The sequence below is a fragment of the Leuresthes tenuis genome, unplaced genomic scaffold (genome assembly GCF_036924035.1).
Source record: "Leuresthes tenuis unplaced genomic scaffold, fLeuTen1.0.hap1 SCAF_24, whole genome shotgun sequence".
Lineage (NCBI taxonomy): Eukaryota > Metazoa > Chordata > Actinopteri > Atheriniformes > Atherinopsidae > Leuresthes > Leuresthes tenuis.
This window is the reverse complement of record NW_027325378.1, coordinates 2,163,341-2,274,561: the sequence shown is the minus strand read 5'-3', so window position 1 is coordinate 2,274,561 and position 111,221 is coordinate 2,163,341. Positions and strand designations below refer to the sequence as shown.

At 44.4% G+C, this 111,221-nt stretch overlaps 4 protein-coding genes across 7 annotated transcripts; 2 read left to right on the top strand and 2 right to left on the bottom strand.

Moving 5' to 3' along the window:
* Positions 1–1,840: 1,840 nt before the first annotated feature.
* riok3 (RIO kinase 3 (yeast)) lies at positions 1,841–14,810 on the top strand. The gene is made up of 13 exons (XM_072378237.1): positions 1,841–2,155; positions 3,196–3,311; positions 3,736–3,881; positions 5,799–5,906; positions 6,009–6,118; positions 6,498–6,641; positions 6,739–6,866; positions 6,994–7,176; positions 8,584–8,743; positions 9,741–9,821; positions 10,794–10,883; positions 13,310–13,423; positions 13,890–14,810. The coding sequence occupies exons 1-13, from the start codon at positions 2,120–2,122 to the stop codon at positions 14,001–14,003; spliced, it is 1,530 nt and encodes a 509-aa protein (XP_072234338.1). The 5' UTR covers positions 1,841–2,119; the 3' UTR covers positions 14,004–14,810.
* Positions 14,811–16,286: 1,476 nt separating this feature from the next.
* Positions 16,287–34,242, top strand: rmc1 (regulator of MON1-CCZ1). The gene is made up of 21 exons (XM_072378253.1): positions 16,287–16,488; positions 17,013–17,089; positions 17,543–17,627; positions 18,308–18,364; positions 18,448–18,534; positions 18,771–18,911; positions 19,007–19,110; positions 19,182–19,271; positions 27,173–27,278; positions 27,365–27,473; positions 27,546–27,590; positions 27,670–27,723; positions 28,905–29,033; positions 29,311–29,417; positions 29,501–29,620; positions 29,698–29,775; positions 29,863–29,967; positions 32,035–32,103; positions 32,183–32,270; positions 32,360–32,497; positions 33,723–34,242. The coding sequence occupies exons 1-21, from the start codon at positions 16,390–16,392 to the stop codon at positions 33,800–33,802; spliced, it is 1,968 nt and encodes a 655-aa protein (XP_072234354.1). The 5' UTR covers positions 16,287–16,389; the 3' UTR covers positions 33,803–34,242.
* On the bottom strand, positions 22,819–25,288 carry LOC140284849 (tripartite motif-containing protein 16-like). The gene has a single exon (XM_072378854.1). The coding sequence runs from the start codon at positions 25,230–25,232 to the stop codon at positions 23,484–23,486; it is 1,749 nt and encodes a 582-aa protein (XP_072234955.1). The 5' UTR covers positions 25,233–25,288; the 3' UTR covers positions 22,819–23,483.
* Positions 34,243–36,186: 1,944 nt separating the features above from the next.
* On the bottom strand, positions 36,187–96,485 carry rreb1a (ras responsive element binding protein 1a). 4 transcript variants are annotated; one of them, XM_072378627.1, is made up of 20 exons: positions 95,848–96,483; positions 70,108–70,214; positions 59,714–59,824; positions 59,441–59,642; positions 58,656–58,725; positions 56,930–57,019; positions 56,688–56,851; positions 52,342–52,486; positions 52,116–52,264; positions 49,548–49,737; positions 49,182–49,472; positions 48,633–49,092; positions 46,879–48,553; positions 46,630–46,808; positions 46,346–46,555; positions 45,853–46,014; positions 43,779–43,928; positions 42,549–42,649; positions 41,430–42,108; positions 36,187–41,342 (listed from the first exon to the last, which is right to left on the bottom strand). In XM_072378627.1, exons 3-20 carry the CDS (start codon positions 59,817–59,819, stop codon positions 40,726–40,728), a joined length of 5,640 nt encoding a protein of 1,879 aa, XP_072234728.1. In that variant the 5' UTR covers positions 59,820–59,824; positions 70,108–70,214; positions 95,848–96,483; the 3' UTR covers positions 36,187–40,725. The 4 variants fall into 4 exon arrangements, with proteins under 4 accessions (XP_072234728.1, XP_072234729.1, XP_072234727.1 ...); XM_072378628.1 differs by lacking the exon at positions 95,848–96,483 and adding an exon at positions 95,356–95,607; XM_072378626.1 differs by lacking the exon at positions 70,108–70,214 and having other exon boundaries at positions 46,630–46,805; positions 95,848–96,485.
* Positions 96,486–111,221: the final 14,736 nt, after the last annotated feature.

Genomic DNA, 111,221 nt, shown 5'->3' with positions numbered 1-111,221 from the left:
AAAGGCAGGTAGAAAAACAAAAAGGACTCGCTGGAGATGTTTCACACTCTTCATCCTCAATTAAGCGTAAATGAGACAGAAATTACAGAAAGCTTGTCTCAGAGGGTTCAGGCTGTGTTGGAGAATAAAGGAGCTCAGACCAGAGATTCACTTTAAAGCTGCTGAGAACTGATAAAAAACTCTGTTTCTGCCTCAGATTCTGGGTTTATGTCCATGTTTGAACATGTTTCATGTATAAATACATAAAACTATATAAAGAAATGAGGGCTGGATCAGGATTTGGTAACAGCACTGGTATAATTTATAATTCATAATCGGTGCTTTTCTTTTGAAGCTCCACTCGGCCCATTTCCGGTCACACCGACGTAAACACGCGGACTTCACACACGTTCCTGTGACATCTGCTGGTGGTGCGCGTTCATGAACCAACCTGGGCAGGCTAGTGTACGCGCACATGCATTACGTAGTGTGCGCATACGGGCACGCGCGTATGCGCGGTGGGTTACATTTTGCTCAAATTATTTGACTTTTTTTAGTCAGTAGGAATTTATATAAATGCTGAATGTTTTTTACACATCTTCTGTGTTTGAATTAAATCTTTAATTCTTTTGCATTTTTATCATCTGTAAATAAAAATGACCTTGCACCCACCTTTAGACGTTTTTTAATATTCAGTTCAATTAATTTTTATACATATACCAATTCACAACAAAAGGTCCAGTCAAATCAAATGAATTAAAGCCCAAATGAGTCCAATTTATTCAGAGACCACTGAAAGGAAGTATCCTAGTTAAAGAAACCAACAGATTGCGCTGAAACTTCTCTCTGATCCAATCCCCGTCCTGAGCTGCACGAGGCGACTGTGGAGAGAAAAAACTCCCTTTTAACAGGAAGAAACCTCCATCAGAACCAGAACCAGGAAGGGTCCATCTGCCTGGACCAGCTGGGGCTGAGAGGACAGGAAAGAGGGGACAACAAGCAGCGTAACACCAGGCCAGAGACACCTGCTGAGAGAGAGAAACACAAGTTAATGACAGCAATGATGTCATCTGTACATGGAGGGAGGAGAGGTGCATCATGGGAGCTCCCCCAGCAGGCTGGGCCTATAGCAGCAGAACTATGGGATGTTTCAGGCTCACCTGAGCCATCCCTAACTATAAGCTTTATCAGAAAGGAAAGTTTCAGCCTGATCTTAAAGGTAGAGAGGGTGTCTGCTTCCTGAAGCCAAACTGGCAGCTGGTTCCACAGAGAGGGGCCTGATAACTGAAGGCTCTGCCTCCCATTCTGCTTTTAGGGGCCTGATAACTGAAGGCTCTGCCTCCCATTCTGCTTTTAGGGGCCTGATAACTGAAGGCTCTGCCTCCCATTCTGCTTTTAGGGGCCTGATAACTGAAGGCTCTGCCTCCCATTCTGCTTTTAGGGGCCTGATAACTGAAGGCTCTGCCTCCCATTCTGCTTTTAGGGGCCTGATAACTGAAGGCTCTGCCTCCCATTCTGCTTTTAGGGGCCTGATAACTGAAGGCTCTGCCTCCCATTCTGCTTTTAGAAACTCTGAGAACCACAAGGAAACCTGCAGCCTGAGAGCAAAGTGCTCTGTTGGGGAAATATCCAACGGAAAAAAAGCTAAAATTCACACTAAAGATGAAGAAAATAAAGATTGGATGGCACTTTTCATAGAAAAGTTTCTCCTTTCATCATAATTATTTACTTTCTGTCGATTAAATGAATTATCCTCCATTTCACGCTAACAGTAAATATTTATTTAACTGAAACTCTTCAGGTAACTTTTAGGCTTTTATTTTGCTAGCGGAAGTTGTCTATCTAAATCTATGACGTATTTCCTGTTCACTGTGCTGGGAAAGTCCTCCGTTCTGTGGAAGCTCTCTTATAGCGTCTCAACCGTTAGTCTACTTAAAAAACATTTGTCTCCGACTTGTAAAATATATTTTACATTGCCTGAAGTTTACCTGACACTTTTCTGTACGTGTCACGTCGTGTGACGCTTTGGTATTCGTGTCGTTTTTCTCACCAAATCTCCCCTGAAACTTGCTAACGTTAGCTCAGCGGCTAGCCACCATTCAATCCCGAAAGAAACAAGCGACCGATCGATATCGCAGTTATGGATCAAACAGGAGTCACAGCGGAGACACCAAAGGTAAGAAGCCCCCAGTTGGGCTCTTATCTCCTCCTTTTGTCTGTTTTCCAGCAGCTGAAGGGGTCGTTAGAGTTAGCTGCTAATGTTATCCGTTATCCAAGATGGCCTCGCCGGCTATCATGTCGACACAGCTGAGCGATAAGGCTACATTTGACACGACTAGACATTGAAATGATGGAGACTGGTGACCCGAAGAAGGCCGTGCTGTTCGGCACGAGCGGAATAAACACTTTGAGTCTGTGAAAGTAGATGCGAAGCAGTTCTTAGTTCCTCTTTGCCAATAAATGTCTTGTCAGTGAGATTTTTTTTTAGTAGAAGTTGGAAAAAGGCAACTCAAATTAAAGTTGTGAGTTTGTTTCACTCTGCCGTATGTTTGAGGAAGAAACTTGTTTTTTAAGCTGAACTGAGGCTTCGTGTTTCTGTTCTTCTTCCTCTGAGGTGAGAGTTCACCTGTGACGTAAGAGTTCACCTGTGACGTAACCTGCTGACGCTGTGTGTGCCACCGCCGGCTCAGCTGCTGCCCAGCTTTATAAATAGCATCCCAACCCATTTATGATGTCTCAGGGTTTCAACCACACGCCTCCCTGCTGATTCATAGCTAAATAACTTCCTTATGAGGATTAATAAAGTCTTATTTAATCAAATTAATTCCAGAATGAGTTATAAAGTGATGCGTTCTTCACTTAGAGGTACTAAAGCATTATATATTTTTAAAGTTAAACCAGCAGCAGCTGGTTACTGCTCATCAGTACCACAACAATATAAATACTCATCATGTTCACTGTTCACCAAACTGAACCAGTCGTGTAGATGAATTCCTGCTTCTACAGACGGTGGGATTTATCATCTGAGGTTGTTTTACTTCATTCTAAGAGCTGCTTAAGACCAGATGTTTTTTATTACGTCCAGATGAGGACAAATGTGGCAACACGAAGGTCACCCTGATGTGTCTGCCTCACAGGAAGTGACTTAAAATGCCTTTAAGCAGGAACCAAACTCTGATGTGATGGTTCATCAGAGTTTAATGGCTTGTTCTGCAGAGCCCGTGGGGTTCGGTGGCGCCGGCGCCTCCGGCCTGCTCTCTGACCGAAGTGATGAGCGAGGAGCTGGCCCGACAGCTGGATGAAGAGAACAACGTCCTCCCGTCACTCTCAGAGTGAGTCCTGGCTGCAGCTTTTCTTCATCCCTCAAAGGTTTTAGACATTTGTAAAGTTAAAACACACTTCATTAAAGCTTCTATCCACAGCAAAGCCGGAAAGTTTGTGACATAAAGAAGAAAATCCAGAACACGACTTCTTCTACTGTGCAAAGGATGCTTAAAAGTTTCCTGTTAATTATCTAAAAAGCAGAAAACCGTGTCCCTACAGTCACAGTGTCCAAGTTCATCCTGTTAGAGGGAAGAACGAGGTGTAAAATACTTAATTTGGGCTCTTTTTCATCTTTAATTGTGGTTAACCTGATTTTAAAAGTTGACATCTCTTCAATAGGCGCCATCTAGTGGACGAGAGTTGTTACTAAAGGCGGCTTTATAGCTTTATACATCTGAGTTTATGCTTCAGTGTCATTCCTTCTCCTCTCAGTCCCGGAGCCGATCTGCTTCTGTCGGACGAAGGTCCGGACACGACCAGCGATCTGATGCTCGCCCAGATGCTGCAGATGCAGTTCGACCGCGAGTTTGACAGTCAGCTTCGCCGGGAGGAGAAGAAGTTCAACGGCGACAGCAAAGGTAGAACCACAGCAGCACCAGACAAACACACATCCCTCCTGCCTGTAAACTCTCAGCTGTTTTCTGTCCGCCTCCTGCTGGGTTCACACAGCTTCCAGTGCAAACTTAGGTCACCAAAAAGAAAATCAACCGTCCACGTTGGCATCGTGATGCATCTGAAAATAGATTTGAGCCCTGTTCTGTCCTCGCTGAGGTGTGATAACTCCAACTAGACCGTGAGCTAAACTCTCTCTATATTCATGAACATGAAGAAACTGTAGTTTGTTTGCAGATTTATTTTCACTCTTCACATTGTACTGAATTCATACAAAAGGATGAGCTAAGAGAGTGAAACTAGGAAAAAACAGACAATATTGCAATTAGTTACCGAGCTTCATAAACATGAACTTAAATCAGAGATTTTCTAAATTATTCCTGTGCAAATTATTCAACAGCTTAACCAACTGGTAATGCTAACATGTCCGTGAGATAATAATAACTAGTTTTTTATAATATGAATTTAACATACTTATGAACAGGGACGGCTGGTATAACTGGGCTACCAGGGCTCAGCCCTCCCTACATTATTCAATAAAAATTAGAATATAATATCTAAATATTTCAATAAAAACTTTAAACAAATTGTTTTTTAATTTTTGATCAGAGGCGGAGCAAAATCTGAACTGAAACCCATGAAATCGGTGAAAACGGGCTAATTATCTACAGCCCAAGCGAAGCAACTCAGTTACACTTGACTTTTCTTCAACATTTGAGTGACAGGTTGCAAGTCCCGCCCCCTCCATTCATTTGGGCCAATCACAGACGACTCTACTTGATTGGGTGTGTAGGGCTAAACTTTGACAATGGCAGGCATCGGCGTTAACAAAGTGGATTATTTACTTTCGAATCCGTTTTCTTCAATGTCCTCAGGTGAAAAAAGTAGGGGAACATCATCCAAAGGATATCCAAATTACACAGAAAGAAAAGCGCCAAAATCGTAGCTTTCGTGTAACTTGGTTTGAGAGAAAGGCTAACGGCTAACGTTAGAAAGGCTAACGGCTAACGTTAGAAAGGCTAACGGCTAACGTTAGAAAGGCTAACGGCTAACGTTAGAAAGGCTAACGGCTAACGTTAGAAAGGCTAACGGCTAACGTTAGAAAGGCTAACGGCTAACGGCCTCTTGAAGCTTCTCTTCAAACACAGATGGAACATTTTGTGGAGTATTTCTTTTCTTAACGTCTTTCTGGAGTGTTTTTCTGGAGTTACTATTTTAGTTTTGTGCTGATGTTTGGATTATTGTGTTCCAAAGCTAATTGCAATCGGCTATAAGTCTGGGTTGACCATTTTTAAAACCTTTTATGGTGTGAAAGTATTTGTATTTCCAGAGAGATGGTAGATGGTATATTTTCCATCATTCTTCTAAATAGTGTTTTGGTGGTTTGTTGAAAAGGCCCGTGCTGTTGTGATAGTTTAACTTATATTCTAACAGGACACCTTTTATGTTGAAATACAACTACTTGGCTTTTATAATACATTAGCCCCCCCATTCAATGTCACCACAAGCCGTCACTGCTTATGAATTAACTTATCTAGAACAGAAATATAATACATACAAGTGATGCCTCTGCTGATGAATCAACAGGTGATACATTTCCTCTGGTGTAATGGACTGCATCGATCACCAGCCTGCTGTCTTTTTTAACATCGTTAGCATGTTTAAGCGATCTTTTTCCAACTTCCGGTTTTAGCTCAGAACACAACTTCAAAATAAGAGTCTGCATGAAACGTCGAAATAAGAGTGCATAAAACAAAGTATACACTATTAATTGAATGAAATTCAGCCTAAATGCCTGAGAGGCAGAACAAGGAAGTCCTTTGTTGAAGTAATCGTGGGCTTTTTTAAAAGATGTGAGGGTTTGTGTTTTCTCTCCTGTCCAGTGTCCATCTCCTTTGAGAACTACCGGATGGTCCATCCTTACGAGGACAGCGACAGCTCCGAGGACGAGGTGGACTGGCAGGACACGAGGCACGACCCCTACAGAGCCGGTAAGAGTTTTAGTTCAGTGTTGGACGAACGCTGCTGAGTCCCGAGTGTTTCTGTTGCTCAAAACCTCCACATGAACTCTAACGCTGTGTGTGATGATGCAGAGAAACCTCAGACCACGCCCAGGAAGGGCTTCACCGGGAAGGGCAAAAACATCACCACGAAACACGACGAGGTGACCTGCGGCCGCAAGAACACGGCGCGCATGGACAACGTAAGACGCTCCTTTAGTTCCAGCACGTCCATAAAAACTTATGTATAAACATCTGAAAACAACGAGAATATTCAACCAAACAGGAAGTCGGTGTTCAGCTTTAACTTTTAGGAGTCTGCCACATGTCTTATTGATGTTTCAGCAGCTTAATCGCACACAAAAAGTCATTTTTCCATCACTTTACATAGTTTTTTAGTGTAAAACACGATCATCCAATATTTCCCTGTCGCAGTGTCCAATAGAAATTACTCTTCATCAGCTGACAGCTGAGGTTATTCTGCGCGTTTATCAGGTTATATGAAGCGTCTTAAAAGGTGATTAGAAGCAGATATGCATCTTACAGACTGCTAAAGGTAAAACTCCGCCTTTTGTCTCACAGTTTGCTCCGGAGGTGCACGTCGGTGACGGTTTGGGGATGGACCTGAAGTTGTCCAATCAGGTGTTTAACTCTCTGAAGCAGCACTGCTACAGCGAGCAGCGCCGAAGCGCCAGGCTGCACGAGAAGAAGGAGCACTCCACCGCCGTACGTTCGCACGCACAGCTCCTTTTTCTGTTGCTGCGGTGGAAGAAGAAGCCTCTTAATTTACCTTCACCGTCTGAACGCCTTCGTCTATCCTCAGGAACAAGCGGTGGACCCTCGCACCCGCCTGCTGATGTACAAGATGGTGAACGCCGGCGTGCTGGAGAACATTAACGGCTGCATCAGCACTGGGAAAGAGTCTGTCGTCTTCCACGCTGACGGAGGAAGGTGAGGCGAGCCTAAAAAGCATCAAAGAAACTTCCAGATGGTTCAGGAAATTGCTTTTAAATGCCATCCAATGATAAATTCAAGTGTCAGAAAGAGAGTTTCCCTTTGGTTTTGGGTGTGTTGACAGCATCGAGGAGCAGCCCGTCCCCGACGAAGTGGTGCTGAAGGTGTTCAAAACAACGCTGAACGAGTTCAAAAACAGAGACCGCTACATCAAAGACGACTATCGCTTCAAAGATCGCTTCAGCAAGCTGAACCCGAGGAAGATCATCAGGCTGTGGGCCGAGAAGGAGATGCACAACCTGAGCAGGTAACCAGACTCTGCTGAGCACCCGAGAGGAGAGCGTAGGCGAGGCGCGAGGGGAGCGTAGGCGAGGCGCGAGTAGAGCGTAGGCGAGGCGCGAGGAGAGCGTAGGCGAGGCGCGAGTGGAGCGTAGGCGAGGCGCGAGTGGAGCGTAGGCGAGGCGCGAGTGGAGCGCAGGCGGGGCGCGAGGAGAGCGGAGGCGGGGCGCGAGTAGAGCGGAGGCGGGGCGCGAGTAGAGCGTAGGCGAGGCGCGAGTGGAGCGTAGGCGAGGCGCGAGTGGAGCGTAGGCGGGGCGCGAGTAGAGCGGAGGCGAGGCGCGAGTGGAACGTAGGCGAGGCGCGAGTGGAGCGTAGGCGAGGCGCGAGGAGAGCGTAGGCGAGGCGCGAGTGGAACGTAGGCGAGGCGCGAGTGGAGCGTAGGCGAGGCGCGAGGAGAGCGTAGGCGAGGGGCGCGCAGGCGGGGCGCGAGTAGAGCGGAGGCGAGGCGCGAGTGGAGCGCAGGCGGGGCGCGAGTAGAGCGGAGGCGAGGCGCGAGTGGAGCGTAGGCGAGGCGCGAGTGGAGCGTAGGCGAGGGGCGCGCAGGCGGGGCGCGAGTAGAGCGGAGGCGGGGCGCGAGTAGAGCGGAGGCGGGGCGCGAGTGGAGCGGAGGCGGGGCGCGAGTGGAGCGTAGGCGAGGCGCGAGTGGAGCGTAGGCGAGGCGCGAGTGGAGCGTAGGCGAGGCGCGAGTGGAGCGTAGGCGAGGCGCGAGTGGAGCGGAGGCGGGGCGCGAGGAGAGCGGAGGCGGGGCGCGAGTAGAGCGTAGGCGAGGCGCGAGTGGAGCGTAGGCGAGGCGCGAGTGGAGCGTAGGCGAGTAGAGCGGAGGCGGGGCGCGAGTAGAGCAGAGGCGGGGCGCGAGTAGAGCAGAGGCGGGGCGCGAGTGGAGCGTAGGCGGGGCGCGAGTGGAGCGTAGGCGGGGCGCGAGTGGAGCGTAGGCGGGGCGCGAGGGGAGCGTAGGCGGGGCGCGAGGGGAGCGTAGGCGGGGCGCGAGTGGAGCGTAGGCGGGGCGCGAGTGGAGCGTAGGCGGGGCGCGAGTGGAGCGTAGGCGGGGCGCGAGTAGAGCGTAGGCGGGGCGCGAGTAGAGCGTAGGCGGGGCGCGAGTAGAGCGTAGGCGGGGCGCGAGTAGAGCGTAGGCGGGGCGCGAGTAGAGCGTAGGCGAGGGGAGCGCGAGTAGAGCGGTGGCGAGGGGAGCGCGAGTAGAGCGGTGGCGAGGGGAGCGCGAGTAGAGCGGTGGCGAGGGGAGCGCGAGTAGAGCGGTGGCGAGGGGAGCGCGAGTAGAGCGGTGGCGCGAGGAGAGCGCAGGCGAGGGGCGCGAGGGGAGCGCAGGCGAGGGGCGAGTAGAGCGGAGATGAAACGTGACAGAATGGTGTGTGTTCAGGATGAAGAAGGCGGAGATTCCCTGTCCAGAGGTGGTGATGCTGAAGAAACACATCCTGGTGATGTCGTTTATCGGTAAAGATCACGTCCCCGCTCCCAAACTCAAAGACGTCATCTTGGGCTCGGAGGACATGAAGAACGCCTACTGTCAGGTCCTGCACGTACGTACACGAGCAGGAAGCGCACACACACACACACACACACACACACACACACACACTGCTGATTCACCTGTTCTATCACATTAAAGTCACATATTAACACGTAGAGACTCGTAGGGAAGTCGGTGGTTTGATCCCCGACTCCCTCGGTTCGTTTGCAAATGTTGAACAAAAGAAAAAGAAGTGTCAGGCCTAAAAAACAAGTACAAAGCCACATTATTTAATTATTATTATAAAAAGGCTCCTAACTCAAGGGATGAACCAGTGTTGTGTCGACACAGAACAGACAACTTAGCAAAGAAGCCATTTTAAACTGGATCTTTAGGCACTTTGTCACAAAGACACATCATTTGTTCCCATTTCTTTAGCTGCATCTATGAAAAACAGCAAAGAAAACACAGTTTGACAGACAGAAAATAGGATTTCTGCAGCAACAAGGTGATTCCCAAAGAGCTATTAGCTGAAAACTTGGCATATCTCAGCATGGTGTGCAGTGTGTCCTTAAAACATTTGAGGAAACTGGACAAGTGGAGGACAAAAGAAGAAGTGTCAGGCCTAAAAAACTATCTCCAGCAGATGAACAGGATCTGAAAGTGATGTCCTTAAGAAAGAGGAAAAAATCCAGCTGTGACCTGACAGGACCTGAGAGATGCATCTGGACCTTCAGCTGATCCATCTACTGTTGGCCCAAGCCTCATCAGAAATGGTCTCCATGGAAGGGTGGCTGTCAAGAAGCCGTTCTTAAGGAAGGGAAACAGGGAGAAAAGGCTGAGCTGTGCCAAACAACACAAGAAGTGGACTGAAAAGTTTTATTTGTTTTTATGACCTCAGAATGAAGCAATTAAATCTACAAACTGACTTATTTTATTTTAAATCAAAACCTTCCTGTTAAATCGGAATCTTTTTTGCTCCGTAAAAGACGCCCTGATGATGATCTCCAGATGTTTGGAGTTTATTAGTCCCAGACAGACTTGAGCAGCTTCTTCTTCTTCTGCAGATGATGCAGCAGCTGTATCAGGAGTGTAACCTGGTTCACGCCGACCTCAGTGAATACAACATGCTGTGGCACGAAGGGAAGGTACGACTCTGTTTCCTGTCTTTCACCATCAACTTTTCACCTTTTTTCCACTGATTATTTTCTTCTTCTTCCCTTCAAACCTCTTTTCGTCCATTTCTCCTCTTTGTGTATTTATGGAGCACTGAACCTGCCAAATAAATACGTTTAAATAATGATAAAATGAAGTTGGAGATGAATTAAAACAGCAGTAACTCTATAGAATGTGAAATTAATACATTTTCTTCCTTACTTTAAGATTGTTAATGTTATTTATTTATTTACGGTTGTTTTAACTTAACAAATGTCTTTTATTAGTTATTCCTGTATTTATTCCCATATTATTTTGTTTTATTATTCCCTCTAAATCATTTATTTCTGCACAAAAAACTTTGGTTTAGGTGAATAAATGAAGGGAAAAGTTGATGCAGCTATAAATAAGATAAAATGCACCTTTAATTTAAAAATGTACCATAAAACTAAACTAAAATACATTATTTAGAGGGAATAGATGGATCAATAAGATATGAAGGAAGTAATACAGAAATAAAAACTAATAAACGAAGAAAAAAATTTAATTATTCCAATATATTGGAATATATATTTTATAATATACATACAGTATATATTTTGATATATAATAAAATAATATATGTGTTTTTCTATTTATTTTTTATTATAGCAGTTTCAGTGTTCCATATCGCAACGATACCCTAAATCCATGAGTTCAAAGTAACATTTAACATATTTTATTTTATCGTAATTACACGATAAATAATGCTGAATAAATTAATTAACCGGAAACGTGGAAGTTTATGAGAAAAGAGGAAAATAAACTCCTTAATATGATAATAATATTTCTTTGTTTGTTACCATAAATATGTTACAATTGTTAAATATTTTAATTATGTTAATATATTAGATATGGTAAATATATTAATGATATAAAATATGTTTTCTTATTTCCATAAACTTCTGTTTTTTTCCTTCTCGTAGGTTTGGCTCATCGACGTCAGTCAGTCCATCGAGCCGACCCACCCCCACGGCCTCGAGTTCCTCTTCAGAGACTGCAGAAACGTCTCCACGGTAACCACCTAAGATCATTTATACTTTATTTATTTGTTTATTTATTTCAGAATGGTTTATATTATTATTTATATATAATATATATGATATCTGAATATTTTACATATCATATATGTAGAAAATGTTTTTATTTGAGTTATTTTATTCATATATTGTTTTTTATTTTAATTATTAAATAATTATTAATTTATTATTAGTAGTTTTTGTATGTGGTTGATTTAATTTTCATAAAATGTTTTAATTTCTTTATTTTTCAAATGTTTTTGTTTAGTTTCTAAATAACTTTTATATTGGTCATATTTTTATCATTTATCTCAATTCTTTTTTTAAAATTATTTTCTAATTTCTGTTTTATTAGTAATGTTTTTATTTTTTTATCTTATTTTTGTATTTATAGTATAGTTTTTTTTATTCTTTATTTTAGGTGTTACAGTTTTCATACCTGGTTAATTGTTCTGTCAGATGAAGAAAAACTTCATCAGAGAAACTGAAACTAATCAATCTAAAAATGAACTGAAATAATTAAATTGATCATAAAATGTATTGATCGGGCACCTGTGGAGTAAATCCTGGGTCCTGACAGGAAATGTGGGATAACTAAAGGTTACTGGTGTCCTGATGAATGTAGTAAAATAACCTTTAAACGGTTAAAGTAACTGGTGTTAAAGTAACTGGTGTTAAAGTAACTGGTGTTAAAGTAACTGGTGTTAAAGTAACTGGTAATAAAGGTAATAAAGTAACTGGTAATAAAGTAACTGGTAATAAAGTAACTGGTGTTAAAGTAACTGGTGTTAAAGTAACTGGTGTTAAAGTAACTGGTAATAAAGTAACTGGTTATAAAGGTAATAAAGTAACTGGTAATAAAGTAACTGGTAATAAAGTAACTGGTAATAAAGTAACTGGTAATAAAGTAACTGGTAATAAAGTAACTGGTAATAAAGTAACCGGTAATAAAGTAACCGGTAATAAAGTAACTGGTGTTAAAGTAACTGGTAATAAAGTAACCGGTGTTAAAGTAACCGGTAATAAAGTAACCGGTGTTAAAGTAACTGGTAATAAAGTAACTGGTAATAAAGTAACTGGTAATAAAGTAACTGGTAATAAAGTAACTGGTAATAAAGTAACTGGTAATAAAGTGACCGGTGTTAAAGTAACTGGTAATAAAGTAACTGTTAATAAAGTGACCGGTAATAAAGTAACTGGTAATAAAGTAACTGGTAATAAAGTAACTGGTAATAAAGTAACTGGTGTTAAAGTAACTGGTAATAAAGTAACTGGTAATAAAGGTAATAAAGTAACTGGTAATAAAGTAACTGGTAATAAAGTAACTGGTAATAAAGTAACCGGTAATAAAGTAACCGGTAATAAAGTAACTGGTAATAAAGTAACTGGTGTTAAAGTAACTGGTCATAAAGTAACCGGTGTTAAAGTAACTGGTAATAAAGTAACTGGTAATAAAGTAACTGTTAATAAAGTAACTGGTAATAAAGTAACTGGTAATAAAGGTAATAAAGTAACTGGTAATAAAGTAACTGGTAATAAAGTAACTGGTAATAAAGTAACTGGTGTTAAAGTAACTGGTAATAAAGTAACTGGTAATAAAGTAACTGGTAATAAAGTAACTGGTAATAAAGTAACTGGTAATAAAGTAACTGGTGTTAAAGTAACTGGTAATAAAGTAACTGGTAATAAAGGTAATAAAGTAACTGGTAATAAAGTAACTGGTAATAAAGTAACCGGTAATAAAGTAACCGGTAATAAAGTAACTGGTGTTAAAGTAACTGGTCATAAAGTAACCGGTGTTAAAGTAACTGGTAATAAAGTAACTGGTAATAAAGTAACTGGTAATAAAGTAACTGGTAATAAAGTAACTGGTAATAAAGTAACTGGTAATAAAGGTAATAAAGTAACTGGTAATAAAGTAACTGGTAATAAAGTAACTGGTGTTAAAGTAACTGGTAATAAAGTAACTGGTAATAAAGGTAATAAAGTAACTGGTAATAAAGTAACTGGTAATAAAGTAACTGGTAATAAAGTAACCGGTAATAAAGTAACTGGTAATAAAGTAACTGGTAATAAAGTAACTGGTGTTAAAGTAACTGGTCATAAAGTAACCGGTGTTAAAGTAACCGGTAATAAAGTAACTGGTAATAAAGTAACTGGTAATAAAGTAACTGGTAATAAAGTAACTGGTAATAAAGTAACTGGTAATAAAGTAACTGGTAATAAAGTAACCGGTGTTAAAGTAACTGGTAATAAAGTAACTGGTAATAAAGTAACTGGTGTTAAAGTAACTGGTAATAAAGTAACTGGTGTTAAAGTAACTGGTAATAAAGTAACTGTTAATAAAGTAACTGGTGTTAAAGTGACCCAACACAGAAATTGGTTAAATGGCGGCTCAGAGTGAACCCGTTTGTGTGTTTCAGTTCTTCCAGAAGCGAGGAGTCGGCGAGGCGATGAGCATGTACGACCTTTTCAACGCCGTGAGCGGGCTGAACATCCCGGCCGGCGCCGAGGACGAAGCCGAGTTCATGACGGAGGTAACGGAATACGGCGAGTCGCTCAAATCAACCCAAACCTTCGGTGTCCCGTAGTTTCCTCGTTAGCTTCGACCCGCCGCTGTACGATCCCACGAGTTTTTATGTCAAACCTCTTGGGTTGAAAGGTTTTGGTTCGATATTCAAGACGTTTAGTTTGAGTTTAACGGAAAATGAACTTCTGTCTGTCAAACTGTTACCTTTGGCTTTTTTTGAGCTGATCAGAGCAGTTTCCATCGTTCAGATGTGGTAGAAATCCAGTAGAAGTTGTTACTGAAAGCTCAACGTTGCTGTAGAGCTGCGGTGGGAAACAGATTCACTTCAGAGGGTTTCTTGCCTTGATTTGGCACAAATCTGATCCCGTGTGTCTCTTCGCTCTGCTGCAGAACTCGGCAGCTTCCTGTAATAACCACGATGGTGATCACTTCGTCGTCGTCCGGTTTTAACCCGTCTGCCTTCTCTGTGACAGATCATGGCGTTGGAGAAGAGGAACGAGGATCACGTGCAGAAGCGACGGAAGAAAACCTTTCCTGTGGGCTCGGAGGGCGGCGGTCCTCCGATAAAACCCGACTCTGACGACTAACCTGATTCGCTCTCTCCGTGTCAAAAAAACGCCGAATGGAGGACAAGAACAGAGGAGGCCTCTGGTACCTTCAACCCTCTCCAGCCTGCCTACAAATGCCACCCACCGCCTCCCGTAAACGGGGCGGACGCAGCGCCTCCTCCTGGCTGCAGGAGGAAGGAAGCGTCCGGCAGGCTGAGAGGCAACGACGCGGTTTTCTGACGCCGAAACCACACCTCATATCCTCCTGCTTTTATTCATGTGTCTGTTTGTTTTGAGTAAAGTGAGAAAGCTTTTCACGCGGGAACTCGAGTTCCAGCTGAGCTTCGTTCAAACGTTTCCAGAAGCTTTCACAGATTGTTTTAGAGCATTTTGGGGGGGGGAAGCTGCTCTGTAGCTTCAACAAGGTGGAATTTTAATCTGGCGTCTGCAGGACAACATGTTTATTAAAGGATAAAATCCTGAGAAGGGGTTCTAACTATTCTGAAATAGTCTCATTTAAAACACAAACCTCCAGATGTTTGAAGCCCTGCAGCTGGATGAAAAGTGTCCCCATCTGTGGCTAAAAGCTGGAACGGTGTGTTTGCTCTTTCTGTCTTTGCTTTTTGTTTTCGTGAGTTAGCTTAGAAAGGCGGGAAGTGAAACATCTGCTCATGAACCGACAGACGAACTCGGCAGAGTTTAAAGTTTAAATGTGGAAATGAATCATCAGTTTGCAGTGAGAACATTTTACATCGCGGTGGTCAGATTATTTGCGTGTTTTTTACTTAAAATGCCAAAAGTGATGTTTTTATGGTGATGAAATGAAATTAAATGGTGAACCTGGAAGCTCCTCATGTCTGTTTTTGTTCTCAGACTTTAATCTGGTTATAGTTGCCGCCTTTAAAGGCGTTAATGACTCTTTCTGATTGATTTATCTTAACCTTTTGATACTGTTGATCATTCTGCTCTTCTCAGTAGGCATCATTGGTTCTAACAACTGTAAAGGATGAATTTAGAGCGTTTTCTAATCTTTTCTGCTTCTTTCCATCAGTAATGGTGTACCTCAGTGCTCAGTTCTTGGCCCACATTATTTTCTATATACATTAACGACACTGTTCATTCGGTTGGTGATTCTTTCGGTCACTTCTACGCCGATGACACCAGATGCTGCACTTGCATCACTGCTGGTTGTTTTCTGAGGGTTCAACAAGTCTTATCCTCTTCAAACCTTCTGTTAAACACCGCTAACACTCAGCAGAGTTGTGGCGTGATCTCATCGTTTGGTGTAAAGTGGCCATAAAACTCAATCCAGGCTGTTTTAAGGTGGTCTGTCTCATGTCGAAATCAACCAAGTTTAATATTATCATAAGTCTTTAGTCGTGTTTTATGCAAACTGGGACGTTCAGAGACGCATTCTGACTTTTTTAATGATCTTCAATGTGCCGCGTAAACATAGAAAAACTATATTTTCCTCATTATCAGGCCAGCGTGATTGATGTGATGAAAAATCTAACCAAGTACCTTTAAAGCTGTAACTAAAGCAAACAAAAAGAAAAGAAAAGCTTTTTTTAATCTGAATCTGAAGCTCTTGTTTTTAAACTCTAACTTCTCCAGTTTCCTGCATTTATGATCAGTGCAGGAAGATGCTGCAAATAATGCGTGAAAAGCAAAAGCCAAGAGACACTTTGGGAGTATTTCATGATTAACAGGCTGAAAAAACAAAGGCCAAGATGTTTATTGGGGTGGAAAAGCTCAAATATCTGTTCTCTTGATGACTTAATATAGATATCTGCATTACTGGCTTGATGCCCCCCCTTATCTGTGTCATTTAATGATTATTTTAGCTAATACTGACAATACTCGCGTTTCAAAATATATTCAGTTGGAAGGTCCTAAAACATTCCTGTGTTCAGCAGGTAATTTCTTTCAAGCTGCTGCAGCAAAGGACAGAAATGTTCTACAAAAAGCGATAATATAGATATATTTTCCTTTACAGAAGATCTAGAAATAGAAAAAAACTAAACCAGTAAAACTAGTAAGGGAAACTCGGTCACATGACTCCCAGCCTTGCTTCCAAGCCTGCACATCCGGTCTGGCTCCTTCAGAATAGAGGACTGTAATCTGAAAATTTTAGTTATGATATTATCAAATGGCATATTTGCATTGCGGAGGTTTGTACCAAAGAATTTAAGTTAAAAATGTCTAATAGTCACTTTATATGTACGTAAATGTAATAACGGGGGTTATTTTTTTTATGTTATTAAACTAGTTTTAAATTAGAAGTAAATCACTGCTCTTATTCTGAAGTTCTAAAGTGGAAGTCCGGCTGTCTCGTTAAAGTTTTGGTTCCGTATCGACGCTCTATCGCCGGATCGCCTGAACTGAGTGGGAAACTACAGGTAAAGTGACCGGCAGGTGCGCGAGGATGGCCGAGGAGCACTACCTGGAGCTGAGTGAGAACCCCGTGCAGTTTGAACATGCCTCCAACGTCAACAACGTCTTCTTCGACGAGGCCAACAAGCAGGTGAGTTAGCCGGTTAGCATAGATTAGGCTAACAGGCTAAGTTCGTTTTAAAACAGGTTCAGAATCAGAACCACAGGTTTGGACCCGTCTGCTCTTATCTGCGGGTCAACAGAAAGATAAATGTGTGTTTAACCTGTTTCCTGTGACGTGTGTCGGCTCAGATTTGAATTATAATCAGTAAACAATTATAAAAATGTTCCAAACAACTTAGTTTTTTATAAAAAGCTCAATGTGATTAGCTGAAAAATACACTTTTTACCTGAAGGTTTTAACCAGAAGGATGTAAACCTCTTTATTAACCAGTAAAGGTGGATCAATCGGACACTTTAAGGCCTAATACGGTCGGTTTTTACAGATGTTTTTACACATCTTTTCTACATAATCATTTGTGTCATGTTTGGTTAGAAACTGTGGTTCACTTTGCTCATTTTTGTTTGTTCTGGTTCTGATCCGGCTGCTGATTAAAGCTGTGACAGAATCAGAGCTCTGACCTTGGGTTTTTGTGCCCTGTGCTCTGCCTGCAGGTGTTTGCGGTGCGTTCAGGTGGAGCCACAGGTGTGGTGGTCAAAGGCCCGGATGACAAGAGCAGCGTTGCCTTCAGGTACGTCCGCTCAGGCAGGAATCTCAGACTCTTTGAGAAGTTTTCTACAGGAAAAAACAGCTGTTGTGTTGGAAGATTTTTCATGTGACTGATGATTAATTTAAGTCTGAGGGTCTCAGTCCCCTTTAAGTTTCAGCTAGATTTAAATCAGCTGACTGGCTCGGCCATGTTTCAGCTCTGAGAAACTCAGCAGGACGTTTGGGATCATTATAACATAACTACAGACTCCAAACTGTAGAAACAGGCCGAGGTATCTTATCCCTGCACTGACGACGCAGTGAAACACACCTGAGTAACCACACACACCTGGAAGCCACCTGTCCTAAACATTATGGACCCTGAAATGAGGGGAATTGTGTATAAAAAGTGTAAAAAAAGAACTGTCTGTAAAGAAAAATGTGACTCTGTCCCAAACATCATGAAGCTTACATCTGTCTGTGTTTTCCTGCACAGGATGGATGATAAAGGGGAGGTGAAGTGCATCAAGTTCTCTATTGGGAATAAGATCCTGGCTGTACAGAGAACCCCAAAGTCTGTGGTGAGTTTCTCTCGGTGTATTTATCGGATGGTTCGAGGATTCTCACACAGTTTGGCTGTTTCTGCAGCTTCATAAAACCGCCGATCGGACCGAGAGAAGCTGCTCAAACAGCGATAAAGTCGGAGTGTTTGCTCTCAAACGTCTTTCCACGGTGTAGTCAAGTCGGTTTATTTTTAGAGCACTTTTAAAACAAGATGAAAAAATAAAGATACGATCAACAAGATGCAAGAAAAAGCCATGAACATGAGTTAAAACGGTAAAAGCCGAGATCTGCCGCTCAACCAGGTCTGAAAGCCAGAGATGCTGGGGTTCATCACCTCCTTTTATGACAGGTGGCAGCAGGTATGGAGCCACTTCAGGGCCATAATGTTTGTTACCCCACGTTTCCTGAAGGCAAAATGATGTCACACCCCTGTCATCTGAAGCCCCCCCACCCCCCAGAACAGGACCGAGACTTTGAAACTGAACAAAAGGAATCTTATCGAATGACTCGATTGACTGTTTCTGATTTTGTTTTAATGAAAATCTTTTTTTTTTGTCACAGATGTTTGTTGTATTTTCTTTGATGGAAAAATGTGTTTAGTTTGTTGTTTTTTTTTACCCTCAAACGGTGAAAATAACCGACTCGTGTTCTTCTGGTTGAAAACAAACACAAAGTCGTATCTTTCGTCTGTTTGCAGGACTTCATCAACTTCATCCCCGACTATCCGCACACAGAGTTCACTCAGGAGTGTAAGGTCAGTCTGCTGCTGCTTAGAAGCTCTGAATCAGGCTGCAGGTGGAGGCTGTTTGTCAGGAAACTGTTTGTGTTGCTCTGCAGACGAAGAACGCCAGTGTTCTGGGGTTCTGTTGGACCAACTGGAACGAGATCGTCTTCGTAACCGACCAGGGGATCGAGTTCTACCAGGTGAAGCGGTTAAAAATGCGTCTATTTCTGCGTTATTCCCCGAGTCGTTTCTCTTTATTACACATAACTTATGAGAAAAATGTCGACCTGTTCATACTTACTTTCTCCACCGTATTTATTTATTCATTTCATGGTAAATTTATCCATTTCAGTACTTAATTATTGGTTTAATCTGGAATAAAAGAGCTCTGAAACTGAACTTTTGGGATGAATAAAGTTTTTCAAACTGAACTCAGGTGTTTCCAGACAAGCGCAGTCTGAAGCTGCTGAAGAGTCAGAGTATCAATGTGAACTGGTACCAGTACTGTCCGGAGACGGCCGTCATCCTGCTGTCCACCACCGTGCAGGGCAACATCCTGCAGCCGTTCGCCTTCAGAGTGAGTGTTTGTTTGTTTGTTTGTTTGTTTGTTGTTTGTTTGTGTTTCTAACGCATGCTTTTCTACTGATGATATTTGTTTTACTTGCCTCTCAGAACGGGACCATGTCCAAGATGTCCAAGTTTGAGATCGAGCTGCCGGTCGTCCCCAAACCCGCCAAACTCACCCTGTCTGAGAGAGACATCGCCATGGCAACCATGTAAGTCTCAGCCCGTGCGGATTGTGCCTCATCGTGGATCGGAGAGTGTCTCACCTGGTCTGTGTTTGTAGTTACGGTCAGCTGTACGTGATGTACCTGAAGCACCACTCGAGGACGGCCAACAGTCCCAGTGCTGAGGTGGTTCTGTACCACTTACCGAGGTGAGCACACAGGTTCAGAGTATGATTGAGTTTATAAGGAACTGTTTTTATGGTTCATTAAACAGCTTGAGTTCAGCTTTCGCTCAGTTTTTAGCTTGAGTCCCGAACAGATCAGCTTTGGTTCATTTTCTTTATCTTTCAAACACAGAATTTCTTTACTGATTCGGACCAAAGAAAATTTAACTGAACATTTCAAACCTAAGTCAAGAAAAACCTTTTTACTTAGATGGATAAAAAGCAGCTTTTGTAATTGTTATTTTATTTTTTTGGTATTTTAAAGTTATCAGTTTTGTTGCTCTTTTGTCTCAGTTTTATTTCCATAAAAACAGGAAGCAGCTGCAGAGATTCACTGAAACATGTTCAAACATGAACATAAACCCAGAATCTGAGGCAGAAACAGAGTTTTTCTCAGTTCTCAGCAGCTTTAAAGTGAATCTCTGGTCTGAGCTCCTTTATTCTCCAACACAGCCTGAACCCTCTGAGACCAGCTTTCTGTCATTTCTTTAAGGAGTCTTCAGGAATAGTTCTCCAGGCTTCTTGAAGGACATCCCAAAGCTCTTCTTTGGATGTGGGCTGCCTTTTGTTCCGTTCTCTGTCAGATGATCCCACACTGCTTCAATAATGTTGAGGTCCGGGCTCTGGGGAGGATTCATCCCTCCATAAGACCTGTTGCCACTGATTTTCAGTCCACTTCTTGTGTCATTTGGCACAGCTCAGCCTTTTCTCCCTGTTTCCCTTCCTTAAGAACGGCTTCTTGACAGCCACCCTTCCATGGAGCCCATTTCTGATGAGGCTTGGGCCAACAGTAGATGGATCAGCTGAAGGTCCAGATGCATCTCTCAGGTCCTGTCAGGTCACAGCTGGATTTTTTCCTCTTTCTTAAGGACATCACTTTCCCAGGTGATGAATTCAGAATAATGGGAATATGTGCACGCTATCACGAGTAGCTGACATAAACCTGTTTTAAAAGATCAATCATCTTGGATTGGGAGCAGACGTAACACAGGATGGCATGAAGCTGTTATAACAGGGCGGCCATCTTGGCTCTGCCCTCATGAGCTGTGCGATTGGTTGCTATGGAGACAGCTGCGTGTGTAAGACAGACAGAAGCAACCCTCACTATGGCCAACTGACAGATGACCTTGGTTTTCAGCACTGATTGGTACGCCTCGAACAAAAGGTCGCTGTTCGAAAACTATAAGTCATATTTGAAAAATTCTTGAACCGTGAGCGCCAGAAGAGACGGCAGAAGCCACCAGTGTAATTTTTATTCTGCTCCTATGTACGGTATTTTTTATATAGCAGTTTTAAAAACAGCCTTCACATTGATTTGATAAGGAGATGAGGCGACCTGGTTATAATGGCCGGGCATGGGAGCCCGAGTGGTCGCTCTCTGCACTCACAGGTGATTTGAGAGAAAACCGTGAGGCCAAGCACAATGACGGTGGTTTTGGGTGAAAGAGGACAAAAATACCTACGTTTTGCAGTAAAATTTGTCTATGTGCAGCAGACATTTTGGACGAGAGAGGCGTTTGTTTGAGTAATTTTGGTATTAATTTCAAGCTGGTCAAAATAGTGTGAGACCCCAGGTAAGGAGAGTGAGAGGGGTCCTGATTTTTACTAAAACCTAAACTGCCGTTGTGTCAAAGTGAAACAATATATCAACAAACCCTTTAGTTCTGTTAAAGTTGAGTCTTTCCTGCCCCGTGTAAACTTTGAATGATGTCTCTGTGATGCCGTATGGCTGAGTTATGAGGCCTCCAAATTTGGCTGTTTTTTTTTTGCATTTTAAAGTATTTACTTAGGGTCAAAATTCCTCGTTTTTCCCAATTTCCCGGGATTCTGTTAGAGTAATGACAGAGAAAAACACAAGCACACTTTTACCGATCACTAGACACCCGGGAATATGCTTTTTATCCCGGTCGGACCAACGGTGCGGGACTAGTAGCGCGCCGAAGTTTCAGGGTGGAAACGGGAGAATCATAGGTATGCACAATGGTAATATGTGTAGGGCTGGGTACCGAACTTCGATTCTTTAAAGGCACCGACTGAAATGCTTCGGTAGCACCGAGTATCAAAACATGCCTCATCATTTGGTGCCAAGTTTCGGTACCTAGAGGTTAATCACGTGATCAAGAACTGATCATGTGACCCTTGATTGGCTGTATTAACGTTACACTTTGATGCAGGAACATGTGGTTACGCCCACAGACGGGGTATGAAGTTGTGTGCGTGGCATCGAACCGGTTAAACGATGCCACCGAGGTCTAAAGCATGGCTCCATTTCACCAAAATTGATGCCAATAGAGCGCGATGCAACATCTGCCAAAAAATCATCGCTGCTAAGGCCAGCAACACGACTAATTTAATGAATTATTTGACCTGCACAAAATCAATTTAAGAGCAGAAGTTGCTCCGTGTTTGACTGCAAGAAGGTCGGACCGCAGCCATCCTCCTCTCAGCAGTCAGTCTGGACGCCACAGAGCCCGAGCGGCATAATTAAAAGTTTCCACCACTGGACTCGGCTTCATCTAAGAGCACCGAGGAAGGCGCAGTGTGTGGGATTATAACAGGTAATGTTCAGCGAAATCTGGCAGAAATCTCAATGTTACTGCAGCTTAATACTGCAGAAAGCAGACATGCTGATGCTTCTGAAGGAAAACTGCTGAGTGAAAAGTATCCTCAGTGTGTGGGATAGGATTAGACACCAACCTGGCTGGCACCTGTTTGCACCCCACCCAGCAAAAATTAGCTGAAAAGACATTGAAAAGACGTATGGTATGCGTCCAAACAACGTCTACAGTTGGTTGAAAAGTGAAAGGTAAAAAGCCGTCATTTTCAGGCCGTTGAAAAAAAGACTTTTCAACGACTATTTCTGGACTAAATCGAGACGATGACGGACCGACCAGATTTAGCCTAATAATCAACGTCCAAATGGCGTCTGGTGTTCGGTGGGAACTGCTTTGCTCTGGAAATGATTTGTTTCTGTAAGAGAACTGCTTGGATTGGAAGAATACTGAGCTGAAAAATAAAACTGAAGATTTGTACTGTTATGATTAATGTAATTTCGTTTTTGTTAGAATTTATATTATAAAATTGGCATCGAAAAAAGTATCGTTCAGGAACCGGTATTGAAGTGAAGGTATGGTACTGGTACAGCCCTAAATGTGTGCTTGGCACCCATACATTATCTCTAATCTTATCTTTCTATACATATTATATTCTATATTATCTCTAATCTGATAAATATGACTTGATGTAACGCTGATAAAATCCCATCAGATGAAGCATCTGCAGCTGTTTCTGTCGAATCTTTACTGAACATCCGGAGTTTCAGAGCTGCAGTCGTCTTTTCCTGAGTCCTGAAGGAGTTTTCCTCCATCTGACTTTAACCCCGTTATGTTTTTGACAAGGTGAAGGAAAATATAATCGGAGAAGTTTGTTCTTGTTTTATTTCCTCTTCTACCGGACCTTTGGTCTCATTCTCACCTGTTATCGCTCCACTCCTCTTCATCCTCTTAGTTGAGGATGGATCGAATCTTTCAAAGAAAACTGGACTCATTTCTCTGCCATGAAGCTGTTTTATTGAAGAAAGTCAAATATTTTCTGCTCTGAACTCTGAACTTTGTGCTGTTACAGGAAAACGGCCTCAGTTATACCCTCACATCAGTTTGACATTTTCTCCGTCAGATTTCACACAAACACTGAAATGAAGACAACAGAAAACACTTTGTTCACTCCTTCAAAGTGGTATTTGCTGTGAAAATCTTCACTGGTTCTCACATTAAAGCTGATGAAGGATCTCCTGACTCCTGCTGATCCTGGAAATGACCGTTTCTGAGCACCTCAGAACAGACTTCCTCATCTGTTGATTTAGAAAACAGCAGCAACATTTGATCTCTGAAACTAATGAAAGTCAGTGTAGCTCCAGAATAATTTTACATTTACAAAGTGATGAGATGTGAACAGAATCTGTGATAAAGGAAGGTCTGCTGATCTCTCTGTTGGGCTCCATGAAGTGGAAGAGAAACAACAACATACAGACACATCAACACAAGCATCCAACTAACATTTAGAGCTCAGAGAAGTTTAGATTTTCATGTGGAGAAACATTTCTGTGAATAAAACTCATCATTAGCAGTGATATCCTCCATGGCTGCACAAACACAGGAAAAAGCAGCAAATAAACAGCAAAGAGCTGACAGGATACCTTTATTCCACTTTACACACCTCTGCTGTGGCTCCATAAGAATAATGAAGCCCAATCCCAGCATAGAGCGGCTGAGTGAATGTGGTCTGGACTCTGTGGAGCAGAGTCATGGCTCCAGAGATGCTGTAGAAGGACAGAATACCTGCTCTGTGATCCAGGTACACTCCGACTCTGGAGGATACAGGACCTGAGATGGAGGTTTTCTTGTTGTTGTACATAAATAAATAACTGTTTGGGTAACAATATAATGACCAAGATTTGTCATTAAATCCAAATACACATTCAGTCCCACCTCCTGCTCTGCTGATGTTCTTGTATGCGACTGCTACATTAACTCCTCCTCCTCTCCTCTCCACCTCCCAGTAACAGCGTCCAGTCAGACTCTCTCTGCTCAGGATCTGCTGATGTTCAGTGAATCTGTCTGGATGATCAGAATAAGACTGAGTTTGATTCATATATGAAACTTTTCTGTTCCCCTCTGACAGTAACAGCTTTCTGTTTGCTGTGTTTGGATCCAGTTTGATTTCACATGAATATTTTAAGAAGTCAGCTCTGCTCTCTGGTTCAGGTTCAGGTTCAGGTTCAGGTTCAGGTTCTGGTTCTGGTTCTGGTTCAGGTTCAGGTTCAGGTTCTGGTTCTGGTTCCTGCAGTAAAACATCCACCTCAGAGACTCTCAGTGAGATGTTGGTCCATTCCTCTCTCAGGATGTCCTGTAGTTTCTCTCTGAGCTCTGACACAGCTGCTGTCACAGCCTCAAAGTGCCTCAGAGGACGGATCTTGATGCTGGATGAGGGTGTAGACTCCCTGAGTGCTGACACTGAGGGGCAGTTCTGTAGAAACTGGGTGTGATCCTCTGTGTGTGAGAGCTGCTGCAGCTCAGCATCTTTCCTCTTCAGCTCAATGATCTCCTGCTCCAGCTTCTCCTGAAGCTCTTTGACTCGACTCACTTCAGTTTCCTGCTGGGATCTGATCTGCTGCTTCACCTCAGAGCTTCTTTTCTGGAGGAGACGGATCAGCTCAGTGAAGATCTTCTCACTGTGCTCCACTGTTTTATCAGCAGACTGATTGATGGCCTCCACCTCCTGCTGAAGCAGCTTCACATCTTTCTCTCGGTCCTGGACTCTCTGCTGGATTTGTTGCCGACTCCCCTCCAGCTCTCTCTGCCTCTCAGTCCTTTCTGCTGCAGCTGACACTGTGTCGTGGCCTTTATGTTCCTCCACAGAGCAGAGATAACAGATAGACTTCTGATCAGAGCGGCAGAACATCTTCATCACCTCATCGTGAAGAGAGCAGATGTTCTCCTGGAGGTTCTTGGAGGGCTCCACCAGCTTGTGCTTCTTTAATGGAGCCACATCATAATGAGGCTGAAGGTGTTTCTCACAGTAAGAGGCTGGGCAGGTTAAACAGGACTTAAAGGCTTTCAGTTTTCTTCCAGAGCAGACATCACAGGCCACATCTTCAGCTCCAGCATAGCAGAGATCAGCAGGAGCAGCTTGGGGTCCAGTCTTCTTCAGCTGCTCCACTAAAGCAGCTAACATGGTGTTTTTCTCCAGGACAGGCCTCGGTATGAAAGTTTTCCTGCACTGAGGGCAGCTGTGGATTCCCTTCTGATCCTCTCCATCCCAGAAGCCTTTAATACAGTTCCTGCAGTAGCTGTGTCCACAGGGAAGAGTCACCGGATCCTTCAGCAGATCCAGACAGATCGAACAAGAGAAGGTTTCTCGGTCCAGCTGAACTCCTTTCTGCGCCATTTCTCCTCTCAGATCAGCGACTCACTGAGTTTCACTTCCTCATAAATGAAACTAGTCTGAGCTCTGAGCCAATCAGTGCACCAGCTGCTGGTCACACCCATCATCAGCCTGCAGGTCTGCAGGGGAGGGAACAAGGAAACATGAGAGCAGGAAGTGTGTTGAAGCTGTTTCACACCAGTCTTCATGGTTAAAACACGGCTCGATTCTTCTTTTAATCCCAAATCAAAAGTCAGACATGCTGCTGGAGAGTCAGAAAGAAATGAGGCTGATCAGGAGTCGTCTGTGTTCCTCACAGCTGCTGCACCTTAAAGACTTTTAACTTTAACTTGTGTCATCAGGCTCTAATCTTACCAGGAGGTTGGGTCACTTGAAAGAATATCCAGTAAGTAATATAAACTGAGTGGTTTTATTCATCATAAAAACATAAAAATAATACAAAGTCCAACTCATTGTGTTTTTTGGATCTGATTTCAAATAATGAACCAATGAACTTTTTATGAGATGATTAACAGACATGTACAGATTGCAGTTGAATGCTTCATAGGTCAGAGTTAAGTGGCTGAACAAAGAAAAAACACATTCCTCTGAAAATGCTCAGGAACAAGGACTGAAGATGAGGGGAAAAAGCAGAAAATGTCCAAAGAAAAACTCTGAAAGAGCTTCAGAAAGCTGTAGAACTATTGATCAGGACACTTTAAAGGTTACAGAAAGCTGCAGAACTGTTGATCAGGACACTTTAAAGGTTTCAGAAAGCTGCAGAACTGTTGATCAGGACACTTTAAAGGTTACAGAAAGCTGCAGAACTGTTGATCAGGACACTTTAAAGGTTTCAGAAAGCTGCAGAACTATTGATCAGGACACTTTAAGGGTTTCAGAAAGCTGCAGAACTATTGATCAGGACACTTTAAAGGTTTCAGAAAGCTGCAGAACTATTGATCAGGACACTTTAAAGGTTTCAGAAAGCTGCAGAACTATTGATCAGGACACTTTAAAGGTTTCAGAAAGCTGCAGAACTGTTGATCAGGACACTTTAAAGGTTTCAGAAAGCTGCAGAACTGTTTAAAGGTTACAGAAAGCTGCAGAACTGTTGATCAGGACACTTTAAAGGTTTCAGAAAGCTGCAGAACTGTTTAAAGGTTTCAGAAAGCTGCAGAACTATTGATCAGGACACTTTAAAGGTTTCAGAAAGCTGCAGAACTATTGATCAGGACACTTTAAAGGTTTCAGAAAGCTGCAGAACTATTGATCAGGACACTTTAAAGGTTTCAGAAAGCTGCAGAACTATTGATCAGGACACTTTAAAGGTTTCAGAAAGCTGCAGAACTGTTGATCAGGACACTTTAAAGGTTTCAGAAAGCTGCAGAACTGTTGATCAGGACACTTTAAAGGTTTCAGAAAGCTGCAGAACTGTTTAAAGGTTTCAGAAAGCTGCAGAACTGTTGATCAGGACACTTTAAAGGTTTCAGAAAGCTGCAGAACTATTGATCAGGACACTTTAAAGGTTTCAGAAAGCTGCAGAACTATTGATCAGGACACTTTAAAGGTTTCAGAAAGCTGCAGAACTGTTGATCAGGACACTTTAAAGGTTTCAGAAAGCTGCAGAACTATTGATCAGGACACTTTAAAGGTTTCAGAAAGCTGCAGAACTGTTGATCAGGACACTTTAAAGGTTTCAGAAAGCTGCAGAACTATTGATCAGGACACTTTAAAGGTTTCAGAAAGCTGCAGAACTGTTGATCAGGACACTTTAAAGGTTTCAGAAAGCTGCAGAACTATTGATCAGGACACTTTAAAGGTTACGGAGATGAGGCTGATCAGGAGTTTGCATCATTTTTATTTTTGTTTTAAATTGATTTACTTATTTATTGTCGCAGAAAAGTTAAAGATGAGGTTGGAGGTTTGTGTGATTCGTGTGCGACTCTTTTCCTTTGCGTGTTCAGGGAGGGAGCGTGTAAGAAGAGTCACGTGTTGAAGCTGAACACGACGGGGAAGTTCGCTCTCAACATCGTGGACAACCTGGTGGTGGTTCATCACCAGAGCTCTCAGGTCGGTGGGCACGTGCACGCTTTCCGCCTCTGCTGGCGGAGTGTTACACAGGTCAGTGATTGTCTTGTTTCCACTTTGTGCATCAGACGTCGCTGATCTTCGACATCAAGCTGAAGGAGCCGGACTGTGCCGTGAACACACACCAGCCGGTGCTGCCAGCCAGGTCCATACACCCCTACAGGATACCGCTGTCAGGTACACACACACCTGCACGCTGAGTGTGGGATTTGTTTCCATCTCTGAGTGTTGGTTGTTGTGTGTCTGCAGGCCCGGCCGTCGTTCCCTCTCAGCCCCCAGTGCCCTGCCAGCTGTGTATCCTTCTGAGCCATGTTGTGCTTTACTAACTTATTCTGTGAGTCAGAGGCTTTTGTTTTCTTGACCGTCGCTCCAGACTCTTCCTCCTGGAGCGTCTTCCAGCCCGACATCATCATCAGTGCCAGCGAAGGTTGGTGAAACAAAGGCGGTGGTCAATGTTGTAGCAGCTCGGCCAAAAATAAGACCAACAGATTCTTCTGTTCAGTGTCGCTCTTTCCTGTAGGCGGCTCGGACGTCATTTACAGGGGGTGTCGCTTTACCAAGCCAAGTTTATCTCTGCAGGTGGTAACACAGTTCTGATACCTCTTAGGTGAATGACAGTAGTTCAAAATACAGTAGGAAAACAATGAAGACAAGGAGATGGGTTTAATGAAAAGCAGCTAATATTCTGTTCTATACCCACAATCAGTGGAGTTGCTTTCTTATTAATTTATTAGATTACAAGATTTTATTCCCCAAGATAGTTTATTGTACTTTTTAATTAACTAAATAACTGATTACCGAGCAGCAAAGATCGTTTTCCAATACAGTGCCTGACACCGGAAGTAGCAAAACGGTACTTCCGGTGCCGAAGCTACGATACAGATGGCTTGCTAATTAAAAAACCGAGACAGTTTGTCTACTCTTAGTCACTTATTGGGTTGTTTAAAATACATCTGTTGTTTTTAAAGTTTGTATAAAATGTAAGCTAAGCGACGAACTGCATTTAGGTCGTTGTTCTGACGGCAAGTTAAGCTAGCCGCTAACGCTGTTAGCCTTCACCACTTCCGGTCTCTGTGGCTGTTGTGAAACAGGCCACCATGAAACAATCTGAAATGAATAAATACACAAGAATAAATGTAGGTGAAATCAAATTAAGAAAAATATTTTGAAGCATTAACGTATTTACAAAATTGACAAAGTAAGAAATTGATATTCCAATTAAAGTCATAAAACTGAGTGGCAAAGTGAATATAGAACGACATAAACTTAGTTACAATTAAAGCAGAAAAATGTATTTATTTAACAATCTATTAAGTTATTTGTGCATGAAATATTCTTTTATTTAATTTTAGAAGCATTTGTCATATAAACCTATTTATTTATGTATTTATTTTCTAAATATGGCAGTTATAGTCCTCCACAGAACACCAACAGTCATGAATGTTTAACTTTAACTCAACAACACCAGTCCAGTGTCATCAACTTTCCTTCCAAACCTAAAATCATATGCATCACTGCAGTTAACGGCGATCTGATGACCAAAAGATTCAGTTAAATTTGTTTTCCGTCGCGGCTCTTCTGACGTGTCCGCTCACCTGTCTGTGTTAGGTTACCTGTGGTACCTGCAGGTGAAGTTGCCTCCAACAGTCAACCTGCTGCAGGACAAAGGCAAGCTGATGGACTTCCTGCTACGACGGAGAGACTGCAAGATGGTCATCCTGTCTGTGTGCTCGCAGAGTACGTCTTCAATCGTTTTTAATGACCTCGTAGTTGAACTCTCCTCCTCAGACAATGACACACCTGTCAGGTGATGTCAGGTGCTCTTGGAGTTTCAGGATGTGTTACAGTTAAAAAGTATTGGACAGTGAGACCTCGGTTAATAAGGAGCAGCGATTCTGTTTGTGTTTATTATTTGAAAACTGTTTGAAATTATTTTCACGAACAAATGAGCGTAGAGTAAACGCTGCTGTTCCCGTCATTAAGCTGACCGACTCTCGCCTTGTCTCTGTTGTAGTTCTGGAGGGCGGGGAGAAGGGAAGTCTTCCTGTCGTGGCGACCGTCTTTGACAAACTCAACCAGGTGTACAAAGAATACCTGGAGGCGGAGCAGAGCTACACGGCGGTGAGTGGAAGAGCGGCCATCTTGGCTCAATCACAAGTCTGTGAGGGCATCCCAGACATGGGGCATTTTTTTACCGTTTGTAGGCCATGGAGTCCGGTCCAAGTCGAGGCAGCGCCGCCCAGAAGCGCCCAGTCAGGACTCAGGCGGTCATCGACCAATCAGACATGTACACACACGTCCTGTCATCGTTCACGGAGAGGAAGGTAGGCACAGAAACGACCGCACTACAGGCAGATTAGCGTAATAAATACCAAAGTGATGCGTCTGCTGTGTCCTGCAGGGCGTCTCCCATAAATTCATCATCGCTGTGTTGATGGAGTACATCCGCTCTCTGAACCAGAACCAGATCACTGTCCAGGTAAAACTGAGCAGTAACACCTCAGAGGCCTCTTTAACGTACAGAAACTCCATTATGATGATAATCATGACTGATGGTGTTTCTCAGCATTACCTGTACGAGCTGGTGATCAAAACGCTGGTGCAGCACAACCTGTTCTACATGCTGCATCAGTTCCTGCAGTACCACGTCCTGAGCGACTCCAAACCGCTGGTGAGTCTTAAACCGGTCCTGGTTCTGGATCTGAAGTCTTTCATTAAGACCGTGTCCCTGTACCGTGTCCCTGTACCTTGTCCCCGTAAATTGTCCCCTTTATAGTGTTTCCCTGTACCGTGTCCCTGTACCTTGTCCCCGTAAATTGTCCCCTTTATAGTGTTTCCCTGTACCGTGTCCCTGTACCTTGTCCCCGTGCCTTGTCCCCGTGCCTTGTCCCCGTACCGTGTCCCCTGTACCGTGTCCCTGTACCTTGTCCCCATAAATTGTCCCCGTAAATTGTCCCCTTTATAGCATTTCCCCGTACCGTGTCCCTGTACCGTGTCCCCGTGCCTTGTCCCCGTGCCTTGTCCCCGTAAATTGTCCCCTTTATAGTGTTTCCCTGTACCTTGTCCCCGTACCTTGTCCCCGTGCCTTGTCCCCGTACCTTGTCCCTGTACCTTGTCCCCGTAAATTGTCCCCTTTATAGTGTTTCCCTGTACAGTGTCCCTGTACCGTGTCCCTGTACCTTGTCCCCGTGCCTTGTCCCCGTACCTTGTCCCCGTACCTTGTCCCTGTACCTTGTCCCCGTAAATTGTCCCCTTTATAGTGTTTCCCTGTACCTTGTCCCCGTACCTTGTCCCCGTACCTTGTCCCCGTACCGTGTCCCCTGTACCGTGTCCCTGTACCGTGTCCCTGTACCTTGTCCCCGTACCTTGTCTCCGTGCCTTGTCCCCGTAAATTGTCCCCTTTATAGTGTGTCCCTGTACCTTGTCCCCGTACCTTGTCCCTGTACCTTGTCCCCGTAAATTGTCCCCTTTATAGTGTTTCCCCGTACCGTGTCCCCTGTACCGTGTCCCCTGTACCTTGTCCCCGTACCTTGTCCCTGTACCTTGTCCCCGTAAATTGTCCCCTTTATAGTGTTTCCCCGTACCGTGTCCCCTGTACCTTGTCCCCGTACCTTGTCCCCGTAAATTGTCCCCTTTATAGTCTTTCCCTGTACCTTGTCCCCGTACCTTGTCCCCGTACCTTGTCCCCGTGCCTTGTCCCCGTACCTTGTCCCCGTGCCTTGTCCCCGTACCTTGTCCCCGTAAATTGTCCCCTTTATAGTCTTTCCCTGTACCTTGTCCCCGTGCCTTGTCCCCGTACCTTGTCCCCGTAAATTGTCCCCTTTATAGTGTTTCCCCGTACCGTGTCCCCGTACCTTGTCCCCGTAAATTGTCCCCTTTATAGTCTTTCCCTGTACCGTGTCCCCGTACCGTGTCCCCTGTACCTTGTCCCCGTACCTTGTCCCCGTAAATTGTCCCCTTTATAGTCTTTCCCTGTACCTTGTCCCCGTACCTTGTCCCCGTACCGTGTCCCCTGTACCGTGTCCCTGTACCGTGTCCCCTGTACCTTGTCCCTGTACCGTGTCCCCGTAAATTGTCCCCTTTATAGTGTTTCCCTGTACCTTGTCCCCGTACCTTGTCCCCGTACCGTGTCCCCGTAAATTGTCCCCTTTATAGTGTTTCCCCGTACCTTGTCCCCGTGCCTTGTCCCCGTACCTTGTCCCCGTAAATTGTCCCCTTTATAGTGTTTCCCTGTACCTTGTCCCCGTACTGTGTGCATGTTTTACTGAAGGTATTAGTTTGAATGGGGCAAACAGCACCAGAATTATCAGCAGAATTGTCCAAAAGGCTGTTTTTCCTGGACCGATGTTACAGTAATAAATTAAGTAATAAATAAGATGTTTTAAGTTACTAAAATCTGCAAATGAAAATGGAAATTTCTGGGTTACTAGAGCTGATTATTTTATAATAGAGAAACTCAGGAAACAAGCAGGAAAGGGAAAGAAATGAGTGGAGCTGGTTTCCCTTTCGGAAACTGAAGCAGGAACCACAACACAGGAGAACAACTCTTCCCCCTCTCCGACACTCTGGAGCCGCTTCCAAGGCAGCGCCTCGTTCCACACATCCAGAGCTGAACCGACCTGAAACCAGATTTCTTCTTCCTGAACCACAGAGCAGAACTGTTCTGCCCAAGCTGTTGAACTTGGTTTGTGTTTGTTGTCGGTGTCTCAGTTGAGCTGTTTCTGTTTGCTGATCCCAGGCCTGCTTGCTTCTGTCTCTGGAGAGCACGTATCCTCCCGCACACCAGCTGTCTCTGGACATGCTGAAGGTAACACGTCAAAGTCTTACTTCCACTTGGTTTTATCACCGTTTTCATCGTGTTAAAGTTCCCGTTTGTGCGTTCGCAGCGTCTGTCCACGGCCAACGACGAGATCGTGGAGGTTCTGCTGTCGAAGCAGCAGGTTCTGGGCGCGCTCAGATTCATCCGCAGTGTTGGTGCGTTCAAGCTGGATCGTTATCTGTGAATTCTTAATGAAATTAAGAATTTTAGCAGCATCACATGATCCTCTGACCCGGTTTCTCAGGCGGCCACGACAACGTGTCAGCCCGGAAGTTTCTGGATGCGGCGCAGCAGACCGGAGACCAGATGTTGTTCTACACCGTGTTCAGGTCGTTCCAGCAGAGGAACCAGCGGCTCAGAGGAAACCCCGCCTTCAACCCAGGTGAGCACACAGGAAGTCGCTCTTTAACTCCGCCCACATGTAAACGAAGTAAGCGAACCTTTTCTGGATACCCGAGTTTTTGAACCTCATCCCCAAACACTCGGTGCTCTGAACTCGCCTCGTTCGGGGCGGCGGCTTCACCCACAGATGTTGAAGCTCCTCGCAGCGTGAGAAAAAAGGAGCGGCATCTTATTTCTATTCTTAAAACAAAAGCCCATTTAAATGGACGTGTTTTAAGAAGCTAACTGTGCTGTTGACATGCTGATCAAAGGCTCACATCATAAAAACACCAAGATTACAAAGACGGAAAACAGAATATCAAGCAGCCTGATCTAAGCAGAGAAGCTTAACAAACTAACCTGGCAGCTGTGGAGTCGGAGAAGATGTCGCAAAAACTCCCATCAGGACGTAAGACCGCGAGTGAAGACGAGATATTCAACTTAGCTTAATTTGATTAGCGCTTCCTCTGAATATGACCTTATTCTGGCTCCCAGATGAAGCTGGTTACATGACGTGTCGACACCAGTCTGCCACAAAACCTCTGCAGATGGTCCAGAACGCGGCGGTGCGTCTGGTCTTGGATCAGCCTAAAAGAACACGCCCCCCCTCTGTTCATTGAGCTCCTCTGGCTGCCCTTAGCATCAGATCCAAGTCCCTGATGTTAGCTACAAAGAGCTTAATGGAACGGCTCCATCTACTTGAATGCTCTTGCAAAGGCTTCTGTCCCAACTGGGTCCCTCCGTTGGTCCCAGGATTGTCGTCTAGCAGCTCCTACACCACGCCTAAGACAATCCAAACTCTGTTCATGTGTCGTCCCACGATGGTGGAATGACCTACCGAGCGCTACCAGAACAGGGGCGTCCCTGTCTATCTTCAAGAAGCTCCTGAAAACCCAGCTCTTCAGAGAGCATCTCCTATCCCAGCATTTACCTTGTACTTCCCTCCCCCCTCTATCTCTGCACTTTATCTTTCTGCACTTCCTTCTATGCCTGCACCCTATCTCTACTCTGTCCCCTCTGACAGAGTCGGACTCCTGGGTTCCTTCTATGGAGCTTATTGTTAGCTTTTTATAAAGCTGTTATATCTTCATTTGTAAGTCACTTTGGATAAAAGCTTCTGATAAATACAGAAACAGAAACAAAACACCCGATCAGTTCTGACCTCAGCAAATATCTTCTCAACATGCGATGACCAACCGGAGTCTGTGCTGTGTTTGTGTCGCCAGGAGAACACTGCGAGGAGCACGTGAATCACTTTAAGCAGCTGTTTGGGGAGCAGGCGCTGATGAAACCCTCCACCGTGTGAACCTCCAGGACCAAAAACACTCCAGCAGCTCCTCTGAAGCTGCAGACGGGACTCAAATCATCACGTTTATGTGCACATCAGCAGCTGAAGTGTGGCGTACCGCAGCCTGCCGCTTCAGAGTAAATCAACAGGTTCATTTCATGTGAAATTCAGCTGATTCCAGGATAAAAAGCTAAATTCTTAGATTTCATCAAGGTGAATGTGGTGCTGAGATGAAGACTATTTTTTATCTAGAAACTATGTAAAAGCCCTGATATGGTTGTTTTATTTCAAAGTATGGAAGACTTTTTTTGTGAATCTGTAAAAATATGATGCTTAAAATTGTGTTTCTACGGCGACAGACGTGTTATTATTGTTATCAGTGAGCAGACTGATGTGGAAGGGCTCGTTTGTTCTGGATAATATGAATATGTTGGAAATAAAGGTTAATTATCTGATGAGTTGCAGAGGATTTTTATACCAGATATATTAAGGTGGGATGTTTTCAGCATGTTTATTATTGAAAGGATCATCGTCAATTTAAAGGAAGACTACAAAACACGTGCACGTACAGAATTACAGCAACCTTAAAAGTCTGAGGTACATATCCTGTCAAAGACAGATGGATCACATCCAATATGGAAGTATTGATTAAGGGGAAAACCTCCTTGAACAGTCTGGTTGGGATTGGGTCTAAAATACAAGTTGATGGTTTAGAAAAGACTATTGCTGTTGTTAGCTCAGAAAGATCAACTGGGCAGAAGCTGTCTGAATACAAATCAGGTTCTAAAGATACTTCTAAAGCTGCTCTACTTGATGATACATCAGTGATAATAATGGGAAGGATTCCATTAATCTTCTCTCTGATAGAAACAGTTTTATTGATAAAGAATCTCAGCCTGGCTACAGCGCTGAAGAGAAACCTGGGATTGTTCTTATTCTCTTCTATCAATAATGAATAATAAGCAGTTCTAGCTTTACGAAGTGCTTTCTTATACGTTATTAAACTATCTTCCCAGACTAATTGAGACTCTAGACTTTCTCAGCTTTAAAGCAGCTGTGAATTATACCAAGGAGCCAACCTCTTCTGACTGATTACCTTCCTTTTCAGAGGGGCAACATTGTCCAGTGTTGTACGCATTGAAGCTATAGTGCTGTCAACAAGAGAGTCAAGTTCTACTGGAGTAAGATTTAGGCAGCCGTCCTCTGTCATATCAGCACATGGCAAGTGAAGAAAAGGATGATGAAATCAACTCTTTAAATCTGGTTACAGCATTCTCTGACAGACACCTTCTATATGTAGAATTCTTCTCAGAAACCGTGTAGTCAAGTAATGTAAATTCAAAAGTTATTAAAAAATCCAATAGAGTCTAATATAGAATTAAACTTAATATAATTTTCAAAATATTAAACTACAATAACTTTATGAATTATTTACAGCTGCATTCATTCATACATATATTTACACTCACCGGCCACTTTATTAGGTCCAGCTGTTAATCAGCCATAGCAGGGCAGCAGCTCAAAGCATTTAAACATGTAGAGTTTATTATTATTGAAACCGAGCATCAGAATGGGGCAGAAAGGGGAATTTATCCGACTTTCAACGTGGCTGTTGGTGCCAGGCGGTAACTCAACTAAGCACTCGTTCCAAACCCAGGATATATATATATATATATGTATATATATATCCTGGGTATATAATATATATATAATATCTTCATTATTAGTAGCTTTTATCATTAACTCTTCAAACGGTGCAAAAACAAATAATTTGTGACATTATTTCAGAACACTTATGAAACATGACTGAAATCAGCGGGAAAGAACACGTTTGCTTTCTATCACACTTTGAAATGCTAACAAATAGCAGCAAGCTAACTTGCTAGCTCAAAGAGCATCAGTGACTGCTTGTAGCAGCCAGTTAGCTGTTAGCTTGCGAGCTAGTAAATAACCAGCTACCCACGCGGAAACTTGTTTAGCCTTTTAGAAATTTTTCTTGACATTAAATACCAAAAATATTCTGTAATTCGTTACAATCCTCCATAAAACCAACAAAAGACTTGAAATGCTGAAGGAAATCGTATTTATTCCCGATTTACTGCTTAAAGAATTTTAAACCTCTTTCATACTTCTATGGACTGCTGTTCAGAAGTTAAACATCTTAATTTGACCTCAAACGTTACGACAAACTGAGCGAATGTGTCAATGTTTTACGTTCTCTTATAAATTCATTCAGTTAAAATCTGTTGTAAAAACTAGAATTTATGAATGAACAAACCTTTAATAATGTTCAATAACCGGTTAGTCAGTCACTGTAAGACCTGATACATTTTAACTGTAAAACACACAATTTGCAATGAAAGCCCCAAAAAGAGATGTAAAAAAAGACAAAAATCCAACCCTTGTTTGATTCACACACCTTTCCTTAATATAATCTTTATTGCTTTTTCTTTTTGTGTTGAATACAGAGGAGGTTTACATCTCTTGACTTAGTGAAACACTGTCATGTTCTCTAACAGCAGGGGAACAACCACAGAAACTCATCCAATGATTGTTTGTTAATGCTTTCTGATTGAGGTCCAGTACGTGTGTTGAAACGTCCACTTGGACCGGAACACACTATAACACCGGAGGATTTAATGAAGATGAGAGGGGGCAGAGACGATGTTCTGACTTTCAAACATCAAAATCCAATCACATCTTCTCTGTTAGGTGACAAGTTCACAGTCAAGTGCTAAACGTAGTGATTGACAGTTCTGAATTATATGTATATATATATATATATATATAAAAATATGTATATATATATATATATATATATATAAAAAAAATAAAAAAAGAGACAATAATCAGGACAAGTTGCAACTCAGGAAATAAGAACATGAAGCATTTCGAATAATGGATTTGTGAAAGACCCTGAGAGCGAGATTATGTATTTTTATATCCATATATATGTTGTAGCATGAGAAGTGGAGAAAAGAAATCATCCAGAATTGAACAAATTAGATTAACATGCAAAAACTAACCTAAAACTCACCCTTTAAATGAACAAAATGGATTTTCACAGTTTTATACGCATTAAATGACAAAGAGGAAGAAAATAAACACCAAAACGCATTTCTGAGCCAAACTAAAAATAAACAGAACCAACAGAATCAGACAGTCTGTTCTCAACTCATATACAGGAGATCTACATAAAGCTTTTGTATTCAGAGGGTTTCTTATTGCTAGTCCGAGTCGCACACCGGCGAGCCGGTTAGTCCACAACACAAACCATCAGTTCCTCACAACAGTTCTGCAGCATAAATGTGATATTTTCAATACATGGCTTCTTCTCAAGTCATTATAGAAACTAAACTCGCATCCACACACACATACACACCTGGGCTCCAAATAAATACATTTAAAAACAGTCCATGTGCATTCGAATGGAAGTCCAGTATTCATATGGCGATACACAGACAGACACACACAGATGTACATCAATGCTTATTCCCGAGGGAGAGGGCACATGAAGAGCTAACGAGACAGAAACCACTTCACAGAGAGAGAAAGGGAGAGTTTCTTAGCACATTTGGAAAATCAGAATTAATACCATGTCATTTAAGTTAAATAATTATACTTTCTAGTGTGTGAAAGCTGACAGCCACCGATTTAACTGCAGTGCGAGCTCACAACAGTTAGCATTGATTAATTCACGGTATAAGTTCATTTAGAAAGACTTGCCCAAATAAATCAAGAAATCTTTGTTCTACTCTAACAAACGGATGACAAAATGCAAAAATTTGGCAGCTGACCAACAGCAAAGTATCAACTTAACCAAAATAACCGGAGAGTTAGCACGTTAGCTGCGTAGCATCTTCATTATTAGTAGCTTTTATTATTAACTCTTCAAACGGTGCAAAAACAAATAATTTGTGACATTATTTCAGAACACTTATGAAACATGACTGAAATCAGCGGGAAAGAACACGTTTGCTTTCTATCACACTTTGAAATGCTAACAAATAGCAGCAAGCTAACTTGCTAGCTCAAAGGGCATCAGTGACTGCTTGTAGCAGCCAGTTAGCTGTTAGCTTGCGAGCTAGTAAATAACCAGCTACCCACGTGAAAACTTTTAGAAATTTTTCTCGACATTAAATTGTTAAATACCAAAAATATTCTGTAATTCGTTACAATCCTCCATAAAACCAACAAAAGACTTTAAATGCTGAAGGAAATCGTATTTATTCCCGATTTACTGTTTAAAGAATTTTAAACCTCTTTCATACTTCTATGGACTGCTGTTCAGAACTCAAACATCTTAATTTGACCTCAAACGTTACGACAAACTGAGCGAAACTAGCCCTTTCTCCCTTGACTGTGTCACATGGTAGTAGTACAAACAGAAGACGTAGTAGTAGGTTTGGAAGTTGTTAGTGGCAGTTCAAGGCAGCGCCTCGTTTCTTAGAGCAGTTGTTCAGTATTTCTTGCTTTTTAAACCCACTAAATGACTGACCACTGCTGCCTTACAGTTCCGTTATGAGCCGCTGAGGTTCGATTTGCTTATGAGGTTGTTTGATATTATGAAAAAAAAAGTACAATAAGAAAAATTTGCTAAACTAATATTAAAACAAGAGAACAAAACACACACACGACCCCTCCCTCTAGTCATGATATCAGAACCAATAATCCCCCGACAACCCTTCCGTTTACTGACATCCGGTCAGGTTGCCACGGCTGAACTTAGCCCTCGAACTTGTGCTGATTTTTAACGTGTGCAGCAGGGAAATACAGTTCAGGAACACGAAATAGTGTCTCGCTTGCACCAACTATTCATTCATCCTTCCATCCTTCCATTCCTCACTCTGTCATCTATCTCCCTGGAAATAATTCTGAGATACAGCTGAGGGTCAATTCTTTTTGTCAATTTTCTGTTGGAAAATTTACAACTGATTGTCTCTAATGCTAAACGTGTAACCAGAGGACTTCGGGTTGAGTTTGACGTTTCCTAAGGAAGACTGAAGTACATTTGAAATATTAATCAAAAGCTTTTAGCTCTTCTGTATGCACGGAGACGGACTGGAACAAGAAAGACGACTTTCACAAAGGAGGACGCAGAACGGTACTAAAGCAGTCTCGGGCCAACTCATCACAAACTGATAATACTGCAAGCAAACTAGCAAGGCATACCATTAGCTAGATGTGTTTTTAAACTAAGCTAATGTTAATCTTTTTATCTGGTCAGTTATTCCTAACAAACATGATCTTAGGGCCCACATCTGGCTAGAATCAACTGACCATACCATAGAAATTAAAACATATGCAGAATAGTTAGCCTGTCTGGTTATGCCAGTAATCCCATGCTTGATGCTATTTGTTCACTTAACATGAGCTAATACCTAATACCTAAAGACTTAGCTCTTAATATTTAGATTTTGATACTAGTACAGCTGACTTCGCCTCATTTAGCTGCCATTGTCCAAGTAAAACCACTTTGACATATTGGGTATGGCTAGCTCTGTTGCTACTACGCTGTGTTTGAAATCATACTAATGAGTTAGCCCTGGCTAGCTTTGATTTGGCCCACAGTAGAAACCAGGCTTAAAGAGCTTTAACCCCACTAGCCATGTTAAGGAAGACATATGATTCAAAGGGCTGCATACAGAGCTGCTCGTTGGATGTTTTAATGGTTGCAGTTAAAAAGCAGAAGTTGAGGTAAACTGAACCCGGGGCAAGTTTGTGCAGCAAGTTAGCACGCTGGAGGCCCTGTAATCAACCCTGAAAGAACACTAGGGGGCGACGATGAGAGAAAGGCAAGAGTCACACACATTCACACAAACACAACAAAAACTTTTGATTTGTTCAGTTGTTACCAAAAAAAAAAAAAAAATCCACAAAATACAAGATTTCCCTCCCCACACCTAAATATCACTGATAATCGCACACATGCAGAAACACAAAATACTCGAGCATCACGCGCCACATTTCAACTTTCTGTACACACATGGAATCAACTGAGAATGATAATGAGAAGTTAACACACAGGGTGGCTTCTGGGGGAAGAAGGGATCAATAGTGTGATGGGTTTAGAAAAAAAGAGACACGGAGAACACAAACACTATTTTCTGCCCTTTCAAGAGTTCGTTTCCACACAGAAGTGCGACTTTGACAAGTTCGTGAATGTTTTTGTGTGTTTTCGGAGCCAGAGAGAAGATGGGCATCGTGCCAAAAGGACGCCGAGGAGCCGACCTTTCTGCGTTTTCCAGTTACAAAAACCTTCCTCGGTCACACAGTGAGAGACGGCCACCGGCGGCAGCCCTTTACTTGCTGGTGAAACCGGGCTAAACCAGCCGCTTTGGCAGCCCAACAACCGTCACCTCCGTGTTCAACTCATCCAAAAATATCAAAAACGGATGTTCGAACCGGAGGAGCAGCGAGTGAATGTTCAATATTGTAAAGGCGGCTGCTGGACCGGAGAAAAAGTTTTCCACATCCACTGCTTTTTAATTCTGAAGCTTCAGATCTTAAAATCGGATGGTCGGGCGTTCGGTGCCCAGCTGCGATTTAAATACCGAAGAATAAATGTGGACGCCGAAAGTCCGCTTCAGTTGTTCTGTCTGTCGTTCGGCATCAAAGTTGATCATCAATTCTCAAACAAAATCTAGAACAATAATAAATCGTAATCGTTTATTCTTTTTATTGCTGAAATATAGATTCCCCGCACAAAAAAGTAAATCATTGTCATCATAAAAAGCTATAAAAATTATATCCATCCTCCGTAATAATGCAGATAAAGATATAGCAAAAACATCTTTTAAAGTAGGACTAGTAGTAAGGCACTTCAAGAAAACGAGGTTTTCATCTTTCTGTCAAAAAGTTTCCGGGCTGGTTTTTGCATCGTCATCAATGGTGTCTTTCCATCTTATGGCACTGCGGTGATACTGGGTGGGAGTTTCCCTTCAGTCTACCCCCACCAGAGGAGGCTCTCCGTTGGGTAGAATGTGCTCCAGAGGGGGCTTGGTGTGGATCTCCAGCAGCCCGTGGATGAGGCCTTCTGCAGGGGTCGCCGTACCTCCTGGCGGGGGGCTGGAGGAAGAGGGGTCTTTGGAGGAGTCAGGTGCTGCCTGTGAGTCGGTGCTTGTAGTTGTCTTTGATTCAGTAGCTTGAGGAGTCAAGTCAGAGGAGGGCTGCTGCGCTGAAGAGTCTGCGGAAAGTTCAGATTTATCCTTGATGTCCGCATCTTCAGAAGCTGGATCCGAGTCGGCCAGTTTAGCAGAACCTTCCTCCAGCACCGTGCCCGAGTCCTCCTGCTGACCGTCGCCCTCCTCCTTCACGTCCTCCTCCTCCAGCTCCTTTGCTCTGGCGACGGCGCTCCCGCATTCGCTCTCGTTCTCTGACGGCGGGCAGGTGGAGGTCGGGGTCGGCGTGCAGGAGTCGCCGTCTTCGCTGGCGTCATCGTTGGCGGCGGAGGAGCCGTCGGCGCCACGGGGCTTCAGATGGATCCTCTGGTGCCGGACCAGGCTGTGCTTCAGGGTGAAGGTCCTCTCACAGGTCTTACACTGGTAGGGACGCTCACCTGGGGAGTGAAAACATTCATTTTAGCCTTGGGGCATGAATCTAAAACACTGGGAACATCACACACGGCGCCACCTTTGGCTCCTACCTGTGTGCGACCTCATGTGTCTCGTCAGGTCCTGCAGAGACCAGAACCTTTTATCGCACACGTTGCAGATCTTCTTCCTCTTATCCACTCTTCCTCCTCCGGTCTCTCCTCCCTCCACATTCTTTGGTTCCGACGCCTCTTCATCGCTCCGCTCCTCCTTTTCCTTCTCCTCCTCCTCCGACTCAACGCTCTCGCCGCCCTCACTCTCACCTCCCTTCGCTCCTCCTTCCTCCGCCTCCATCTCCATCTCGTCCTTCTCCTCCTCAGCAGCTTTGCTCTCTGTCGCGTCCTCCTCCTTCGCTGGCGAAGCCTCCTCCATCGGAGTGGGAGTCTCCTCGGAAAGGTGCGCCCTCTCGTGGCGAGCGAGCGTCGTTGCGTAGCGGAAGCTCTTCCTGCACACTCGACAGACATGTTTGTATTCTGGCTGCTGCTTCACGGGGCTGCCAGTCGAACAGGAGGCGGCTGCTTTCTCCTTCTCCTCGGAGCTTTCGGTGGCTTCTTGGGGAGCGGAGGAGGAGGATGCAGATGATGAGGAAGAACAGGAGGAGGAGCAGGGTTGTTCTTCCTGAGGGGCGGAGCTTGAGGAGGACGCAGAGAGCTTAAAGTCAATAAGCTTCTTGCCAAAGTTCAGGTCCAGACTCTTGTTGCTGTGACAGTCGTCATCATCTGTGCTCTCCACCTGAAGGACGACACGATTCATCAGATTTTAATTCACATTTTTAACACCGAAATAAATCGTCCTTCATTGTCGCAACTGGGGAGGATCTGTGGTACGAAGTCAAGGTAATTCTGTTTACTGCACTTTAGTAAATATCTGCTCTTGAGCACAAACAGTTATGGAAGTAGAGAAGAAGCAACCAACCAAGACATAGGCTGTCCTTCAGGCCACTGTATGCCTTGATGGGATATCGAACTTCATTTGGCTGAGCTAACAAATTACTTGTTATGTCAAGATAACAGTAAATTACACCATTATCACATAAAAGTAGGTTAATCTTGAGATCATGAGATAATCACAGGGAAATGACGGCGTAATCATCGTAATCACCGCCTGGATTCCTGTTCTGTATGTCCAGGTGAGTAAAAACTGACCATTAAAAACACTGACAACGGTGTTACCTTGCTGCTCTGTGGAGGTTGTTTAGTGGAAGCCGCTCTGGTCTCTGGCGCCTCCTGCTGATCAGGCTGCTCACTGGTTTCAGCCTCCTGCTGCTCTGCAGCTGCAGGACACACATCTTCAGTCAGTATCATCGCCCTATAACCCTAAATGCTTCAATAGAAGGAAACTGAACTTCTTTCCTGGTTTTAGACTCATGAAGCACAGGGAAAATGAAGAACTGGAGAGTTAGCATGTTAGCTGTGCAGCATCTTTAAATGTTTTTATAATTTACCCACAACGTAAATATAGCAGTTATGAAACTAGAGGCCCACAATGTGCTTAGGATCACAGTTTGACACAGCAGCAAGCTAGTAGCAAGCTACCGTGCTAGCCCAAAGGGCATTAGTAACAGAGCGCTAATAGCAAGCTAACATCCTATCCCAAATAGCATTAGTAACGGAGCGTTAGTAGCGAGCTCAGAGAGCATTAGTAACAGAGCACTAGTAGCAAGCTAACATGCTAGCTCAAAGAGCATTAGTAACAGAGCGCTAGTAGCAAGCTATCATGCTAGCTCAAAGAGCATTAGTAACAAAGCGCTAGTAGCAAGCTAACATGCAAGCTCAAAGAGCAATAGTAGCAAGCTAACATCCTAACTCAGAGAGCATTAGTAACAGAGCGCTAGTAGCAAGCTAACATGCTAGCTCAAAGAGCATTAGTAACAGAGCGCTAGTAGCAAGCTAACGTGCAAGCTCAAAGAGCAATAGTAACAGAGCGCTAGTAGCAAGCTAACATCCTAGCTCAGAGAGCATTAGTAACAGAACGCTAGTAGCAAGCTAACATGTAAGCTCAAAGAGCCTTAGTTACAGAGTGCTAGTAGCAAGCTAGTAACTACAACTATCCCTGTTACCAGTCACAACTAACCTTGAAATGTTAAATATGGTAAAGATATTTAATAATTATTGAATTAATAATTTACCTAACAGCGCAGTGACAAAATCATCAAGACATTTGGTCTTTCGCTGCACTTAGCCGCCACCTGCTTTTACATGAGCAGGTGTGGTTGGTTTAGGACCAGTAATATTAGGCAGAAAATAATTATTTTCATTGTTAAATTATAAAAAAAAAAACACTTTCTTTAAGAGACAATAATATTTATAATCTGACAAAACAAAGAAACGCAGCAAATCATGTAAATAACTGTTGGTTAACAGGTTATTATTGACTCGTTTCAGCTCTTTCCATTGGCTGACCTTGGCTTGCTTTGTGGGCGGGGCTTCCCGGTGAGTTTTCGCAGGGCGCGGAGTTGTCACTTGTAGGGGCGTGACCCGAGTCTGTGGTCGTGGAGGCACCGCTGAGGTCATGTGTTTCTGATGCTAGCTGCTCAGTCTCTGACTGGCTCTCTGCAAGACAACAAAGACACGATCAACACGAAGAAACATCGATCAGATATTCCCAAAATGACGTTAACAGGATGTCGCAATGCAAAGATAAAGATTTCCTGACCGAGCGGGACGATATCCGCTTTATTTTTTTAGTTAATTGTATTTTTTTTATGAAGTTAGAGATGAAAAATGTTACAGGGTAGTTTGTTTCTGCAAGAGATTCATTAACACAATAAGTTAACACTAAAATTTATAATTTATTGACTGAAACTAGTGATTATTCCCTTTATTAATGTCCAAAATAATTTGTATGAGGAATCAATCATGTTTGGTAAAATATTCAATTTATTATTATTATAATATTCAATTCAGATTTAATTTAATTTTTAAATCTTTTGACTCTTAAAAAAGGAGAAAAAAGTATTCACGACAGTAAAGTGACACTGAAATCTGTAATATTTGAGGTTCTGTCAGTATTTTAACATGAAAACAGCTGCAGGTTAGTTTTTGAGTCGCTGATAAATTTACTTTATCAATAAATAATTAATAAATTGATTAAATGTTTCAGTTTTACTGGATTTCATCGTTCAGTCGACACAAAAGTAAAATGTGACCAAACTGAACGGAGAATTTGTTTATTAATATTTATCAATTGTTACCGTTTAATTTCTAATAGAAAACTATTCGTACGAAAAAATCCGTGACACCGGCCGTCTTTGGGCTGATATTATTACGGATTCTGTCTCTAATGTGACCAAACTGAATGGAGAATTTCTTTTTATTAATATTTATCACTTGTTATCGTTTATTTTCTAATAGAAAACTATTCGTACGAAAAAATCCGTGACACCAGCCGTCTTTGGGCTGATATTATTACGGATTCTCTCTAATGTGACCAAACTGAACGGAGAATTTCTGTTTATTAATATTTATCACTTGTTATCGTTTATTTTCTAATAGAAAACTATTCGTACGAAAAAATCCGTGACACCGGCCGTCTTTGGGCTGATATTATTACGGATTCTGTCTCTAATGTGACCAAACTGAACGGAGAATTTCTGTTTATTAATATTTATCAATTGTTACCGTTTAATTTCTAATAGAAAACTATTCGTACAAAAAAATCCGTGACACCGGCCGTCTTTGGGCTGATATTATTACGGATTCTGTCTCTCATGTGACCAAACTGAACGGAGAATTTCTGTTTATTAATATTTATGACTTGTTACCGTTTAATTTCTAATATAAAACTATTCGTACAAAAAAATCCGTGACACCGGCCGTCTTTGGGCTGATGTTATTACGGATTCTGTCTCTAATGTGACCAAACTGAACGGAGAATTTCTGTTTATTAATATTTATGACTTGTTACCGTTTAATTTCTAATATAAAACTATTCGTACAAAAAAATCCGTGACACCGGCCGTCTTTGGGCTGATATTATTACGGATTCTGTCTCTCATGTGACCAAACTGAATGGAGAATTTCTGTTTATTAATATTTATGACTTGTTACCGTTTATTTTCTAATAGAAAACTATTCGTACGAAAAAATCCGTGACACCAGCCGTCTTTGGGCTGATATTATTACGGATTCTGTCTCTAATGTGACCAAACTGAATGGAGAATTTCTGTTTATTAATATTTATCACTTGTTATCGTTTATTTTCTAATAGAAAACTATTCGTACGAAAAAATCCGTCACACCGACCGTCTTTGGGCTGATATTATTACGGATTCTGTCTCTAATGTGACCAAACTGAATGGAGAATTTCTGTTTATTAATATTTATGACTTGTTACCGTTTATTTTCTAATAGAAAACTATTCGTACGAAAAAATCCGTCACACCGACCGTCTTTGGGCTGATATTATTACGGATTCTCTTTTCGTACTTAAATAACAGAAAGATGTGAGATCTGAGAACAGTTGATGTTTTCTGACCGGCGCTCTCGTGCATGCCTTCGTCGTCTTCCTTCTTTACGATGGCGCCGTTGCGCCGCAGCGTCCTGTGGGTGACGCCGTGTTTGCGCAGCAGGTGGCGCTCACAGTTGGACTTTGTGGAGAAGAAGGCGTCGCATCGAGGACACGGAAACGGCTTCTGACCTGAAGAAGAGCAGAACAGACCAAAAGAAAAGTTGTCATTATTTTTGGCATCTGATGCTTTCAGATGACGCTTATTGATCGGTTGATTCGGATTAATTGTGTCAGATAAATAAAGCGCTTTGTTTAGCTGCAGAAACCTGATATCCAACAGCAGGTTCGTTAAAAACATTCAAACTATTAACTTCATGGGTTCACGAGACAGAAGAAGAAGAAACATCTAAACTGTCCTTAACGAGCAGCTAAAGAGCAGAAACAAAGCAGCGCCGCACGCTTTCATGTCTAAACGCTGCTCCGCAGTGGGACCTGTTGAGTGTGCGTTTCTGAGCGTTACCGGTGTGCGTCAGCATGTGGCGCTGCAGCGAGCTCGCCCAGGGGAACACCCGGGGGCAGAAGGGGCAGGTCATCTTCTGGACAGAGTTGGAGTAGGCGTTTTTCTTCCCTTTCGACTGAGGTACTGACATCGCCGGCTTTCCCTCCTCCCTCTCTCCTCCCTCCTTCTCCTCCCCTCCACTTCCTGCTGTAGCGGCTGCTCTGTCCACGTCTGTTCAGAGGGCGGAGTTTAAATCAATCCCCAGGTCATGGGCTGTTTCTAACCGTGGCGTTTCTGTATCTTACCTCTCTTTCCTGGCAGCTCAGCTGCTCCCGTCTGCAGGTAGGTGCTGAACTTGTTGGCGTCGGTGGTCGCCAACATCTTCTCCACGCTCGCAAACTCGCCGCTGGACTCCAGGTCGATGCCGCTGCTCACGACCTTCTCCTTCGCAGCCAGCGCCGCCGGCTTCTTCCTGGACCTCCTTCTGTGGAAGAGGAAAGCATCAGATCTGGCACAGATTCGTGCCGCAGCAGCGCTGGAAGAAGCTCACGTACCTGGAGGATCCTTCAGACAAGTCATCGCTCTGTGAGTCGATGGCGGCGGAGGGGCCGGGGTTGTCGGCGGCTGAATCTGTCTGAGCGGAAGTGGCGCCCGGCTGGGGTTTGACCTCCAGCGAGGCGGCGTCCCTCTTCAGCAGGTCTGGAGCTGCAGAGACGGAGCTGATGATCTGAGCGATGGAGGCCAGAGGAGGCAGCTCCTTCAGGGCGGTGGAAGGCGGGGTGGCGGCGGCGGGTTTGGGCAGCAGCGGTTTGAGGCGCTGAGCCCGTGCAGCGTTGGGGAGGGAGGCGGGGGGAGGAGTGGACCCAGGAGGGAGCTGGTAGCAGCCCAGCTGGGGGTGAGGGTGCAGAGGAGGCAGGGCGCCCGCCGTTTTCTCGTCCTTGGACAGAGCGAGGGCGTGCTGCTGCTCGATGACGCTCCCGCTCTGCTCCGTCTTTATCTCCCTCTTTTCGCCGCTGCTCGCCACCTCCCTCCGCTGCCGCTTGCTGGGGATGGACAGGTCGATGGGCTGGTCCAGGGCGCTGCAGTCGAAAGTGGGGGAGGCGCTCTCCAGTTTGACGCCAGGAGACCCCGCCTGGCTGCCGCCGCCCCGCCCCTTCGCTGAGAAGTCCAGCGGCTGGTCCAGTTCTGCCGGGTAAACCACGCTCGCCAGATCCTCCATCTTCACCGCCTGCAGCACCTGGATGGGAGGCTGACTGATCCCGTTCAGCGCCATCGGATTCAGCGGAGCGGTGCGGGTGTTGATGGCGGCGGTGGCAGGAAGCAGCGTGGCGATGTGCTCCTCGATCTCCCGCTCCTGCACCTCGGGGTGCTGCTTCAGCAGGTGGTGGATACAGTTGCGTTTGGCCAGGAAGGCGGCGCCGCAGCGTCTGCACTCGAATGGCTTCCTCTGGCAGCCGTTGTGGGTGCGCAGGTGGATCTGGAGCGCCCGGTAGGTCTTCAGGTCGTCGCCACAGAACCGGCAGGTGGTGTCTGCCTCCGTGTCCTGGGTGGTGGCGGCGGTGATCGGCGCCGCCATGCTTGCTGTGGTGGTGGAGGTGACGTACTTGATGTTTTTCTCGATGTCCTTCCTTGAGGTCTTGGCGTGCTTCTTCCTGAGGTGGCGCTCACAGTTGGCCTTGACGGTGAAGGGATAATGGCAGACGCGGCAGACGTACGGACGCTCGCCGCTGTGCGTGCGCAGGTGGCGGATGAGGGTCGCTTTGTCCGGAGCCACGTAGTCGCAGATGTTGCACTGGTGAGGAAGGATGCCGAGGTGGAAGCGCATGTGAGCCTGCAGGACGCCGGAAAAGGCGAACACCTGGTCGCAGAAGCGGCACGGGAAGGAGCCTTTAGCCGAGCCGGCGTTGCTGCCCGCTTTGGTTCCCAGCTTCCTGCCGCTAAGCCCCGCCTCCTCATGTACAGCCGTGGAGGCAGCAGGCGGCGAATCGGATAGCGGCGTGTCACCCATGCACTCCGTGTCCATCTGACCTCCGCTGCCAGCTGAGGACGAGGAGGAGGAGGAGGGGGTTTTGAAGAGGGTGGGAGGCGGCAGGCTGGGGCTGATGCAGCCCAGTGAGGCCTGCTGGGAGCTCTGCAGCGGCGGCGGCGTGGTGGCTGTGAGGCTGAGGCGAGGGCTGATGGGAGGTTTGGGCTTCAGTGGAGGCATCGCCTTCTGACCCTGGACTTGACCTGGAGGACGGACAAACTGTCACTCAGCGGCTCAACGCCGACATCTGGAAACAGCGAGCGTTTAAAAACAAACACCCACCTGGACTTCCCGTGAATCCAGGAGCTTTGGCCAGAGGCGGGAGTCCCATCTGATTGGGCGCCGCCGCCGCCACTTTGAGGATCTGCTGGATGTCCGCCAGCTCCATGATCCCAGCTCCACCCGCCTCCCCCGGTTTGATGCCAGAGGAAGCGGCGCTGGCGGTGGCAGCGCCGCCGTCAGGCTGCAGCAGGAAGCTCGTCTGGAACGGCTGCAGGGAGAGCAGGCTGAGGGCGTCCCGCTGGGAGAGGCCCTGCAGGGCGGAGCCTGAGGCCTCCAGCAGCGGGATGCTCAGGGCGGCCAGGCCCCCCACGTTCAGCCCCAGAGTCAGCCCCAGGCCCCCCGACAGGTGGGCTGAGGCCGGCTCCTGGGGGAGGCTGGAGGACGGGGGCTCCACGTGGATCACCTTGATGCTGTCCAGGTGGGCCTGATGGATCTCGTCATCGGTGGGACCAGGCGCCACCTGCGATGTAAGAAGAGCCCGGTTTCAGGGTTACGTCTCGTCGTTTCACCACAAAAGAAGAACCAACAGAGAGTTTAATGTGGCGCTACCTTAGAGGTGTGCTGAAGGCCGAACGCTTCCAGGAAGCAGGCCTGCTCCGGGGACACCACTTCTGTCTCGGCGTCCTGACGCTCTTCCTCGCCGTGCTCAGACTCTCCGCCCCCGTCCTCCTCCGGCTCGTCCTCCGGCTCCTCGGGGTCAGCGGCGGCGGGTTTGTCGGGGTGGGAGGTGGTTTTGTGGAGCTCCAGGGCGGAGCGCAGCGGGAAGGCCTTGTCACAGCAGTCACAGACGAACCGGTGGAACTTGCTGATGCAGCGACGGAGGTTGGTCTCACACCAGACCTGAGGGTCAAAGAGCGGTTAGAGCGGCGAAAGGCTGGAATCCGCTAATGGAGCGGCAGCAACCGCTGGGGATACCTGCGCGATGTGAGCGAACTTCTTGCAGGAGAAGTCGATGAAGGCCAGGTCGTTGAAGCCGGTGGGAATGGAGGGGTTGTTCTGGATGAAGGGCCGGCCGTTGGGGTCCTGGGGGAGGAGCTTGTGAACCCCGGCGTTGTGACGCAGCAAACCGCGGTGGGTCCGGAACGAAAGGCAGCAGAGATCACACCTGCAGAGACACAACGAGACACTTTAATCCACCGCAGAGCTGCGAGGAGAGGAGGTGAGGAGAGGAGGCGAGGAGACAAGAGGAGGCGAGGAGACAAGAGGAGGCGAGGAGACAAGAGGAGGCGAGGAGAGGAGGTGAGGAGAGGAGGCGAGGAGGCAAGGAGACAAGAGGAGGAGGCAAGGAGGCAAGAGGAGGAGGCAAGGAGACCAGGAGAGGAGGCAAGGAGACAAGAGGAGGCGAGGAGAGGAGCCAAGGAGAGGAGGCAAGGAGGCAAGAGGAGGCGAGGAGAGGAGGCAAGGAGGCAAGAGGAGGAGGCAAGGAGACCAGGAGAGGAGACGAGGAGACAAGAGGAGGTGAGGAGAGGAGACAAGAGGGGGCGAGGAGAGGAGGCAAGGAGACCAGGAGAGGAGGCAAGGAGACAAGAGGAGGCGAGGAGAGGAGCCAAGGAGAGGAGGCAAGGAGACAAGAGGAGGAGGCGAGGAGACAAGAGGAGGCGAGGAGAGGAGGCAAGGAGACAAGAGGAGGAGGCAAGGAGACCAGGAGAGGAGACAAGAGGAGGTGAGGAGAGGAGGCAAGGAGACAAGAGGGGGCCAGTTTGACACGAACAGGTTCAGGTTGGAACCTGCCCGGTCCAGGCAGATGGACCCTTCCTGGTTCTGGTTCTGATGGAGTTTTTTCTCTCCACAGTGCAGCTCAGGATCAGAGAGAAGCTCATGAACTTCTGTTTTAAATTGGTTTAATGTAAACTGGACTCGATCGTTAAAGTATTACAGTGAATCGGCTTCAATTGGGCTGGTTCTGTAAAGAAAACTGAAACATGTTTCAGTTGTTTGAGCCGGGTTTCCTTCATATTAATTTATTAATAATACAGTTAAAGTCAGCTTTAAAGGAGGAAAATTTAAATTTTTATCAATTTTAATTTATTTAAATAAATTTATAATTTTAATTTATTTATAAATTTTAATTTATTTAAATAAATTTATAATTTTAATTTATTTATAAATTTTAATTTATTTAAATAAATGTATAAAATGTAATTTATTTATTTTATTTATAAATTTAAATTTATAAATATCAGTTGAATTCACATGAAAACAAACCAAAGTCATGAATTCTGGTTCAAGATAAAACTTGTTTTGCTCTTTAAGGTTTTTGCTTCACGTTTCTGTCAGAAACTCATATTTTAGTAAGAATTTTGCCAGTTTTGACGATAAAACAGATGCTGAACTTCCCCTGTGACGCCACCAGGGGGCGACATTTCTCCATGTTTCACAGTGAACAGAAACTTTTTTCCTTCCTGACTCAGTTTAAACTCACCTGAGAGGGTTTGAACTCCACCTCCGTTTCATCCTCACATCAACACACGACCCAGAGAGAAATCTCGCATTTATTAAATTAAGAAACTAAAAAAAAACGTGAAATTGCTGCAGATTCGATCGATAATCGGCCAACAAAACCGACTCAGATCGATTCAGAGGAATGAAAGTAAACTTTTAACGTGAAGCTCTGAACCTTCAGCTGAGATCTGCAGCCTCTTTAATTATTTACGGCCATCCAAAGCCAACTTTATTGTCACTTTATTTCATGAACAGGACAAACTGAGGATTAAAACGTTTTTTTTTCTGGGGAAAAAAGTACGAAATCAATAAAAATGTGCAAAAAACTACCAAACAAAAGCGTTTTTATAGTTAAAGAGGGACAAATGAACACAAACGAGTTGGTTTTAATGTGAGAATTTACGGATTTTACTGACATTTTAACTTGTTTAACGCGTTAAAGCCGATTTTTCTTAAGTATCTGAATTTATTTCAGCATTTAAACAGTTTATAACAACGATTTAAAGCGTTTATTTAACACAGAACTGTTTGAGCCTAATAATTCAGATCTTTATGTGTGTGCTTATGAACTAGGAAAGGAAACTAGGAAAGGAAACTAGGAGAAGTTAGAAAGACTTTAAAGTGGTTCTGGACCATTGGACCCGACACGCAGCAGAACTTCACCTCCATCTCTCTGCCGGCCAGTTAAATCAGCCCTCCATCCCTCATCCCTCCATCCCTCGATCCTCTTACCGGCTGATTAAAGAGGATTTACTGCTAAATATTCTCCCTCCTCCATAACGAGCTCAGCGCCGCCTGCTGACCTCTTCTTCTCCTCCTTCATTCAAACTTCATCCTTTCTTTATTTCCTTCTCTTTTAAATTACTTCCTTCTTTCAAGCTTCTCTCTTTATTTCTCCTCCTTTCTTCCCAGCCAGCGTCACTTCCTTCTTTTCCTTTTACAGGTTTAGTGTTCTTAACCCTCAGGCTGCTGGTGCCGCTTTAAGCGCTTCGGGCTGCAGGGGTTTATGGGTAAGAAAGCGGGGTGGAGAGCGTTCCGTACCTCAGCGCCGTGTCGGGGTGGGCGTCCATGTGAGCGTCCAGATCCAGTCTGGAGCTGCAGGTCTTAAAGCAGATGGGACACGGCAGCAGCTCCTCCTCCGACCCCAGAACCGCCGCCGCCGCGTCCTCCGCCGCCGCGTCCTCCGTCACCTGAACACACAACGGAGCCGTGACGCCGCCACATCCAACACAAACCTGCTGTCGCTGAGGAGGCGGAGCCTCTGTACCTTTTTATTGGGCGGCTCCTCGCCGTTCTCCTCCTCAGGGCCCTGCCTCCTCTTGACGGACGGACGGCGGCGTTTGTTGGGAGACGGCGGGCTGCTGACGGGGAGCAGGCCGCTGGCCGGATCCTTCTCGTGAATCTTCATGTGTCTGAGGAGACAAAACGGAGTTAAAACAACAACAAGACGGATTTATCTTCAGTTTTCTCTGAGGAGACCATCAGGAGGAATTCTGGGAAACGCCGCCGCGTCACTGGGGACGGGCGCCGTGGTCACGGGAGGGGCGGGGCTAAAACAACTGTGTTCGTGTGTTTGTAGAGCTGGAAAATGTGAAGCTAGTTAATACTGGAGAGGAAACAAGGAGGCAAGGAGACCAGAGGAGGCGAGGAGAGGAGGCAAGGAGACAAGAGAAGGTGAGGAGAGGAGGCAAGGAGACAAGAGGAGGTGAGGAGAGGAGGCAAGGAGACAAGAGGAGGCCAGGAGAGGAGGCAAGGAGACAAGAGGAGGTGAGGAGAGGAGGCAAGGAGACAAGAGGAGGTGAGGAGAGGAGGCAAGGAGACAAGAGGAGGCAAGGAGACAAGAGGAGGTGAGGAGAGGAGGCAAGGAGACAAGAGGAGGCGAGGAGAGGAGGCAAGGAGACAAGAGGAGGCCAGGAGAGGAGAGGAGGAAAGGAGACAAGAGGAGGCCAGGAGAGGAGAGGAGGAAAGGAGACAAGAGGAGGTGAGGAGAGGAGGCAAGGAGACAAGAGAAGGTGAGGAGACAAGAGGAGGCGAGGAGAGGAGGCAAGGAGACAAGAGGAGGCCAGGAGAGGAGAAAAAAGAGAAGAAAAGAAAAGGAAAACAACAGGAAATTTGAAGAAAGAGATAAGAAAAGGAAATGACACCGGGGGGTTAAACAGATGAGGGGAGGAAACCAGAATAGGACACATGAAGAGGACATTAGGAGGAAGGAGAGGAAACGAGGAGAGGATAGAAAGAAGAGTTCTGCAGGATGAGGAAAGGATGAGAACATGAAGGAGAAAGGAGGAGAGAAAGGAGGTGATGTGAGGATGAGGAGAGGAGAGGAGGAGGCACCGCTGTTAAAAGTTATCAGCTATTAATAGAGCCGACAGGCAGCGGGCTGGACGCCCAAAAGAAGTCCCGACACAGTCAGCAGATCTGAGAGCAGCTGACAGGAAGCTGCTCATTAACCAATCAGAACGCAGAGGAGGTGGCGGCTAACCAGAGAGCAAAGTCTGCTCCTCTCAAACTGCACAGTGACCCCGGAACTGACCAATCAGAGAGCAGGAAACATGCCGAGTCAGCAGACACACAAGACTGATAACGTGTGTGGAGTCGAGCAGCTGTTTGCGACTCACACACTGAACAAGGAGAGGAGAGGAGAGGAAAGGAGGAGACAAGGAGACAAGGAGAGGAAATTAACCAAGGAGGCAAAGAGAGGAGACAAGGAGAAATGGGTAAGAAGACAAGGCAAGGAAGCATAAGAGGGTGCGAGGAGAAGAAATAAGAGGAAACAGGATAGGGACGAGGAAACAAAAGAAGAAGAAGGAAGAAAAGATAACAAGGAGAGTAGGGAAAGGCGACAAGGAAAGAAATATAGGAAAGGAAATAAGGAGAAAAGTGAACACAAAAGGTAAACAATCTTCATGACCTAAATCACTAATTTCAGGTTTTTGAAACAAAATGGCCGCCTTCTGCTCCTGGAGTCCTTCACATGTCAGAGGAAGCTCCTCCTCCAACACACACCTGCACACACACCTGCACACACACCTGAACACACACCTGCACACACACCTGCACACACACCTGCACACACACCTGAACACACACCTGCACACACACCTGCACACACACCTGAACACACACCTGCACGCTTCCTGCACGCTTCCTGCACGCTTCCTGCTCGGCTGCTTCCTCACCTTTCTGCATCTTTTCGTTTCCTTTGTTTTCGTCTGTATTTTTAAGCCTTTTTCTGTCTCCTCGTCACTTTTGTCTCTTTGGTTTCGTCACCTTTCTTTGCCGCCATTTTGTTTAGTTTTGTTTATTTGTTGTTATGCATCTTTGACTCTTTTTTGTAGCGCTGTGTCTCCTTGTGGTTTTTCTTTCTCTGTCACCTTCAGCTCTTTGCGGACGTTTCGTGAGTTTTCGTGGCCGCTTCGTGAGTTTCGTGGCCGCTTCGTGAGTTTCTGCGGTCGTTTCGTGAGTTTCTGCGGTCGTTTCTTGAGTTTCTGCGGTTGTTTTGTGAGTTACTGCGGTCGTTTCGTGAGTTTTCGTGGCCGCTTCGTGAGTTTCGTGGCTGTTTCGTGTGTTTCTGCGGTTGTTTCGTGAGTTTCTGCGGTTGTTTCGTGAGTTTCTGCGGTCGTTTCGTGAGTTTCTGCGGTTGTTTTGTGAGTTTCTGCGGCCGTTTCGTGAGTTTTCGTGGCCGCTTCGTGAGTTTCTGCGGCCGTTTCGTGAGTTTATGCGGTCGTTTCGTGAGTTTCTGCGGTCGTTTCGTGAGTTTTCGTGGCCGCTTCGTGAGTTTCGTGGCTGTTTCGTGAGTTTCTGCGGTTGTTTCGTGAGTTTCTGCGGTCGTTTCGTGAGTTTCTGCGGCCGTTTCGTGAGTTTCTGCGGTCGTTTCGTGAGTTTTCGTGGCCGCTTCGTGAGTTTCGTGGCTGTTTCGTGAATTTCTGCGGTGGTTTCGCTAGTTTCTGCGGCCGCTTCGTGAGTCTGCGGTCGTTTCGTGAGTTTGAGTCTTTGCAGTCGTCGCTTTGGTCAGTTCGAGTCTCAGGAGTTATTTAGCATCTGTCTGTTCTGCAGCTTTTCAGGCTGTTTGAGTTTATTATTAATTTCTTTGATGCATTTCTTTTGATCTGTTGCTGCTCGGCTCGTTGCGTTTCGCTGCTTCTCTTTGATGTTATTTTATGAGTCTTTGTAGCTGTTTTCTGTCACTTTCACATCATTTTTATGCTCGCTGTCTGTCGGCTTCATTGTTCTACATCTTTTTGCTGATACGCATCTTTGTGTTCATTTCCATCTGTGGTTTGTTTGTTTCTGTAGTTTAGTTGAATCTCACGTCTCTTTATTCCCGTTCTGTCTCTTTATGCTTATTTTTTGTGCCTTTATAGTCTGTTAGTTTCTGTTATTTCACTACAAACACGTTAATCTTCCTTTGAAGCTGCACAACTGAACTCTTCTAGTTTATTTTTAATCAATCAAACAGCCGAAATCTGTGCAAACATGTTTGAAAAGTTTAGATTTAGACGACAGAGACGTGTTTTTCACCTCCTGAAGGCAGCGAGACACTGACATCCGTCAGCCTACAGTCATTCCTCGCCGCCCACAGCGCCTCATACCGAACATTCGTCTTTTTGTCTCCGTGGCTGCAGAGGCCGAGATTCAGTCCTCCATAACTCAGATAATTAACTGTGTTGTTGAAACAGAGCATTCATCTCAAAGCAGGAGCGAGCTTCTCTGCGTTCTGCAGCTCGTGTTCGGAGGACGCCGTCTCCGGGTTAATCAGCAGCTCCTTTCACACGTAAACGAGGTCAGACATTAATTCGTGTTGAAGCTCAAACACACAGCGGACTCCGGGGACCGTTGGGTCTGATGGTGGAGGCTGGACGCTGCTGATAAAAGACTGGGCGTTGTTCTGTGGGGGGGGGCAGCAGTTTAAAGCTGCCTTCCCACTTCCTGTGGACCCCCTCCACGCACACACCCCGTCTCCAGCATGGCTGACTGGGGACCGGGTTAAACACCAACTTCCTCTGCCTCAGGTGGTGCCAGCTCCTGATTGGCCAGCAGGTAACCGTGTGTGTGACGCACTGATTGGCCAGCAGGTAACCGTGTGTGTGAAGCACTGATTGGCCAGCAGGTAACCGTGTGTGTGAAGCACCTGTCCAGCTCCTGATTGGCCAGCAGGTAACCGTGTGTGTGACGCACTCTCCTGATTGGCCAGCAGGTAACCGTGTGTGTGAAGCACCTGTCCAGCTCCTGATTGGCCAGCAGGTAACCGTGTGTGTGACGCACTCTCCTGATTGGCCAGCAGGTAACCGTGTGTGTGACGCACTCTCCTGATTGGCCAGCAGGTAACCGTGTGTGTGACGCACTCTCCTGATTGGCCAGCAGGTAACCGTGTGTGTGAAGCACCTGTCCAGCTCCTGATTGGCCAGCAGGTAACCGTGTGTGTGACGCACTCTCCTGATTGGCCAGCAGGTAACCGTGTGTGTGACGCACTCTCCTGATTGGCCAGCAGGTAACCGTGTGTGACGCACTGATTGGCCAGCAGGTAACCGTGTGTGTGACGCACTGATTGGCCAGCAGGTAACCGTGTGTGTGACGCACTGATTGGCCAGCAGGTAACCGTGTGTGACGCACCTGTGCATGTTGCCGTTGGTGGTGAAGGTTTGTCCGCAGACGTTGCACTTGTACGGTCTCTCCCCGCTGTGGACCAGCATGTGTCTGTCGAGCGACGAGGCCGAGCTCAGGCACTTCCCGCAGATGCTGCAGGAATGATCCGTGGCACCGGTGTCGGCGTTGTGCTGCGGGGGCGAGAGCGCAGGTGTCGGCGCGGCAACCACAGCTCAGATGTGCTCGTGATGACCGAGGCGAGGACTTACCTGCCGGATGTGCATGGTCAGCTGGTGCTGAGTCTGACAGTTCTTGTTGCAGAGCGGACAGATAAAAGCTGAGCTGTCGTCTTTGGTGTCCTGAAGAAACACAAAAGCTCGTAAAAACAAGGCAAACAGCAACAAATTATATCAAGGGGAAAGCGTCTGCAGCGCCACCTTGTGGCTGAAAGCAGATTAGGTCATAAACTCCGCCTCCATTACAGAAGATGAGCTGAACGAATTAATTATGATCCATATTCTTTAAAACTCCTGATCAGCATCAGTTCTTTAACCTTTAAATGTCCTGATCAACAGTTTTTCACAGTTTTTCTTTGGACATTTTCTGCTTTTTCCCTCCTCTTCAGTCCTTGTTCCTGAGCATTTTCAGTGTTTTCTTTGTTCAGCTGCTTAACTCTGACCTTTGACCCATTCAGGCAGAAAAAAGGCTCCTAACTCAAGGGATGAACCAGTGTTGTGTCGACACAGAACAGACAACTTAGCAAAGAAGCCATTTTAAACTGGATCTTTAGGCACTTTGTCACAAAGACACATCATTTGTTCCCATTTCTTTAGCTGCATCTATGAAAAACAGCAAAGAAAACACAGTTTGACAGACAGAAAATAGGATTTCTGCAGCAACAAGGTGATTCCCAAAGAGCTATTAGCTGAAAACTTGGCATATCTCAGCATGGTGTGCAGTGTGTCCTTAAAACATTTGAGGAAACTGGACAAGTGGAGGACAAAAGAAGAAGTGTCAGGCCTAAAAAACTATCTCCAGCAGATGAACAGGATCTGAAAGTGATGTCCTTAAGAAAGAGGAAAAATTCCAGCTGTGACCTGACAGGACCTGAGAGATGCATCTGGACCTTCAGCTGATCCATCTACTGTTGGCCCAAGCCTCATCAGAAATGGTCTCCATGGAAGGGTGGCTGTCAAGAAGCCGTTCTTAAGGAAGGGAAACAGGGAGAAAAGGCTGAGCTGTGCCAAACGACACAAGAAGTGGACTGAAAATCAGTGGCAACAGGTCTTATGGAGGGATGAATCCTCCCCAGAGCCGGACCTCAACATTATTGAAGCAGTGTGGGATCATCTGACAGAGAACGGAACAAAAGGCAGCCCACATCCAAAGAAGAGCTTTGGGATGTCCTTCAAGAAGCCTGGAGAACTATTCCTGAAGACTCCTTAAAGCAACCTGCTAACAACAGGTGAGGTTAAGGCCCAGTAAGCCTCATGAATAATGTCTGATAGTTTTTTAGGGCCTCAGCAGTTAGACCTGATGTCTGATGCCTCTGAACAGCTGCACACATCTGTTTGTGTTTTTGTCATTGTGGGGACCCTGAAAACTCACAAGGAGCCTAACCTGAAGCCCAAAACTAAGTTCCAGGCCTCAAATGACCTTTAAAAGGACAACATCCCAAACCGAGGACCCAATCTGAGACACATCCCCACTGAGCCGGTTTCAAACATTAAGTCTGTTCTGCTGATTCTCGTTTGAGGAAATCTTGAGAAAACAATCTCTTCAAATTACTTCACACACACACATCCTCCGTTCAAACAGAACTTCCCTTTTCCTGTCGCAGCCACAGGAAGTGATGACGCAACGTGGAATGCCAGAGTGCATGATGGGAAAGGAGAAAAGTACCACAGTGACGAGGCAAAAACAAGAGCATGGGAGAGGAGAGGAAGCTGTGGATGGCAGAGAGATGGAGGCTGAGTGGAGTCGCCGTGTTTTTACCTGGTTGCGCCGTGCGTTGCGGCTGGGCGGCGCCCTCATGGCGGCCGTGAGGGACTTGTTGGGTGAAGGGCTTCAAGCAGAAAAGAAACAAAGAATATATTTAATCTCAGAGATGCAACTGCTTTCACAGATAGTTAGCGTTAGCTTTAGCGTTAGCTTCACACAACACTTCTGGTGGGTTTGTTTTGGGAAACAAAACAAGTAAATGTGGGATTAAAGTGTTTGGTTTGTCCTGATAAACGTGCACGTCTGCTGCAGACATGCAGTTTAAATCCCATCAGGAGAGATGACCACAGGGAACATTTTATCCCCACCTCCCCCGCTGATGCTAATCCTGCACAAAGGTGGACTCAGATGGAGTTCTGCGTCTCCATTTTAGATAAAGTTTCCATATTTCTAAGTAAAAATATGACACAAAAGGTTCATGCATTAATGGAGAGCTCCAATATTCAGACTTTCAAACAGCTGCAGATGTGCAAATACTTCTGTGGAGAGGAAAAAAGACCAAAAACTGGAACATTTCTGAAGAAAAGTGAAGAATTTGATACAGTTTTAATTAAAAAGCCTTTAAGAAAACCCGTTTTTGATGCTTCATCTTAACATAAATAGCAACATGGATTAGCTTCGGGATGGTTTCTGGGTTGAAAGAGGTGCAGAACTTTATTTTTAGCAGAATACTTTGACTCTGGAGCTTTTAATTAACTCAACTTTTTATCTAAAACCTTTTGTTTTAGCATGTTTCTCCCCAGATGATTGGGTTAAAAACACCAAAATGTTCCCTTCACCTGGGCGAGGGGCCGGCGGAGGAGTTGGCTGAAGTGACTCCACTCTCTCCTTCTTCTCCTCCGCCTCCATTTATGGTCCCTGCTGCTGACATCACCGCTGACATCATGGCGTTGATGGAGGAGAGGTCTCCTCCCCCTCGGTCTCCGTTCTGCAGCTTCTCTCCTCCACTTGTTGCTCCCTCCGACACGCCGTTGATCGCTCCTGAAGGAGAGTTTTTACTCTTACCTTCTCTTAGCTCAAATTTGCTCAAACTGCGAAGGTGTGCCGCGTACCTTTGAGGTTATTGTGCGTTTTCTCCTCTTTTAGCTCCGCCTCCTTCTTGTTTATCTCGGTGTTGGCTCCTCCCCCCTCGGGCATCTCCTCTGTGGAGCTCTCCATGACAGCTGGAACGAGAACAGACACACAAACAAGTTTATTGACGAGCACCGAGAGCATCAGCAGTGACTTTAACCCACGAAGAAGAAGCTGGGCCTCATTCTGACATGTGAGGAGACGTTAAACGGGACGTTTTTTCAGTGGAGTCTGGTGTGTGAAGGTTGAAGGTTGACTGAGATGAGAATAGCTCAGGAGCTCGGCAGCTTGCCCAGAACGCTGCCGACCACAGTGTCTGGTTTCAGAGGAAAATCCTCCATTTTTTAAAAGACTTTCAGGGATTCGGAGGCGGAAGCATCCGAGTTTCTGAGTGATTTCTACAGGAGGAACACGGATGAAGCCAGAGGACGACCTTCCGTGTGTCAGGGAGCAGCTCTGGCTCAGCGCCGACTGGATCAGAGGCGACAAAACGGCGGGTTTACGGCCCTCACACCTGTTTCTAACGGGACCGGGAGGAGGGAGGATGGTGGAGGAGAGAAGGGGCTTTTCTCAGAGAGGACCACAGCTAATTACAGTTTCCTGCTGGGCCGCCCCCACAGGAAGACGCTCTCCAGAGCCGACCACTTCCTCCTCCAGAGCCCAGACTGTGTCGCATTCCTCGTTAAAAGGAGCAAACGCTCGCAGAAGGACTTTAAGGGGAGAAAAATACGCTTTAAATACTTTTTCTGCACGGCGGCATTTAATTACAAGTTTTACTTTGGATGAGGACATAAAAACAACCTGCAGCAGAGAGTGAGAAACTAAGTGAACCCCTGATCCAGCAGCTTCAGCAGCAGTGAGTTTAAAACTAAGTGAACCCCTGATCCAGCAGCTTCAGCAGCAGTGAGTGAAAAACTAAGTGAACCCCTGATCCAGCAGCTTCAGCAGCAGTGAGTGAAAAACTAAGTGAACCCCTGATCCAGCAGCTTCAGCAGCAGTGAGTTTAAAACTAAGTGAACCCCTGATCCAGCAGCTTCAGCAGCAGTGAGCTGCAGTGATGGTTTCCTGTGGGACGTTATCAGTCTCTCTCATGGTTCTGGAGGAATCTCGGCCCTCTTCTCTCCAGCGCTGCTTCAGCTCATTGAGGTTTGCAGCTTTGGTTTCTGCACAGCTCTCTTAAGGTCCCACCACAGCATCTCAGTCAGGCTGAGGTCTGGACTCTGACTGGACCATTGCAGCACCTTGATTCTTTCCTTTTTCCCACATTCTGCTGTAGATCTGCTGCTGTGTTTGGGATCTTTGTCCTGTTGATGAGCCAGTTTCAGCCCAGCTTTAGCTGTGGGACAGATGGCCTCACATCTGACTCTAGAATACTTTGGTATCCAGAGGAGTTCATGGTGGACTCAATGACTGCAAGGTGCCCAGGTCCTGTGGCTGCAGAACCAGCCCAGATCATCAGCCCTCCACCACCGTGCTTGACAGCTGGTATGAGGTGTTTGTGCTGATATGCTGTGTTTGGTTTCCTCCAAACGTGCTGCTGTGCATTAGGACCAAACATCTCCACTTTGCTCTGGTCTGTCCAAAGGACATTGTTCCAGAAGTCTTGAGCTTTGTTCAGATGCAGCTTTGCAAACCTAAGCTGTGCTGCCATGTTCTTTTTAGAGAGAAGAGGCTTTCTCCTGCAGCCCTTCCAAACAAGCCATCCTTGTTCAGGCTTTTTCTAACTGTGCTGTCATGACCTTTGACCTTTAACATGCTAACTGAGGCCTGGAGAGTCTGAGATGTAGCTCTGGGCTTCTTCACCTTGGGGTGACCTTTAACCTTTAACATGCTAACTGAGGCCTGTAGAGTCTGAGATGTAGCTCTGGGCTTCTTCACCTTGGGGTGACCTTTAACCTTTAACATGCTAACTGAGGCCTGTAGAGTCTGAGATGTAGCTCTGGGCTTTTTCACCTTGGGGTGACCTTTAACCTTTAACATGCTAACTGAGGCCTGTAGAGTCTGAGATGTAGCTCTGGGCTTTTTCACCTTGGGGTGACCTTTAACCTTTAGCATGCTAACTGAGGCCTGTAGAGTCTGAGATGTAGCTCTGGGCTTTTTCACCTTGGGGTGACCTTTAACCTTTAACATGCTAACTGAGGCCTGTAGAGTCTGAGATGTAGCTCTGGGCTTCTTCACCTTGGGGTGACCTTTAACCTTTAACATGCTAACTGAGGCCTGTAGAGTCTGAGATGTAGCTCTGGGCTTCTTCACCTTGGGGTGAACTTTAACCTTTAACATGCTAACTGAGGCCTGGAGAGTCTGAGATGTAGCTCTGGGCTTCTTCACCTTGGGGTGACCTTTAACCTTTAGCATGCTAACTGAGGCCTGTAGAGTCTGAGATGTAGCTCTGGGCTTTTTCACCTTGGGGTGACCTTTAACCTTTAACATGCTAACTGAGGCCTGTAGAGTCTGAGATGTAGCTCTGGGCTTCTTCACCTCGGGGTGACCTTTAACCTTTAGCATGCTAACTGAGGCCTGTAGAGTCTGAGATGTAGCTCTGGGCTTTTCCACCTTGGGGTGACCTTTAACCTTTAACATGCTAACTGAGGCCTGTAGAGTCTGAGATGTAGCTCTGGGCTTCTTCACCTTGGGGTGACCTTTAACCTTTAGCATGCTAACTGAGGCCTGTAGAGTCTGAGATGTAGCTCTGGGCTTCTTCACCTTGGGGTGAACTTGCTGGGACGTCCACTCCTGGGAAGACTGACAGCTGTCCTGAATGTTTTCCACTTGTGAATAATCTTTCTCTCTGTAGAATGATGGACTCCAGATAGTCTGGAAATGGCCTTATAACCCTTCCCAGACTGATGGGCAGCAGCAGCTGCTTCTCTGAGATCATTGCTGGTGTCTTTCCTCCTTGGCATCGTGTTAAACTGACAGAACTCCTGCTTTTATAGAGCTGCTCACACTGACTGATGATCAGTTAATCAGAGCATTGATCAGCAGCTCCTGGCTGCTTCTTACCCTCTGAGTTCAGCGAGGGTTCACTTAGTTTTTCAGTCACTGCTTCAGTGTTTTGTCTCAGTTTTTGTTCCATAAATAATGAGTCAGTGTAACATGTCGTGTGTTGGATTTCCTGAGTTTTAAGACTTTACTTGTTTCTTTAAGCTCTGGAGCAAATGTTTTTGAAAGTTAAACAACAGTCAGAGTCACTCTAAGTGTAACTGGGACTGATAAAGAGTCGTATGAGCGGGTCGAGTCCTTCCAAACAACCTCACAAAACCCAGAAAAAACAGCAGAAGAAGACAGAAAAGAGAAAGGACGAGTGCAGAGCGACTGCTGACAACTGGCAGAGAGCTGTGTTGTGTTTCCACTGACCTCTGAGTGTATCTGACATGACACACTGTTACATGGCCAAGGCAGGTGCACGCACACTCGCAGCCTCTGATTGGCCGAAGCAGCGCTTTTTACAGCCCGTAGAAACGAGCGGCAACAGATGGCTGCGAGAGCAGAGGAGGAGGGATGGATGGAGAAACCGAGGAGGACGACAGGCGCCTTCAACACGTCCAACAAGATCAGCTCCCAGCTGAAATTATAACGTTTGAATGATCCGTTTCTGCAGAGTTTTAACCCTGATAAACTGCTTAAAGAGGCCGAAGCTAACGGCGAGCAGCTCCACTTCTCCTGCTCACACGGACGCTTTCAGTCGCTTTCAGATCAGGTTCCGACTCTGAGGCGGAAACCTGGTTCCAGATCAGCGGCGGCTCGATGCCGTAGATCTAAAAACCGGCTACTTTGTGGGTTTGGTTGGGCTCACAGTGACGAACCCGACCGACTGTAACTCTGACCGCCATCACCTGCCGGCCTCCTCGGCCCACACCTGCTCGGTACCAACAGGACGTTTGAACTTTTTAAACCAAGTCTGCACGAAACAGCCTGAAGGTTTAAAATGTCCTTTAAAAAGTGTGTAAAACCAAACCAAACACCGAGCTGATGTTTCCACATCTGTTCCCAGCCATCAGCCAACAAAGCTCTACGACGGTTAAACCTCTCAGACCTGGAGAGACGAGCTTTTTGAAAGCCTGACAAACAGAAGTTACCCAGCGTGACTTTTAGCTCGACTTCTGAAAGGCACACGATGCTTCTCCAGAGAAATCAGAGGCCAAAGAAACAAACAAGCGGCCTGATTTAGTCCGTTAGAGACGCCGAACTAACGAAGCAATTTGGCAACGTGCAACTTCTGAGGCTTGATGTGTCGTCATGAAGTGGTTAAAAGTGCATAAACAACAAGAACGAACGGCTGGAAATATCACAGATAAATATTTGTACGATGCAGCTGAGGGTTAAATCACAGCTGTTCAAGTTTATATATATTTGAATGGGAAGCGTTTTGTCCTGAGCTCAGCAGCATCCCAACTTCCAGACGAATTCTGTCTTAAAGGCACTAAAATGTGAGTAATATTCCACCAAAAAGCATCACAATCAGTTCAGTTTCCCATCAAAAGCCGCTGCCTTCAGGCCAAACTGAGGGCAACGATGTCCCGGCAGTACTGTGGGGCACCTGAAAAACCGCTGCCTTCAGGCCAAACTGAGGGCAACAATGTCCCGACAGGACTGTGGGGCACCTGAAAAACCGCTGCCTTCAGGCCAAACTGAGGGCAACAATGTCCCGGCAGGACTGTGGGGCACCTAAGAAACTGTTGCCTTCAGGCCAAACTGAGGGCAACGATGTCCCGACAGGACTGTGGGGCACCTGAAAAACCGCTGCCTTCAGGCCAAACTGAGGGCAACGATGTCCCGACAGGACTGTGGGGCACCTGAAAAACTGCTGCCTTCAGGCCAAACTGAGGGCAACGGTGTCCCGGCAGGACTGGGGCACCTGAAAAACCGTTGCCTTCAGGCCAAACTGAGGGCAACGATGTCCCGGCAGGACTGTGGGGCACCTGAAAAGCCGCTGCCTTCAGGCCAAACTGAGGGCAACGATGTCCCGGCAGGCACCTGTGTGAAGATGTAACCCGCTGACAGGAGGGATGGTGAAGATGTGGGATGAAGGGAGAGCGGAGGAGGGGGCAGAAAGAGGTTTCCTGACACCTAAAGCCCATAAATCCTGCCTCCTTTCATCCGATGAGGCAGCTGGGGCATAAAGAGTGGACAGCAGGAGGCGGCTGCAAGTTTCTGGGATTTCACTATGAAAAAAGGAACTTCTGGAGCTCCGAAGGCTGCGAGTTAAGAAGCCTTTAAAAGTAGAGACACAAAGGGAAAGTGGCACAGCCCACTCACATCTCTTCCTCTTTTATTTCAGCCGTTTATATTTATATCTCTCTTTTAGCGAGGTGGGATATTTGTATCTGCGTTTCCTCCCTGGTGTCGGCTAACACTGGGCTTGGCAGTGGAGATGTGAGGAATAGGGATGGAGGGATGTATGGGGGGAGGACAGAGTCCAGCCACCATATGTTAGCTATTTATTACCCGTCCTAACTGTCGCTCTCTCTTCATCTGCCGTCCATCACCAGCTTCACCTCATTCGAAATGGCCCTGAAACACTCCTGAACCCGTGCTACGTTTTCTAAAGCCTGAGCAACAACTCATTATTTTACTGGAAAACTTCAATGAGTTTATTCAAAATGTTCCAATAAACTCACCTGAATTCCACCACAAAACGAACAAATTTACAATTAAGGATGAAAAAAAATACACCTTTACTTCATCCTCTGTCTGAAACAACTTATTTAAGCTACTGTCCCTTTAAGGACCCAAAACCCTACTTTCCTCTGATTGGCCGGTTTCTGGAAGCCCGCTGATGGTCAGCAGCCGCCTCGTCTGTAGTTTGTGGGTTTGTTCAAATGACTGTATTTAGACTATGAAATCATACTGTTATTTCCTCGTGAAAAATTAAGTAGGAAAACATCGACTCACGAGTTTGAAGCCCAGCTTTAAGCTCACAGGGATTATTGGTTCATACTTCATCTGAATCTTGGGCCATGATTAATATGAACATCTTGTGCTGTAAGATTACAAATATGACTGAAAAAAAAGGAAAGAAAAAGTTTTGATCCCAGATTGGCAATTTTTTTTTTGCTAACAATCATATGTTAGCTATTTAAATTGACTAGCATCCGAGTTTAGCTAATGCGGGTGATGTCAAGATTTTCACTTATTTAATTAGTTTATTTTTTATATATATTTGTTAAATAAAAAAAGGTACTATGAAAACAAATGCTACATTTGCAAAAGTGTTAGTAAGAGCTGTTAAATTCACATTTAGCCATTTAAGAAAGCTAACTGCGTACGCCTGGAGAAGCAATGCTAACACCTGAAGCTAGCTCCCTGCTCCACTGATTGAGCTCCAGTGTAATTGTCTGTTTTCAGTGCTAATGTACTGCTATTGTGATATGATAGCAGCAATAATTAAGGAATATTTTAAAATCGGGAAACAAATCTTCAAGCCAGCGCATGAAATTAATTAACCAACAACAATCAACCAATATTGATGTATTTAAGCTAGTATTTAAGCTAGCACAGTTGGACTCGAGTCAGATTTCATCAGTAGTTTTTTTTCCTTAGATGTTGTAGATGTAATAAATTTATTTTTCAAGTTTAGAAACAAAAATGAAGAAATCTGAAATTATGTCCATGAACATAAAGTTAGCCAAATGTAGGCTAGCAGGGCTAAGTTCTAAAGAAAATGAATAAAACGCCTCAAAGTTCGACAGTTTTAAGAATAATTTTTTACTTTTTCTGCTGCCGGTTTTGGTTTCTAAAAAATTATTCTTAAAACTGTCGAACTTTGAGGCGTTTTATTCATTTTCTTTAGAACTACAGCGAATTAGCAGCAGTGGTTAGCACATTAGCCCTGCTAGCCTACATTTGGCTAACTTTAATTTCATATTTCTTTATTTTTGTTTCTAAACATGAAAAATGAATTTGGCTAACTTTAATTTCCGATTTCTTTATTTTTGTTTCTAAACATGAAAAATGAATTTGGCTAACTTTAAGTATGAGGGGCAGTGTTGAGCTGGTTAAGTGTTCCTGAAAGAGACTGAAAACTTCGCAGTAATGACCCCGAGCAGACGGTGCTTGTTAAACCTCTTTAATGCTGAGCTGCTGTAATGACAGTGATTGAGAGAAGTGATGCTGCTGTTGGACCCAGCAGCAGAAACTGAAAGAATGTCTCTTTATCTTTCTGTTTCTGAGTCGGAGTCGACCACAACAGGAAGCCGACACTCACGGGAGTCACAAGAGAGCGCTTTGCTGCTTCCCCATGTGCGAGAGAGATTGATGGTTCCTCTCGATGACCCCCCCCCCCTCTTCCTCCATCTAACACTCAGCTGCCATCACCCATCCTCCACTCCTGTCTCTGAGCAGGACTTTGCCCAAACTTGTTAACACACTCTTACGAAACTGAACATCCCGAAGCAGATAGCGTTCCTGCTCCGCTCTGCGAGGTCAAAGCTACGACTCAGAGCATTTTCCCCACAAAGCAGACTTCTGGTGGCTCTTCCTCTGCTCCCCATCCTCCCTCCTCTTGCATCATCTGTTCGTTGGGGCTCATTCCTGCTCAGCCAGTGGTTCCCCTCCGGCTCGGTTACACATTGACTGTGGGAGTGTGTGTTTGTGGTGGAGTGAAGTGGAGTTTAGACCCGCCGTGATAAAGTGTTGAGATAGCATCAACGGTGTGTCAGCTCCACTGTACGGCATACCAAAGCCAGGGGGCAGGCAGAGGGGGAGGGGAGCATCTCAGCCAACCACCGAACCCCACTCACTGTGGAAAATGTCTGCCTGCTCTCAGCCAATCAGCTGCCAGATTCCTCAACTCTCAAACACACACACATTCATCTCTGCATGTTCCGCCTCATCCTTTTAATGACACAGAGCCAAAGTTGACAAAAACAATCCTCTTCATACATGAAGAACTGGCCAAAAAGCTTTGAATGAGCATTTGTTTGGGATTAAACTCCTGATCAGCCGCATTCCTGTAACCTTTAAAGTGTCCTGATCAACAGTTCTGCAGCTTTCTGAAACCTTTAAAGTGTCCTGATCAATAGTTCTGCAGCTTTCTGAAACCTTTAAAGTGTCCTGATCAACAGTTCTGCAGCTTTCTGAAACCTTTAAAGTGTCCTGATCAACAGTTCTGCAGCTTTCTGAAACCTTTAAAGTGTCCTGATCAATAGTTCTGCAGCTTTCTGAAACCTTTAAAGTGTCCTGATCAACAGTTCTGCAGCTTTCTGAAACCTTTAAAGTGTCCTGATCAATAGTTCTGCAGCTTTCTGAAACCTTTAAAGTGTCCTGATCAATAGTTCTGCAGCTTTCTGAAACCTTTAAAGTGTCCTGATCAATAGTTCTGCAGCTTTCTGTAACCTTTAAAGTGTCCTGATCAATAGTTCTGCAGCTTTCTGTAACCTTTAAAGTGTCCTGATCAATAGTTCTGCAGCTTTCTGTAACCTTTAAAGTGTCCTGATCAACAGTTCTGCAGCTTTCTGAAACCTTTAAAGTGTCCTGATCAACAGTTCTGCAGCTTTCTGAAACCTTTAAAGTGTCCTGATCAATAGTTCTGCAGCTTTCTGTAACCTTTAAAGTGTCCTGATCAATAGTTCTGCAGCTTTCTGAAACCTTTAAAGTGTCCTGATCAATAGTTCTGCAGCTTTCTGAAACCTTTAAAGTGTCCTGATCAACAGTTCTGCAGCTTTCTGTAACCTTTAAAGTGTCCTGATCAACAGTTCTGCAGCTTTCTGAAGCTCTTTCACAGTTTTTCTTTGGACATTTTCTGCTTTTTCCCTCATTTTCAGTCCTTGTTCCTGAGCATTTTCAGTGTTTTTTCTTTGTTCAGCCACTTAACTCTGACCTTTGACCCATTCAGGCAGAAAAAAGGCTCCTAACTCAAGGGATGAACCAGTGTTGTGTCGACACAGAACAGACAACTTAGCAAAGAAGCCATTTTAAACTGGATCTTTAGGCACTTTGTTACAAAGACACATCATTTGTTCCCATTTCTTTAGCTGCATCTATGAAAAACAGCAAAGAAAACACAGTTTGACAGACAGAAAATAGGATTTCTGCAGCAACAAGGTGATTCCCAAAGAGCTATTAGCTGAAAACTTGGCATATCTCAGCATGGTGTGCAGTGTGTCCTTAAAACATTTGAGGAAACTGGACAAGTGGAGGACAAAAGAAGAAGTGTCAGGCCTAAAAAACTATCTCCAGCAGATGAACAGGATCTGAAAGTGATGTCCTTAAGAAAGAGGAAAAAATCCAGCTGTGACCTGACAGGACCTGAGAGATGCATCTGGACCTTCAGCTGATCCATCTACTGTTGGCCCAAGCCTCATCAGAAATGGTCTCCATGGAAGGGTGGCTGTCAAGAAGCCGTTCTTAAGGAAGGGAAACAGGGAGAAAAGGCTGAGCTGTGCCAAATGACACAAGAAGTGGACTGAAAATCAGTGGCAACAGGTCTTATGGAGGGATGAATCCTCCCCAGAGCCCGGACCTCAACATTATTGAAGCAGTGTGGGATCATCTGACAGAGAACGGAACAAAAGGCAGCCCACATCCAAAGAAGAGCTTTGGGATGTCCTTCAAGAAGCCTGGAGAACTATTCCTGAAGACTCCTTAAAGAAATGACAGAAAGCTCGTCTCAGAGGGTTCAGGCTGTGTTGGAATCTGCCTCAGATTCTGGGTTTATGTTCATGTTTGAACCTGTTTCAGTGAATCTCTGCAGCTGCTTCCTGTTTTTATGTTAATATGTAAAGAAATTAAGCTGATCAGGAGTTTTGCTGCTTTTATTGTATCAATAAGCTGTTATTGGTCTTTTTCATGTTGAAAACATCTGGATGTAAGAAACGAACATTCAGTGCCTTTAAAGAGACAGAATATATTTTGTATAATCGTCATACAAAACTTTCACTTCCTCTTTAAAAATCATGTCGCAACTTAGACAAAGTCTGACCGACGACGAACGTCTTTGAAACAGTTGAGCTGAACAAAACCTTCATAAAAAAGTAAATTTGCTCATTTAAATCTCCTTCAGGGCAACACTGAAGCAGTTCTTATTGCAAACACTGACTGAACTGTGAGCTGAAGCAGAGACAGATGAACCAAAGATGTTCAGGAAATAGACAGAACCCTACAAACAGCTGCACTGATGGAGGATTAAACGTTTGAGTTCACAGCAACAAACCTCCAGCAGGAAAATAATAAGAGATGAAAGCTGGCAGGTGGTCACATGACAGAGGGAGGAGGCGGCAGGTGAGGCAGCGGTTACAGGTGTGCGTCTGACTTTTGTGAAACTGGATGGAAGACGGCGGAAATGTTCAAGGAAGAATGAAAAGGAGGAGAGAAGTGAAGGTGGGTCAAAAGGCAGGGATGATGGAGGGATGAAAGGAGGGAGGAGCATATTTACCCGTCCTTTTCGTAAAGCAACGCTCACTCGCTTGTTCGCTCGAGTCTCGGGGACGGGGCGGGAGGGGGCGGGGTTTGTTGTGTTTGTGTCTGCAACCACTGCTCACACTGCAGGGGGAGAGCACAAAGAGACGGTCAGTAACACAACAACACACACTTTTACACATGTACGGTCTCACAGAGATGAACACAAGGCCTCGTTTACACTAAATCAGACAGAAAACAAACTAAAGGACACAAAGTAACAACAAAATGACACAAAATAACAACAAAATGACACAAAATGACTCAAAGTAACAACAAAATGACACAGTAACAACAAAATGACACAAAATGACTCAAAGTAACAACAAAATGACTCAAAGTAACAACAAAATGACAAAGTAACAACAAAATGACAAAATAACAAAATGACAAAATAACAAAATGACACAAAGTAACAACAAAATGACACAAAGTAACACAAAATAACAACAAAATGACACAAAGTAACACAAAATAACAACAAAATGACACAAAATGACACAAAGTAACAATAAAATGACACCATGTAACAACAAAATGACACAAAATAACAACAAAATGACACAAAATGACACAAAATAACTAAATGACACAAAGTAACAACAAAATGACACAAAATGACACAAAATGACACAAAATAACAACAAAATGACACAAAATAACAACAAAATGACACAAAGTAACAACAAAGCAATTAAACTAAATCAGACAGAAAACAAACAAAATTACAGAAAGTAACAACAAAGCAAACATAAACAGGTCCTCAGAACGAAATGTAAATAAAAACATTTACACACAAACAAAAGAAACAATAACATGAACGATCACAACAAAAACAAAAGAAATTAAACCCAAATCCGACTACAAAAGAACAAATTTACCAACAACAAACAAACAGACGAGCTGGGAGCGTTAATATGGACACAAGGAGCCTTTTTAGCTCACGATACAAACACATCAGGGTGTGAAGGGGACAGCAAAAGGTTCACATTAACAAGAATAATTCACAACATGCAGCGACGGCACGAAAAGCCTCTTAAAAATTCATGTTTCAGCAGTTAAACTGAACTCTTTGCTCACATAAAACTACGACTTCACACAAAAAGTACAGAGGTCAGTTTGCTGCCGATATAATCACGGCGGTCAGATAGCGTGCACTGAACTGTGGCGACGCCATGCAGGCCGACAGTGGCCCGGTGCATCATGGGAAACAGAGAGATACCTGGTATCTGCACTATGTAGGCCAAAGTCAGATAACGAGAACACGCTGTGCGTCTGTAAGGCTTGTTTGACATAATAACTACAGCTGGCCAGGTGTTATTTATTAGGAAAAGTCAGCGAAGTTTAAAAATGAGGCGTCAAAATAAGACAAAAGCATCCTAATAAAGAGCAGAAGAAGAAACAAGAGGGCAAAGTCTAGAACAAATGGAGGCTTAGCTGAAATGCACAAAGGATAATCTGCTGACAGAGGAGGTAAGAAGAGGGAGGGCGGAGGAGGAAGAACTCGCAAGAAAATACACGATAAGAGAAAAAGATGGAGGGATAAAAGGATGCGACAGGCTGCAAAGCTCATGGATGTATTTATGGATGGAGGGATGATGAGGAAAAAGAGAGGGGGGAAGGAGACAGAAAGATTAAGAGCTTAGAGGGCTGGTAAGGCTAATTAGGAGGCAAGTGAGGATGGAGGTGAGGAGGATGGGAGGAAAATAAGGAAAGAAAATGTTTAAAACAACATTGCCGATTATGATTACCCATCATTAGGTTTTAGAAAGCAGATAAATGGGAAAATATGTCAACTTTTATCACGAATAAAGACACTTAGATGCTACAGATTCAATGAGATATTCACTGACCTCTGAGCTGTCATCATACATCTGTTTATAGGTGGAAAGTTCAATCAAATTCCACGTTTAAATGTTTAAAGTATCTGTTCTGGCATTAAATGCCACCTTCACACCAGCATCCTGTCCAACTACAGCCGAAATAAATAATAATGTAGATTATCATCACTGTGTAGGTCACACTGAAAGTATAAATGTGGATATAATGCTCAAATTAGTTCAGTTTGGCTTCATTTATGGTTTTTAACCTGCTAAATTTACTGCCCGAGTGGCATAAAAAAAGGCTTAGTCCTTATCTGCCCACTTTGTCCACAAAGGGGATGATTAGTGCTAAAGAAATTAATTTAATCCAGATTTCCCCGAGATGTTTTCAAGCCAACACCAGAAATAACATCAACCGTCCTGGTTTTGTATGTGCTGCGGTGGAGCTGCTGTCAGTGTTAATGGGTTGAACACTGTTTGAGATAAAGGAGGTGTAAGCTGATACAGGGAGGTGCCACTGCTCCCACCTAAACTCGGATTTATCACCATGCGCCCCCTCCAACACACAAAGTCCCCGCTAAGCCAGCAGCAAATGAGCTAGCCCCGCTAACTCACTTTAGCTTTGTTCTGATACAGACAGATGCCTCATTTGCAGCGTTAAACAGCTCCACACAGCTTAAAAACTGATAACTAGGCCTAACAACAACAAATATTCCAACTGGGAAAGGCTTTACATTGTTATAAGAAAAACAATTACATTAAACTCTTAATGTATCAGATATTTAGTAGAAGCTACATGTTCTGAGGCTGTTTCCACACATAAGAAACCATCCTAGCATGTTTTACTGCTTGCATAAACATCTGATGATGCTTCTGGCTCCATTTAAAGAAAATAATCTAATAAAAAATATATATATAGCTAATATTGATTTAAAAACCCAAACATAAAAATAGTAGATAACAGAGATAGCAAAGTGTTAGCATCAGTAATTAAGAATATCACAGCTGCATTAAAAAACTCAGTTTGTTATCATTTTTCTGGACAAACAGCTGGAAAACCTACTTTAAATACTGAAATACTTTATTGAAACTAAATTAACACCAATATCAGTGATTCTTGTAAGCAATTTTTATCTTGATAACACCTACTAGCATGCTAAAATTCCACTTTTTAGCTTGATTGCACGTTAAACAATGCCTCAGATTTAAAGCAAAATTTAAATTTATTTCAATACAAGTGTACTAAAATAACTAATTAACTGTAATAGCAACAAACTTCTAAAAACTAACAACTCTGAGGCTATTTTAACACATTTTCATGACTTGAGTCATTAAAATAGTCCCACTGTTGTGTGCTAAAGCTCAACTTTTTAGCATTAGCATGTATCTGTTTAATGCTAGTTCCAATACATTTCTGCTGGTTAATTTAATGCATTTTGATGACTTGTGCTAGCATGTTTCAAATCTTTATTGGCAATAGAAATGTTTTGTTTTTTTCCCCCCACTTTGATTCACAGGAAAGTTGAGGATTTATGTTGCTTCAACAAGTTAAATTAATCACCAAAGAACTGAAGTAAATGTAGATATTTGAAGCTGTGACACTTTTCTAGAGATTAACAGTTAGCATAACATCACATTAAACATGCTAGCACACTTATAGCATCACTTTTTTCCCTCTCAAAGTTTTATTTTACTATGGATGTAAATTATTTCTATTTAAACCTAATGTTTTTAATAAAATTTTCAGAAATGTACCTTCATTTTCTAATTTCAATAAAAAAAAGCATGAAAAGAGATGAACCTATGATTATTTTTCTGCTACTTTTAGTTTTTAGAATACTTTTCTAATTGCACGTTTGTTTAGTCTTAAATGAACTTAAAAAGCTAATTAAAACATTTTATTTTTGCAGCAAAGGTTCTGTTAAATGTGTCCAGTGAAGAACCGTCATTAATAACTCACTAAGTGACTGAAACATTAACCAGCTGTGGTGCTGGTTAGTCTGTTACAGTGTAACTGGGTTAAGTGGGAATAAACGAGAGGAACGACGGCACCGAACATGAGAGGGTTTGTGCATGAAAAGATGCTTCCAACAACAGGCCTGGATGGTGATGAGCGGCCTGTAACACACTCTGAGGGTAAAAATAACCCGAGAGCAGGAGGAGGAATGTGTGCGCTGAAGAATGCTGCTCGGCTTCTGGTTGACAGGCATGGACAAGTGCAGAGGGAGGCGGGAGAGGAGGAGAAACACCTGAGCAGAGTCAGGAAAGCAGAGTCTTAGAGGAGAAAGGAGGAGAAACACCTGAGCAGAGTCAGGAAAGCAGAGTCTTAGAGGAGAAAGGAGGAGAAACACCTGAGCAGAGTCAGGAAAGCAGAGTCTTAGAGGAGAAAGGAGGAGAAACACCTGAGCAGAGTCAGGAAAGCAGAGTCTTAGAGGAGAAAGGAGGAGAAACACCTGAGGAGAGTCAGGAAAGCAGAGTCTTAGAGGAGAAAGGAGGAGAAACACCTGAGCAGAGTCAGGAAAGCAGAGTCTTAGAGGAGAAAGGAGGAGAAACACCTGAGCAGAGTCAGGAAAGCAGAGTCTTAGAGGAGAAAGGAGGAGAAACACCTGAGCAGAGTCAGGAAAGCAGAGTCTTAGAGGAGAAAGGAGGAGAAACACCTGAGCAGAGTCAGGAAAGCAGAGTCTTAGAGGAGAAAGGAGGAGAAAAGAGAAGAAAAGAGGAGAAACACCTGAGCAGAGTCAGGAAAGCAGAGTCTTAGAGGAGAAAGGAGGAGAAACACCTGAGCAGAGCCAGGAAAGCAGAGTCTTAGAGGAGAAAGGAGGAGAAACACCTGAGCAGAGTCAGGAAAGCAGAGAGTCTTAGAGGAGAAAGGAGGAAAAACTGGAGAAAACAAAAGAGAAAAAACTGGAGAAAACGAGAAAACTGGAGAAAATGAAAAAATAGGAAAAAACTGTAGAAAAGGGGAAAAATGAGAAAAGGGGAAAACAGGAAATGTGCTTATGGTGAAGCGTTGGTCTTTAAAGCCATTAAAAAAAGTTATGTTGATGTGTAAAAAGATTTTAATGAGTAATTTAGAAAATCTGGTTTATTGACGACTTTCTTTCTATGAACGCTTCTATAGACGCAGACTTTGTTCTTTACAGTTTGGATGAATACAGACTTACTTCATAGTTTGGAAAATGTAAGAAATATCAGGCCAGTTCTGCCGGTTTCTGCATGAATGTGGACTAAAACCAGTGTTTGCTCCACCTGTTAAACAACAACAGATTCAGTTTATCACAAAACTACACCGAACCCTCGCATCTCAGCACCAGATCCATCAACTTTGTGTCACTTTTACATCTGCAACTGAATCAGAATAAACTTCCTCAGCCCAGAGCTTCCAGCATCTGAGCCGTGTGATCTTTCAGAGGGCCTCTGGACTTTAGTTTTACAGGAAGCAGGGCGTTTAATCGCGGCTCCACACGTTTCGCTGATACAGCGCAGCGATCCAGCGGCTGAGGAGGGAGAAAAAGGAAGTGAGACAAGAAAGAAAGAAGTGAACGTCTTCGGAGAGACAGAATCCCGTCAGACCAGATGAGCCGCTTCGCTGCTGATCCTGAGCGCCCTCCCTGAACCAAACTCTGCCCTGATTGGCTCCCCGCCTGCCACCCTTCATGTAAGATGACAGCAGATAGGCTGCCAGGCTGGCATGCTGCCCGACTCCTGCCTCAAGGACATCAACACCTCCACTCCCTCTGTGCTCTCGGTTTCAGCTTTGTGGCTCGGTATGTTTCTGCCGAGCATCCTTATCAACACACACACACACGAGTCAATACGTGCAGTTACTGGTTAACTTTGTGCTCAAGTCTCATCATGTGCTGAGTGACATCTCCAGAGCTCATAAACGTGCCTCTGAGACCTTCCACATGTGCGAGGATGGCTGCAGGATGGCTGCAGGATGGCTGAAAGATGGCCGGAGGATGGCCGAAGGATGACCAAAAGATGGCCGAAAGATGGCTGAAAGATGGCCGGAGGATGGCCGAAAGATGGCCGGAGGATGGCTGAAAGGATGACCAAAAGATGGCCGGAGGATGGCTGCAGGATGGCCGAAGGGTGGCCGGAGGATGGCCGAAAGATGGCCGGAGGATGGCTGAAAGATGGCCGGAGGATGGCCGAAAGATGGCCGGAGGATGGCCGAAAGATGGCCGGAGGATGGCTGAAAGGATGGCTGAAAGATGGCCGGAGGATGGCTGAAAGGATGACCAAAAGATGGCTGCAGGATGGCTGAAAGATGGCCGGAGGATGGCTGAAAGGATGACCAAAAGATGGCCGGAGGATGGCTGCAGGATGGCCGAAGGGTGGCCGGAGGATGGCCGAAAGATGGCCGGAGGATGGCTGAAAGGATGGATGAAGGATGGCTGAAGGATGGATGAAAGATGGCCGGAGGATGGCTGAAAGATGGCCGAAAGATGGCTGCAGGATGGCTGAAAGATGGCCGGAGGATGGCTGAAAGGATGGATGAAGGATGGCTGAAGGATGGATGAAAGATGGCCGAAAGATGGCTGCAGGATGGCTGAAAGATGGCCGGAGGATGGCTGAAAGATGGCCGAAAGATGGCTGCAGGATGGCTGAAAGATGGCTGCAGGATGGCTGAAAGATGGCCGGAGGATGGCTGAAAGATGGCCGGAGGATGGCTGAAAGATGGCTGAAAGGATGGCCGGAGGATGGCCGAAAGATGGCCGGAGGATGGCCGAAAGATGGCCGGAGGATGGCCGAAAGATGGCCGGAGGATGGCCGAAAGATGGCCGGAGGATGGCTGAAAGGATGGCTGAAAGATGGCCGGAGGATGGCTGAAAGATGGCTGAAAGGATGGCTGAAAGGATGGCCACAGGACGGCCAGTGTGTGTGGACGGTGTTTAAATGCGCTGGTTGCAGCCTGATGCCTCAGCCCGTCATGACGCAGCAGTAATGCTTCCTGTCTCACATCGCGGGCCGATTCCTCATTTCAACACGGGAATGGCAAGAAAATGAAAGGTTTGCACCAAGTGCCACCAGCTGACTTCTGAAGAGGAGCAGCTGGGAGGTTTCTGCTCACGCTGGGGAGGGTCTGAGCTCTGAACCTGGGCCCTCACACATGAAAAGAAGGCTGCCGTAACGTGGAAAGTAAAGACCAGGAGGACAGTTTGATCCTCTGGGAAAAGAGCCCACAGAGAGGATAACAGCAGGAGGTACAACGGAGCCTCAGATGAGCCAACCTTTACCAAAGAGACGCCACATCTCCAGCTGGGTGTGTCCCGGTTCAATTAACTTATGATCCAGCTGCGACGCCACAACATGCCACCGGATGTCAGATACCAAATCTGACTCCCAGCGCATTTATTGGACATTTATCTGACATCCAACACAGGCAGAGTGGGTCATAAAGACAAAGTGAACGTCATTAAATTTAATCTAAAACTGATTTATGACTTTTATCACCGATTTAACACTTTATTTTTGACTTGTTCAAAGTTTAGTTTCTGTCATTTTACCTCTCCTGTTTCTTAATTCATCGATTTTTTGTCAATTTACACACTTTTTGTAAAGTTTTCCATCTAAATTTGTATTTATAATCAAATCTTTTTTTATTTTATTTTTTTACATTTCATGTTTTGTGTCATTTTACGTCTAATTTCTGTAGTTTGGGTCAATTTATCTCTAATTTAGTCATTTTACACTTTATTTTTATTATATTATCCATACATTTTGGTCATTTGATGTGTCATTTCTGTCATTTTGGTCACTTTGCATAATTTTATACCCGTTTTATTTAGCATGTTTGGATCATTTCACAGTTTAATGTCCGTTTTCTTAACAGTACGCGGTTAAAGACACTTGGACCAAGGCTGCAGCGTCAGGAAAACCTTCACATCAGAGACTGAAGCTGTGGCCTGATGGAAGCCTTGATGGTATTTGTAGTTTTTAAAGTTTTTAAAGCTTCAGGTCGTTGGGTTAATGCACTCGTTGTTCTACAGAGACGGCGGTTGAACCCTGATGAATGATAAGTGTGAAACGCTGATTTCAGCCACATCACAGCCTTCTGCATCTTGTTCTGGTCTCACTCAGACCTGCAGATACTTTCTACGTTTCAACACAAACAGAAACCGGACCCACTGCGGCTCGTGTCCATTTCAACGCTTTAAATGAACATCTTCATCACGTTTCAGTCGGACTTCTTCTCCACCCTCCCCTTACTCCAGCTTTCTGTAATTACAGCCATGGAGGTGGTGTGGGGGCGGAGTCACAGTGAACGTGGCGAGCAGCTGCCTCGCACACAAACAGGTGTCAGGGACAGCCAGCGACCCCTGAGAGGCTCCCATTCATCGGCGGCGCGCTAACAGATGCTAACCTGTGAGGACGGTCAGCAGATGCTAACCTGGAACCAGAGATCCTGACAAACATTTGTGCTGCTGCCACTTTAACCCTGCGGGACCCGTCAAACACAGCAGCCTCAGATTTATGCTGCACTCTCCGCTCTTCTTCTCACCCGTAACCATATATCACCATCATTCATGGTTCTTATTCACCTTTTCCCTGACTTTGCTTCTTCTTTTGTCTGTTTGTGGCTCTTTTCTGGGGATTCTGATCCCCTTAAAGTCTGTTTGGGCCCATTTTTACGCCTCACTTCGGTTCGGTTCAACCGAAGAGCCGTCGAACACTGGTGGATGTTTGGTGGCAGATTTGGAGCCCCTGCGTTTCCTGTCCTGATGCTAACCGAAGGCTCTGCTACATCCTCACTGCTTCTTCACCCATTTCAGGGCTGATCTGAGGCTGCTGAGGCATCTCAGATCTCCTTTTCTGAGCCTCTTCATCTCTCCATCCATCCCTCCTCCTCCTCCTCCTCCTCCTCCAGCAGTTGTCTCTCTGCTCAACAAGCGACACATTCATGGCTTGTTCGTGCACGCTCGCAGCAGCTGGCACATGCACGCCGCCTGCTAACACAGCTGGGAGTGTGTGCATGTTTCAGTAATAACACACACACATATTTGCGGGTGGACAGAAAGTTGTGTGTCGGAGGAAGAGGAGGGAACCCCCGCACACACACACGTGCACACACACACGTGCACACACACACGTGCACACACATGCACAGCTGGCCACATCCATAACACAGCGACAGGCTGCTGTTGTCCTTCAGAGCGGCTGAGCCCTCCTCCACCTACAGGAACCGGTTCAGCTCAGCAGAACCGGTTCTGCATGATGGAGAATAAACATTCTCACGTCATCTTTGTGCTTGTTTTACTTCTTATTATGTTGTCCTTTAGAGAGTCTGCCTCCGTGTCGTCTCCATTTTGCATTTTTTAGCGCTCTTAATCGTCACTTTGAGTTGTTTTACGGAGGTGAGACGATCCGATGCTGGAAGGAAAACCCTTTTCAGTCCAGGTCAGGTTGTTTTACTCTCAAACATTTCAAAGAAGCTGCAGCTTTCCTTGCTTTCTTTGTAAAGCACGGAGGCAGACTTTCATCGCTCCCGGCACGCAGCAGATCTTCCTCCTTTGTTTTTTAAAGCCCAGCTCCTCCTCATCGTCGCTGCATGCAAAGCAAACCTTCTCCTTTATCACCTGAAACGCACCAGGAGCCTCTGCTCAATGAGTCCGGCGCTCCGGCGTGTTTTAGCATGCAGCGAGGCCTCGAGGCTCCAACTGCAGCTTGTACTGGTTTGTTCTCATGAATCATCTGAACGAGCTTCAACGTTCACAGCGTTTGTCTCTTTTGTTTGAGAAATTTACTTTTTGGGAAAAATCTTTCCAGACTTCAACTGGACGGAGAAATGTGCGTCATCGTCAGGCTAAGCGCTAACCTCGCTAACAGGACTTTTTACACGTTAGCACAGAAATGTCCGGCTAAATATCAAAAAACGGCAGCAAATAGCCTGAATCATAAAAAGTTTGGACCCGGTCAGAACAGACTCTCGTTGGCCAGAAGATGCTGGATAAGACCGAACTGTTAAAGCTGCTTTTGAAGTGTGTTGGAAACAAACTGTTTTAATTTACATTTGTTGGGGCTTCGTGGCCTCTTCAACGCAACAAATTCATGTGCACGGCTGTGCATGTGCAGGGTTCACAGGGATCTATGGCAGTTGTGTTACATCCTACAACTGTAAAGGGAGCCGAAGAGTGTTCACATGCACTTTAAAACAGAGCTTCGACTCATAATTATATTAATCAGTGATTAAATGTTTGGTGGAAAACTTTATTAATCATCAGACAGTCTAATTACTGAGACATAAATTTTACAAATATCTGTCTAAAATGACAAATTAAACTAACTTAAAATTGCTCTTTTATTCAACACACAGCTTTTCTGCTGAAAAAGAGCAAATTTCTTAAACTACTTTTTCTTTAAAAAGGACCAAACTGAAAAAGTAATTAACCAAAATATTTCTAATCAATAACAACGATGTTTATTAAGCTTTAAAAGACTTTCTTCCTTTTCAAAAACTACAAATTTACTGGAAAAGTGTCAATTTCATAGCTTAAAAAGGGTAAAAAGCAACCAGAAATGGATGGTTCACTGAGCTCATTAAGACGCCTCATTGTTGAGCTATTTGCATGCATTTCCCAGCATGCATTGCATGAAAAAGTTGTGTTGCAAGACTCGAGTTACATGTGGACACAAGTTAAAACAATATGAAGCAGGGCGCAGAGAAACTCCCCCTCTTCCCTCGATAATGGTCAGCTTTGTGTCAGAAGAATACAGCCTTCATATGAAACGCACGCGCACACACACATGCACACTCCCGGTTGTAATTAGATGATGCAGCTCAGCTGACGGCTGACCAAAGATGCTCTTTATTCTTTTAGTTCATCTCTCCTTCATTTTCCTGCATCTCCTCCTCTCATCATTTTTCACTCTCTTTCAATCCTCGTCCTCTTTAAAGAAAAAGAACCTGAAGAAGAAGCCTTCATCCTGTGTGCATGTGTGTGTGCATGTGTGTGCAGGGCGTGGTGCTCAGAAGGACCAGGTTTCAGTCGAGTGAAAAGATTCAGACTCGGTCTTTGTGTGTCTGCCTCTGGGCGACACACACACACCAAAGTAGGTGTTTGTGTGTCCTGCTGCAGCACTTTCCCAGGGGATGGTTTATTGTCATTTTCAACTAAAAGCTGAATGGAGTCTGGTGGGCACACCTACTAAAGCAAACCCCCCAATTCACACCTGAGACAACACACCGGCAGACCCACCCATGACAAACACACTTTTCTGTCACCAACAAGCAGAACTAGTTGTTTCCCCCCATTTTTAAGTTAACTTTCATCAAATAATCGTCTTCGTTTTAAACTCCAAACGGTTAAACAGAAGAAGAAGGCGAGCCTGTTGACAGTCATCATATCGAGTGTTTGTGGACGTTTGGTCTACAGACGGAGGACAGAGAGACATTCACACGTGTTGGAGGAGGAGGAAGAGGAGGGGAAATGACAGATGTGGAATTAAACGAGGAAGACGAGGGCCCCTCCTGCCACATGGCTCCATGTGCTGCAGCAAACCATTATCTGGGTACTGGAGTAGTTTAGGAATCGGATTTGTTCTCAGCTAACAAGCCGACTGGTTTAAAATGCTAACGTGAAATGTTCCCTTGTGTTTGTTCCGCTCAGTGGACTCGATATGTGAACCGGCTGCTTTCTGCTGAGATGCTGCAGCACTGTGCTATCGCGCTAAGCTATCATGCTAAGCTAACTGGCTTTTACAGTGGACACACTGTTCAGTACTTTCTCTTTACTTTTCTTTGAAATGCCCTCAAACTTTAGATATTTTTCCCCTTCATTTTTCCCCTGCTGCTACAAACGTGCACACGTTGTGCGACAGTAATAACTGTCCGTGTGAAACAACCGCTGAGCAGAACATGTCGGGGAGAGTTGGACGAAGAGGAGTCTTTTCAGCGCTAGTTGTTGGTACCAGTGATTATCGGTGGGATCAGCTAATCATCGCATATAAGCCACGTTAAAAGTTACGTGAATCACAACATGAAGAAGAAAGTGAGAAGAGGAAGAATAGAAGATCAGCAAACAAAGTTTGTCTAATCTTTGCAAACGATTTACGATGTTCAACACATGAAACGAGAAAATCCAGCACAGCCTGTAGGGCTGGGCAACAAAATACTTTCTGGTTTTCCTTCCCACAGGAACCCAAACACAGTAAAGGCCCAGTTTGCTGCTGCTTGGAACCGGTTCGGTTCTCCAGAGTCAGACCTGGAACAAACCATCGCAGTTTGTTCAAAGGTTACTGCAGCTAACGGCTAATTAGCATCTCAGACAGAGGCTTCCGGCCCAGAGGGAGCTAAGTGGCTAACAACCAGATGCTAAAGACGGAGCTGCGACAGAGCAGGTGACTTCGTGGGATCATTTTCAACGCGTCCGTGTGACACGGCGGGAAGAGTTTACAATGATGCTGAAGAAATGTTTGACATTTATACGGAGCAGAAGTCGCGGTTTATCCAGGTACAGCAGAGGTTAGCTTGACGGCGTTTAGCATCTGAGAAACGTGCTCAGAAAAGTACGTTTTCAGGATCGTTAACAATGGCAGAGCTTTTTATTGTATTTTATTAACATGTAGAGTTTAAACTGTTTAATTTGTAGTCACTTTTCTTTTATTCGTTTTATTGTTCAAATAAAAACAAAACTTTGTCATGTGGAGGTTTTTTTTTAAGAGAAAGAAACAAATAAAACCAATAAAAGTAGAATAAATCTAAAACTTTTCTTTTTACGCGCATATCAACCAGCTCCGACACAATCATCGATGTTCGTAGAGCGAATTTATCCCTAAAAAATTCGTACGAAAGTTCGTAGTTCCTCCGAGAACTCCACAGCCAACACGTTCTGCCCTCTGGGAGTCGCCAGAACCGGTTCTGAACCCACCAGAACCGGTTCTGAACCCACCAGAACCGGTTCTGAACCCACCAGAACCCTCCGAGATGAGGAAACCTCAGTCCTGCGAACTTCCCACCGTAATCTTCCTCCTCCTCTTCCTCCACACACTCATGTGAGCACAGACTGAAAGCGCTTGTGTGTCAAAGGAAGACGAAAGTCCGTGGGCATGTTGGAGCTGCAGTCGCCGTGGCAACGAGGCGTGCCCCGTGTTTGCAGAACAAACAGCGGTACCTGTGCAGAGGAGGGAGGGGAGCGCGCACGTGTGTGTGTGCGCGCTCATTCCCGTGTTAATCTGTGTGCAGTGATGTGTGTGTGCGCGTGCGTCAGATTACAGCTAACAGTCAGATTAATGGGGATTATGGAAGCAGTTAGCTCCATTCACATGCTGCTGCTCAGCTCCAACAACGCCAACCGCCCCGGCTGGAAAACGGCGACATCATCACGCAGCGTCCGAACATGTCTGCACAAAGAGGCAAAGCACGGCGATACAGCTGCTTTCTGAAGCCAAAAGGAGCCGTTCTTCAAGTAAAAACACAAAAATATGAAGAGGGGAGACCAGGAAAGAGGAGGAGGCAATAAAAATTACAGAGAGAAGAGGATGGATACAGGAGCAGCTAGGAGAGGAAACAAGGAGACATGACAAAGTGAGGAAAAGGAGGCAAGGAAACCAACTGAGGATATAATGGGAGGAAACAAGCACAGATAAGGACAGAAGGAAAGAAAACAGGAATTACAGAGGAAGGTGGTAAGGAGACAAGGACAAAGGATACAGATGAGGAAAGGAAACAAGGACACATGACAAAGTGAGGAAAAGGAGGCAAGGAAACCAACTGAGGATATAATGGGAGGAAACAAGAACAGATAAGGACAGAAGGAAAGAAAACAGGAATTACAGAGGGAAGGAAACAAGGACAGAAGAAAAGAGGGAGATGATACAGGTGAGGAAAGGAAACAAGGAGACATGACAAAGTGAGGAAAAGGAGGCAAGGATATGAAGAGGAAACCAACTGAGGATATAATGGGAGGAAACAAGCACAGATAAGGACAGAAGGAAAGAAAACAGGAATTACAGAGGGAAGGAAACAAGGACAGAAGAAAAGAGGGAGAGGATACAGGGGAGGAAAGGAAACAAGGAGACATGACAAAGTGAGGAAAAGGAGGCAAGGATATGAAGAGGAAACCAACTGAGGATATAAAGGGAGGAAACAAGCACAGATAAGGACAGAAGGAAAGAAAACAGGAATTACAGAGGGAAGGAAACAAGGACAGAAGAAAAGAGGGAGAGGATACAGGGGAGGAAAGGAAACAAGGAGACATGACAAAGTGAGGAAAAGGAGGCAAGGATATGAAGAGGAAACCAACTGAGGATATAAAGGGAGGAAACAAGCACAGATAAGGACAGAAGGAAAGAAAACAGGAATTACAGAGGAAGGTGGTAAGGAGACAAGGACAAAGGATACAGATGAGGAAAGGAAACAAGGAGACATGACAAAGTGAGGAAAAGGAGGCAAGGATATGAAGAGGAAACCAACTGAGGATATAAAGGGAGGAAACAAGCACAGATAAGGACAGAAGGAAAGAAAACAGGAATTACAGAGGGAAGGAAACAAGGACAGAAGAAAAGAGGGAGAGGATACAGGTGAGGAAAGGAAACAAGGAGAGAAGAGAACGAGACAAAGATAGAGGACAAAGTGAGGAAAAAGGAGGGGAGAAAATAAGAATTACAGAGAGAAGAGGATGGATACAGGAGCAGCTAGGAGAGGAAACAAGGAGAAATGACAAAGTGAGGAAAAGGAGGCAAGGATATGAAGAGGAAACCAACTGAGGATATAAAGGGAGGAAACAAGCACAGATAAGGACAGAAGGAAAGAAAACAGGAATTACAGAAGGAAGGTGGTAAGGAGACAAGGACAAAGGATACAGATGAGGAAAGGAAACAAGGACACAAAGCAAGGAAAGAAGAGAAGGAAACAGGGAAAGGATTTGTCTGCCTCCTTAACCGAACATCAAACAGGCAGAGCCTGAAGTGATTGCGGTTCAAATCGACCTTTATTGATTCAACCACCGCTGTTATTTGCATGCTCGCTCCCCCTCCCGCTCCTCGCCAGCTGACAGATCCGTCGAGTCAGCAGGAACAGCGAGCGAGGGAGGAGGCCGAGCGAGCTGCACACAAACACCGAGAGAGAGAGAGAGCCGTTAACCCTTTCCTCCCCGCCATCAGGCGCCCAAACTTCAGCAGCAGCGATCACTTCCTGCTTTGGCCTGAAGGCGTTGCCATGGCAGCACTGAAGGTGTGCTGGACGGAGGGATGGACGCAGGGTGGAGGTTTCGTATGTAGGACAGACCTGTTGTATGAGATGCCAGCAGCTCTGAGTGTGTGCCTGTGTGGGTGTGGTGAGAGCGTCTTGCTGATAAGCAGCTTGTGGCGCTAACTACCGCCGCAGCAGCCGCCATCGCACACGCTCAGAGCCACCTTCAACCCACTGGCTGCAAATAAAGCCGTATTTACTGCCGGTCCAAAGTCCGAGCGCCTCGGCTGTGAAAGAATGTCACAATGGATGAAGGCAGGAGGAGGAGGAGGAGCCGAGGAGATGAAAGGCAGCAGCAGGAGGAGGAGGATGCTACAGAAGCTTATCTTGGCTTTTATGATTCATGCGTTAAAGACCAACCTGCTGCTGCTTCGTTTAAAGGAGCAGTTCCACCCTTTATTCTCCTTCTGACGCCGCTATCCTGTCAGTTTCAAAGTATTTTCCTCAAATAAACCTCCATAAGCCTGTTCAGAACACAAGAAACACTCCATTTTCTTCATTTTAACAGGAATCAGTGGAGAATTCAGCTGCTTTCAATGAGGAAAACTCTGCAAAATGTGACCATAAACTAAAGAATATCAGAGCTGACGAGTCGAGCTGCAGTTTCAGCTCAACTGTTCCACTTTAGTCCGATTTATGCAGAGCTCCGAAACCAAGGAAGGAAACCAACAGACTGCCTCAAAACTTTATTTGAATCCTCCATCCTGAAGGTGCACGAGGCGACAGTGGGAAGGAAAAACTCCCTTTAAACACCAGAACCAGGAAGGCCAGCGATCCATCAGGGTGCAAATGACCGACCGCAACGTCTCGTCAAACTTACGGCAACAAGGCAGGGACAAAAAGGGAAAAGATCAATTAAACTGATGTCTGCAGCCTAATAAAAAACGATCCCAGAAAGTTGTTATTTTTAAAAACTGTGGTCCAACACGGTGTCCATTTATGCTAGTGCTGGTAAATTAGTGGTAAGTTAGTGGTAAGTTAGTGGTAAGTTAGTGGTAAGTTAGTGGTAAGTTAGTGGTAAGTTACTAAACATCAACAAGGAACCGGATCAAAGAGAAGTTTCAGTGTTTTTTCTTGACTTTGCATGAATTGGACTAATCTGGGCTTTATTCAATTGGAGTTGACTGGATTACGATTGTTTTACCATGAATTGGATATTAATTTTAATTGGGTCACATGGAAGTAACGAGTTGGGGTAAAAAAGTGGATCTAAACTGAAAAGCTGCTATAAATCAATTTGAAACCAGTGGGATTGAAACAGCGAACCCGACCGTGAACCTTTGATAACGTCTAACAGCCTGTAGATGATTCTGTTCATCCGACAGTGAAGGAACGCCGCTGTAAATGATCAATGCTGTGTTGTAACAAGGAAGAAATCAGTCACTATATGACTCCTGCTTTAATATAGCAGCTTTACATCAAATAAATCTACATTTATGACTGTTTTCCACATTACTTTGGTCCAGTTCGATCCCAACACAAGAACAAAAACTCATCATTGGTGCTCTGAAAGGCGGAAAAGTACAAACTCTTGATGCTTGATGCTAAGCTATTAAAGAACGTGTTCCTCCCATGGAGAGAAAATGAGGTAGAGGAGTCAGAGAAGAAGAAAGGCTGGAGGGTTAACAGGAAGTGAAGCAGCCTCTCATCAGGAGAGCAGAAGAGGAGATGGAGGAAGTGGAGAAACAATAGCTCCTCTCTATGTGTGAGCTGCAGCGAAGCCTTTATTATCAGAGACGTTACGTAACTGTCAGAGATGTTGTTCATCCTCTGCTGCTGCGAGCTTCCAGGAAACTTTCAACCAGTCAAAAACACCGACCGCCACTCAGCGCGAGGTGGGCGGAGCTACAAGATGCTGAAGTTTCCACAAAGAAACCAAAAATGACTTTAAAAACCTGCAACAGAACTGAACTGTTGGCTTATCGGCTCCAAACCAGCCGAGTTATGTAAACGAAGCTCCCGGGGTCAGGGCCGGACAAAGTCTCCACACTTTATGGTCAGCGAGTTTACATCCGACAGTCCTACAGGTTAACTATGTGAACCCGCCGGAGGACAAAGAACAGACCGACAGAATATATTCATAAATCTGGGATGAACAATCTCTGCAAAACACAGAGAAACTATGGAAAAAAGTGATTTATGAGAGAAAATCACTTAAAGAAGTCCGACCCTTTAAATGGGAACACTAAATAATAACTGGAACCAACAATTCAGCGATAAAGAAATGAAACGTTCTTACAGACACAAAAAGACGAAACTCAAACTCCGACAATCACGAACAAAACTAAAACAAATGATCAATAAAATGTGTAAAAAGCCTCAAAACGTTCACGTCACACTCAGAAATCTACAAAAACAAGAAGTCCTTCACATTGGAGATGCTGAAAAACAAGAAAAACTGCCTGTTAGTTTCCAGCGAGGGACTCGAAACGCAGTCCGACGCCAACGACACGAACCGACATCTTCGAAAAAACAGTCGACAGACAAAAGAAAAAGTGGGTACTTCTATGTTTGTGAGGACCGGCTCGAAGGTTCCGGCCTGAGTTCAGGATTCAGGTTAGAATCAAGTTATGATTCGGGGTCCTGAGATGACTTATGTCACCTCGAGTCCTCTCAAAGACTAACTCACCAACCAGAGTGTGTGTGTGTGTGTGTGTGTGAGCGGCCTCTCGCCTAAATTTAAACCCAGCAAAGAAACCGCAAAGCGGCCTGTGGAGTGTGTGCGTGAGCCTGAGTGTGTGTGTGGTGACATCAATCCCACAGAGACACACACTTCCATGGGAGGAGCCGGTCAAACGACACACTAAACTCTGGGAGTGTGCGTCCTGCTTCGTCCCACATCTCGGATGACGCTCATCTTCTTCTCGTCTCTCAGAGCTCACTTAATCATTTTACCGGTTAAAGACTTTTTCATCTACTTGTTAAACCGTGAAACTCTCATCCAATAACTTGGAGATCCAGATCAATATTATAATCATGAGTTATCAACACAGATTGAGATCAGTTCAGATCATTTATGCAGTTTTAGGAGGAAATTTGAGGCTTTTATTTTGAAACTAAAAGCTAGAAATCAACAACTTTTCTCTGTCCAGCGAATCTTCAGCATTCTCCTCGAGCTCTTCGCTCATTCAGGAGTGCCGATGACTCATCAGCGCACCTTCAGCCTCAGTGAGCATCCAAAAACACTGACTCACAAACCGCCAAGGAGCATTTACGACATCACTTCCTGCTTTACAAACATGTGGGGCTGAACTGTGTGGTGACGAGTTTCAGCCGATGATCAGCAACAATCCGTCAGAATGGAAATAATCGGCTGGAGCGAGGACTTGCTGCTCCACAGGCCCATCAGGTACCAGAGGCCCCTGGGTTTCTAAGAGTCAAGGGGCCCCCGGGCCTTTAACTTGAGTATTAACAGCTCCGACATACAAGTCAGTGACACCCAGAATACCACAAAGATGTGGGAAAGAATCAAGGACCACTAAAAGACTACAAAGAGTCTAAACTAGCAAGAAAACTAAAACAGGCGAAAAGATTTCTAAAAAAAAAAGAAATCAATGAGTAAGAAATGCAAAAAAGACTAAACAACAGAGACCAAAAGAATCAGAAAACAACACAGTCGCTGCCTTCATCTGCATCTAAATAACAGCACTCAGACGATGGCGTCGAACCCCTCAGGTCAGAAGCGGTTTCTCTCTGGTTCAGACCAGAGGGGGAAGGTGAAAAGCCATCTGGTCCAGCCAGAGGTGTAAGAGTTTGACTTCTGCCCATCCCCCGCCCGCCATCCTCCTCACCTCCCCGTCTGCATCCAAACCAGACACAACAGCCTTCGTCCTGATGGAGCCGTAATTTCACAGCTCAAATATCAACTCATCCCTTTCTGACACAGGAAACCAGCAAATCATTTCCTTTAAATATGTGAAGGAATTACGACCAAACCATCAAAGGTCAAACAAAGCTCAAAACTTTTTTCCAATGTAAGCTGAATCTTCTTTGGTTTTTAACACTTTTACCAGATATTTTTTCCAATGTAAGCTGAATCTTCTTTGGTTTTTAACACTTTTACCAGATATTTTTTCCAATGTAAGCTGAATCTTCTTTGGTTTTTAACACTTTTACCGGATATTTTTTCCAATGTAAACTGAATCTTCTTTGGTTTTTAACACTTTTACCGGATATTTTTCCAATGTAAGCTGAGTCTTCATTGGTTTTTAACACTTTTACCGGATATTTTTTCCAATGTAAACTGAATCTTCTTTGGTTTAACACTTTTACCAGATATTTTTTCCAATGTAAGCCTAATCTTCTTTGGTTTTTAACAGTTTTACCGGATATTTTTTCCAATGTAAGCTGAACCTTCTTTGGTTTTTAACACTTTTACCAGATATTTTTTCCAATGTAAACTGAATCTTCTTTGGTTTTTAACACTTTTACCGGATATTTTTTCCAATGTAAACTGAATCTTCTTTGGTTTTTAACACTTTTACCGGATATTTTTTCCAATGTAAACTGAATCTTCTTTGGTTTTTAACACTTTTACCGGATATTTTTCCAATGTAAGCTGAGTCTTCATTGGTTTTTAACACTTTTACCGGATATTTTTTCCAATGTAAACTGAATCTTCTTTGGTTTAACACTTTTACCAGATATTTTTTCCAATGTAAGCCTAATCTTCTTTGGTTTTTAACAGTTTTACCGGATATTTTTTCCAATGTAAGCTGAACCTTCTTTGGTTTTTAACACTTTTACCAGATATTTTTTCCAATGTAAACTGAATCTTCTTTGGTTTTTAACACTTTTACCGGATATTTTTTCCAATGTAAACTGAATCTTCTTTGGTTTTTAACACTTTTACCGGATATTTTTTCCAATGTAAACTGAATCTTCTTTGGTTTAACACTTTTATCAGATATTTTTTCCAATGTAAGCCTAATCTTCTTTGGTTTTTAACAGTTTTACCGGATATTTTTTCCAATGTAAGCTGAACCTTCTTTGGTTTTTAACACTTTTACCAGATATTTTTTCCAATGTAAACTGAATCTTCTTTGGTTTTTAACACTTTTACCGGATATTTTTTCCAATGTAAACTGAATCTTCTTTGGTTTTTAACACTTTTACCGGATATTTTTTCCAATGTAAACTGAATCTTCTTTGGTTTTTAACACTTTTACCGGATATTTTTTCCAATGTAAGCTGAATCTTCTTTGGTTTTTAACACTTTTACCGGATATTTTGCACAACGCTCCAACGTTACAAACACCACAATGAACATTACGTGTTGGCCGTAAAATAATTTAAATAGGAAATTAAATGAAAGACACCAACACCTTTTCCAGAAAAAGTCCTCGTTTTGAATTTAATCGTCTTTGTTGACAATAAATCTGCAGATATTTGGCTTATTTACTTTTTAGTTAATAATTTACAATAAAAATGACTATTTCAGCACGAGGAAAGAATCAAACGGTCATCAGGTACTTTTCATTGTTACCGCCATTTCATAGAGAAAACCATTAATAAAGAAACGTAGAATTATTGATCACGTAAATAATTATTAGTAGCAGTTGAACTACATTTTGGGTGATTTTACCGGATATTTTGCTTTGTGAGCTGAAAATTTGTCATCCTCACTTTGAAGTGAATTGTACTTTTCATTGTTTATAGAAAAGTTATTTCATTAAGAAGATCGCAATCAGAATTATTGATCATGCTAATAACCACAGGTTGCAGTTTAACTGTTTTAATGGAGTAACTTGCAAAAAGAAAACAAAATTAACGTAATTAGTAAAATGATAAAAATAATGGGTCAGGTTTATGAATCAACTTTCACTCCAAACTCCCAGCTTCTCCTCCTCTTCTTCTTCCCCTCGTCTGTTGGGGGATGGAACATAATCTTATCTAAAAAAAGGCGGGGCTATAAATAGAGGTTGGGAGCAGAGGGAAAGAGAGAGGCCAGCAGAAAGAAAGAAAGGAAGGAAGGAAGAAAGGAGGAGTACATCCACCTCCTACTACACCTTCTCCTCCAGTCTGAGGAGCTGCTGCTACCTGAGTGACTCCTGCCAGCCGCTGCCCTCTGATTGGTTCAAACATCAGCTGCAGCATCATAACTTTAAACAGGATTTTTAGGCACTTTCAGTCCGTTCGCACAATCAGACATCGTCATGTGATCCAGACTCTGTGTGTGTGTTAATGTGGAGACAACAACAGTCTCGGGGGGGAGGATGACAGCTTTTAATTAGCTGCTTAACTTCTGTCCCCGTGGACATAAACATCCCTCTGAAACTCCCATTAACTCCCCCATTCACACAGTTAACATACACACACTGGTGAGTAATTATCATCGTCTGCATTAATCAATCATACCCTTAATTTGATGTTGGAAAGAAAGATTCCACCAGCATAAAACAGAAAAACGACTCCGCTTCAAACAGATCAAACATAAAAGCTCTAAAATTAATCAGAACTTTAAGTTAAAGACCTTATCGATAAAAAAAACTTTTAAAAAATTAACTCTATTAGGATTCTTTTTTAAATTTCCAAATGTAAGAAACACATAATTTAATGTAGATTTTATATATTAGGTGATTTAGGTTATTATAACCATATATACAATAACCTAAATCCCTCATATATATATAATAGCTTGAGGATTTAATGTAAATTTAAGTCAATAATATTTAAAAATATGAAACTATTTTTTTACATTTTTCATTCATTATTCAATATCAACCTTATAATACATTCACTTATTTAATATTTATATTTGATTATCTTTCTAAATCAATGATTTGGATCAGTTTTATGATCCTTTCTGAAGAAGTAGAAACAAAGGGTTGAATCCTGACTCATCAGAGTGAAACTCGGAGTTAAAGAAGCTCTGGAGCGGCTGCTGAAACAAACCAGCAGTGAGGCAATGATGAAGAGGAGATAAAACCAAGTCACAGTCGGTTGGTTTCACTCCTCCTCCACCTGTACGCAGCAAAACAAGCATCCCTCGCTTCATGCTGCATCATGTCTTCACATGACTGTGACTGCAGGCTGAGTGTCGGTCTCAGATTCCCACAAAACGCACTCACAATAGAAGATAAACACACATCACACACTCTGCGCCTCGGTGCGTGCGAGCTGCACCGAACACATCATCAAATACATCATCGCACATCAGCGGCTTAAAGAAAAACGGGCAGTTAAAAAGTGTCAATAACACTTTGATCACTTCCACTTTCTGTGACAGTGATCAATATCTGCGACAGAAGGCGAGGAATTCTTCCCGTCAGGAGGGCGTTGCATCGTCTTTGTTCTGTGATTAACTCACAGTCATGCAGTCGGGTTTCAGGATAAAGAGGTTTCACAACTTTTCCAATAAACCATTTGTCATCATTTAAATCTTATTTGCCGATCGCCTTCAAGACGTGACTCTGGGGGTGTTCTTTAAAATAAAGATTATCGAACATCAGAGCAGTCAAACCACTTTAAGACAGAAAGTTAAATGTTCAGCATCCGAGCCCACAGGAGGAATCCACTTTGATGTTTTGATTAACACCCCTTCTCCTCCCCCACCCAGCACACATCTCCATCTGAAAACCCCGCCTCCGCTCCACCAAACCAGTTAAAATTTCCCCCCTCAGCAAGAAGAGCCGTCCGTGAGAGAAAGAGGGGAGAGATCAGCGCCTGTCGCCGAGGGCCCAGCTCGGCCTCAGTGTTGAATTTCGTAATGGAATGCTAACTGCTCATCCGGATCTCTCCTCCTCCTCTTCCTGACTGGAGAGGAGGAGAGGAGGACCAAGCTCAGCGGGGATATGAGGGATATCATCACAGGAAAGCTTCCACTTCAGCTTGAAACACTCAAAGCACGCATTATACCTGGGAAAAATGTTAAAAAACGAGCCCTTAAGGTGCACCGCACACTCATCCGAGCCTCATGTGTCCACAACATAAAGTAGAATCACATCAGAAGAGAAACAGTCGTATCTGGACCACATTTATGGATCAAAATGCTGCAAAACTCAACGGAAAAACATTCACATAACCAGACAGCATCCTAAAGACAAAACTGAGCACTGGAGGCGCATTACAAGCCCATATGAGTGGTAGCATCGACATAAACCCGATTCTGAGAACAATAGATGCATTGATGTGACACCACAGGAGGTAAATCTACCATAACACACAATAAAAGTTTAATAAACACACTTCTGAGCTGCACAAATACAACCTATCCTGTGCTGAAAAGGTATTTTTCTAGGTAGAAAAGGAATTAAAGTTAATATAGGAGACCACGGGGAACGGAAAAAAGAACATTGCATCAAGCCCAGTTACATGTCCCCAACATTGATATATCAGGATAAACGCACAAAATCTCCCCTAAAGCTGCATTTATTTGGCTTTAACATTGGAAAATAATGCATCAAAACCTCTCAAAGATGCTCTAAACGCACTATAAGCCACAACACATGGATACACTTTGATTTTCATTTAAAGTAAATCAGAACGTCAGGAGTACATGGCGAACTAATACTTGCACAACAAGAACTTTTACAGATTACAAAAGGTCCAACAAAAAAGTCTTGGTACTAAAACCAGATAAGCTGCTGATAAAGGATATAATTTACCACAATACACTTTAACTGCCTACAAAGGGCGGTCAAAAATAAAAACAAGGTGATGAAAACTTAAAGTTAGCATCACTAATTCACCATTACGCCTTACAAATGGGTATAAATGTCTAAAAGAAGCTGAACTAAAAACAGAACCCCCTATTAGGTAATGCAATGGCACCTTGAAGTTAGATATATCTAACCAAGTTAAATAACTTGTTAAACCTGTAGAAAAGTCTGAAAACTATTTAAATTAGCTGCTAACATTAGCCACATAAGCTACAGGTCACACCTGACCAAGTGAGGCTGAAGCAGCAGAAACGGTTTAAGTTTACTGAACTGACACGTGACGCCATTTATTTATAATCAATTTAAATTTTAACGTGTGAACAGGTAATGTTTGAGAAGTTTCCGTCTCTGGTGAAAAGTGGAGTTAAAGTTCCTCAGCAGGGAGGAGGAGGGAGGTAGAAAATCCCTAGCAACCATTATCTAACCAGTTCAACCCTGAGACAGAGGGAGGAAGAGCTCATCAGTCCATCTCATCTCCCTCTGCCAACAGCCAAACCAAACCCCGGCCATCAATCATTCACCCAGTTCACCGATAAGAAACTCTTTGACACAGTAAAACCGCATTATTGTAGTTATTTATCAGCCCGACCAGCATCCTTCACCGTGTACCAACACGGAAAAAAAAAACCAACGACGAGGCTAACGGCTAACTTAGCCTCGAAAAAAGTTCACAAAGTCGACGGTTTGAGGCAGTAGACGGTTGGAAGAGTGCAAATAAGTAGTGAGTTAACGTTTAAAATGGAAGTTAAAGCTGGGGATGATGTCGAAAGACAGAAAAGAGGGACTAAGGAGGGGGAAGGAGGAGGAGGAGGAGGTGGTGGATGCAACAGGCGTCACGTCGATGCTGCTGCTGGCTGCGCGCACCCGGAGACGGTGGAAAACTCTCCGAAATGCGGCGAAAAGTCGCCAAACAGCCGTAAAAACTGGCACACACCGACTGGATCGGCCTTATCGGCCGCCTCGGCGCCGTGTTGGTGCGCTTTGTAAATGAACAGGGGTCGCTTTCTGGCTAAATATGTCTGAGCAAGGTCACGACAGCAGCGTCGAGCTAGCGGCAGTTAGCCAGGTCGCGAGCGGAAACCGGTGGTCTCTTTTCAAAATACAACTAACGATTTTCTTTTAACGTAAAACTTCAACGTTACAGCAGTTATGAAAGTCTCGTCATACATTGTTGTTTACATTGGAATAATCCGATATGGAGCAGTTTTTAAGCTCTTTTTAAATGAAGGTTTGAAGAAGTAAAACAAGCATGTTCACGAAAAAAACATCACAGCATTATTACATCATAAAAGTTCAACAATGAAACTAACCAAACCAGAAAAGTATTTCTTGAAGCCATCGTTCTTTAAGAACATTTACATTGCCTGTAAACGTAAAGTAAACGGTTAATAAAGCGTCCACACTGACCAAAGCAAACTGCTCCCAGAGGCTGGATAGCTTAAATAACCGTTAAGGTTTCATCCTGCCAATTTCCCTTCTCAAAAAGCGCAGCAACAGGTGTTTTAATTTGAAACAACACAGGAAGCAGCACCGCTGGTTTTCGTTACCTTGCCAAGTTGGTGTCTGGTAGCTTTACACATGGCCACTAGCAGCGAGGCTCCGACCAAAGTGCACCCGAGATATGGATGCTCGACTCCGGCGGAGAGCAGACTTTGAACCCCTCCTGCCACCCTTCCCGTGGCGCAAAACCGCCGAGTAACAGCCCGAAACGTGCACACGGGGGATAAAGTTGCACCAAAAGTCGAAAACACAAGTTGCTCTCGATAATTAGCTGAAGTAGACTCAATGAGGAAGAGACACGGGGTTGAATTCCACCGCTTGGATGCGCATCAAACTAGGAAGCAACACGGAGAGGAGAGAAAAACTAGTATCCCTCCCCACCGTCTCCACATCTCAGCCCAAAGTTTAGTTTAACAGCCGCAACAAGTCCGAACATTTCCCACAGAAACGAGCAACAGGTCGAACAGCGACTAAAGTGCGCGCACAGAGCCAGAAAGCATCAAAATAAAGCGATGGAGAGGCAGAAAAAGCACACTTACGCTTGACTTTGTTGGGGTTGGGCTGCTTGCGCCGAGACATCGTGGCGAGGATGATGATGATGATGGTGGTGGTGGTGGGGGCGATGATGATGATGATGAACGGCGGGGATGGTGGATGATGAAGGGGATGAAGAAAAAAAAAAAGAAGGGAGAGAAAGAGAGGCTGCAAACTTGCTCCGAAGAGGAGAGGAATCAAAATGGCGTTTCCGAAGGGATGTGCAAACTTGGACAAACTTTACTCCGGCTTCTCCTCCTCCTCCTCCCTCCTCCTCCTCCTCTCCCCTCCCTCCACAACCTCCTCCTCTTCTGCTTCTCTTCCTCCCTTCCCTTCGCTCTCCTCTCCCGGAGGAAAGAAGTAAGAAAAAATAAAAACTCGGGGGAAGAAGTCGTCGAGAGGAAAATGTTGGTTCGGAGATGAAGTTTGGTTGAACTCCTGCCCGGACTCCAGGCTCCGTCCCCCCGTTTCTCCCTCGGCGTGTCTCGGTGTCTCACCCTCTAAACCTGATAAGTAAAGCTCATCACGTGTTGTCTCTCCAGTCTCCAAGGGGACGTGGCCACCAAGCATCTCTGTCTTTACGCACAGACGGACGTTACTGGATTACCTCCTCTGCTCTTCCTCCCGGTACCGAGCCGTTAACGCATCAGCAGCCGTGATGCAAGAGCCACTTATATCCGTTTATTCATCGCCTTTAATCGAAAAAGCAGGAAAAATGTACCAAGAAACCAGAAAAGTTGCACTATTTACGCAATTTTATACAACTTTCGTTCACGTGTCACCACTTTGCGCGACACATGTCAGCATTAAGCATCGAAATAAACATTAGCACTACTTTTTAAACGACTTTGCCGCATATATTGTAATAATTTGACACAAAAACATGGTCATAAAGTTGATTTATACACATAGTTGGGCCCACTCCACCAGAGAGCCACTGTCTTTTCTCTCAGCCGTGTGCATATTTACAAATAAACACGCGACAAACCTTCGTTTTTATCATCTACGTTGACTTTAAGGTCTTAAAAGATAAGAAACCATCCAACCACACTTCGGAGGTAGAGTTGCAGGAACTATCGCGAGGCTTGGGCTGGAGAGCGGGAGGGCTGGGGTGAGTTATCGCGGGATTTGAGGGAGTAGAGGATGCCAACCGTCAGCCTGGGGGTTGGGGAGTGCTACTGTTTCCAGGGAGGTGTTAGTAAGGCAGTCAGGTCACTTTTGAAGCTTTATTTTGCACAAATGACGAGGAAGGTGAACAAACTTGTGAAGAATAGTTAAACTCTCCAGTTGGGAGGTTTAAAATAGCGATTAGTCTCGTTTGGTGTAAAAAAATGTGTGAAAACTAATCTGAAGTGAGAGATGTTAATCTGAAACACATTTTTAAGTGTATAAACTTAAAATAAAGGCCAGACTCACCTTAAACCTGAAGATTAAACATTTATTTGTAATGGTGTACTTTTATTTGGTCCTTATTTGTTGAAGCTTGATAAGAAGTTATTCAATTTCAGATACTGAAAGTGCAACAGAAAGTAAAGTAACATATAAAACTAGTATAAAGTTAAAAGTAAATCCTTTATTAACTTTGAAGTGAAATAAAAGTGTTGCTGTGTTTTCTTAGAATCAGTAGAAACTAAAGTTATTCCATTTTATTAAGGTTACATCTGTATAAAACTCCTGTTCAGCCTCATTTCTTTAATCTCAGTGATCAACAGTTCTGCAGCTTTCAGAAACCTTTAAAGTGTCCTGATCAACAGTTCTGCAGCTTTCTGAAACCTTTAAAGTGTCCTGATCAATAGTTCTGCAGCTTTCTGTAACCTTTAAAGTGTCCTGATCAACAGTTCTGCAGCTTTCTGTAACCTTTAAAGTGTCCTGATCAACAGTTCTGCAGCTTTCTGTAACCTTTAAAGTGTCCTGATCAACAGTTCTGCAGCTTTCTGAAACCTTTAAAGTGTCCTGATCAACAGTTCTGCAGCTTTCTGTAACCTTTAAAGTGTCCTGATCAATAGTTCTGCAGCTTTCTGAAACCTTTAAAGTGTCCTGATCAACAGTTCTGCAGCTTTCTGAAACCTTTAAAGTGTCCTGATCAACAGTTCTGCAGCTTTCAGAAACCTTTAAAGTGTCCTGATCAACAGTTCTGCAGCTTTCTGAAACCTTTAAAGTGTCCTGATCAACAGTTCTGCAGCTTTCAGAAACCTTTAAAGTGTCCTGATCAACAGTTCTGCAGCTTTCAGAAACCTTTAAAGTGTCCTGATCAATAGTTCTGCAGCTTTCTGAAACCTTTAAAGTGTCCTGATCAACAGTTCTGCAGCTTTCAGAAGCCTTTAAAGTGTCCTGATCAACAGTTCTGCAGCTTTCTGAAACCTTTAAAGTGTCCTGATCAATAGTTCTGCAGCTTTCAGAAACCTTTAAAGTGTCCTGATCAATAGTTCTGCAGCTTTCTGAAACCTTTAAAGTGTCCTGATCAATATTTCTGCAGCTTTCTGAAGCTCTTTCACAGTTTTTCTTTGGACATTTTCTGCTTTTTTCCTTATTTTCAGTCCTTGTTCCTGAGCATTTTCAGAGGTTTTTTCTTTGTTCAGCCACTTAACTCTGAGCTATGAAGCATTCAGGCAGAAAAAAGGCTCCTAACTCAAGGGATGAACCAGTGTTGTGTCGACACAGAACAGACAACTTAGCAAAGAAGCCATTTTAAACTGGATCTTTAGGCACTTTGTCACAGAGACACATCATTTGTTCCCATTTCTTTAGCTGCATCTATGAAAAACAGCAAAGAAAACACAGTTTGACAGACAGAAAATAGGATTTCTGCAGCAACAAGGTGATTCCCAAAGAGCTATTAGCTGAAAACTTGGCATATCTCAGCATGGTGTGCAGTGTGTCCTTAAAACATTTGAGGAAACTGGACAAGTGGAGGACAAAAGAAGAAGTGTCAGGCCTAAAAAACTATCTCCAGCAGATGAACAGGATCTGAAAGTGATGTCCTTAAGAAAGAGGAAAAAATCCAGCTGTGACCTGACAGGACCTGAGAGATGCATCTGGACCTTCAGCTGATCCATCTACTGTTGGCCCAAGCCTCATCAGAAATGGTCTCCATGGAAGGGTGGCTGTCAAGAAGCCGTTCTTAAGGAAGGGAAACAGGGAGAAAAGGCTGAGCTGTGCCAAAGGACACAAGAAGTGGACTGAAAATCAGTGGCAACAGGTCTTATGGAGGGATGAATCCTCCCCAGAGCCCGGACCTCAACATTATTGAAGCAGTGTGGGATCATCTGACAGAGAACGGAACAAAAGGCAGCCCACATCCAAAGAAGAGCTTTGGGATGTCCTTCAAGAAGCCTGGAGAACTATTCCTGAAGACTCCTTAAAGAAATGACAGAAAGCTTGTCTCAGAGGGTTCAGGCTGAGTTGGAGAATAAAGGAGCTCAGACCAGAGATTCACTTTAAAGCTGCTGAGAACTGAGAAAAAACTCTGTTTCTGCCTCAGATTCTGGGTTTATGTTCAGGTTTGAACATATTTCAACAAATTGTTCCAGTTTGTTTCCAGTTTTTCTGGAAAATATAAAGAGTTTGGGACTTTTTCATGGTGCTGTAGTAATCACATGTTTTCTTCTAGGATGGAAGGGGATTGTAACTCGACCTTTTAACTAAACCACCTGCACTCTGCCGGATTTCAGCGCCACCTACATATCGTCTGTTTCAGGTTACTCCTACTTCCATTTAGCAAGAGAAAATATGGCCAGAAGCAGAGCTGTCATGTAGGTAAACAAAGTGGTTCCACCTCTAAATCCCCTCCGATGTGCTTCATACTCATTGATGTCCAGAAATGTTCATTTTCTAAATGAAATCTACACCCTTTTGTGGCTGCTGTTGATTCATAATGATTCTTGGCACAGTTGTCCTGGAAGCTTTTTGTTTGAAACAGACTTTTTAGTAAATATATTCACATTAAGCAGCGTTTTCCATCTTTAAACCTCCAGCTAAACAAATTATCTAAATCATTCGGGTGTTTTTGTGATTTTAGCTGTTTGAAAAGAGGACGAAACCCTCTGAAATCGATGCTGAACCACCAGTTGTCGCCCACTTTTATGTTTATGTTTATGTAACTTTTCTCTGTTATCTGACCACCAGCTTCTCGTTTGATGTCTTGTGTGTTTCTTTTTTTTTGAACAGCCAAACATGGATTTAAAAGTGGAAATCTTGAGTTCAGGGACAGTTTAGCACCTTTTTTGGTCACTGTTAGGCTTCCATTAGCTGTTTGGTTAGGTTTAGGCTCCAAACTACTTGGTTAGGTTTATGAAAAGATGCTGGTTTGGGCTGAATTTCCCTCACTTTTACCCCACTTGTGTCTACTAACTTCAAATAACAGAATATAGAAGGCAGTTCTTTTAACAGCCACTCGTGTCATTAATTTAAAGAGTTTTGTGAAAGTTGGACATACAAACGTAAGTATATCCTCGTAAAAAGTCAAAGAAAACACGCATATTTCCTCGTGTGTGTGAGATTTCTGTGCATGACCTGCAGTAAAGTCGCTGAGACGAGTTCTGAGGGTGAAAATGAAATGTTGTGTCCCTCTGAGCTGCCCGACACTTGTTGATCATCATATTCCCACCATTCTCAGAGTGATGAAGATGTGCAGCGTGTGTCCCTGATATAAATAACTGCAGCAGCAGCTCGGACCGGACTGCTCTCAGTGAAGCTGCAAACTAAATTTAAACCACCTCCGGACTCTCATTGTTAAATTTAGTGCGAGCTGCTCGACTCCTCGCTCGCTGCACATCGGGTTGCTCTCCCACATTCCTCCCAGCCCTCCATCTACAGATACAGACCCCTCCTCCTCCTCCTCCCATCATCCCCTGCCAGAGAGAGGAGCACACAGGCATCTCTCCTCCCATCACACCCCTCCTCCCCTGCAGGCGGCTGCAGCAGAGCAGGAAGAGCCTCTCCGCCTGTCTCGGGCTGGTTCGGCCTGTTGCTGATGAAGGATTTGGGTGTTTCCAGCCGTCTGCTTTCAGGACAGATCGCTTCAGTCAGACATTTTGAGGACTGCTCTGATTCAGATGGAAATCATTCTCACGTTAGGCGAGCCTCCACCGCTGGGAACAAATGTCCAGGAAGCACAGCTGCTTTAAGGGCAAAATATGCGGGAAAAGTTTTAAGGGAAGGATTGGGAAAACTTTACAAAAAACAAGCTGGAGTTTTCAAAAATTAGCAACCTGTCGGAGGCAGGATGATGACTTCCGATTTCGCAAACATGTCAACAACAGCTAAATAGTAACGACTTGTTTTGCTCTGACAGATACTTACATGTATAACTGATGTTGTTTTGATGCTCAGAGCTGAAATCCTGGTCAAAACCTCTGCTAAATGATTGCATCTCGTCCTGAATCTTAACATCCTGCAGTGTTCGTGCTGTGGAAAGTCGACTGTTGCAGCCACATTTCCTGTGGGACTCAGAAGCCTTTGGAGGACTCTGTTCCACCGGAGGAAACAGAGCCTGAAAGGAGCTTTTACAGCCATGAAGTTCTTTCTGTGTTGGTCCTGCAGCTCTGAATGTAGCACTCTCCCACATTCTCAGACCTGCAACTGCAGATGCTAATTTGTTCAACATGGAGCTACAGAAAAACACCAGAATGACAATGAAAACCAGCAGAACTCTCAGTTAAAAAGGAAAAATGTGTTGATTACTGCTTTCATTTAGCAGGTGAACAAGACCTGTCCCCAACAGAGAAATAAGACCTGTTTGCAGGAAGAATGGGACAAAATAACAGCTGGAACTCTGCATCACCTGGTTTCCTCAGAGTCAGAACGGCTTTAAGTGTTTTTACCTTCAGCAACAACTTTTCTGCTTTAGGATTGTAGAAAAAATGTGAGGAAAGAAGAAAGATTTAAACCGTTTTCATCTCTTTTTCCTTGATTTTTAAATCAGACGCTTAATTTATTCTATATCTATCTAACACGCTTGTGTAAAACTCAGCAGACACACAGGTCTACCTGCTCTTCAACCAACTCCTCGTGTTCTCAGAATTACTTTTAATTAGCTTATTTCATGAAAAATTAGTTCAAATTTGTACCAACAGGATGTTTGAATCTGTCGTTAAGTTCGAGGTTGGAGAAAACCATCCAGAAGAAGCTTATTTTAGTGTTTGTCACCAGACAACAGACGTGTCAGAGCTCCAGGTTTTAACCACCTGATGTGATCAGGATGATAGCGAAGCAGAAACAGATCAGTGTGGTGTTGACAGATAAAATAAAGCTGATGCAGCTCAGAGGAAACATCCACAGGAGCCTCCATTTTATGATGAACACACTCCGTTGTGTTTCCATCCCTTCAGAGGACCTCCGTTCTTTTTCTGCAGACTCACCCCAACCTCTGACAACGTCTTAAACATTTAACGGGACAAAAAGAAGGGTCACAAAGGACCACAATGTGGCTGTTTAAACAGGTTTATGTCCCCACAATATGAGTAACACACACACACACACACACACACACACACAAAGACAACAGAGCCGGCAAAGCAGATAACATCATTACATCACTAATCCAATCACTGCTTTTCACTTCAACTGCCCACTTTTCAATTCAAATTAATCTGCTGAGGATGCGACGAGCACACACACACACACACATGCACGCACACGTGCACACACACGTGCACACACTCCGAACGTGCTGACAGCTCAAACAAACGTCCAATAAATTAATTCCTTTCAGTGTATAATTAAGTTCTCTGAGTTTTCCTGCAGGGCAGATGGTCCCCCTCTCAGGATGGAGCGCCACCATCAGGTCACCTTTCTGTGTTCGGGATGTTGGTTTCCAACCAATTATTACAAATAACTGAAAACGGCACAAAGGAAACTGCAGATTTTACTTGTTTTGTGAAAAAAAAGATTTGCTGATTTGGAATTCGATGAAAGTAAGATGTTCAAAAAAACGTTTTGAGGCTTTTTTGATGTATTTTTTGGCTTTGGGATGTTCCAGGTGGTGACAGGTGAACAGTTTTACTGAATCATCACCTCAAGGCTCTTCAAAGATATGGTCCAATTCATACAGAACCATTTAAAGTGCACGAGGCGACTGTGGAGAGAAAAAACTCCCTTTTTACAGGAAGAAACCTCCATCAGAACCAGAACCAGGAAGGGTCCATCTGCCTGGACCAGCTGGGGCTGAGAGGACAGGAAAGAGGGGACAACAAGCAGCGTAACACCAGGCCAGAGACACCTGCTGAGAGAGAGAAACACAAGTTAATGACAGCAATGATGTCATCTGTACATGGAGGGAGGAGAGGTGCATCATGGGAGCTCCCCCAGCAGGCTGGGCCCATAGCAGCAGAACTATGGGATGTTTCAGGCTCACCTGAGCCATCCCTAACTATAAGCTTTATCAGAAAGGAAAGTTTCAGCCTGATCTTAAAGGTAGAGAGGGTGTCTGCTTCCTGAAGCCAAACTGGCAGCTGGTTCCACAGAGAGGGGCCTGATAACTGAAGGCTCTGCCTCCCATTCTGCTTTTAGGGGCCTGATAACTGAAGGCTCTGCCTCCCATTCTGCTTTTAGGGGCCTGATAACTGAAGGCTCTGCCTCCCATTCTGCTTTTAGGGGCCTGATAACTGAAGGCTCTGCCTCCCATTCTGCTTTTAGGGGCCTGATAACTGAAGGCTCTGCCTCCCATTCTGCTTTTAGGGGCCTGATAACTGAAGGCTCTGCCTCCCATTCTGCTTTTAGGGGCCTGATAACTGAAGGCTCTGCCTCCCATTCTGCTTTTAGGGGCCTGATAACTGAAGGCTCTGCCTCCCATTCTACTTTTTTATATATATATATATATATATATAATAAAGAAAAGCTAGAAAACATTCATCCTTATTATTACTCGGAGAAACTTGCATCCTCTGCCTGATTAAAGTCTCTGGATGTAAATATTTCTACATCGCCCCCTGCTGGCCAGGAGTCACCGATATGTCCTTCATGTTAGCATGTGGACGAAACTGCGGACAAAAGATTTGTCCCTTCAGCTAAAAAATTTAAGCTTTCATTTCACAGTTTGCATAAACATTAAATATGAACCCAGCTCCAAAAAATATTGGGATCCAGTTTGAAAAGTAAATGATTTACAAATCTCATAAAGTTATATTTTATAACGTAGAGCAGCTCAAATGTTGAAAGTGAGACCATTTCTTGAAAAATATCAGCTCATCTTGAATTTGACAGTAAAAACTTGGTATGGTCGAGCTGATCTGGAGAGTTAACTGGAAAACATCCTTGTCCAGCAGAGGTGAGTTACTGAAGTAAGTCTAAAGTGGACCGTGTCAGAAAACCTTCAGACATTCTGCTGCTTTTGCTTTTGTCTGTGGGAAAGTTTAGCTAAACTGAATGCACAGACGTTGTCTTTAAAATCCGGCAGCTATAAAGCCTCAAAAAACGCTCATGATATGTGATATGATCATCATGATGGTAACATATTCACTTTCCACGCTTTCAGCAGCTCAGGAGTTGCTAGCTCCATGAGCGAGGCTAACTCGGAGCTGTTAGCCTAGCGCTACCTGAGGAAGTCTGGTTCCTAGGATTAGGATACAGCAGAAGCGAGCTGACTGAACGCTCCAGGAGCTCCAGGAGCTAGCCCCCATCCCAGGACTGTAGCTCAGCGCTCTCAGAGCTAGTGGCTTTTGTGGCTAAAGAGTGTCCAGCTAGCAGCCTGGCCAAGAGTCTGCTAGTTCCCAGATTAATATGGCTCCCGAACATATCCAGATTGGTTCTGCTGGAGCTTGTGGCTTCAGCACTAAGCTCCAGATCAATTGAGAGAGTGTTTCTTTTTACCTGCAACCTCCTACAGCTTGCTAAATGCTACTACACTCAGCTTGCTAGCCTCTCACTTCATCTGTTCCTAAGTAAATTAGCTGCACAGCCCCAACCTGCAAGTCAGGAATTTGTTGGCGCTGGTTCCTCCAAATAGTCTTTGTAGCACAGACAGGCTATATGATCTTATCTTTCTCAAACTTTCTGCGGATTCAAAGGAGAAATTGTCACCAACAGCAGCAACAATGGCTGATTTTGCTCATGTCTCCTAACAAACAAAAAACATCTTATGGACACATTAACAGGAGATTGATTTATTTTATTAGAGCAGAGCGACCGTCTGTAAATGCTTTAAGTGAGCTGAGAAGCAGCCTTAATGGACTGATTTTCAGTCCCAGCAAACAGAAAAATGTGTGGATGAGAGTAGCTTTATTGGGAATTCAGCTGGATAAATGTACACTTTAGTATCTCTACGAAAAGATGGACCTCTGACAGAGTATGACACATCATGTGAGTCTGGGTTCATGTAAATATGCTTCTTCTCTAGGCCTGTGAAATCTTAGAAACTGCCGGTGGCCTAACCAGTCAGAACCTGAGAATATTTATGCTGAATCCTTCAGGGTAAAGAGAAGAGGGAACATTTACAGGTGAAGCTTTTGGAAAATGTCCCGACATCCAGAGCTTTTTTTTTTTTTTTTTAGTGAAGCTGTTGTTTATTTACATCTTTCTGATAAAGCTTATAGTTAGGGATGGCTCAGGTGAGCCTGAAACATCCCATAGTTCTGCTGCTGTAGGCCCAGCCTGCTGGGGGAGCTCCCATGATGCACCTCTCCTCCCTCCATGTACAGATGACATCATTGCTGTCATTAACTTGTGTTTCTCTCTCTCAGCAGGTATCTCTGGCCTGGTGTTACGCTGCTTGTTGTCCCCTCTTTCCTGTCCTCTCAGCCCCAGCTGGTCCAGGCAGATGGACCCTTCCTGGTTCTGGTTCTGATGGAGGTTTCTTCCTGGTTCTGGTTCTGATGGAGGTTTCTTCCTGGTTCTGGTTCTGATGGAGGTTTCTTCCTGTTAAAGGAAGTTTTTCTCTCCACAGTCGCCTCGTGCAGCTCAGGACGGGGATTGGATTGTATCTTTGAAGAGCCTTGAGATTACATTTGTTGTAATTTGCTATATAGATAAAACTGAACTGAACTGAACTCTTTCAAACGTCTGAACGTTTCTAATCTGCTGAATAAAAACCAGAAATGTGCCTCCAGAAACCAACGTATGAGTGACTCCTGAAACATTTTTGGGGCTGGTTGACTCTGAAATCTCATCTCAGGCTCAGATAAATGATATAAAAAATCAACTTGTTTTAGTTTGAGGGTCACAAAGGGAAAACTTATAAAGTTTAACTCGACTGCTGCATCCCAGCCTGAAATCCAGAGACGCAGAGGAGCGAGTGTGATGTTATTTATTGGACTGTAACCATGGAGCTGTTGCCAAGGAACGACCCATCGCTAACAAAAGGGTGGATTCATCCATTCATCCAGCGGAGAGCAAGAGGAGGAGGAGGAGGAGGAGGAGAGGCATCCCTGAACTCAGCCGAGCAGATAGAAAGAGGAGATCTGAGCTGGAGGGTTTCCCAACACAGCAGCTACGAGTTGACACAGTTGTTGTTGATGAAACTTTACACACTCCGCCTCCTCTTCCTCCCTCCTCCTCCTCCTCTTTCTTCATTGGAGCGTTGTCCGGACAGGCAGGCAGTCACATGAAGCCAACACCTGTCGGCAGTGTGGGGGGATGACAAGCACATGCTGCTCCGTCTCACACTGTTTTCCAGCCAGCTTCAAAAACACATGTTCTCCACCTCGGCCCCGTTCCTGTGTCCTCGCTGCAGAAAAGTAGCTGCAGTCACAAGAAAGTGCAACAAGACATGTGCTCTGAAGTGGGAGGAGGACAGAGGATGGTGGTGGTGCATGTGGGGGAGAAAACAGGGAGGGAGGAGGGGGTGAAAAACCGGTTTCCAATAGTGACGGATGATTTGTAGGTAACAGTTGTTTGCCTTGCAGCCTGAGGCCTGCCCTGCTGAGCTGCAGAGTTTGGAGCATGAAGCAGATCTGACTGCAGCAGCGGCAGGAAAACTGAATCCAGTTTGCCTGCTTCAGGCTGCTGCTGGAAACTCCACGCCTCCAGATGCATGAAGAATGTACAAATAGATGGAAATATCCACCTGCAACATTAACACACCCATTCTGGTTTTATCTCAAGCTTTGTGGTCACAGGAAATTAACTTCTCTATGCAGCGCCCCCTGCAGTGTGAAACAAGTCATACATCAACCTGAATCACAGGCTGCTTCAAACTCCAACTAAAGCTTAGAAGTGGTGCTCTCACACGATATCAGGCACACTTTGCTCCACTAAACCACACTTTAAGGCCAGAATAAAACCAACTCTAATTATTGTCAGTAAATTGGTGAATTTTCATCTTTACATAAAGTTAAAACACCCATAAAGTGTGATGCCTTGCCTTGCAGTAGCAGTGTCTTAGGTGCTAAATAGGCTCTATTTGTCCTGATTAGCTTCACTAGCTGCATCTTTGACAGAGTCGATAAAAATCCTTCCTTCTCTTGCTCCTTTTTTAAAATTGGTTTTGCTTAAACATTTAACTGTAATTGATTGGTGAATTTTCATCTATACATAAAGTTAAAACACCCATAAAGTGTGATGCCTTGCCTTGCAGTAGCAGTGTCTTAGGTGCTAAATAGGCTCTATTTGTCCTAATTAGCTTCACTGTAATATATTTTAACAACGCCCCTTATTTCTATAATCTCATGTGTTCAGTCTCCATTTTATACAGCAGTCCTATGAAACGCATTAATATATTTAGGCTTAAATCGGGGTCAAAGAAAAAGTGAATTTACGGTATAGTAGAACTTCCTAGAAAAGAATCTAAAAAGCTCTGACTCATCATGTACTCAGGGGCGGGAACTACTGCAGCCAATGAAATTGTTCAAATTACAGCAAAGCTGTCATAGAAAGGTGGGCGGAGCCTCATCAGGTGACTGGGGCTGACCAATCGGAGCAGACCAATCGGAGCGGACCAATCGGAGCGGACCAATCGGAGCGGACCAATCTGAGCGGACCAATCGGAGCGGACCAATCGGAGCAGACCAATCGGAGCTGACCAATCGGAGCGGACTGGGGTTTTTTTGGCCGACAACTTCTGTTTTTGAGATGCAAACAGCACTGTGCTTATTTTATGAGAACTTTTAAAACTTTTTAAAATTTCCTGACTCCTTTTCTCATTCGTCAACATGACAACAACAATCATTTAATTCAGAGGGGCTGTTTCAAGTATACCAGGAAAACTGCTTTATGTCAGTTACTATTAGACTTGGAATTGAAGATCCATCCCAGCAACTATAGTAACTATAGAAACAAAGATGAAGGTTTTACATTTCAGGACATAATATCAAATAATCATCTGGTCCTCAGCAGGTGTCAAAATGAGATAAGTCCAACCTCTGATGAACAACAGGTCCTGTGGCTGCAGAACCAGCCCAGATCATCAGCCCTCCACCACCGTGCTTGACAGCTGGTATGAGGTGTTTGTGCTGATATGCTGTGTTTGGTTTCCTCCAAACGTGCTGCTGAGCATTAGGACCAAACATCTCCACTTTGCTCTGGTCTGTCCAAAGGACTTTGTTCCAGAAGTCTTGAGCTTTGTTCAGATGCAGCTTTGCAAACCTAAGCTGTGCTGCCATGTTCTTTTTAGAGAGAAGAGGCTTTCTCCTGCAGCCCTTCCAAACAAGCCATCCTCGTTCAGTCTTTCTCTAACTGTGCTGTCATGACCTTTAACCTTTAACATGCTAACTGAGGCCTGTAGAGTCTGAGATGTAGCTCTGGGCTTTTTCACCTTGGGGTGACCTTTAACCTTTAGCATGCTAACTGAGGCCTGTAGAGTCTGAGATGTAGCTCTGGGCTTCTTCACCTTGGGGTGACCTTTAACCTTTAGCATGCTAACTGAGGCCTGTAGAGTCTGAGATGTAGCTCTGGGCTTCTTCACCTTGGGGTGAACTTGCTGGGACGTCCACTCCTAGGAAGATTGACAGCTGTCCTGAATGTTTTCCACTTGTGAATAATCTTTCTCTCTGTAGAATGATGGACTCCAGATAGTCTGGAAATGGCCTTATAACCCTTCCCAGACTGATGGGCAGCAACAGCTGCTTCTCTAGGATCATTGCTGGTGTCTTTCCTCCTTGGCATCGTGTTAAACTGACAGAACTCCTGCTTTCAAAGAGCTGCTCACACTGACTGATGATGACTTCTTTTTGTTCAGTGAATAATTACACAGTGTAATGTGTTGTTGTTCATCTCAGGTTGGATTTACCTCCTTTTAACACCTTAGAATTGAAAGAGTATGTGCTTCCATCTTCATGGGGCTGCTTATTAAATATGTTCAGACTTAAACTTCAGGTGTGATGTGTTGGCCTGAGCAGACGTGACCTTCAAAATGAAGACGCACGACAAAAACAACAAAGAGTAAAGATACGTAGACAAGACAGTCAGAATGGTTGAATCATGGCTTCAAGAAGTCGTTCCCACTCAGTGTCACCGTGACCTCTTTCCCCAGAATGACCTCCTTCACACATCAGGGAAAACCACAAACAACCGAAGCCGACACCTCATGCTGGCCCCCGTGTGGCCAAGGAAAGCTACAGCAGCTGGAGCAACAGCTTCTGGCAGCTTCTACATTAAATATACCTACAAATATCATACGTTTTTATGTAATATTGTTAATGGAAACTTGCAAACCATTTAAAGGTCCTGTATGAGGGGCCCATTCAGAGGGGCCTGAACCTTATGTTGGGAACCACTGACTGAATTAAATGTTTAATGAAGCTTGGTCTGGACTGAGTAGCTTAATCTGAAGCTTTTTCCTTCCAAGTAAATTATTTTCGGATGTTTGATTCGGGGCTTTTATGTGTGTTTCAGCATTTTTAGATTGTTGGAATGATACTTTTCATTCAGTGACTCTTTGTATTGCTGCATCGTTCCACATGAGAGAAATATATATGGGAAATTGGTAAAGAATGAAGAGACTTGTGATATTTTCAGCCCAACCAGAGTGGTTTGACCCTGTGAAGCAGCACTGTAACATGCTAGTAGGTTAAAACACGAAAATAAATGGAAGCTTGTTTGGTTTTTTTTCTCAGACAACAAACACTGTCGTTAAAACCCTGATGAGCCCCTACAGGGTTAAAACTACAGTCATGTTTGGCTGCGTGTTGGGGAATGTGACAGTGAGGGTCCTCGCAAGTGTAGAAGAAGAAATCTGCATATGCGTGTGTGACTCACCCGGACCAACCAGTTTTGTGATGCTGATACATAAGATACAGTTGCCATGACGTTGACTCACCTGTTTCAGGTGTGGGGGAAGGGAACTGTTTATACTTTAAGGTTCTCAGAAACAATTATAAAACTTTGAATTAGAGTTGTTGGATTCCTGGGACGCGAAGTGGACCCAGGATCGCTCAACATAATTCGGGTAATTTAATAAAAGGAAAATATCATCTTCAAAAGGTTCACCATCCGTCCTCCTCCTGGTCCAAAATGTGCTGCAGTGGTCCTTCTCAGCTTCAATTCTACAGCTCTGGCTCATAGGTGGATGGAAAGTTTGTGGTAATTTGATTGGACTTAGCTTACAAATTTAACAACTTCAACAAATTAATTAGTTCAGGCTTACTTACAGTCTTGTTCATTTGAGGTAGAGGAGCCACTTTTTAAAGTTAAGTAGCTATTTAAAGCCACTGCTGTTCCAGATCAGCGTTTGTTTACGTTAATGTCAAGATATGATGTCAGGATGTTAGAGATTAGACTGAACTGTTCAGCTTTTACTTCAAGGAGCTGCTGACTGCAGGATCGGGAGAAACCGCTCTTATCGGGAATTTAACTTCCATCTTTCCATCATCTTCCGCTTATCTGAGGTTTGGTCATCGAAGCAACAGGTTCAGGAGAGAAACCAAAGCCCCCCCCACTCCCCAGTGACCCTCTCAAGCTCCTAGTGGGGGATCCTGAGGCATTCCCAGGCCAGAGGGGATATCTAATCCCTTCAGAGAGTTCTAGGTATGCCCCGGGGCCTCCTCCCAGTTGGACCTGCCTGGAAAATCTCCACAGGGAGGCAACCAGGAGGCATCCTAACAAGATGAACCACCTCAGCCGACTCCTTTTGCTATACGAGGAGCCCACAGGGACACAATTCCTTGACTTGATTGCTGATATGTTTGTACTTTGTTGTCACAAACCATTTTGTTTCTCTTCATCCAGTAATAAAACCATACAACATATGAAAAAATCGGCTATTATTCGCCCTGTTGTTCACCCATCCAATTTCTGCTGCTTTTCTGAGACTGTGTTGTTGGAGCTCTCCAAATCTTCAGGGGGCACACTGAGGTGTTTCCAAACTAACTGAGTTATGGTCCTACATCCGCCCCAAGGCCTCCTCCTGGTAGGACATGTCCAAAACTCCTGACCTGATGGTTGAACCACCTCAGCTGACTCCTTTCAAACAAGAGGAGTAGTACCTTTTTGGATAGCTCCTCTGCCTATC

Bases quoted from the DNA above. Each gene is read 5' to 3' on its own strand.
- rmc1 (XM_072378253.1), top strand. From the start codon at position 16,390: ATGGCCGAGGAGCACTACCTGGAGCTGAGTGAGAACCCCGTGCAGTTT. The intron at 17,090-17,542 runs GTACGTCCGCTC...TTTCCTGCACAG, and splicing joins AAGAGCAGCGTTGCCTTCAG to GATGGATGATAAAGGGGAGG. The intron at 29,418-29,500 runs GTGAGTGGAAGA...TACCGTTTGTAG, and splicing joins CGGAGCAGAGCTACACGGCG to GCCATGGAGTCCGGTCCAAG.
- rreb1a (XM_072378625.1), bottom strand. From the start codon at position 95,887: ATGTCTCGGCGCAAGCAGCCCAACCCCAACAAAGTCAAGC. The intron at 42,650-43,778 runs GTCAGCCAATGG...TGTGTCCTGCAG, and splicing joins CGCCCACAAAGCAAGCCAAG to CTGCAGAGCAGCAGGAGGCT. The intron at 42,109-42,548 runs GTAACACCGTTG...GTCGTCCTTCAG, and splicing joins AACCTCCACAGAGCAGCAAG to GTGGAGAGCACAGATGATGA.
- riok3 (XM_072378237.1), top strand. From the start codon at position 2,120: ATGGATCAAACAGGAGTCACAGCGGAGACACCAAAG. The intron at 5,907-6,008 runs GTAAGAGTTTTA...GTGATGATGCAG, and splicing joins GCACGACCCCTACAGAGCCG to AGAAACCTCAGACCACGCCC. The intron at 10,884-13,309 runs GTAACCACCTAA...TGTGTGTTTCAG, and splicing joins ACTGCAGAAACGTCTCCACG to TTCTTCCAGAAGCGAGGAGT.
- LOC140284849 (XM_072378854.1), bottom strand. From the start codon at position 25,232: ATGGCGCAGAAAGGAGTTCAGCTGGACCGAGAAACCTTCTCTTGTTCG.